Source organism: Mytilus californianus, unplaced genomic scaffold, assembly GCF_021869535.1.
Source record: "Mytilus californianus isolate M0D057914Y unplaced genomic scaffold, xbMytCali1.0.p SCAF_16, whole genome shotgun sequence".
NCBI lineage: Eukaryota > Metazoa > Mollusca > Bivalvia > Mytilida > Mytilidae > Mytilus > Mytilus californianus.
This window is the reverse complement of record NW_026262648.1, coordinates 424,723-568,901: the sequence shown is the minus strand read 5'-3', so window position 1 is coordinate 568,901 and position 144,179 is coordinate 424,723. Positions and strand designations below refer to the sequence as shown.

The 144,179-nt window shown below is 32.0% G+C and overlaps 2 protein-coding genes and 1 long non-coding RNA gene across 33 annotated transcripts; 2 read left to right on the top strand and 1 right to left on the bottom strand.

Moving 5' to 3' along the window:
- The first annotated feature begins 42,320 nt into the window (after positions 1-42,320).
- On the top strand, positions 42,321-53,468 carry LOC127726037 (uncharacterized). The gene is made up of 6 exons (XM_052233367.1): positions 42,321-42,376; positions 43,663-43,678; positions 46,658-46,714; positions 49,152-49,315; positions 50,043-50,129; positions 53,015-53,468. Exons 3-6 carry the CDS (start codon positions 46,666-46,668, stop codon positions 53,363-53,365), a joined length of 651 nt encoding a protein of 216 aa, XP_052089327.1. The 5' UTR covers positions 42,321-42,376; positions 43,663-43,678; positions 46,658-46,665; the 3' UTR covers positions 53,366-53,468.
- Positions 53,469-59,171: 5,703 nt separating this feature from the next.
- LOC127726040 (uncharacterized) lies at positions 59,172-61,214 on the bottom strand. The gene is made up of 2 exons (XR_007993288.1): positions 60,963-61,214; positions 59,172-59,742 (listed from the first exon to the last, which is right to left on the bottom strand). It is a non-coding gene; the product is annotated as an uncharacterized LOC127726040 (long non-coding RNA).
- A 9,998-nt stretch (positions 61,215-71,212) lies between these two features.
- On the top strand, positions 71,213-128,324 carry LOC127726034 (uncharacterized). Of its 31 annotated transcripts, XM_052233333.1 has the most exons (20): positions 71,214-71,574; positions 74,411-74,473; positions 77,312-77,374; positions 80,203-80,265; positions 83,092-83,154; positions 85,983-86,045; positions 99,633-99,746; positions 102,416-102,553; positions 103,466-103,542; positions 110,080-110,160; positions 111,126-111,206; positions 113,794-113,856; positions 114,529-114,579; positions 116,904-117,058; positions 118,571-118,648; positions 119,032-119,306; positions 121,118-121,332; positions 123,520-123,706; positions 124,778-124,981; positions 125,950-128,324. In XM_052233333.1, exons 7-20 carry the CDS (start codon positions 99,647-99,649, stop codon positions 126,198-126,200), a joined length of 1,956 nt encoding a protein of 651 aa, XP_052089293.1. In that variant the 5' UTR covers positions 71,214-71,574; positions 74,411-74,473; positions 77,312-77,374; positions 80,203-80,265; positions 83,092-83,154; positions 85,983-86,045; positions 99,633-99,646; the 3' UTR covers positions 126,201-128,324. The 31 variants fall into 31 exon arrangements, with proteins under 31 accessions (XP_052089317.1, XP_052089320.1, XP_052089321.1 ...); XM_052233336.1 differs by lacking the exon at positions 74,411-74,473; XM_052233339.1 differs by lacking the exon at positions 77,312-77,374.
- Positions 128,325-144,179: the final 15,855 nt, after the last annotated feature.

Below are 144,179 nucleotides of genomic sequence, written 5' to 3'. Positions count from 1 at the left end.
AGTTGGAACATATTCGCTTGACTCTGAGTGCCTGACTGTACGGGATGCTCTTAGTACAATGAGCAGGATGGCAACTTTTAGGGGACAGATATTGGTGAGTGTCAGTAGGCTTAGAATATAGATCAGTGGATATGATGCCATCTGTGAGCGAGCTGGAGGTATCGAGGAAGGTGATTTTGGATTTAGATTTCTCATGAGTAAATTTGATACTTGGATGTATGTTGTTGGCATGAGTGATGAATGTATCTAAATCCTCGTCACTTTTATTCCATTTCATATCCACATCATCTATAAATCTAAACCAGGAAAGCGGTTTTTAGATGGAAGATTCAAGGAGTTGTTTTTCTAATTTGCCAATAAATATGTTGGCATATGATGGAGCCATTTTGGTGCCCATAGCAGTTCCATTAACTTGCAGATAATGGTCTCCATCAAAAGTGAAGTTGTTGTTTTTGAGTACCAGCGTGAGCAACTTGACCAGGCATTCAGTAGGTGGATATTTCACTGGTCGGGAATTCCAAACTTCTTTACATGCATCAATGCCATCTGCATGTGGAATATTCGTGTAGAGGGAGGTGACGTCCATAGAGACAAGTGTCGTGTCGGAGGGGAGTGGATTTAAGGCCTGCAATTTTCTAAGATAATCGGTAGTATCTTTGATGTGAGATGGTAAGTCCTCAACATGTTGACGAAGATGGAAGTCAACGAATTCCGATATTTTTTCCGTCGGATGACCGTTCGCTGAAACTATAGGTCTTCCTGGGTTATTGGCCTTATGAATTTTAGGTAAAAGATAAAATCTGCCCGGTTTTGGATTTTCTGGTTTCAAATATTCTAGAGTCTTTTCATCGATGAAACCATCGTTGTGCATTTCTACCAAACTATCAGTTATTTCTCTGCTAAAAGATGTTGTAGGATCAGAGTCTAGTTTTTGGTAGAACCTTGCATCGCCAAGTTGTCGTTCAGCCTCTTGAATATAGGCAGATTTATCCATGACAACCACTGCACTGCCTTTGTCTGCAGGTTTAATGACGATATTGTCGTTAGATCGTAAGTTTTTCAGTGCAGTTCGTTCTTCATTGGTAAGATTGTCAAAAGGTTTATTGTTATGTCTAGTATTTCTAATAATGTCCGACTTAAAATTGTCAATAAATGATTCCAAGGTGGCATTTTTGCTCGGTTTAGGGATCCAAGTACTCTTTTTTATAAATTTGTAGTTGTTTTCGTCTTCTGAAATTTCTGAGTCGCTATCCGAGCATCTGTTGTTGTTCTCCTTCGACGCGAAATATTCCTTAATGCGTAGACTTCTGGCAAAATTGTCAAGGTCTTCCGACAATTTAGTTTCATTGACAGGGGCAGGTAAAGGACAGAAATTTAAGCCTCTCGAGAGAAGAAATGTTTCAGCTTCCGTTAACTGGTGTTTGGAAAGATTGACCACAATGTTAGAGGGCGAATCAGTCTCTAGTGACCTACGTTTAAAGCGCCTTACTCGTTTTCTCTTTTTTTCAGATGGTAAAGAAGGATTGATATGTTCGATGCCATCCCTACGGAATTTTCTTTTCTGCCTTTCACTCAAATTTTGAGATTGTATGGTTGTTATGTCTTTAAGGCGAGCACTGATAGCATCACAATTGTCAGATGTGAGATCTTTTTTGCAGCTATTTGAAAGGGTGTTAAATTCGCCAGTAAGAGTTTTCAGATATTCTTCGCAGTGTTGTTTGAGGAGGACCATTAACCGCTTAGAACAATGGTAGAGGGTTTGATCCCATTTGCGAAGTAATGTGTTGGATAAATTGCCAGGTGTTTGTGGCATAAGCTTGATTTGTAGTCCGTTAGGAATACTTTCATTATACACATAATGGGTTAAATTAGATAAGTGGTGTTCAGTTCTAATTTGTTTTTGTTTAATAGCTCTAAGTTGTTTAAAATAATCATTGATGTTCATGATATAAGAGCTGAAAACTTAAATTCACTGGGATTATGTGAATAACATAATACAGGTCATTCAGAGGAAAATAATATAGAAGTCTATAAAAAGGACCAACCAGCAAATTTACTATGTACCGGATCGTCTAGAATAGACGATACTGTGCAGATAAGGAAAAAAAATATATAAGTCTAGAGATTTGCACAACGATACTAATATAAGATGGTATTATACGAAGATGTTGTTAATAAATCGTGTTGACAAATATTTCGGCTTAACAAATAGCCTTCTTCGGTGTCAATTATTTTAACAATACTGATAATATGTATAAAAATAGCTCAATAATACAGGTAAGTTTTGGTCTATTGATTTAATCCAAAATCCTGAACATCATAATATAAAACAAAACTCAATACTCAAATATACGTGACTGTGTATATTTACAACCCAAAATGAGTGAAAAATAAAACTTAGTATTTTTTATTGATGCCGTTTGGATGATGTACATTTAGTTCCTTTATCCAAAAGCTTTCCCGAACCTGTCGCTGGGCATCACTCCAGTGAATGTTCTGTTCAATCACTAGGATCTTCATGCGGTTAAAGTCATCAAGTGTGTGACCAGACTGTCTGAAATGCTGAGAAACTGGGAGAAGTGGCTTCTTAGAGATATCACTCCTATGGCCATTGAGGCGTTTGTGGAAAGGCTGCTTTGACTCACCAACATATTGGAGGCCACAAACCGAACATTCTAGAATGTAAATAACATTCATACTTTTGCAGTTAACATTGCAAAATATCTTATAGTTATTTTCGGTTGCCTTACTGTGAAAAGTTGATGAGTGATGCATCTGTAGGCAGCATTTGCAGCGTTTTTCATCACACGAACGACATTCTCCAGAATTACTTCTATTATCAGACACTTCAGCCCGCACCAGCAGGTTACGCAGACTATTGGGTTGCCTAAAAGCTATCATGGGAGGCTCGGGAAAAATCTTGGATAGTTTGGAATTCTTTTCAACTGTTTTCCAATGCTCACGAATGACACCGAAGCTGATTTTGAGAGATGGGTGGTAAGTAAGAACACATGGAGTCCTTTTATTTTTCTTTTTATATTTGTATTCTAACAGTTTACTCCTTGGAATAGTTTATATATATATTCAAATTGCCAATTTGAATTCGCTCTCGCCGCGATATGGCTTTTTTATGCTGATGCGGAGTTATAAAATCACTAATCAATCAATCAATCAATCAATCAAATTGTCAAAATTTTAAAGATGCATTCACAAAATACACGTACTAAATGGTGATATTTCGTTTTACATTTGTGCCCTTTCATTGTATTTGTATTCACAGATGTAGGAGCACCTATTTCCACCAACAGTACTGTACCATTTGTTATTGTAAACTCGAAACATGCATATAAATGTTCCATTTGCTGCCGGTTGATTTATTCCCCATTTGGAATAAGACATTATCGTCCCATCGTTAAATGTCCACTGGTGTGAGGGATTAATCATGCTTGTTCCTTGAATACAAATGGCGTTGTTGTACACAAGATAAATGTCAGCTGAAATTTTAAACATTCTCATGATTATCATAACTGACATACGTTAAAAAAATAATGACGAACATAAATAAAAAGATCGCCTGAGATCTTCCTCTGTTTTGGTGGGGTTCGTATTCCTCAGTCTATGTTGTTTTGTAGACTGTTGTAGACTGTTATTTGTCTGTTAGTCTTTTAGTTTTCTAGCCACGGTGTTGTCAGTTTGTCTTCGACCCCTGAATTTGAATATCCCCTTGCTAACTCCCGCATCTCTTCTCTTCAGTGCTTTCGATGATATTGATGGTTGAAGTGTAGTGATCGCTATTTTTTTTTCTTTTTTTTTTGTGTTGTTCAATCTTTTGTTTTTATAGGGTGTATACTGTTGTTTGTCTTTTGATTTTTGTTTTGTTTTTTGTTTTTTTTTTTTCGTTTTTTGCCATGGCATTTGCAGTTCGTTTTCGACTTATAAATTTGAATATTCCTTTGATATCTACCGCCTTTCTCTTATAAAACAGGTATGTCTAACGGGAGGGATTGTGCTTGATTTTCATATGATGATACTCTTTCAATCAGTTTAATGCGGTCTGGAGCTGGTAGTCAGTAACTGCTAGTAGTCCTTTGTTAATTTATGTCACATTGTCATTTTGCTTAGTTTCTTTTGTTACCTATTCTGACATCGGACTCGGACTTCTTTTAAACTAAGTTTTACTGTGCGTATTGCAGTGTGTTTGTTTATTCTACATTGACTAGAGGTATCGGGGGAGGGGAGATCTCACAAAACATGTTTAACCTCGTCGCATTTTAGCGCCTGTTCCTAGTCATGAGCCTCTGGCCTGTGTTAGTCTTGTATGTTTTTCAATTTTAGTTCTTTTATATGATTTGGAGTTTAGTATGACGTCCATTTTCACTGAACTAGTACACATTTTTGTTTAGGGGCCAGCTGAGGCCCGCCTCCGGGTGCGGGATTTTCTCGCTGTGTTGAAGACCCATTGGTGGCATTCGGCTGTTTTCTGCTCTTTTGTCGGGTTGTTTTATCTTTGACACATTCCCCATTTCCATTCTCAATTATATATCAATGTAACCTTAAAATGTTGTTTAGAAAAAAAAGTATAAAATCAATAATGTAACATCATAATCAGCAACACCAGTCACGAATATCACAGCTTGAACTCTAATAAGGGAGTAAAAGGGTCCAGTGTTTTTTTCTGTAGAAGACCAACACCTTTTTCGTAATTCAAAGTAGATTTTATTGATTTCGTAAAGTAAATCTTTCGATGTAGAATAACATATACTGAATATATGTGTAATATTGGTAATTTACAACAACAAATGGTCCTGTTTTTCACCATTTGTCTGTCTTTTCACTGTTTGTACACCAATAATCCGATAACGCTCTGGACATACATGTACGTAATAAATTGCATCTAAATCCAATCTACTAAATTTATGTTTACCCATAGTTTTTTTTTATATATTATTATTATTAAATATATTATGAATTTTTAATTTCCGATTCAGTTAAAACTATATATGATTTTACTTTCTGCTTATGTAGTGTTGACCATTATACTTTCTGTGTGTCGACAAATAGATTCCAAATGACCGTCAATTGATAATTGATAAAATTCCTGCCCTCAACCAACGTATACGTCTCGCGTCCGTCAAAATTCCCGCCATCGTACCGGTTAGTCAATTTCACAGAAATAAACCGAGCTGAATATTATTTAATTTCAGAGATCTAGATATCGATAGTAGAGGAAATAAGTCTTGCATCGTCCATAGTCTGTTAACATTGAAACTACAAACATGTATGAAAAGTGCATATTATACTCATCGTGGCATTACGAAAGTTCATCATTGCGCCAACTAAAGTCTCCAAAAATTGAAACTATATATTATGCTACTCGCATATTTTACTTAATGTTACAACAATAAGTATGAGAAAATTTTGACTCAGTAGATTCCATGTATCCAAATTTACTAGATGTTTGAAAACGCATCAACACCAATGCGAATCATAGTGGTACAGGGCAAAAACGTGCTTCTTGAATATTCAAGATAACAAATAAGTGTTAATTAGAATCACATTGCTTCGTACTATTACATGCCAATAAAAAGATGATTTTAAAAAGGAACTTAGGTCAGGTTTGGGAATTTTTATCAAATGTTCGGACTCATTGTTTTTTTTTTCCTACGATACAGGGTAAAATATTTTCTCCAATAGCACCCATTTTTCTTTTCATATAAGACTCCAACAGCTCATTAAAGATCATTTTCCAAATTTTATGCAGATTTTAGATTTCTATTCTTTCTATTTGAGATCCAAATAATACCAATGCAAATATACGGTAAAAGTCCGAGTCAGCCTTTTCCCCCAATTTTGTTTAAATCAAATATTTCAAAAAAGAGTTCCATAACCTATCAATATTTTTAGCTTAAAAAAAAGAAGATGTGGTATGATTGCCAATGACACAACTCTCCACAAGAGACCAAATGAAACAGAAATTAACAACTATAGGTCACCGTACGGCCTTCAACCATGAGCAAAGCCCATACTGCACAGTCAGCTATAAAAGGCCCCGAAATGACAATGTAAAACAATTCAAATGAGAAAACTAACGGCCTAATTTCTGTACAAAATATAAACGAAAAACAAATATGTAACACATAAACAAACGACAACCACTGAATTACAGGTTCCTGACTTGGGACAGGCACATACATACAGAATGTGGCGGGGTTAAACATGTTAGCGGGATCCCAACCCTCCCCAAACCTGGGACAGTGGTGTAACAGTACAACATAAGAACGAACTATAAAAATCAGTTGAAAGAGGCTTAACTCATCAGATGGATAAAAATACAAATAATACAAATACAAGTGGACGTGGCCGGGTACTTGTACATCCAAACAACAAAAAGACACTAAGTACAGATTTTAGAGTACTCGCAGTTACTGACAGCTAGTTCAAAGCCACCAACAACTAATAAAAGAAATCATGCATCTAAGACTAAATTATCAATCGTTACACATCCAACATCCAATGGATTTAGTATAAAGACGTCATAAACAGTCAGAGAAAAACATGACCTTGTGCAATGCCAAGATACAGATATCGACAGATTGTAGATCCATGAATATGTATATGTATATAACAATGATATTTAGTTTGCTTTTAATTTACTGATAACAAAATCAATATTAGTACCAATAAAAACAATATTTAAGGATCTAATTACAGTGTTGAATTGGTAACCTTTTAGAATAAGTTTATTTAAAGGATCGATAAGCTTACCAGGATCGTTTCTAAATTTCCGGGCACGGTAAACAATATTGCCGTAAAAATGAGGATGTGCAATCCCGTTTGAAATAAGTTTTCTGCAGGTACAACCAAACTTCAAAACCAAATCTTTATATCTGTGGAAGAATTTAGTAAAGGTTTTAAGTAATTTGTGGTAACGAATTCCCTGGCTAAATAATTTAACAGTAATGCATAGATTACGTTCGTTAAAATCAAAAACGCCACTACAGACACGGGCATAGCGAACGAGTTGTGAAATATAAACACCGTAAGATGGTGCCAAAGGAACATCACCATCCAAAAAGGGAAAATTAACAATAGGGAACGAACAATCGTCCCTTTTGTCGTAAATTTTAGTGTGGAGTTTCCCGTGTAAAACCGAAATATCTAAATCTAGGAAAGGACAGTTGTTATCGTTTATATTTGATTTATTTAAAGTCAGTTCCTTTGGGTAAATTTTGGCAGTATATTGAGAAAATTCTTGATAATTTAACGAAAAAATATCATGAAGATAACGGTAAGTGTTGTCGAATTTATCAATTAAATGCAATTTAGACAGGTCTTTACTGAGTTTGGTCATAAACTGTACAAAAACAAGTCTGCTATTAAAGGGGTGCAATTAGTGCCCATAGGAATACCTACAACCTGTCGATAAACTTTGCTGCCGAAACGTACATAAATATTATCAAGGAGAAAATGAACAGCTTCTAGCATATTTACCTTTCTCATTAGAGAAGAAGGCTTTAAATGAGTTGCAGCAAATATATTTGCATTCAGATTTACCAAACGACCATTTAATTAAATAGTCAAATTTTTGTTTGATAAGATTGTGTGGAAGTGTATTGTAAAGAGTAGAAAAGTCAAAACTGTCAACAGAATCAAAAAAGACCATCAAAAGCACGTAATTTATCTAGAACATCCAAAGAATTTTTTACACTCCAAAAATAGTTAATTCCACTATTTTCATATATTTTATTACAATAGTTTATGATAAGATATTTGATAGTAGTTAAGGGACTTGTTAAAAGCACTGAAAGATTAGTTGTAGAACACTTACTAGAGTAAGTTTTTTTTTACTATTTTCATATATTTTATTACAATAGTTTATGATAAGATATTTGATAGTAGTTAAGGAACTTGTTAAAAGCACTGAAAGATTAGTTGAAGAACACTTACTAGAGGCCGAGATGAAACGATATTTTACTGTTTTTTTTTGTGTAGTTTAGGTAACCATTGCATAGTAGGGACCTTCAAATGTTCAGAAGAAGCCTTAAGCTGTGATGTGGTTATGATATGTTTGTTAACTATAAGACTCTCTGTGGGGTTTGTTCCTTAACTAATGTTCTTCTGACTTAAAGTATCAATTTTAAATTCTAGATTTTTTTAAATTTCACCTAAATACATCCTCAACATGGTAAAGCATAACTCTTTATTCTCATAATACGTATGACAGACTTTATCTTTACTCCCAAATAATAAACAATCAACCACCAAATCTTCTTTTTATCTTGTTAAACATACAGAAGAAGTGTGGTTCGTGTTGTTCAGTTTTAGTTTATCTATGTTTTGTTTTCGTTAAATGTTGTTTGTCTTTTGATCGCTTTTTGGTTTTTTTTTTTTCAGTTTGCTTTCCGACTTATCATGATTCGAATATCCTTTGCTATCTATCTGCTCTCTGTTACCTCCGATGTTAGCGTTTTACGTTTATTCAAAAAATAATTTACCTGTGATTGTTACTATATAGGATTGTCTTTCTTCAGAATCGACCCTCACAATTCTTCATCAGGTTCACTGCATACAAGGTTAGCATCAGTAGAACGTATTGTAGGTCCAAACTTAAAGCATAGATCTAGATACCGATAATAAAAGAAATCAGCCTTGCATCGTCCAGAGTCTGCTGAAATTGAAATTACGTTTCGTAATGTGCATATTTTTTTATGTTGAATTGTTTTTATTTAATACGAGTTTTGTTATAGTGTTTATACGAAATCTCCTGCGGTTCATTTTGAACAAGTTTTTTCTAAATTATAGAATATAGATTTTACTCAAAATGAGTGAAAATGTTTATTACTTGAAATTAAGATCTTAAATACCTTGAATTTAAATTCAAGAGGAATTAATACGTGCATTTGCTTGTATTATAGTTTTAATCATAACCGGTACCTATTTCAAACAAATGTAGCAGTTTGTCATATTGTTTATTACAATATAGAATTCAATGCTGTAAGATATTTCATTTTTCAGGAATCAAAATTCGTGTTTTCAAAGGCCAACTGTGTTAGCAGGGAATTTTTCCTGTAAGATTGAAATTACAATAGAAATATTTCGCACTTTTATTGTAAATGCAATGTTGTATACAAAAACCCCTAGCCCGATTTTTATACGTTTGATATGGTACCTTTAATGTCTTTTAATATAAAAATAATGTTATGCAATATGAAATACTTTTAATCCTTTCACTTACGGACAAAGGTAATGAAAAATTTCCATCCAGCTCCAGACTTTGACCGGATTGTATATGTAAAAGGATCTTCATGCAGGATACACGTGTTCGATATTCTATTGTAAAAAAACGATACGCACCGATGTTCGTTCAAACATTTCATTAAGCAATGAATAATAGCTTCTACTTTAGATATGTGAAGAGATTTTGTATCTTCGTAAGTGTCGTCATATGCCTCTACATTTTGCGAAAAGATGTCTCTTACAATAGTTCCTGCGATACATTTAGAATACAACAAAACACACATATAAATGCAGTTCTTGGACATCATTTTATCTCTGAAAATATACATCGTTTTGAGGTTAGGACCTCCCAAAGTTAATTTGGTTTTTTTTTTGGTTTTCTTTTTTTATTTGACTGCTTGTTGTATATACCAATTATCTAAAGGAACTTGAAAAAATGCTGTATTGATATTTTTTTCAAACAAATGAAGATTTAAAGCTTTTAAAACAGATGATTATAAGACTTCCAAACGATATTCTTTATTCAATAGACTTAAATTCCTGTTTTCCTATTGAAATTCCCATGATATCCATTAACAGATTAAACACTGTATAGATAATTCAACGCTGTAAATGTGTTGAAAAAAATAACGAGAAGAGTAAGTAATTTAACTAATAATCTGTATTCAGAAGGATTATAACAAAAAACTGATTATTACGAGACTGACTCAAAATCACATTTCGTCATTTCACAATTCTAATCTCAGATGTGTCAAAGAGAAAATCCCATGTATTTACTGATTTTAATCTTGGTATTAATAAAAAATTCAATATTATTCTTGCATTAATGCACTTAAGAATTGAATGCTTCCTTTTGTAAATTTATTGGGGTGTAAAAGCGTTGACCGAAGTACATTTTGTTTGAAGCGCGGAAGCGCTTCATTCTAAAAATGTGCGCACGGTCAACGCTTTTATAACCCTATAAAATTACTAAAAGAAGCATTCAATACTTATAATTACATTTTTTTGCTAGGATCATGAGAACACGATTTCTATCGAGTTTTTCTTATATTTACCTGTGCACTTCATTATGGACGCTCGTGTGATCATGAATGTTACATTTCATTTTGAAATGATCGCGCTGAAGTTCGTCCATTATTCATTTTTCATTATTCAAAATTCCATAATGAATAATGAAATAGTTTATATTTCAGTATTCAAGCTGAAAAGTGAATAATGAAATCGAAAATTTATTTTTTGACTGTGACACTATATCCCGTATTTCTGAATTTGTCATTTTGGTGTTATTTAACAAATATTCAAATTAATCTAAGAAAAAATAAATCCAAACACTCTTTGAAATTTTTATCTTTATTTATTTATTTAGTTTTGGAGGATAAACTAGTGGGTTTCCCTAACTATTTTTAACAGAAATTCCTTGTTTTAATGTATGGACGACCTGAAAACCAAAACATGTATAAAAATTAAAATACTATACATTGTATTTTTTTTTTTTTTAATTTTTACTGGATCTTTGCTATTCTTCATCCCCTGATTATAGATATAGCTTATCGAATGTGCGGCAATGCCCATTAGAAGGGTTACGGGGGACCTAAATGCCAAAATACGCGTTCGAAAGCTTATCGACAAAGGAACAAAATGGTAAAATCAATATGTGCCGCAATTAGATATAGGAAGATGTGGTATGAGTGCCAATGAGACAACTCTCCATCCAAGTTACAATTTATAAAAGTAAACCGTTATTGGTCAAGGTACGGCCTTCAACACGGAGCATTGGCTCACACCGAACAGCAAGCTATAAAATAAACATGTGAAAGCTCTCTCACAGGCAAACAACCCATAATTGAAAAATATAAGGGCATACACCACAAGCACGGGGACACATTCTACTGCATCCACACAGCACGAGCAACAAACCCTGCAATAAATAGATATAGGAAAATGTGGTATGAGTGACAATGAGACAACTCGCAATGCCCATTAGAGGGGTTACGGAGGACCTAAATGCCTAAATACACGTGAAAATTAAGAAATAGCCAATTTTGAATAATGAAATGGATATTTTGAATAATGGAATGGACTGCAGCGACCCTTCAGCCTCTAATTACAGATATACCTTATACGTCATTCGAAAGCTTATCAATAGAGGAACAAAAGGTATATAGTCAATATGTCCCGCAAAGCCTATTAGAGGAGTTTCGGGGACCTAAATGTCAAAATACGCGTCAACAATAAGAAATAGCTTATTTTGAATAATGGAATGGACTGCTACGACCCTTCAGCCTCTAATAACAGAGAAACCTTATACACCATTCAAAAGCTTATCGATAAAGGAACAAAATGGTCATAATCAATGTGTACCGCAATTAGATATAGGAAGATGTGGTATGAGTGCCAATGAGACAACTCTCCATCCAAGTTACAATTTATAAAAGTAAACCATTATAGGTTAAGGTACGGCCTTCAACACGGAGCATTGGCTCACACCGAACAGCAAGCTATAAAATAAACATGTGAAAGCTCTCTCACAGGCAAACAACCCATAATTGGAAAATATAAGGACATACACCACAAGCACGGGGACACATTCTACTGCATCCACACCAAACTGAATAAACTTAATACTGAAAAGTAGCATATTTCCCGTTTTCATTACAGAACAACCTTATATGATTTAAAGCAATTAAATCTTCGACCATATGGTAATATAGTGTATAGAGTAGAAAATATCATAACTGTCAACCGAATTGAACGGACCATCAAAAGCACGTAATTTATCCAAAACATCCAAATAGTTTATAACACTCCAAAATAGTTAATTCCATTATTTTCATATGCTTTATTACAGAAATTAATAACAAGTTTTGTAATAAAAGTAAGGGGACCAGTTAACAGCCAAGTAAGATTAGAAGTAAAACATTTACTAAATGCCGAGAGGAAACGAAATATGCACGTTTTTTTTGGTTTTTTTTTTTTTTGTGTAGTTTAGGATGCCAATACATAGTAGGGACTTTCAAATTTTCAGAGGAGTCCTTTAGCTGTGCGGTGGTAGCGACAAGGTTATTTACTATTTGACTCTGTATGGAGCGCACGGCCTTGAATGTAGTTGAATGAGTAATTTCATTCTTAAGGACTTCCGTGTAGTATTTACGTCATACCACCACCACATCGTTGGCTGCTTTGTCGGCCGGTACGAACACAAAATGCTTTGCGATTACTTAAATTTTGTTTTAGTCCTAGAATTGGAAGTATTACTTACTTTTGTTTATTTCTAAACTATTTTTTTTTTAAATGTGATATGCGGATATCTACAATATTCAGACATTTTAATATTGAAATAGGAATCAAGTGACTTTTTGTGAGATTTCTCTTGTTTATACCAATTTTTACGATAGGATGAAAGAGAATCTTAAATGACCTGACGACACACTTTCCAATTTATTTTCGACGGAGGACAATATTTTTATCTTTTTAATCAGAATGCCTTTTAGGAGCATTATTTTAATCAGAATACCTTTTAGGAGCATTATTTTCTATACTGACGTTTTATGTAACTGACGTATAATTAAAAATTAAAGTTGTACTGGATTTTTGTATCCGTATGAGAAATTATAGGTGGTTCAAAATATTGAGGATATAATGTTTTGAACGGTAGAGTCATTAAAAAAAACTAGAAAAAATAATGTAAATGTATTTTTTTTTTTTAGAAAATACCTTTTATGATCTTCAAGCTTGTTTATTCGAGGGAACAGTCTATGGTGACAAAAAGCAGTAATGATACGTGAACACATATATTTTGGACTAAAAAAACGATTTTTTCATACTCGTTATAAATATTATGTAATTTTATTAATTGGCATTTGACCCAGTTTGCATACTAATTGATGTCTACCATTGTTTTTAAACATATATACGGGATCATTTATCGTACAATTAGAACGATGTTTATTTCGTTGATTGTGGTTAATGCGATTGCCATGAGACCCATGATTGCGTTTTCTTTTATCAAAAATAGTAATGATTTCAATGAAGTTTTCGATATGTTTCCTTGGTCAATGATATTGTCATTAAGACCTAGGGAATACGCTGTCTGTAGTCGTTTAATCCAAGACAGTTTGCAACTTTTACGGGAATCTTTTAATTGTTAATGTGAGTGGCTTGGTTGTTTTTGGACAGTTTGAAGTGGTTATAATTTTGATAATTTAATATTGTTTTCAAAATGTTGGTAAATTAAACTTTTGAATTTGTTAGGTCTGCGGAAGGGATATAGATGTTTTTTCGTGTTCGTTTGAAAAACTCACGTTTTCCCTTCATGTTGAATACCACATTTCGGTTTTGACCATGTTACAAGATATATGAGGCTTTGGGTTTTCAAGTTATGTCATGTGAAAAGGTGAGAGAAACAATTCTTCCGTTCACTGATGACCGAACAGTATTATCTGAAGATAATCTGGAGCAGGGTTGTCATTTTTCTGGCATTGCACGGTAATATTTGTGGATGTCCACATGCCTTTTTGCTGAATAATCTAGCTGCAGAGGCATCGCCTCTTTTAAAACAACTGTGTAAGCCTGTTCATTTTTGGGTCTATAGAATAAAGGTATAATGGTTACCGTCTTATGTTACTCAAAGAAGAATATTATTTAACTAGTGGTTCTAAAGAGCCTGTGTCGCTCACCTAGGTCTATGAGCATCTTCAACAAAGTTCTTGAATAGATTTCATGACAAAACTTTTTTTTATCTTGTATTGCTGATCAAATTTTCTGTTTAAAGTTTCTTTCTTTTTTCTTTAGTTTTAGCCCAAAACATGAACAAATAACATTTAAGGAAATCACTCCTGTATAGAGTAAACCAACGATTTCGGCAAAATTTGACTTATTTGTAGATCTTGTCTTGGTGATCATTTTCAGTGTATATAAAGTGCGAATCCAGTTAGTTCATTTTCACTGTCGTATGCGAGTATATCTATTGTAGAAAAAAAGATGATGGGAAAAACTGCGTTTGTTTACTTTTTTAAAATACAAAATGATTGATTTGCAAGTATGTTTTAACACAATTTCATTAGAATATAACTTTTTAATGTATATAAAAACAGGATTAAAGTCCCCAAAAGTGTAACTAAAGCAGCTGAATCCATAATATTGATTACTGAATCCGATTCATTTTAACTATAAATGCGATCATTTCTGATGTGGAATTTTTGGAGGTGCGATGAATTTTCATTGTTGTTTTATATGATAATTCGACATGCAACAACTGAAAATAGTCTTTTAATGACTTTGATATTGATGATATTTACAATTTGAAATGCAAGCTAGTTGTAGATGCTTACTTGAATATACACGGGTATATTAACCAACGTATGGTTGATTCCGGACGTTGTGCGTTGTGTACCGTTCGTCAATTTTTTTTCAGTACGTTCGTTGCATGTTTTCGTCAAAGGTCTGTACCGTTCGTTAGTAAAACATCGAGAACAAAATTAGCTGTTTCTATTGAAAAACCTATCTTTTATTTTTTGTTAGCAAGCATTTGAAACTACTAAAACTATTTGACATTTCTAACATTTCATATTGAAGATCAAAACAACCTGTATTTTGTATTTGTTTGACGTCAAACAGAACTTACTGGAGCTAGAGAAGCCCACTCATCGGCAGCGCCTGATTGCAATCCATTTTTTTTTTAGAAATCCAGTATTTTGATCTTGAGTTCAAGGTCAAGCTCATACGAAGGTCAGGGTAATATGCGTCCGTCTCCTTAAGATGATACACGTTCATATCATGCGTATTCAAATATTTTTGGTGAGTTTGCTATTAGTGTGTCATGGATCCAAAAATATACTGGAGTAGAACATCAATGACGTTTTTTTAAAGCTTTGTAAGCACCTATATATTTGTTTCTCTATTGATAAGCTTTCGAATGACGTATAAGGTATATTTGTGATTAGGGGCTGAAGGGTCGCAGCAGTCCATTCCATTATTTTAAATATCCATTTCATTATTCAAAATTGGCTATTTCTTAACTTTCACGCGTATTTTGGCATTTAGGTCCTGCGTAACCCCTCTAATGGGCATTGCGGCACATATTGATTATTATCATTTTGTTCTTCTGTTGATAAGCTTTTGAATGGTGTATAAGAATTCTCTGTTATTAGAGGCTGAAGGGTCGTAGCAGTCCATTCCATTATTCAAAATAAGCTATTTCTTATTGTTGACGCGTATTTTGACATTTAAGTCCTCCGAAACTCCTCTAAAAGGCGTTGCGGGACATATGGACTATATACCTTGTGTTCCTCTATTGATTAGCTTTCGAACGACGTACAAGGTATATCTGTAATTAGGGGCTGAAGGGTCGCACCAGTCCATTCCATTATTCTAAATATCCATTTCATTATTCAAAATTGGCTATTTCTTAATTTTCACGCGTATTTAGGCATTTCGGTCCTGCGTAACCGCTCTAATGGGCATTGCGGCACATATTGATTATATTCATTTTGTTCTATTGTCGATAAGCTTTCGAATGGTGTATGAGGTTTCTCTGTTATTAGAGGCTGAAGGGTCGTAGTAGTCCATTCCATTATTCAAAATAAGCTATTTCTTATTGTTGACGCGTATTTTGACATTTAGGTCCTCCGAAACTCCTCTAATAGGCGTTGCGGGACATATTGACTATATACCTTTTGTTCCTCTATTGATAAGATTTCGAATGACGTATAAGGTATATCTGTAATTACTGGCTGAAGGGTCGCAGCAGTCCATTCCATTATTCAAAATATCCATTTCATTATTCGAAATTGGCTATTTCTTAATTTTCAGGCGTATTTTGGCACTAATTAGGTCCTGCGTTACCCCTGAAATGGGCAATGCGGCACATATTGATTATAACCATTTTCTTCCTTTGAATTACGTGACGTCACGAAGGTCTAATGGCTGCCTAAAAATTTCACGATCCTTCAATGCATGATTTTTATTTATTTCCGGTGATCACAGGACTTTTAAAGTGTTGAAATTACTTTCTAAAGCATCTACTAACATTGTTCGAAGTTATTTGTCATTACTGGCCACTTCTATATTGTATTCTACATTTGAGACGAGTTGCTGTGAATCGTTGTGGATGTTGTTTTTTTAGGAAAACTCGATTCGTGATTTACGATGGATTTACTGTTTGATAGACCTCAAAATGTACAACGGTATGGCCAATTTTACAATTTGTTATCACTATTAACATTTTTATTGTAACAAAACACAAACAAAACGATATTTATAAATCAAAACCATGTCCATCACGTCATATCAGAAAATCCCGCGAAAACAACGTTAACGTTTTCCTGAACTGTACGGACATTTAAAAATGGAAGTATACATTGATGGAGCATGCAAGAATAACGGCAAGCCATTGGCAAAGGCCAGTTATGGTATATTTTGGGAACCAAATAACATCAAAAATATAAATGGACCAGTTCCTGAATCTTACAAGCAAACAAACAATACTGGGGAACTGTATGCTGCCGTAAAATGCCTTCAACAAATACACGATAATCAAATATCAAACATTAACATTAAAACAGACAGTGAGTATTTAGTTAGAGGTATAACAAGTGACATTGTTTATTGGAAAAGCAACAACTGGAAACTGAAATCTTCCGGAAAAGATGTGAAAAACAAGGAGCTCTGGTTAGAAATATATAATTTGTAATCAAATATAAACGTATCGTGGGTGCACATTGCTCGTGATTCTGAAATTGGTCAGATTGAAGCCGATAAACTCGCAAAACTTGCGTTGAATATAAAAGCATCGTCTGGAAACACCGATCAAGCAAATAACCAGAGTCCCGTGAATGTGTGTAACAAAATTGAATGGAGCGACGATGAAGAGGAAACTATACCAATGAAGGTAGAAACCCCGCTTCGAAGTAACCCTAACAATAAACTACGCAAAACTAGTACTAAGGCAAAATCTCCGTCTTTCTGTACAATGTCATCACTCAGGAGAATTGAAAGTCTTTTACGGTCAACATCTGAGGAAGTTTTAAACTTAAATGATGCTCATAACTGTCATATTGACTCGTCAAACAGTCAGTTTCAAGAGATAAAAGACAAATTTGCATCATTAGCAAACACGGTTAAAACTCAAACCAATTCAGCTTTAACCTCCATTCAAGAAGTCTTTACAGAAACACAACTCATTAAATCGGAAATCCAGATAAACAATAAGGTATTTGTAAATAAATCAAACAGTTTGTGGGACAAATTAAATGCCGTTTCTAATGAGATTAAATCTGTTAATTTAAAATCATCTCACGTCAGCGTATTACCAGAAACCGTGACAGAAACACCAAATAGAAAAAGAGAGGAAAGAAATTCTGCTACAAATAAAACTACACATTGAACATACAGCAACGCTGTTAAAAGTGGATTACCAAGTAGTTCTAATAAGCCAGTTACTTTAAATAGGACAAACCTCGGGAACCACCATGATACGCACAATCCTACCTATATGGAAAGACAAAGGTCACAAATGAATACAAAATACACGGACCGTGAAGTCAACTCTACTTATCCGCATTTTCTTTGTTCTAGTGAGAAGAAAAACTTATTTCTTGTTGGGAGTTCAACTCTCAAAAAAATGTCTCCAAGGAAAATGTCAACTGAACATATCAACATTAAAGTAAAGACTATTCGGGGAGGACGGATCAGAGACATTGAAGATTGCCTAATTCAGTACATCTCAGAAGGAAAACTTGATTGTGTAGATGTTATTGTTGTTCATGTGGGCACTAATAACGTGTCAGATGGAGACTCTGTTCATGCTATAATTGACGACTATCGAAATTTAATTTGTACAGTTAGACAGAGCTTACCAAGAACTAAGCTGGTAATTTCCTCAATCCTACCAAGGCCAACTCATTATCAAGCTAACCGTACAATTTATGATATCAACAACCGTCTTTTATCTCTAGAGGAACAACATGTGGAAATTGTAGACAATACTTTAGACTTTCTATATGGAGACCAGCCCAATCTTACTTTATTTGCAGACCATGTTCATACAAATGTTGCTGGTGCCAAAGTTTTAAGTCATAACATTATCTCGCGCGTGAACACGTTGCTTAATTTGTCGGATTGTACATCAAAAACTCAATCAAATTTTCAATCGGTGAGGTCAACAGGGAGGAGATTTATACCATTCAACACAACAACTCAACAACAAAATGTGTTCAGTCAAGCGTACTGGAGGTAAAAGATTTTCACGATAACTGTTCCTCTACTAGAAAATGTAACTTCATTTTGGGAGATCTTGTCAGTATTGTTATTTTGTATTTATGTACTGCAACACATATTCTATTATCTAACTCCAAATCATCTCCTTTTACAAACCCTTTTATATTTCCACAAAAGTCACTTAATATATGTCACTTAAACATAAATCATATATTGCCAAAGTTTTCTGAAATTAAATATTTGCTATCAAAATCTAACACAGATGTGCTGTGTTTAAGTGAAACATTTTTGTCAAATTCTGTCCAAACTAAAGAAATAGATATTAAGGGTTATGATACAAACAGAAAAGACAGAATTGGAAAATCTGGGGGTGGGTTTTTAATTTATATTTCTAACATGTTAACCACAATTAGACGATATGATTTGGAAAAGGATGATATAGAATCAATTTGGGTCGAAATTATTTTTGTTCATCAAAAACCTATATTACTTGGTAATATATATAGACCACCAAATAGTAATGCAGAGTGGATTACAAAATTTGAATCAATGTTAACAAATGTTGATATTGAAGATAAGGAAATAATTATTTTGGGTGACTTTAATATTGATTTGGCGCCGAGAAAAATTCCAGCTAAATGGTCCCATTTGAAAAACATTTTTAACTTGTCTCAAATAGTCTCAGTTCCCACTCGAGTCACACAAACATCTTCCACTTTGGTAGACCATATTTATAGTAATGAACCAGATAATGTTCATTTTTTTCTGTTCCAAAGTATTGTATCAGTGACCATTATCCAGTATGCATTTCTCACAAAAGAGGGTTAAAATCGAAAAAGAAAATTCATGAATATATTACGTTCAGATCTACTAAACATTTTAATGAAAATGATTTTATCAATTACATATCACAGTGTTCATTTGATAGTGTATTAGAAATTGATGACCCCGAAGAAGCATTGTTGTCATTTTTAAATATTTTTACTGAAGTATTAAATCATCATGCTCCACTCATTAAAAAGAGAGTAAAACGTTTGTATCAAAATGAGTGGATGAATGATGAAATTCTAGATAGCATGAGAAAACGTGATTTTTATCATAAGAAAAAAGATATGTATAGTTATAGACTCTGGAGAAACAAAGTCAAATATCTCATCGAAAACTCTAAACAAAATTATTATACCAATATCATAGAACACAAAAAGGGCAACAGTAGTAAATTATGGAAGCACCTACATACTGTCAGCGGAACTGACAATCATCCCAGTATTAAAATCATAAGTGATTGTAACAAAAAGGAAATTTTAGAACCGAAAAGCGTTGCTGATGTATTTAATGCTTATTTCACAAATATCACAGATAATCTTAATATAAATCAAAACAGCAACAATAGTTCTTTTAACAAACTTGATGATTACATATCGGGTCATGTACCAGATAATGTGTATTTTTCTATACCACTTATGAGTAATGATTTTGTGTGTTTACAACTAAAAGCACTAGATGAATCAAAAGCAACAGGTCTTGATAACATAAGTGCAAAGTTTTTAAAGATGTCTTCTCATGCTATTTCACTACCACTTTGTCACATTTTTAACTTAAGTATTAAAAAATGTATTTTTCCATCTTCATTTAAACTGGCAAAAGTCATACGAGTTTATAAGAACAAAGGTTCAAAACAGGATGTTTTTAATTACAGACCAATTGTAATTTTACCACTCATTTCTAAAATCCTCGAAAACATGTGAAAACACACTTAGTAAAGTATCTTAATAAATACAACTTATTGTATAGAATGCAGTCAGGCTTTCGCGCAAACCATTCTTGTCAAACTGCGTTAACAGCTTTATTGGATAAATGGCTTAAAGCCATTGATGATGGCGATCTTGTTGGGGCAGTGTTTCTAGATCTAGCAAAAGCCGTTGATCTTCTCAATCATGAACTGCTTATTCAAAAATTAAACAAATACAAATTTGCTTATACTTTGCTACGATGGTTTACATCATATTTAGCTGACAGATATCAGATGGTATCTATTTCAAATACATTTTCAGACTTACAAAAACAAAAAACGGGTGTACCTCAAGGATCCGTTTTAGGACCTGTGTTGTTTTTTTAATTTTTATAAATGATCTTCCTTTGTCTAATCCTAATCATAACACCGATTTATTTGCTGATGATAGCACCATATCAATCATTGGACAAAACAAAAGTTGTATCAGTCATAAACTTAATACGGTTTTACAAGATATTTTTAGCTGGTGTGATGACAATAAAATGGCTGTAAATGTATCTAAAACGAAGGCTATATGTATTGGCTCTAAACAGAAGCTTTCAGCTACTTCAAATGAAAACATTAATAGTGCTATGAATGGACAACAATTTAAAGAAAGTACATGTGAAAAGGTTCTAGGTATTTTTGTTGATGCATCTCTATCTTGGTCTTCTCATATTGATTATATCATAAAAAAGGGTTAACTCTTCTTTAGCTTTACTAAAAAGGATAAAGAAATATTTAAATCATAAAGCTAGACAAATGTTCTATAACGCTTACGTTTTACCTCACTTAGATTATTGTTGTTCAATATGGGGAAACTGTAATAACTTTCTATTAGATAGTTTACTAAAACTGCAAAAGAGGGCAGCAAGGATAATTTTAGACGAACATGATTACACCAAACCTTCAAGCGAATTATTTCACGAATGTAACATTGTGCCGATTACACAAAGAATACATTATCATAAATCATTACTAATGTATAAAGCAAAACATGGCTTAGCTCCAGAATATATGTCCAGTCTTATTGTATCAGCTTCTGCAAACAAAAAATACAATACGAGATTTTCGTCCTCAGATAATTTTATAATTCCAAAACCAAATACAGAGTTGTATAAGTCTAGTTTCTCGTACAATGGACCAAAAGTATGGAATGCTCTTCCTGATTCAATCAAAAAATCAAACACAGTATTAGAATTTAAACATAACTACAAATCTATGTACTTTTAACATTACCATGATATGTGTACTGTAATGCCATATATAATAATTGTTTATTGTATTTAAATTGTACTACATCTTTATTTATCATTATTATTGAATATGTATTGTTTATTTTTAATGTAATTATTATTGTATTAAGAGAGCCTTATTGAAAATTGGTGTAATCCAAATGAGTTACTCTCTCTAAATAGAGATATTATTATTATTATTATTATTATTATAAGCTTTCGAATGGTTATAAGGTTTCTTTGTTATTAGAGGCTGATGTGTCGTAGCAGTCCATTCCATTATTCAAAATAAGCTATTTCTAATTGTTGACGCGTATTTTGACATTTAGGTCCTCCGAAACTCCTCTAATAGGCGTTGCGGGACATATTGACTATATACCTTTTGTTCCTCTATTGATAAGCTTTCGAATGACGTATAAGGTATATCTGTAATTACTGGCTGAAGGGTCGCAGCAGTCCATTACAATATTCAAAATATCCATTTCATTATTCAAAATTGGCTATTTCTTAATTTTCACGCGTATTTTGGCATTTCGGTCCTGCGTAACCCCTCTAATGGGCATTGCGGCACATATTGATTATAATCATTTTGTTCCTCTGTTGATAAGCTTTTGAATGGTGTATAAGAATTCTCTGTTATTAGAGGCTGAAGTGTCTTAGCAGTCCATTTCATTATTTAAAATAAGCTATTTCTTATTGTTGACGCGTATTTTGACATTTAGGTCCTCCGAAACTCCTCTAATAGGCGTTACGGGACATATTGATTATATACCTTTTGTCCTCTATTGATAAGCTTTCGAATGACGTATAATGTATATCTGTAATTAGGGGCTGAAGGGTCGCAGTAGTCCATTCCATTATTTTAAATATCCATTTCATCATTCAAAATTGGCTATTTCATAACTTTCACGCGTATTTTGGCATTTAGGTCCTGCGTAACCCCTCTAATGGGCATTGCGGCACATATTGATTTTAACTATTTTGTGCCTCTGTCGATAAGCTTTTGAATGGTGTATGAGGTTTTTCTGTTATTAGAAGCTGAAGGGTCGTACCAGTCCATTCCATTTTTCAAAATAAGTTATTCTTATTGTTGACGCGTATTTTGACATTTAGGTCCTCCGAAACTCCTCTAATAGGCGTTGCGGGACATATTGAATATATACCTGTTGTTCACCTATTGATAAGCTTTCGAATGACGTATAATGTATATCTGTAATTAGGGGCTGAAGGGTCGCAGTAGTCCATTCCATTATTTTAAATATCCATTTCATTATTCAAAATTGGCTGTTTCTTAATTTTCACGCGTATTTTGGCATTTAGGTCCTGCGTAACCCCTCTAATCGGCATTGCGGCACATATTGATTATAATCATTTTGTTCCTCTGTTGATAAGCTTTTGAATGGTGTATAAGAATTCTCTGTTATTAGAGGCTGAAGTGTCTTAGCAGTCCATTCCATTATTTAAAATAAGCTATTTCTTATTGTTGACGCGTATTTTGACATTTAGGTCCTCCGAAACTCCTCTAATAGGCGTTGCGGGACATATTGACTATATACCTGTTGTTCCTCTATTGATAAGCTTTCGAATGACGTATAAGGTATATCTGTAATTAGGGGCTGAAGGGTCGCACCAGTCCATTCCATTATTCAAAATATCCATTTCATTATTCAAAATTGGCTATAATTTCTTAATTTTCACGCGTATTTTGGCATTTAGGTCCTGCGTAACCCCTCTAATGGGCATTGCGGCACATATTGATTATAACCATTTTGTTCCTCTGTCGATAAGCTTTCGACTGGTGTATAAGGCTTCTCTGTTATTAGAGGCTGAAGGGTCGTAGCAATCCGTTCCATTATTCAAAATAAGCTATTTCTTATTGTTGACGCGTATTTTGACATTTAGGTCCTCCGAAACTCCTCTAATAGGCGTTGCGGGACATATTGACTATATACCTTTTGTTCCTCTATTAATAAGATTTCGAATGACGTATAAGTATATCTGTAATTAGGGGCTGAAGGGTCGCAGCAGTCCATTCCATTATTCAAAATATCCATTTCATTATTCAAAATTGGCTATTTCTTAATTTTCACACGTATTTTGGCATTTAGGTCCTCCATAACCCCTCTAATGGGCATTGCAGCACAATCGATAAGCTATATCTATACTCAGGGGGTGAAGAATAGCAAAGATCCAGTGAAAATTAAAAAAAAATTACAATGTATTATAGTATTTTGATTTTTATACATGTTGTGGTATTCAGGTCGTCCATACATTAAAACAAGGAATTTCTGTTAAAAATAGTTAGGGAAACCCACTAGTTTATCCTCCGAAACTAAATAAATAAAGACAAACATTTCAAAGAGTGTTTTGATATATTTTTTCTTAGAATAATTTGAATATTTGTTAAATAACACCAAAATGACGAATTCCGAAAAACGGGATATAGTGTCACAGTCAAAAAATAAATTTTCGATTTCATTATTCACTTTTCAGCTTGAATACTGAAATATGAACTATATCATTATTAATTATTCATCACTTAACGTTGAATAATGAATAATGAACTATTTCATTATTCATTATTGAATTTTGAATAATGAAAAATGAATAATGGACGTACTTCAGCGCGGTTTTGAAATGAAGGTTAATTTCAGAATGACGCGAGATGGCTGTTAGCCAATCAAAATAAGATAGTATAATGAAACATACATGTAATGTAATTATTGAGATATAATGAACAGTTCAGTGATATTCTTGCATTAATGCGCTGTGATGTCATAAAAAGTTTAGTAGTATGACTACATTAATGCACTGAGATTTACTCCATCGTTTATAAACAAATATGACAGACATGAACCAACGACAACCACTGGACTACATGCTCCTGACTTGGGACAGGCACATAAAGAATGCGGCGGGGTTAAACATGTTTGTGAGCACTAAACAATTCTTAAACGGGATTTGTAGTGATTAAACTTGATTTAGCACTCGAAGTACACAATTTAGGTATAGATAGATGGCTTTTATTGCATTTTAATTTTTTTTTTTTGGGGGGGGGGGGGGGGGGGCATTCGTCTAGCTACCGTGGACAGAAGGGGAAAAAAGGAAGGGGTAACGTCTAACGTCCCATCTTCTAAATGTGTCGCTATTTGTTAAAGTTTCTGCTCTATCGACCGATCCACGTAGATATCGTGCTGACAAAAACAAACTTTGAAATTGCTTTTAAATGGAGGGAGTTCAAAGACTTCTATAATGGATCGTACCGTTAGGAGAGAAAACAAATAAATATTTTTCATAAATTCAAATCAAGACGATCATTTGTGTTTTATCTGAAATAAAAGGTTTCGTGTATTTACTTAACATTCTGCTGAAAAGTACCTACATGTAAAACCCAATTAAACGGTGACCTTGTTTCGGATTTTTGATTCTACTAGTTCTGTAACAGAAATGCGTTAGGGTCCAAGAGCGTCTAACGACATAAAATGGGACTGATGTATTATCAGGTGTTTGAAGCCAAGTTATGGCATCATTAGTAAATCGCTTAGCAAGAAGATCTGCCACGACGTTACGTTATGCATTGCATTCCGCTAGTTAAACATAATTCTAATATGACGTTCTTCAAACTCTTTGAGTATACATCCGTGGTAAAATATTAATATATTGTTTGGGCTGTTCCGATCATACTCCCACGTCATATGCTTTTTTGAATGAGCTACCCGACGTCATTGAACTATGACGTAAGAATATAAGCATTTTACGGGAAAATGTACGATTGTGAAACCGAAAGTCATCAAAACAAGGAAACATAATCAAACGATGATGAAATGTGTTATAAGCCAATTTTTTTACATATAAGTAAATTTATCATTTGAATTCATCCAAACCTATCTAAATACGTTATTGTAAATAGTTTAAACATGTCACTAGTTCAGTTTGCTTCGTTCTTTTACGTCAATGTATACTGTGTTTATTTACGGGAACGGCAAATATTTGCCTTCACCTAGAACGCTTCGATCCAAAAGAATTGTCGTATTTGTCCAATTAGAATAGAAATAACTCATGGGGGCTTGAATTTATACTGATTTTACCATGGGTTGGCCCTTTATGCTAAATATTTTACCACGAGCGATAGCAGCTTTTCCATTTGATTTTTGTTGATATCATAGGTAGTCTACAATCTTATTTGTTACTTTAGATAGATAACTTATCAATCTAAAAAAAAATTCCACAACTACAAATGTAGGTTCTACTCTTTTTAAACATACATGTTGGCACTTGTCAATCATCGAAGCCCGTTTATTGACCTCAATAACTATTAATAGTGTGGTCAGATTAGTGAGTACTACCTCTGATGTTTACCTAAACCTTCATTTAAATAAAAAATAATCGAAAGGGTTACATTGTATCCTTCCCCGCCAACTTAGGGGAAGGGGGTAATACTGAAACAAATCGACATTGAGGGCCAACAACTATTATATGGATGCGTCATGTTGACTTATTTGCAGATCTTTCCTAGGATATTATATTTGTTGTTTCAAGTTTCTATTTGTCTTTTATAATTTTCATTAGGGCAAACAAAGATAAACATTTTCTTTAGTGGCAATAAATTCTTTAAGGTATAAAAAAACGATGTGCCGTTTTACTCATTTGTAGTCTTGTCTTGCTGACTGTTTTGCTGTTTAAAGTTTTTCTCTATCTACAATTGCTTTAGCAATTTTAGCCATGTGACTTATTTGTACATTCTAGATTTAACGGACCATTTTTGCTGTTTAAAGTTTCTCTCTACATTGTATCTATCACAAATAGTATTCTAACAGTCAGAAAAATGGGTGAAATTGATCATATTGACTTACTTGAGATCTTTTCTAGCTGATCATCTCTGCTTTTTTACAGCCTCCTCTCTGTCTACTATAGTTTTTGCAACAATCACAAAAGCTATGATGGCAATCACTCCTACAATGATTAAACTGCTGATTTTGATCTTTAAACTTGTGTTTCGGTCTAATTTTGACAATAACTACTAAAACGTGTCGACCATCCATCCCCATTAAAACAGATCCTTCTCCAAACATTTGGTTCGCCATTGCATTTTTTTTCATATCCAATAAAATTGAGAATGGAAATGGGGAATGTGTCAAAGAGACAACAACCCGACCATAGAACAGACAACAGCAGAAGGTCACCAACAGGTCTTCAATGCAGCGAGAAATTCCCGCACTCGGAGGCGTCCTTCAGCTGGCCCCTAAACAAATATATAGTAGCTCATCCAAAAGTATTGATTATATCAAAACATTGCATATTTCAACCTTTATGTACCGATTCAACGATCCCATTTCAGACGGACGTGCCTGCGTATTTATAAATCGAACACAGCCTAACGGACGCCCCACTTTAGCCAAGGTTAACTGTCGATGGGTGAAGTCCAGGAATAACAATATTTCTTTACCCTAGTGTGATAACCCTTTAGATATTAATAAAATGAGATATAAGGTAAACATTGAGGAGACAGCAAACCAATGACATAGAAAGGTAAAGACATCTTGAGTTAAAACACAGTAGTGAATAATAGACGGATGCCTAAACAGAATCTTAAGCTCGCAACCGCTTCATGTTTATAAAAGTAAGCGTAAATTTAACATTATTTACCATCAAAGATATGCTAACAGGAATAAAAACATTGTGTATGTTGAAATTTTTCCCATTACTCCTCTATATCTCGATCAGTGGAATTACAAATGATCAATAAAGGTAGTTCCAAGAAAATTCAATACAAGAAAAGATCTTGTGTAATACATTGAACACTCAATATAATTTTTTAATATTTTCATATCTATATTACACGATAATCATCAAAACCTCTTATTATTTGCAAAATACTTTATTGTTGATCGCTTCTATTAAATTTTTGTTAAGTATATTGTTTATATTCATGTGGACCTTTTGGCTAAAATGGCTGCGTTTTAACCTCAAAATTTACTCTGAGCACAGACTAACCTGTAGACATAGCATGCCCTAGATAAATAAAATTCAAATGCATTTTATGGTTTAGAAAATTTTAACTTAACTGGATTTTGCTGTGCACTTTTATGGAAAGCCTCAGCTGTCATATATTAGAGATTTACGAAACGTTATGCTGAAGCTTAAAATGTAAAGTTAAGACAGCGTGATGTTGAATTGAGTCATCAAAATGCTAACTCTAAATTACAATATGCTAAGTTGAATCTGCGCAATGTTGACTTGCAATGACAAGTGCTTTAGTCGTGATAGTATAATGATAAGTCACGATGTTGTGATGATATGCCAAACACACGTAACGTTGGGTTTAAAGTACTTGATGTGAAGTTGACGTTGCATGATGTTAGCTTGCAGATGGATACTGCTCAGTCATCCGCATCGACAGCTATGATAACAAATAAAATGAATAGCTAAAATGTATGGTGCTGACTTGATATTAATTAATGTTGAGCTGATATAGTACGATGTTATATCATTGTGATATTACGATTGGTCTATCATGCAATCTGTTGATTTAAAACACCATGATGCACAGTTAAAAGTACATGATGTTAAGTTAAGATAACACGATGCTACACCACTATATTGAAACGAAAGACTTACCATACAATTTGTTGACTTAAACCAACACGATGCAACGTGTTAAGCTAAGATGCTCACTTGAAACTACAGGACGTACAGTTGAAATTTTGTAATGTTAAGCTACGATAGCACGATGTTATATCATTATAATGTCACAATAGGCTTATTATACAATTTGCTCATTTAAAACTACACAACGTACAGTTGAAAGTACGTGATGTTGAGTTAAGATGGCACGTTGTTATATCATTAGAATGTCACGCTAGGCTTACCAAACGATATGCTCGTTTAAAACTACACGACGTACAGTTGAAAGTACGTGATGTTGAGCTATGATAGCAATATCTTATATCATAATGATATCACGATAGGCTTGCCATACAATATGCTCATTTAAAACTATACGACGTACAGTTGAAAGTACGTGTTGTTCAGCTAAGACAGCACGATGTTATATCATTATAATGTCACGATAGGCTTATTACACAATTTTCTCATTTAAAATTACACCACGTACAGCTGAAAGTACGTGATGTTAAGCTAAGATAGCACGTTGTTATATCAATAGAATGTCACGATAGGCTTGCCATACAATATGCTCAGTCAAAACTACACGACGTACAGTTGAAAGTACGTGTTGTTGAGCTCAGATAGACAATAACGATGCGTAGAAGTACTGCAATTCTATGGAAAAGAATGAGGGACAAATCCCCAGGATTTTTTCCTCTTTATTTGCAAGTTGATGAATATTAATGAAATTTAACTCCGGAGTCAAAATGATATACAAAGAAAGTTTTCCATAAATTCATAAAGCAAAAGAATTACCCTTCGCTATATATTACACTTGAATACAGTTTTGCCTATATTTTACATGTTTTGTTTGGGTTTTTTTTATGAACAATATTTAAGAAAATATTTATCTATGTGGTGTTTTAATATATACAACATAATATTGCGCTTATAAGACTTCGGTTATGACTGTGAGGGTCAAATTTTACTCATATAAAATCACATCTATGTAAGAGTTAGCGGAGAATTTGTATTTACCACTCCCGTTTTCCACGAAATAAAACATAAGAATCTGGAGTCTTAATCTTAAAAAACAAAGATCAACTGATTGTATATTTGACTGAGCATATTGTATGGCAAGCCTATCGTGATAATATTATGATATAACATCGTGCTATCATAGCTCAACATCACATACTTTCAACTGTACGTTGTGTAGTTTTAAATGAGCATATTGTATGGTAAGCCTATCGTGACATTCAAATGATATAACAACATGCTATCTTAGCTTAACATCATCTAGTTTCAACTGAAAATTATGTAGTTTTAAATGAGCATATCGTGTGGTAAGCCTATCGTAACATTCTAATGATATAACAACGTGCTATCTTAGCTTAACATCACGTACTTTCAGCTGTACGTGGTGTAATTTTAAATGGGAAAATTGTGTAATAAGCCTATCGTGACATTATAATGATATAACATCGTGCTGTCTTAGCTGAACAACACGTACATTCAACTGTACGTCGTGTAGTTTTAAATGAGCATATAGTATGGCAAGCCTATCGTGATATTATTATGATATAAGATATTGCTATCATAGCTCAACATCACGTACTTTCAACTGTACGTCGTGTAGTTTTAAACGAGCATATCGTGACATTCTAATGATATAACAACGTGCCATCTTAGCTTAATATCACGTACTTTCAACTGTACGGTGTGTAGTTTTAAAAGAGCAAATTGTATAATAAGCCTACTGTGACATTATAATGATATAACATCGTGCTATCGTAGCTTAACATTACAAAATTTCAACTGTACGTCCTGTAGTTTCAAGTGAGCATCTTAGCTTAGCACGTTGCATCGTGTTGTTTCAAGTCAACAAATTGTATGGTAAGCCTTTCGTTTCAATATAGTGGTGTAGCATCGTGTTATCTTAACTCTACATCATGTACTTTCAACTGTGCATCATGGTGTTTTAAATCAACAGATTGCATGATAGACCAATCATAATATCACAATGATATAACATCGTATTATCTCAGCTCAACATTAATTAATAACAAGTCAGCACCATACATTTTAGCTATTCATTTTATTTGTTATCATAGCTGTCGATGCGGATGACTGAGCAGTATCCATCTGCAAGCTAACATCATGCAACGTCAACTTCACATCATGTACTTTAAACCCAACGTTACGTGTGTTTGGCATATCATCACAACATCGTGACTTGCCATTATACTATCACGACTAAAGCACTTGTCATTGCAAGACAACATTGCGCAGATTCAACTTAGCATATTGTAATTTAGAGTTAGCATTTTGATGACTCGATTCAACATCACGCTGTCTTAACTTTACATTTTAAGCTTCAGCATAACGTTTTGTTAATCTCTAATATATGACAGCTGAGGCTTTCCATACACTTTTGTCGTCCCTGCAGAAGATGATAAAATTAACAAACAAATAAGTTTCATTTGACATGGTCCTCTAAGGTACACAGTTTAACCACCGACTATTGTCAGGTATCTATTGTATTACTTGTGGGGAAGTTCCCAAACCTCTTTCCCAACTTTGTTTATTTTGGCATCTTCTTGAGGAATGAAAAAAAAGTGTACTGCGAAAACCAGATAAGCTTTTAAATTTCTAAAAAATGTATTTGAGTTTTGTTTATCTAGGGCATGATATGCCTTAATTTTTTTCCAGATACTTGATCAGTTTTGTCTGTACTCAGAATAAATTTTGAAGTGAAAATGAAACCATTTTAGCCAAAGGGTCCACATGAACCTTAATATGGGTGTTATCTACTGTCTTATTACGGTCTAATATATATGAATATGTCATGCAATTATAAAACTAAGAAAGGTACATAGTGTATTCACTTGTATTGATTTTTAAATCACATTCAATGTAGCTTATGGTTTCAGTACTGCGACGAGACCTATGGGCTGAACAATCGCATGTTGTAAATTATACGTAAGAATTTCTCTATTTAAGATTAATTCTTTTTTGTGTACCCTCTCTTTATAAATGTCCGTACGTTTTATATAAACTTCTTACATTAAGATTGGAATCGCTTTTATGTTAAGAAAGCGCGAAATACTAGTAAGTTACAATAGTTAATGTTTTGGTAGTGAGTTTGGCTGTCTGCATTTTCTCGTCTTCATTTTGGATTATTTTATGTTAAACAATTAATGGTTCAATTTATATAAAAAAAAATTTCATCACCCCATTAGTCGGTGAAAAAATTAAAAGTTTGATGATTAAAGCACCACTCTTGGAATGGTAGAAGTGCTGGGTGTTTCTAACAATATCAGCTATGAACCCATCTTGAAATTTTAATATCAAGGCTTTTTTCAAGATGGCCGCCATCAAATATCAAAATCAACCAACATCACTTGTACTAGTTTGCAAAATTTGGTGCCCTGCCATATTGAGTGCACGCCAAGATTAGGGGATGACCATTTGATTCTAAAGGGTTGGTGCAGGGCCTCGTAGTTTTTGAAAATAAATATTCTGATTCTTATTAAGCTTGAAATAACACCCCCTAAAAATTCAATGGTCGTTCCGTTAGTGAGGAAAGTATAGATAATCGTTACCACGGTACCGTTCTTGTAGAACAGTAGTCTATAGCGAAGAATAACGTATCGACAATGAATGTATCTTGTCTAGCCGAACAGTTTTCTTTATGATCAATTGGAAGGAGGTAATGCTATGAAAATAAAATTCTTTATTCTTGAAAGGAAACCAGACTTGGAGGGCCACAAACAAGGCAAGTGTGTGCTTCTTCCGTTTAATGAGTGGTGTTGCAATTAAACAACAATAGACATGATGGAAACGAAATTTACATTTTCAAGAATCTTGCTCGATATTGGCATACTTTTTACTGCTTTCCTCTCTATCAAGTAACGGATACGTTCGGGTTTATTTTACACTTAACGACCCAAAATAGGTCTATCGTAAGTCGTCGGTTGTTAAGTAGAAGAGTTTAGTGTATATAATTTGATTATTTATATTGAACAGTTGAAAAATTATCGTGAAGATACATCTGTATATTATTTATATAAAAATAAGGAGATGACGTAGGATTGCCAATGAGACAACTATCCACCAAAGTTCAAATAAAGTGGTTGTTAGAAATTATAGGTAACCGTACGGCCTTCACCAATGAGAAAAACTCATACCGTATAGACGGCTATAAAAGTCCCCGACACGAAAAATATGAAAAATTGAATTAAGAAAATTAATGGCCTAATTTATAACAAAACAATAAACGAAAAACAAATAATGTCGGACATGAACCAACGACAACCACTGCACTACAGGCTCCTGACGTGGGACAGGCACATTAAGAATGTGGCGAGGTTAAACATGATTGTGAGTGCTCAACCCTCCCCTTAACCTGGGACTGTGGTGTAACAACACAACATAAGAACAAACTATAAAAATTAGTTGAAAAAGGCTTAAACATAGGAGAAAAACATTAAATATAAACACAGACCGGACGTAGCAGTGTATTTATCCATCCATCATCCCTAACAACAAAAAGGACACTTAGTACAGATCTGAGAGTACTCGCAGTTATTGACAGCTAGCTCAAAGCCAATAACAACTGAAATAATTGGATGGAGAGTTGTCTCATTGGCACTCATACTCCATCTTCTTATATCTAATAAAAAAGTAATGTATCTAAGACTAAAATATAAATCAGTACACATCCAACATCCATTGGATTTAGTGTAAAGACGTCATTGACAGTCAGAGAAATACATGACCTTGTGCAATGCCAAAATAAAGGTATCGACAGACTGTAGTGCCGTTAAAGTGCATATGTGTATAAAAAAAACTATTTAGTATGATTTTAATTTACTGATAACAAAATCAATATTTATACCAATAAAAACAACATTATAAGATTTAATTACAGTGTTGAATTATGTTGATTATTGATCTTATATTTTATAAGAGATTAAAAAACCCTCAGCTTGTTTTCCAGAGGCAGTCCTAATGTCCCACTCTTATTCTGTTCTATCCACATGTACATAAAATGACAATCTTTAAAGGAAAGTACGGTGTTCAACTGTTCATAGAGTACGTGCGTATACATCTCACATCGCAGTCAATACCAATACCTCAGAAATTAAGAATCCTTTTAGTATTTTTATGATTAAGAGTTTCAGTTTCTTCTGGCAAGGGTTGCTATTAGAAAAGTTATTGTTATCAGGAGAAATACGTTTTGATATGGTTGACCTTTTTTAGAATATCATACATCCGAATTATTAAGTAAATGAATAAACTATTTTAAAACTACTTACTTACTCCAGATCTTATTGCAACTCAAAGATTTTACCAGTAATTACCAGCACCAAGAAGAACAATTGATATAGTATACTAAACGTGGTCTAATTGAGGAAGAACTGTTAATCGTAACACTGTAGGCTCTACCTTATCTTATATCTATTTGCAATGTGTTTTTCCTCCTTGTTGTTAAATAAGTGTCTTTCAGTTGGATGGAACTCTTAGGCTTATTGAAGTACCCCATTTTTAATGATTTTCCCATTTTTACCCATTTTTGGGCTATTGTCATGAAAAAAAACACAGTTTCCCAACTAAACTTTTTTTCATACTTTCACTAAAGATGAAGTGGGCCAATCTGAATAAACTTGAATTAAAAAATAACTATAGATTGGTGTTGATATTAAAAAGTTTTATAAAATTGTGTTGCGTTTTCGTGTCAAATTGACCATGCTGTCAATTTTGTAAATTTGGGATTTTCTCTATTTTTTTTAGAACAGAAAGCATATTATTTCAACTTTTTTATTATAAATGATTTAGAAAAACATACCTAAGAACTTTTAAAAGAAAAAAATTATATGGGATGAACATGTTTTTGGTAAAATCAATTTTGTGACCCCCTCACCCATTTTCTCAACATTTTTTGCTGATGACACTGACCGGATTATAAAATTTGAAAATTTTATTACTCAAAAACTAATTATTGCAAGCACACAATTTTTTCACAGAGTTTAGTTTGATTATATTATTCTTTAAGTGCATTGATATTTTCCAATTGTATCACATGTGTTTTTGGAAAATTCCCGAACGAGATTTCAACGAGACTGAATACATCCATAACAATTAGAAGAATAAGTAAAGACAATTAAAAACACCTAATGCTTTCATTTTATATATATATTCAAATTGCCAGTTTGAATTCGCTCTCGCCGCGATATAGCCTTTTTGTGCTGATGCGGTGTCAAGAAATCACTAATCAATCAATCAATAAATCATATTGTCAAAATTGTTAAAGATGCATTTACAAAATGCACGAACTAAATGATGATATTTCGTTTTACATTTGTGTACCTTCATTATATTTGTATTCACAGATGTAGGAGCAAATATTTGCATCAACAATACTGTACCATTTGTAATTGTGAACTCGCAACATGCGTATAAATGTTCCATTTGCTTCCGGTTGATTTATTCCCCATTTGGAATAAGGCATTATCGTCCCATCGTTAAATGTCCACTGGTGTGAGGGGTTAATCATGCTTGTTCCTTGAATACAGATGGCGTTGTTGTACACAAGATAAATGTCAGCTGAAATTTTAACCATTATCATGATTATCACAATTGACATACGTTAAAAAAATAATGACGAACATAAATAAACATGATCACCTGAGATCTTCCTCTGTTTTGGTGGGGTTCGTATTCCTCAGTCCGTATATGCTATGTTGTTTTGTAGACTGTTGTAGACTGTTATTTGTCTGTTAGTCTTTTAGTTTTCTAGCCACGGTGTTGTCAGTATGTCTTCGATCCCTGAGTTTGAATATCCCTTTGCTAACTCCCGCATCTCTTCTCTTCGTTGCTTTCGATGATATTGATGGTTGAAGAGTAGTGATCGCTAATTTTTTTTTTTTTTTTTTTTTTTTTTTTTTTTTTTCAATCTTTTGTTTTTATAGGGTGTGTGTATACTGTTGTTTGTCTTTTGATTTTTGTTTTGTTTTGTTTTTTTTTTGCCATGGCATTTGCAGTTCGTTTTCGACTTATAAATTTGAATATTCTTTTGATATCTACCGCCTTTCTTTTATAAAACAGGTATGTCTAACGGGAGGGATTGTGCTTGATTTTCATATGATGATACTCTTTCAATCAGTTTAATGCGGTCTGGAGCTGGTAGTCAGTAACTGCTAGTAGTCCTTTGTTAATTTATGTCACATTGTCATTTTGCTTAGTTTCGTTTGTTACCTATTCTGACATCAGACTCGGACTTCTTTAAAACTGAGTTTTACTGTGCGTATAACTGTGTGTTTGTTTATTCTACATTGGCTAGAGGTATAGGGAGAGGTTGAGATCTCACAAAACATGTTTAACCCCGCCGCATTTTTGCGCCTGTCCCAAGTCAGGAGCCTCAGTCTGGCCTTTGTTAGTCTTGTATGTTTTTCAATTTTAGTTCTTTTATATGTTTAGTATGACGTCCATTTTCACTGAACTAGTACACATTTTTGTTTAGGGGCCAGCTGAGGACCGCCTCCGGTTGCGGGATTTTCTCGCTGTGTTGAATACCCATTGGTGGCCATCGGCTGTTTTCTGCTCTTTCGTTGGATTGTTTTCTCTTTGACACATTCCCCATTTCCATTCTCAATTTTATGATATTGATGTAACTTTAAAATGTTGTTTAGAAAACAAAACAGTATAAAATCAATAATATAACATCATAATCAGCGACACCAGTCACGAATATAACAGCTGGAGCTCTAATAAGGAAGTACAAACGTCTAGTGTTTTCTGTGGAAGACCAACACCTTTTTCGTAATTCAAAGTAGATTTTATTGATTTCGTAAAGTACATCTTTGGATGTAGAATAACATATACTGAATATATGTGTAATATTTGTAATTTACTACAACAAATGGTCCTGTTTTTCACCATTTGTCTGTCTTTTCACTGTTTATACACCAATCATCCGAAAACGATCTGAACATACATATAAGTAATAAATTGCATCTAAATCCAATCTACTAAATTAATGTTTACCCATATTTTTTGTTTATATAAATATATTATGAATACCGGTATTTAATTTCCAATTCAGTTTAAACTATATATGTTTTTACTTTCTGCTTATGTAGTGTTGACCATTATACTTTCTGTGTGTCGACAAATAAATTCAAAATGACCGTCAATTGATAAAATTCCTGCCCTCAACCAACGTATACTTTGTTCTAGCGTCCGTCAAAATTCTCGCCATCGTTCCGGTTAGTCAATTTTACAGAAATAAACCGAGCCGAATATTATTTAATTTCATAAAACAGATATCTAGATATCGATAGTAGAGGGAATAAGTCTTGCATCGTCTATAGTCTGTTAACATTGAAACTACAAACATGTATGAAAAGTGCATATTATACTCATCGTGGCATTACGAAAATTCATCATTGCGCCAACTAGGGTCTCCAGAAATTGAAACTATATATTATGTTACTTGCATAGTCTACCTAATGTTACAACAATAAGTATGAGAAAATTTTGACTCAGTAGATTCCATGTATCCAAATTTACTAGATGTTTGAAAACGCAGCAAAACCAATCATAATGGTACATGACAAAAACGTGCTACTTGAATATTAAAGATAACAAATAAGTGTTAATTAGAATCACGTTGCTTCGTACTATTACATGCCAATAAAAGGATGATTTTAAGGATGTACTTAGGTCAGGTTTAGGAATTTTTATCAATATTCGGATTCATTGGTTTTTTTCCTACGATACAGGGTAAAATATTTTCTCCCGTAGCATCCATTTTTCTTTTCATACAAGACTTCAATAGCTCATAAAAGGTCATTTTTCAAATTTTATGCAGATTATCGATATCTTTTCTTTTCTTTGAGATCCAAATAATACCAATGCAAATATAAGTTAAAAGTCCGAATCAGCCTTTTCCCGCCATTTTTTAAAAATAAAATGTTTCAAAATAGAGTTCCTTAACCAATCAATATTGTTACACGTAGCTTACTTTGATCCTTAACTAATGTTCTTCTGACTTATTATATCAATTTTAAATTCTAGATTTATTTAATTTCACCTAAATACATCCTTAAAATGGTACATGTATAGCATAACTCTTTATTCTCATAATACGCATAACAGACTTTATCTTCACTCCAAAATAATTAACAATCAACCACCAAAATCTTCTTTTTATCTTGTTAAACCCACAGAAGATGTGAGGTTCGTGTTGTTCAGTCTTTAGTTTTCCATGCTTTGTTTTCGTTAAATGTTGTTTGTCTTCTGATTGCTTTTTGTTTGTTTTTTCAGTTTGTTTTAGACTTATCATGATTTGAATATCCTTTGCTATCTGTCGGCTCTCTTTTATCTCCGATGTTAGCGTTTTACGTTTATTCAAAAAGTAATTTACCTGTGATTGTTTCTATATAGGATTGTCTTTCTTCAGAAGTGACCCTCACAAGTTCTTCATCAGGTTCATTACATACTGTAGCAACGTTAGCATCAGTAGAATTTATTGCAGGTCCAAACTTAAAGCATAGATCTAGATATCGATAATAAAAGAAATCAGCCTTGCATTGTCCAGAGTCTGCTGAAATTGAAATTACAATTCGTAATGTGCATATTTTATATGTTAAATTGTTTTTATTTAATGCTAGTTTTGTTATAGTGTTTATACGAAATCTCCTGCGGTTCATTTTGAACAAGTTTTTCTAGTATAGAATATATATTTTACTCAAAATGAGTGAAAACGTTTATTACTTGAAAATTAGATCTGATATACCTTAAATTTAAATTCAAGAGGAGTTGATACGTGCATGTGCTTGTATTATAGTTTTAATCATAACCGGTACCTATTTCAAACTTATGTAGCAGTTTGTCATATTGTTTATTACAATATAGAATTCAATGCTGTAAGATATTTTATTTTTCAGGAATCAAAATTTCGTATTTTCAAAGGCCAACTGTGTTAGCAGGGAATTTTTCCTGTAAGATTGAATTTTACAAGAGAAATATTTAGCAATTGTATTGTAAATGCAATGTTGTATACAATAATCCCTAGTCCGATTTTTATACATTTGATATGGTGCCTTGAATATCTTTTACAGCAGAATGCATTAAGTGTATAGGTAAAGGTAATATTTTTGGTTAGCTTCTTGCTAGCTAAACCGTGAAGTCATTTTAGGTAAGGTAAACTACCCTCCTGTAAGAGTAGACTAGTCCGACCAATCTATCTGTCTGCAGGATACTCTGAAAGGAGGGTAGTATACCTAACCCAATAATGACTTTACAGTTCAGCTAGCAAGCAAGCTAACCAAAGATTCTACCTTTACCTACACACTCAATGCATTCTGCTGTAATATTAAAATAATGTTATGCAATATGATTACATTACATGTATGTTTCAGAAGAATCCGTTATTTTGATTGGATAACATCGGCTGCGCTTTAATACTAAAATCAACCTTCATATCCCAATGAAGTGTAACATTCATGATGACACGTGCCATCCCAATAAAGTGCACAGGTTATTTTACGAAATAAATGATAGAAATCGAATTTTCATGACCCTAGTATAAAAATGTAATTACAAGAATTGAATGCTTCTTTTAGTAATTTTATAGGGTTGTAAAAGTGTTGTTCGTGCGCACAGTTCTAAAATGTTCTTCGGTCAACACTTTTCCCAAAAAAATTACATAAAGAAGCATTCAATTCTTTAATGAACTACGTTAAAGCCTTTTACTTACGTATAAAGGTAAGGAAAAATGTCCATCCAGCTCCAGACTTTGACCGGATTGTATATGTAAAAGGATCTTCATGCAGGATGCACGTGTTCGATATTTTATTGTAAAAAAACGATACGCACTGATCCTCGTTTAAACATTTCATTAAGCAATGAATGATAGCTTCTACTTTAGATATGTGAAGAGATTTTGTATCTTCGTAAGTGTCGTCATACGCCTCTACATTTTGCGAGAAGATGTCTCTTACAATTGTTCCTGAGATACATTTAAAACTCAACAAAAAACACATATAAATGAAGTTCTTGGACATCATTTTATCTCTGAAAATATGCATCGTTTTGTATTTATAACCTCTCAAAGCTTATCTAATTTTTGTGTCATCTGACTGTTCGTTGTATATACCAATTACCTAACGGAAATTAAAAAAAAAAGCTTAATTGATGTATTTCAACAAAATAGGATTTAAAGCTTTTAAACTAGTTGAATAATAGACTTCTGAACGATATTTTCTAATCAATAGACTTAAATTCCTGTTTTCCTATTGAAATTCCAATGATATCCATTATCAGATTAAACACTGTATAGATATTGATGTTGTTGTGATAGATAACTCAAAGCTCTTTTTTGTTATAAAAGGTACCAGGATTATAATTTAATACGCCAGACGCGTGTTTCCTCTTCCTAAGACTCATCAGTGACGCTCAGATCTAAATAGTTATAAAGCCAAACCAGTACAAAGTTGAAGAGCATTGAAGACCCAAAATTCCAAAAAGTTGTGGCAAATACGGCTAAGGTAATCTAATCCTGGGATAAGAAAATCCTTAGATTTACGAAAAATTTAAATTTAAATGTGTTGAAAAAAATAACGAGGACGGCAAGTAATTTAACTAATAATCTGTAATTAGAAGGATTATAAAAACACAAATGAGTATTACGAGACTGACTCCAAATCACACTTCGTCATTTCATATTTCTAATCTCAGATGTGTCAAGGAGAAAATCCCATTTATTTATATATAATTACTGCGTTTTTATCTTGGTATTAATAAAAAAAAACAGTATTATTCTTGTATTGAAGTACACGATTTGTGCTCGAAACGCCGTTCCAGTATTTTAATTGTTGGATTTCTAAATTCGAGTACGCTTATCATACTCCAAAGTTTTCTGACGATTCGCCGGTTTAGCTGTATGCACTTTTCCCGTCCTTTAAATCAAATATTTTACTATGATAAAGTTAAATTAAAAGGGAGAAATAGTTTTGTTTTTTTTAAGGTAATCGCACAATGAGCTTAATAAACTCCATCGGAAAATATCCATTTTTTTTTTAAATTGTATTTTGGATCTTATTGAAATCGTTCATAAAAATTCTCTGATTCAATATTATAACGAATTTACTCGGGAATTTATGAAGGCTTCAGACTCTGGTCTAGTTGCATGCGTAAAAGGCTCTGCTTGCAGATCACACTTTTTGGTAATTCTATAGTTCAAATATGATATACTAGTACAACGGTTCTTATACAATTATGTCATTATTCAAGGTAGAAGATATTTTACGGAAGATACGTGAAAATATTTTGCGTCTTCGTTCGCAGAATAACATTAACATTATTTGACTGTACGCTGTATATATATTTACAAAATGTTTAAATACTTTTGGTAGCCACATTTCTTTGATGGGTGATGGAAGCCGGAATACTCGCAGGGTACCACCGACATTCGGCAGGAAAACTGTCTAATAAGAAGTGGGTATATTTCTCGTTTCTCGTTTTTTATATAGATTAGACCGTTGGTTTTCCCTTTTGAATGGTTTAACACTAGTCATTTTTGGGGCCCTTTATAGCTTACTGTTCGATCGGTGTGAGCCAAGGCTCCGTGTTGAAGACCGTACTTTGACCTATAATGGTTTACTTTTATAAATTTTGACCTGGATGGAGAGTTGCCTCATTGGCACTCATACCACATCTTCTTATATCTATATGCAAAGACATATGAATGAAACTTGGCAAAGTAAAACCAGAACAGAAGAAATGCCACATCACATTAGCTTTGAGTCTTTTGATATAAAAATAAGGAGATGTGGTATGATTGCCAACGAGACAACTATCCACCAGAGTGCAAATGTAGCCGATAAAAGCAATTATATGCAACCGTACGGCCTTTAACAATGAAAAAGTTTGCTTGAAACAATGTAAGGCCGATGATGGTTTATAAAAAAAAAAGTTTACCGCCCCTCCCTCCCTTAATCTGAATGTTCAACAGTAACACTATGTTCTCTCTACTGATCCTGGTTTTTTTTTACATTTAAAACAAGTAAATATTAAAAGGATTTCTACCTCTATTATCGAAGTAAACGTTTCTAGAATCGGCGAGAGTCTGAATAGGGGTCCTTAGTTTCTGTATTTTGATTTTTATAGGTCATTTATCATCATTTTTTATTTTTGATTTAACCCATTATTCTTTACTCTTTATTTTGGTTTTTCTATTTTTCTCTATTCTTTTGTTTTACTCTTTATTCTGTATTTTTGCCCGTTATTCTCTATTCTGATTTATCAAATATTTGTTACGAATACGTTGGGTTTTGCATATGTAATAACCTCAAAATTGCCCGGGGCAAAAAAGAGGTTATTGGTTAGTGTGCCCTGATTCCAAATGACGTGACGTCATTGCGTCCTTAACGACAATGGCGAACAATGACGGTGCTCGTTTCATCGCAGTGGAGGAAAGCGATAGGACAGACTTTGTAGAGCAAATGAAAAACACTAACACAAGGAAAAAACTGAAAGTGACATTAAAATTCTAAAGGAGACTTAGGAGTGGTTAAAAAGTGCCGGAGAATTACGCAATTGTGTATTGCCATATTCCAAAATAAGTAGAAATGTGACAATAAATTTCTATGGAGTAAATGATAAAAACTAAAGTAAATTTGAAAATGTGATAAAACTTTTGTGATAAAAATTTTAAGATTTTACCTGTTATATTTCATTAAATTGTTATAATTGAACTTTTTCACTTTTCTGCAGAACTTAAATATGTGATAAATAGATTTTAACATGTCTTTTCCATATTGGCCCTGGTATCATCCTCGAGGCCGATATGGGAGTCTCGGGACGATACCAGGGCCAATATGGAAAAGGGCATGTTATAATCTATACATATCACCCAATACATCATAAGTCTTCTTTATTGAAATGATTTTGCTGAATATGTTGACCCGAGATCAATATTAACTTCAACCTCTGATGCACAAGTTTTTTTTTTCATGCTCTTTTAAAGTTCTAATAATAACGGTAAAAATAGAAAATGTGTTTTAATATACAATGATAAATTTAAATAGTAAATTTTGTCGTCTGCCAATAATCCTACTACATAGTTATACTATTAATTAAAACATTAAATCGACTGAGATTTCGACATGAACACTTAGAATACAAAGAGAATATGAAAAGTGCATGTTCCGTGTCGAAGATTTTTTAATGTATTGGTTAAACTTCTTTTAAATGTTTTCATTCAAGATTAAATAAACAAAGATCTCCCAGTGTTTTAAAGGTTAGTTATTTTCACAATTATTACGCTTTTTTTTATATATGTATTAAAAATGTTATATACTTAGTACACTATTTGTATTCCAGAATGACAAATATACAATATCTATGTTTTTCTTTCATGATAACAATAATGTTATTCCCGAATGACAACGTTATCTATTTTTTTCTAATCTTATTATAAAATTCCAACTAAAAGTAGTGGAATAAATATGAGCAAACAAAATTGTAAGATATTGAGTTGCTATCTCAATTGCTCATTTATGTAATTAGCAGTTTTTTTTTTTTTTTTTTTTTTTTTTATTTCATTGCGTACATTCATTTGTATTAGTCTTATGTTATTTTGTAATAAATGTCAGATAACATAACAGTTTATGGTCATATTAAAATTTACAGAGGACAGTTTGTATTGAAAATCAGACTAAGTTTTCGTCCTTATATATTGAAAATATTTACTATTTAAAGTCCTTATATATTGAAAATATTTAGTTTAAACATATTTAATTGTCGAAATTATACATGACAATAGGATCGGACACAGTTATACAACTTAGAATTGTCGTCTCGATTACACAAATATTTACTATTGACACACAATACATTGTTTGTATATATTTATATAAAAACAATCAAGGAAAACAATGACATGAAGCTTACGTTTATATGGTCGTACTGTCCACACCAGTTAAACAAATTCATTCAGTTAGTGAGTTCGGTTGTGGACATTTCAGCTACTCGATAGGACATTTGAGAGAAAAATATCAGATGTTTTTATGCCAAAGTATATACCATTTTTGTTTTAGGTTATTAACCCGTTTTTTGCGAAAACTAAAATTATCAATGTCCATTTTAGCGAAAGAAATTTCATCCATTTTTACTTATTGATTACAAATGATAGCAGAATGTCGTAATTATGATTGATTTTAATGTCAAAATAGCACAATATAAAATTTTCATACTTCATTAAAAAGACAGTTGGAAAAGTATGGCTATCTTGTACAATGTAATGAAATCATTTATCTAATTCATTTCAATCCGCCCACTAAAAAATACATATGAACAGCTTTACATTTAAATGTCGCATACATGGTGTTTTTGTTAATACGTTTATACAATTGCGTTGCTTTCAATACTATATGTCGTTCCAAAAACAATAAATGTTACGTATTTTTTAAAATAACATTTGTAATTCAATATTTAAATAAACAATACAAATTAGCACAACGAGAGTAGTTTGTTTACTTTTATTCATCTCTGTTAATTGTTGATTTTTTTTTCTTTTTTAAATAGGCTTTCGAAAATACAGGTAATTTGAAAAACTAGGCGCTATACACGGCTACAAAGCTGGTGCTATAAACGGCCACAACGCCGGCCAGGTCCTCTAATAGTGTTCAATTGTTTGCTAAAATTTCTTTTGCCAGTTGAGTTGGTTGCACTGCAGTACATCCTTATCAAGTATGAGATTAAAAAGTGAAGGTTAGAAAAAAGGTTCAAAAGTATTCATGCCTTTGGTAATTTGTATAACTATGCTAAACGGACTTCAGCAATGGTAACATTATATATCAAGCTATCTGTAAGGACTTTAAATTTTCTCGCATTAGCACAGATATTTCTAGTGTAGCTATGCGTTCTGAAATATTAATGCAATAAATGTTTCTGTAAATAGAAAAAAAGGGGAAAATAGAAGAAAAATTGAATTTATGTTTGTTGTTAACAGTTATTCTTTTGCAATATTGAAGCCACCAGACTGTTTGATGAAAATCTGAACTAGTTAATACATTTCTGTCTCGGTTTATAGGTCAAAAGATTCGTTTTCGTGCAACATGTTGGAGACCGTGGTCGGTATATGATTTTTTTTTCAAATCCAGAAATCAATTTCTATCGCTTGTGAACGCAGTCCAAAATACATGTACAATGTTCGATGATTGAAGCAATTGATCCATACAATGTGGCAAATATCATCCAATACTAAAAAGGCCCCAAAAATATCGGTTTCTCAGTCTACAGTGCAAATGCATTGATTCTTGATTGATATTTAAGTTTAACTTTAGTTAAAACGTTCCGACGGGTGATGATATTTTGATTTCTTTGTCCCATTCATTTCACAATTTCGATATGGAAAAAAGAAACAATGACTGATGTTATATACTAAATATATTTAAAGGTACATGAATTTTATAAGTTTTTGGGTAATGTAAATTGCATCAAGTACTCTCATAAACCAATAGCGGTAAAACTAATTCTAGGTAATCTGGTTAATAGAAAAACAAGGATATGGGGTATCCATCCATGACACAAAATCAGTACATGCACAGCAAAAAACACACAAAGAGTAAAGGAACAGCCCTTTTATTGCTCTTCTTCATCTCAAAAGGCACAGTGAGGCCTTCAACACGGAGCGGAAAAACTCTCACCTCACTGCAAGATTTGGTTAGTATGAGTTTCTTCTTGCGAAGAAAAGACAAGAGACCAAAAATGCATTGTGTCCAAAAAAACAACAACAAAAATAATCTGATTTTAAGAATTGAATACACGGATTCTATATTGCAATTTAGGTAGACATATACGTACTATATATATATCAGCTGGTTAAGTACTTTAATCTAGCTCTCAGTTACTGGGATCATTCTCTGATATGATATTTGTTAGTATTGTTTTACATGTAAATGTACATGCGTGTTAACCCCGCCGCATTTTTGCGCCTGTCCCAAGTCAGGAGCCTCTGGCCTTTGTTAGTCTTGTATGTTTTTTTATTTTAGTTTATTTATATGTTTTGGAGTTTAGTGTGACGTCCATTTTCATTGATCAAGTACACAATTTTGTTTAGGGGCCAGCTGAAGCCCGCCTCCGGGTGCGGGATTTTCTCGTTGTGTTGAAGACCCATTGGTGGCCTTCGACTGTTTTCTGCTCTTTGGTCGGGTTGTTGCCTCTTTGACACATTCCCCATTTCCATTCTCAATTTTATTCAAACAAGTTATAGTGTAGTTTTTTTTTTATCAATGTTTTATTATGTTTATATCAATGATTGGGATTTATTCATTGTTGTCTCTGTTGAATAAATTAATTAATTAATTACATGTCTAAACCTGGCAGGTTAAATGCTAGACATATCTTATTTACCCTCTGTCTATCGATTAAGACTACCAGACTTAGTATATAATCAACACTAAATACTTTGTTGTTTTTTATGTCGTGTGATTGCTCTCTCATTGACGTATACCCGCGTATCTCCTTTTGTTAATCGTCCTGAACATGCATGAAATATTTGCCACTGAACAATTAGCAATCAACAATCAATCATTCATCCTTTTGTTCGTTTCCAATTATTAATTAATATTTGAGAGACTTAAGGTTCCCGATGAGTTCCAAAGCGATACGTTGCAAAGTTTTTTTGTCGTGGCTCATTTTTAGTATCAAAGCCATGCGAAAAAACGACATGTTAAGACTATTAGATGTAAAAACGATGTATTGTCGGAAATCATTCATTTTTCCCTTTTTTTTTTAAATAATCCCGTAACTAATTCGCCGAATTTACTTCCAACTTAATGCAAAATACCATAATTAGTTGATTAATATATATAAATGTTATCACGAAAAGATTATTGGCTGGTATCGTTGAGCAGTGGTGATTGTTTAATGTGATCGATTTATTTACTCTTTACATTTTTCTGATGTCCAAATTAACTAAAATCCTGTTCAACTCTGAAAAGTGCTCTAAACTTGAAATCTTCCATGCCTTCTCCTAACATCGTTACGAAGAGATAAGGCCAGGGTTGAAGGATAACGTATTATATGCATATTTGTTTATAAGAAATTAATATCCATTTGACAGTGCTAGTAAAAGTTTCAGGCATCCCCCAACAGAAAAGCATTACAAACAATTATAATCAATATTAATCAACTCACCAGTATTGTTAGGCGGTCCAGAAAGATTAATTCCGGTCTTTCTGTTATGAGTTCTTAAATGGCACGCTCTTTATTACAATATAATTTCATTTATAGTTAGAGATTTGCAATATCCGGTGTACTAATTTAAAAGTCATGCATATCATCAGTAGTCTATATACAATTACGAAGAATTTAAAACATATTTTCTATATAAAAGACTAGTGAATCAGCATAAAAATTAAAGATCAAAACATTATTTCTTATGAAGTAAAATCCTTTTATGACTGTCTCATATGACAAATAAACTATAACTAACTATTGACATTTGGCTGAAGTAATCTTTTGTGTTGCCTTGATCTGTTTTATCGCTTTATTAATGACAATGTTTTTTTAACAGAAAATACAATGTATCAAACACCAGGTTCCAATGGAGAGTACAAGACACCTAACAGAGGTATGTAGGATTTAAGGTTTCATTCTTTTTTCAGGACGAGTTTTTTTATATATTTCTTTGGCAAGCTCAAAAGCCTTCGGTTTCCAAAAATCACTCATCAGCATGATTTTAAGGGAAACTAAGGGCTGAAAATACATCTGATATAAAAAATGCCATGTAATAATCTGATAACATCACATGGCTCTCTCACTATATATCAAATATCTTTTCCACGTGCTACCCCTGTATAGGTTGACTCTTTTGCCATAAATTGTATCTCAATTTTAACATAATTCAAGGATTCGATGAACAATACACCCAGAATAGGGGAATAGACATGTTTTCACTCACGGTCTTCTTCCAAACGGCAGTAAAACCCTTGTCAAAGCTGGAAGTCCGTTTGGTTGTGCGAAATGTGTAAATTCAACTCCACGTCCGGTCAGAATGGTGACGCTTAATCCGATGCCAGGCCCTTTTCACGTTAAAAACCCCATCAAAACTCTAGAGAGGTCTGTAGGTGGCCTGTTGCCAGGCTAAATTTCTGTCCTTGTGCAATTTAACCTCATTTTCCAGTGGTAGTCTATATTTTACGCCCTTTATCCTAGTCGACCCTATTACATGACCTACCTATTGTGTCGTTTTTTCTTATTTACAAGTTTCGAAATGTTCGATTTTGATATAAATTGTCATGGTTTTATTACTTCTTCACACTTTATTTTAGGCTTTTTATTTTGTTCGAAAAACGTTTCATCAATAAAGGGAGAATAACGACTTTGGGACAGCAACCCAACGATCTTTAAGATAAATGAAAATGACATTTAGAGGTGAATGCCTATGATATTCACCAAGGGACAAGTGTCAGGCTCTTAAACACAACGTGTTTAAAAAGTTTTGAGACATAGAATGCGAAATCCGTTGGAAAAAATCAAATTTCATAGATAACAAAGACATTTAGATTTAACACATGACACCAATTGACAAAGTTTTAGACTTCAGACATACATATATAAACTGCACGTATCTACCGTTGAAAGGTCGTGTTTTGACCAATAGATATATATTTTTGCACCTCATGTTTGCGGTTTACCATCTTTTCCGCAAGTTTATTGTTTTCTGTTTGGTATTAAATTAATAATTAAGATCCATGTTACATCTCGTGATCAATTTATTTGGCAATCGTCATTGGCAGTCAGCAGGGTTTAAGAACATCAGTTGTTAGTCAAATGCGATTTGTTAAAAAATACCTTTAACTTTTTTGGTCTTTTGGAAAATGTTGTTTGTGCTGTATTTAGACCCCTCTACCAAGAAATTTGTTTTACATGCACACGTATTAAAATTGCGGTTTTTATCCAACGCAATCATAGGTTTGAACGTTGTTTTCATTTAAAACTTGTATATATATATATATATATCTTGATATTTCTTGTCGTTAGAATGCCGTCTCATTGACATACACTCAACATAGGTCTTCTTTATATATATTCATTTTCAAAAGGGGTGAAATACCAAGGGTGACTAGGTAATAGAAATATGGTCACTTTGGTCTTCTTCCGACCGACAGTAAAAACCCTTGCCAAATTGGGTTTCATGGATCATGGATCATGGATCCCCATATCCTATCTTTTCTAATAAAAATTGTTCAAAGGTATGAGCACTATAATCCACTATTAAAACCTTCCTACTTTTTTCGATGAAGAACAATACTAAACACGTCGTTCCTTAAATAAAATACTTATTCGTGCAGTCTTTGCAGGGTTTGTTTATTATTTTTATGAATAGAGGCATCGACCCAGTGCTATTAAATGAAAATAACACTTACATAATTTCGTGCACCCAAGCGCTTTTCGGAATTTATTTTTAATCAGGAACGCTCAGACCTAAACATTATAAAGTCAGGGATGTATTAATACATAGACACGTTTGTAGATATATTACTAAAAGGGACCCTTAAGGGCATACGATACAGTTTTGATCCCATGGTGAATGATAAAAATCAGTCGAAAAATGCATCTTTTCCCGATATGTCACAGTTTGACGTCGCAAAAATAACATAGCAACGTCATTACCTCCCCTTGTAACTGTATCGTATACCCTTAAGTTGTAGCCAAATTAATCTCAGGTCAACTTTGTCTAATGCAGTTAGAACCTTAGACTTTTCAAAATTTATCAACGGGGTATTTTGAAATAGTTGTTATACATCATCCCGGTAACTACATGTTCGCACTGACTACTGAACAGATAGTACGCTCCATGGACTAACAGCATACCAGCAGTGATAGCCTACCAGTTTTAATGTATAATAACATTTATCCATTGTGATTACTTTATTTTATAATTTTGGACTTGTAAAATGTTTGTCAGGGAAACAAAAAATCATTTGATGTCCTGATCATAATTGTCATTTTCATCATCAAGTATTGTATGGATTTCATTAAAAAAAGAAAAATAATATTTTCAGGTTTGCGACGTGAAGCCTTCCGCTCGCACTTTTTACTGTTCATTGTTGACACTGTGATAATGACGGGACTTCTTGTCTGTGGAATCATCGGAGTTATATGGATGGATGGAGAGTTATATTCCACACCTCCATTCTATGTGGCATCCTTTGTTGCTGCTACAGTTGTGGGTTTTTTTTAGACAATCATAGAAATGTTAAATGTATTCAGGTTTCTTTGACACAATTGAACTAATACAGTGTTTGGCAAAAAAAAAATGTTACAGTGGTTAATGTTTTACACCGATATTACATTTTTGTAGCAGTATATATAAAATAAGTCCTATCAAAATTAAGGACACATTATTTTTATCTATTTTTCACTGGGTTTTTTTCAACAATAACAACGTATGCTTAACCATCAATATGTATCGGAACACTTTGAGTTGGCACACACAATAGAAAAAGCACATGCGCATATATAATAAAGAAAACATCCCTACGATATTTAAACGATATAAAGTGTGTTTGTGTTAATCTTGTATTCGCAAAAATAAATGAGCCCTAGCTTGCTATATTCTATACAAAAATATGGAGATTTGGTACGATTGCCAATGTTAAAATGAAGTGGAAGTAAGCAATTACAGGTAACCGTACGGTCACCAACAATGAGAAAACACCATACCGTATAGTCGATCTATGTTAATTTAGCAAACACTAAACTGAAATTGTTCGTTTTGCTAAAATGTGTCTGATCATAAATTCCTAAAACCTGTAAAATGTCAATAAATCTTTAATGTCACATTAGCTTCAAAATGGTCTATCTCCTTTATTTCTGTACAGATAAAGGCGAGTTGCAGCATGTCTACAATAAAGTTTTTTTTTCTTTTTTAACTTTATTTTATTTCTATGTAGGTAATGGCCAAAGCAACTGTTGGTGGATGCTTCTCTGTTCAAGGTCTGTTTGTCAAGGAAAAGCCTGACGAACCTGAAACAGCTTTAGTATGTTCACTTTTTTATGATTATACATGTAGTAATTATAAAAAGAAGATGTGGTATGATTGCCAATGAGACAAGTTCTTAGTGAACTCTCCAGAATAGACCAATTGACACAGAAATTAACAACTATAGGTCACCGTACGACCTTCAACAATGAGCAAAGCCCATACCGCATAGTCAGTAATGCTTGTTTTATTTCTAATTGAAAATATAACTGTCACAAATGCCAAAAAATCTCGTATATAACATAATGATGAGATAATTAAAAATAACATGAGTACCGCTTTCAATATACTGGAACAAGAATTTTTCAATGCAGAAAATACATATCTGACTTATTTTTGTTTTTATATCAATTATGGTAAGTATTAAAATACAAATGATACCAGAGGGACAATAAAATCCACAACTCAAAAAGTTTCAAAAACATTGCAAAAAAACTAAAACCGAAGAATTTTTTAAAGACAAACAACAGTCTGAAAAACACATAGAAAACTAAATACCGCGCAAAATAAGTTATGGTTTGATAATTTGATAAGGTTTTACACGTGAAGGCATGATGAAAGGTGTGGTTGAGGGTTTACAGAATAGAGAAAAATGGACAAAAAATATAAAGAATAGAGAAAAAAAGACCAAAAAAATAAAGAATAGAGAATAATGAGGTTCTCAAATATAAAGAATAGAGAATAATGGGCAAAAAGTATAAAGAGTAGAAAAAAAAATGGCCTATAAAATTAAAGAATACAGAAATGAAAGAAACCCTCCTCGGAAAATGCTAGCAGTATAAATTCAACATTTAAAAGTTATAGATCATAGAGAATCATATTCCAAATATCTGAATCTTATTTCAAGGAAAATAAGTGAAAAATCCACGTTTGCAATAATTGATAGATCGTTTTTTTGTTGTTGTCCGTTTTCAAAAAACAAACATCATTTCCGTTCAACATTTTTATGGAGTTTGATATACATAAAACCTACATCTTATAAACTGTTATTGGTTCCCTTTACTATGAACCACATTCTTGTATAAATATAAATAAGAAGATGTGGTATGAGTGCCATTGAGACGACTCTCCATCCAAGTCACAATGTATAAAACAATCCAAACAGGAAAACCAACGGTCTTATCTGTATAAAAAACGAGAAAAACCTATGAACCACACCAACAAACGACAACCATTGAACAACAGGCTCCTGTCCTAGGACAGATGCATAGAAATGCAGCGGGTTTAAATGTTTTAACAGGCGCCAACCTGTATACATAAAGTATACATATACATGTGATAATCTGAGTGTGAAACGAACAACTTCATTCAAAATGTCCGTTATTTATTGTCACGTATTCGATGTGGCAGTGGACACCATTAATTTCGGTTGTTACATGTATTGCAGGAAAAATTAAAAAAAACACACAATTATTACGGACAACACTGCCAGCAAATGGCGGATCTGCAACTCTGTTATAATTAATCTGATTATGAACTTTCAAAGGTATACTGAAACTAACCATTAAAACCATTCATGTTATAAAAGAAACCTACATCTATGTATTACGTCATTATATAGGCACAACTATTGCTGCTAAGAAAACCTATCCGACATGTATAAAACGTAAATATCCTGTAATCGAAATATTTCCACTTAAAACCCATTTATATAATCTCGCAGCAATGTTTTTGTCTGTGTCTTGTTTTCAATCAATCATATGATAGCTTTAAATGTTTATCTTCGGAAAATTTGCCATTTTAAGCATGAATATGCTAAATATAACAATTATGATCGGTTAGTTCGTCGCTATAATACGCTCCTGCTATTTACAACATGCATGATTGGTTCAGAAGCCCGTGCTTATTTTAGAAAGTAGGCGGAGCTTTGTGTGTAAGGCCCGAAAAGGGTTACTTAAATGATTCTTATCAAAACTATTTTTTTTAAATCAACAAACAAAACAATATGAAATATACAATTTAAACAGCAAAAGATGCGATAGGTTAAAACAGATATTCCATATTTTTTGGATAATTTTTCGGTGTATCGTAAATTATACCATAAATTTTGTTGAAACCCCTCGGGAACCTCATTCGACTTCGTCTCGTGAGGTTATTGCCGGGGGTTTCAACAAAAGCTATGGTATAATTAACGAAACACCGCAAAAAAATGCGGAAGCAGGTCTAGTAACCGCTCGACTACATTGTACGTCCGTTCCGTTCGTCCCGTTCTCTTACCTTCTATGAAAAGGAATGGTTTAATATTTGATCTACAACTTGATTTTGTGGTGTTGTTGCAAGCAGGTTTTTTTTACGTCTGCTGTGTAGCCACTTTCTGTTTGCCGATAGTTTGAAATTTTACAACACTAAAATTTACAGTTATTGTACAAGGAAAATTTTCGTCAAAGTTTTCTTTGCTTCTATGAAAGGGAATCATTCAATATTTGGTCTGCAGCTTGATAATGTTGATATGTAGAGAGTTGCAGGCAGTTTTAACATCTGTCATATGGCCACATCCTGTTTGCCAATAGTTTGAAATTTACAAGACTCATTAATTGTACAAAGAAAAATTTCGTTAAACTTTTCTTGCCTCCTTTTGAAGTGAATGATTTTAATATTTGGTCTTGGAATGATTAGTTATGCTCCGCTATACATGTTACCTCAATCAATTGCATGCAGCGACGAAGGTCCAGACCCAATATTGGACTTGCTAATAACCAGTTTGATAGGTAAGTCAGTCGTTATAGCATGCATTTGCTTTTGATAACATGTATGATCGGTTAGTCAGTCGTTATAACACACCTGCTAATAATACCATATATGATCGGCAAGTCAGTCGTTAAAGAAATCGTATAACACGCACCTGCTCGTACTAATAAAACCAACAAATATTTCTATTTGCAGGTGATACTCCACATGGTTCTATCAGTTATATCACTACTTGGATATTTTGTTGCAATTGTTGTATTTGGGGTCTCGAGGGTTCTCGAATCATGTGCAAGTTCTAACGACACACCCGGATGTTCGAGTAATGCAAAAGTGTACAAAACATTAGGATCGATAACTCTTGTATTAATTTTGATTAGCATTGCTTTAACATGCTTTGGAATTTATCTATTCGTTCGATTTGGAAAGGAATTTGGTGTTTCACCGTATAAGAAATCTAGATGGCGCAAGGATCCGCCGAGATCTGTATCTAAAACTATTAGTGTGCATCACAATGAAATACAGGATGACATGAAAGATTTCGTGTAGAGTTTTATAATTACTTACTAGTAATACATAATTGTACGGCCATTGAATGCACATATGTTTTGTTATTTAATATATAAAGTAAACCAGTTATACACCCCTAGAATATTTTTTCCTTCATATTGATGTATATGATTTTTTGTGTTCATTTTTGGATATATATTTCTCCACGTTTTAATGTTTCAAATACATTTTCGGCGGGAATGTTTTTCGGTTTGAGCCTTCCTGATGAAGATCAATTCAGAAAAGTCATTCGGAAGCTTCAAATGTATGATGAATTATTCTCATGCTTGTATTTTACTATTTGGTTCCTAGTTATGTGTGTATTAGCTTTTAACTGAAATTATTCTTAATGTCTTTAACTATTTACAGAAATACTGATATAAAAAATCATATACGCAAGATAAGAATCCGTATATAGAAATAATAGTAGGACTATTCGATGCCTTGACCCAAGGCCACCAATGTATCTTCAACACAGCAGGAAAATCTCGCACCCGGAGGCGGGCTTCAGCTGGCCCCTAAACAATAATGTATACTTATTCAGCAAAGATGGACGTCACACTAAACTCCGAAACATATAAATGAACCAAAATTTAAAAAAAAACATACAATAGCACATCTTCTTATATCTATACACAAGACGAACAAAGGCCAGAGGCTCCTGAATTAGGACAGGCGCAAACATGCGGCATGTTTAAACATGTTTTGTGAGATTTCAACCCTCCCCTTATACCTCTAGCCAATGTGTAATAAACAAACACACAGCAATACGCACATTTAAACTTTGTTAAAAAGAAGTCCGATGTTAGAATAGGTAACTGAAGAAATTAAGCAAATTGACAATAATCAACATAAATTAACAAAGGACTACTAGCAGTTACTGACATGCCAGCTATTTCTAATTATTTGTAAGAAGTCATTTATTAAACAAACACATTTTATTGTGTATCATTATTTAGTTAAACATACAGAAATAAAGTGCCAAAGAAGTGAACTTCTAACATATTGTCATACCGTGGCGTTCAATAGCTTACTATACCGTAAAGGTTTGGCTCATTGTCAAATTTCCTTTAGTGATCTTTAGTGACCTGTAATTTGGTATTCATATCACATATTCTGATAACTTTATAGATCTACTAATAGGGTTTTGGAAAAGAAGTACAAAAAGACGTATTTACACTTTTGGTATTTAGCTGAATTTTGTCTCCGAATGACACTAGAACTGTCTCCAAATAAATTTCTGACGTCAAGCAACAATTTCCTTTCAGTTATGACGTCACATTTTTTAAATTGTGATGCAATATTTACTCTTAACTAATGTTTTGACGTTGATTGAACACAATTATCATACAACAAAAATATTTAAGGAACGTATTTCCTGTTGAAAATTAGTCATTACTAGAAACAAAATCAACAAATTATAGTCGAATGGACGGATGGATATCTTTTCTTTAACGTCTATTGTATTGCAACTATGGGACACAACCGTTCCCTCAAATTTCTCACCGCTCCTTTTGCTTAAATTTTGGTGTCTTTTTTACAGCTTCTTCTGTAATGAGAAGCCCCATCCCACCCCCCCTTCCCATCCCAAATAGTGACTGGGGAATAGAAATATGGTCACTCTTGGTATTCATCCGACCAGTAAAATCATTGCCAAAATTTGGCGTTCGATTGGCAGTGCGGGATGTATAAGTACGCAGCAACGTCTGGTCAGCAAATTAAGAACCCTTGCAACAACTCGTTGGGGGTCCACACGTGGCCTGTTACAAGGCAAAATGTCTTTCCCTGTCTAACATACCCACATTTTCCAGTGGCAATTCAAATTTCCTCGATATTCATCCCGGACGTCCTCAATTACAGGACATAACTACTATTATAACTACTGTTAAGATGTTCTCGTACTGAACATGCATGACATATTTGCCACTGGACGTTTAGCAACCAACACTCAATCAACCAATCTAATGAGAAAGGTCAACATGCTAGATATACCTACTGGAGGTGTGATGAGATGATTAAAGCAGTAGATTTTATTCTTAACAACATTTAATTATGTATCGGCAATAAAATGTATCGACAGGTTGTAGGTATTCCTATGGGCACCAATCGCGCCCCTTTATTATCAGACTTGTTCCTGTACTGTATAGAATCACAGTATATGGCCAAACTCTGAACAGATCCTCTAATAATAATTTCATTGATGAATGCAATAACACTTTCCGTTATCTTGATGATATTTGTTCGTTAAATAATCAAGGATTCTCTAAATATACTGCCGAAATTTACCCTAACGGACGTTAACTTACTTTAAATAAGTTAAATTAAACAGCATAAAATTTATTCAGATATTTCCGTTTTACACAGGTAACTCTTCACAAACATTTACGACAAAAAGAACGGTTTTTCGATTCCTATTGTTAATTTTCCTTTTTTGGAAAGTGATGTTCATTTAAGATCTTCTTAGGCTGTTTCTATATTGTTGGTTCATAGTTGAAGGCCGTCTGGTGACCTATAGTTGTTAACTTCTTTAATTTGTCTCTGGTGGGGAGCTGTATCATTGGCAATTATACCACATCTCCTTTTTCTATATGGAATATCTGCTTCAGGCTGTTCAGGTAACAACTCTAAATGAATCAAATAGACACGTATATGACAAAAGTTAGAGCAACATATCTGTCCGAAATGAAAAAAAAATTGCGTATTTTGAAAATGAAAATAAAAAAAAAAAAAAAAAAAAACATTTATCATCTAAAATCAAATTCATCAAAGAATACATGAAAGCCTTTCCACCCTTGTATTTTCATTGATGGATATTCTTTTCCGGCATCAAATGAGGAATCTTACGCCAATTTAAAAAAAATACAAGGTTTCTATAACCTAGTTCCTGAATAAGGAAGATTATATGCTATTCCACGTTCTGAAAATGTCCCTTCTGGTCTCATATGATAGCTAACGGTTCACTGATTAAACAAAATATATGGTATCTTTGTTCTTTTCTTTGAAAAAAAAGAGATATTTTGCTAATTCCGGTTTACACAATATCTCTTCACTGTTACAGACCGGTTGGTATTAAAACTAGAGGCTTTAAAGAGCTTGTGTCGCTTACCTTGGTCTATGTGCATATTCAACAAAGGACACTCTCTAACATTGTAGACGAGAATAGATATTCATGACAAATATCTCTGTTTTGTTGATCTTGTATTGCTGATCATTTTGGTTTGTTTAGTTCCTCTCTATATTCTTTAGTTTTTGCTCAAAAGACAAAAGAGGGTAAATAAATCCTCATTTAAGGGCAATCACTCCTATAAAGAGTGACAGTCTACTAACTATATCGGCAACATATGACTTGTTAGTAGATCTTGCCTTGGTGATCATTTTTGTGATCTAAAGTGTCTATTTATTTATTATAATTCTTATCATATGAGGCAATACGCAAACAAAATGCTTAAAATCGTCATTAAAGGGCAATAACTACTAACAATAATGAGTCGTCGGACGATTTCCTCCATTTGTCTTAATTGTAGATCTTGTCTTGCTGATCAATTTTGCTGATTTAAGTTTCTATCTATCTATTATGATTTTTAAGATATAAGGCAAAAACGCTAAAAATTGGTAAAAATCGCCATCAAAGAGTAATAACTCTAATAAGGAATCGACTGACGGTTTCGATCATGAGACTTAATTGTGGAGAACTTACAAAAAATGTATCTTGTTGATCATTTTGGAAATTTAAAGTAACTCACTATCTATTACAATTTACAAGATAGTAGGCAAAAATGAAAGAAAAAAAATGGTAAAATTTGTCATTCAAGGTCAACAACACCTATAAGAAGACGTCTGACAGTTTTGACGTATATGGACAATTGGTAGAGCTCAACATTTTGAACATGTTTGCTCCTTTCAGATTTTCTCTATTCATAACGGTTTCAATATTATAGACAAAACTTGCATTTTACCCTTATGTTCTATTTGTAGCCATATCGGCCATCTTGGTTGGCAGGGGGAGTCATCGGACACACTTTTAAACTAGATACCCCAATGATGGTTGTGACCAAGTTTGGTTAAATTTGGCCCAGTAGTTTCAGAGGAGAAGATTTTTATAAAAGTTAACAGACGACGACGGACGCCGACGGACGCCAAGTAATGAGAAAAGCTCACTTGTCCATTTGTGCCAGGTGAGCTAAACAAACAGGGAAACAACGTTTTCTTATATTTTCCTTTGCAAACAGATGATATCGATGACATCAATCAAGGCAATATCCTTCGTCATAAATCAGTTAAATCGTAAATACATCTTTACTTTATAGATCAATCTGTTATATTACTTTCATTTATTATATATCTTTATCATATACTTATAGAAAATAATGGTATAATTGTACCCCATGATAAAACTTATTTGTACATTATACAATGTCATTTATTCTTTAAATTTGAAGAATTGCTTAGCCGTGTGATATGACTTTTGTTATCAACTGCTTCCGGTTTATATCAACTGCTTCCAGTTATTATCGCATGCTTTGCTGTAACGTTATCGCATGCTTTGCTGTACATAACGTTATTTATCCTGTAATTGGCCTTCTATTGTACAAATAACAGGTGTACAAATAAATTTTTGCTTTATTTGTATAGTATGCAAATTATGCATTAGGCCCCGCCTACTTGTTACCGGAACTATTTTTTCATCATCTTAACCTTGCGTGACCCTGCTTGACAACTATGTAAACAAAACGCCGCTATCGTTGACTGGTACGGAACATTTTTTTTTATTGCAAAACGTTCTGACTCAGGAACCAGCATAATAATGTCGTAAACAATGAATAAAAATAAACAAACAAACATTTTTTTTAATTGTATTATTCTTATCCCATGAAAAAAAAAATGTGGTTGAACAGATGCATTTTGTAAAAAAGGAGGGTCTCCTTTAATTGCTTGCTGCAAAAATATTTCGTCTGCTAAAACCAAACATGTCCTCTGATTCTGAAGAAATAATATGGAAATGCCTCAGTTTAGATTAATTTGGTCACCTTATGCTGAATTAACTGAAGATGATTTGATGGACAGAGACCTGCAGGACACCCTCACCCAGTTAGATAGGCCAAATGAACAAGATTTGACAGAAAATCCTAACCCCAAAAATCAAGTTCAGGAGGAAAGTCATTCTGAAAATTTAGAAAATGCATCTGTAAATCCACATTTTGACGCCCAATATATGGACATGACAGAACATGATATTGAACAATTTATTGAAGGCCAACAAAATAAAAACACTTTAACAAAAACAGTACGAGATATTGCTCTACTGAACAAATTTCTGAAAGCCAAAAATGAAAACAGAGAATTACAGACTATTCCACCAGTGGAATTGGACCCTTTGCTGGCCAACTACTTATTAACTTTTCGTAAAAAAGATGGAGGGGAATATGAGCCATCCACCTTGAGATCAATAGTCAGTAGTATTGACAGGAAACTAAAAAGACACAAATATGGCCATTCAATTGCTGGATCAACCACACACCAAGATGAGGCTTTTAGACTAACCAGGGAATCCTTGAAAGCAAAGCAGAAGGTACTTAAACAGAAAGGCAAAGGAAATAAGCCCCTACGATCACAGCAAATTACGGACGATGAAATTAACATTCTTTATGAAAGAAGTGTCTTGGGTGACAGCTGTCCTGAAGCCCTTCTACGGACTATCTGGCTGAACAACTGTGTTCATTTTGGACTTCGTGGTGTACAAGAACACTATACACTAAGGTTTGTGACATATGTCGAGCAATTTTTCATAAATGTATAATGCACATAATAAACAATCAATATATTTAATATTTGATTTAATACATGTACTTGATAAAAAAAATATTAACAGCAACAACACTTTGCAAATAAACCTTCATCTGATTATTTTGCAGTCATTTAAAAAAATCTTTAACATATATGTATTGTACACTCGACTCCCTCCTGTATGTATTATTCCACTATTTATCATCCGATCATAATTATTCATTATCATCCTACCTTTATTTAACATTCACATGTGTATCATGTGTATAAATGTTAGCTTCCAAATGGCATATAAATTTGCCGTATGAATTTGTATAGTATTGTCCATATATCACGTAACATGTAGATCTTTTTCTGATTCGCTGTCCTTTGAATATATGAAACGAAAACATACAATCCATCCATCATTCAGGAAATAGATTAATCACACAAGCACATATTCATTATAGTGGAACATTGATATTCTTCTCTTCTACACTAAAATTCCTAATCCTGCTTGTTGAGCATAATATGGCTCGCTTTCTATATATTTAGTACACTATAAAATGTATAATCCAAGTGATATTATTTGCACTGCCATCGTCACACCAAATCTGAAAAAAATGAATGCTTGTAAATAAATTTAAACATGAAAAACATAATATATTATTTATTCTCCATACACATTGTAACACGAGGCAAACAAGTGACACTTCTATATATCTGACTTTAAAATTGCTAAAACAGAAGATATTTGTCATGTTTATTAGTCCAAATAATTATGACGTCTTGAAAGGCTATTATATTTTTTTTCTTTGACGCCTTACATCGACGTCGATGTAAGGCGTCAAAGAAAAAAAATATAATAGCCTTTCAAGACCTCATAATTATTTGGACTACATGTTTATATGTAATATAAGTACAGTTAGTTGTCCAAACATGAATCATTTATTTTGTATGAGCTATATAGAAATATTGAGAATGAAATGTATAGGTTGCTGATAATTTATACTGTTTAATTGCGATTTCAAATAAATTACATATTTTCAACAGCAAAAAAATATTATAGGTCGAAGGACGGCCTTCAACACGGAGCCTTGGCTCACGTACACCAAACAGCAAGCTTTAAAGGGCCCAACAAATTACAATTACTAGTGTAAAACAATTCAAACAGTAACAGATACACAGTCAACCCCTAAAAATTTTAACAAATTAATATAATTAGAATTAGCGTTATAATTTTTCAGATGGGGTGATGTAACCTTGAATACATCCACAGATGGTTCCCAATATTTGGAGTTAAACGAAAGACAGACAAAAACAAGGACTGGAGAAAACATATCAGATGTACGGGAGATTTCGCCTAAAATATATCAAAGCCAAGGAGACCGTAACCCACTTGATTTCTATACTTTGTATGCCGCAAAGAGACCAATTGGGTTTAGTACACCAGAATCTCCCTTTTATTTGGCCACACGCACCATTCCACTTGAAGACAAGAGGTCTGACATCTGGTTTTTAAGACAAAAGCTTGGGGAAAGAAAACTAGGATCAATGGTGAAAACTATGAAAGAAAGGGGGAATCTAGACAAAAACAAACGGCTCACAAATCATAGTGCTAGAAAGTATCTCGTGCAAAAGCTAAGGGAAAATAATATCCCGGGAACAGATATAATGCAAATTTCAGGACACAAGAATGTTGCCTCTGTTAACAATTACAGCACTATTTCTGAAAAGCAGCAAAAGAATATCTCAAATATTCTCAGTAATACAACAACAGATGAAAACATGGTGGTTGTGCCATACACACCACAAACTGAACAATCAAACTTACCTAGAAGGACATCAACAGTTACTGGACCCGTGGCAACGTCAACTATCTCCGCTCCCGCTGTCTGTCAGTCTGATCATGATAATTTGTCGACTTCTTTCTGCTCTCAGACAAACATGTCCAACCAAATTCAATCAATGTTTTACGGTGCAACGCTCCATGTTGGCACACTTAATGTGTACACACATCCACACAGTGAAAAGCCCGCTCAATAGTTGAACTGATCGATTTCGATCAAAACAAATGTGTTACTGTTTCAATACACCTAATCGCTATTTATTCCATTCCGGATAAGTTCTAAAATTACACAACTTTTTCATCCAGTTGAAGCTATCTGGGACCCTGTTTAAACAATGCACCATGCATGATACTTTTTAATGAGACCTGTTTAAAATTTCGTAAATACTTCAAACACAATATTTTTTTGACTATAATTTGAGTTTGGAAAAAGTGGATCATAATCTATCAAAGTTTCCTATTGATCGCTTTCTAAATTTTTCCCTCCCTCAGCTCGTTATTGAAGACCTTTGTTTGCGGCCTGTTGACCCAAACAGGAAGTTGTCTAAATGACTGTTTTTTCCGGATTGGACTAAATAGCGATAAGGTGTATTGTTACAAGTACGTTTATTTGACATAAAAACCTACATTTATCGACTCATATTGAATAAAAATACTTGTTCTTCATCAATTTTATTCATTTCACCACTGTATGAAAACTATTTGCAACGTGGCACGTCATTATTGCACAGGTAAACATTAGAAGGAAATATCTCTACGCAAAATGGCCCCAATTGGGGGAACAACTATTTACAATTTTAAAAATAGTTGAATTGCTTAAAAATCCCCAAATAAACAAAATTACAGGATAAAAACAATATTAATATAGTGTAGAAAAATATAGAAAATATTTGTACTCGGCGCAAAACAAGGGAAAAATAGCTCGGCAAAGCCTCGCATTTTCCCTTTTTTCTCAGCCTCATACAAATATTTTCTATATTTTTCTACACTATAATAATATTGTATATCGCATGACATTTCGACGTCATTAGGCAAATTCCGGAAAATATGCCTGAATGGTACGTTTTTTTTTTGTGTAAAACATAACACGGTTGTATTAAAAAAAATATTAGGAATCAGGAAAATATATTATATTATTGAAAAATGCAAAACAAATATTTCAACAAAAGCATTTTTGCAAAGTTTTAAAATTGTTTTTGTCTGTATGTCTTCTGTTGAAGTATATGATAAAAAGAACATAACATGTCATTTTTTCATATCAGAACCCTTATCAGCCCATGGTCAAAATCATCCCTCGAGCTGTCGGCTCTCGGGCTGATATCATGACCTAGGGCTGATATCATGACCTAGGGCTGATATCATGACCTAGGTCTGATAAGGGGTCTGATAAGAAAAATGCCATGTTATAATCTATATATACCACACCTATAAGAAAATTGACGCAAGTATCTGTGGGATGTAAAGAACAATTACAAACAAGGATTTTGTCGAGAACTCTATTAGTTACAGATAAGATGCACTCACTAGAAACATTGATAGTGGAGATAACTCTTCCTAATGAAAGCTTTCCGTTAGTCGCGCTAGCGAAGATTAACTGTATGGCCTCATATACTAAATAAGTAATCAACATCTTTCCTCACAAAAAATAAATTATGAAAATTATGGGAAAAAAAAAACCTTGTACCATATAGGGCCCTATAGGTATAAAAAGAAGATGTTACTTTTATAAAGGAATGTGTTATGAATTTATCTATTTTGTTTTGTAGCAAGAAAACGAGTTCCGTGACTCCAATTTTTTTTTCTGAAGGCACATTATAAGAGCAATGTAAATGTATGTAAATTACAGAACTGACACGTAGAAGTCAACCAAATGTAAATTTTCCTAAGAATTACAGTAAGGAGTGACACGTGTGCAATTATGGAATAATTATACAGAACAAATATAGTATAGGGTCTTCAAGACATATATATGATAGCAATTGTTTTGGTAGCTAGTCATTTCGTACCAAACATTTTGAAAGTGTTTTGATTTTTTTTTTAATATGACATTGCCAGTGTTTACATCAGTAGAAATTCTCTAAAAACCTATGATTTGTTGAAATAAGCAATGCATGGAAACTTTAATAGTTTTAATTACTCTGTGTTGTGGTACGAAATGACACACATATAAATCATAAATCGACTGACTTTAAATTTGTATTTAACTATAATAGATCGAGTCTTGTCTAAGAACTAGGGATGCCAACGAGTATTCGAGTACTCGAGTATCGCTCGGTAGTACCGATTATCGAATACCAAAATGATACTCGACTAATCGTTTTTTTGTAAGAATGTTGTTGCCTTCTTAAAGATTTTTTTTTTATTAAAAGCGCCTCCCGGGAAATTAAATATCAATCTAAATAAAAAATACGTTTGGAATGTTTGCGTTTAATTGTCATTTAAAATTCTCTCATGTGCTATGAACAAGAGCACCATTCCAAGGCCTACACTTTTAGCTTATCGTGTCCTAGTCATTCTACCACGGTGACCTCTGTGCCGCCAGAGCAAACATTTTCATCAGCAGGACTGTTAGTTACGTAACAAAGTTGATAAATTGTATTGTCCCAGTTAAAGTTAACAAGATAATATTTCTAAATAAAAACAGATTCGTTGCACCCTGTGTCGACCCTCAGAGAATGGTTAAAGTTCTAATCATCACCCCTGTGTTGATCATAAATGTGTTTCTTTACGATTCCCAAATACTGTTGTTTTTGTAATCAATTTTCTATAGATATTTATTAATTAATTAATTAGATTATTATTGCCTGCTTACATAATTAGTACATGTAGTAAATGAACTATTAATTATGGTATAAAATTCCTGGGACTATTATATAGTCCAAGGTATTAATGTTGAGGGTTTTACGTCCATAAGACAACTCCCCACAATTCGTAAATTGGGTTTAATTTTGTGTTTCCATTTTGTATATGTTTTTCCGAGCGAGTACTCGAGTCTCGCTCGGTAAATCAAACGAGTACTCGATTAGTAAATCTTCACCGAGTTGACATCCCTACTATGAACACATTAGTTTTAGCACCAAAAATATTCTCGGTTGGTGTATTAACAAATTGTGATGTGGTTCATAAGTGTTTCTCGTTTCTCGTTTTTTATATAAATTAGACCGTTGGTTTTCCTGTTTGAATTGTTTTACACTAGTCTTTTTGGGACCCTTTATAGCTTGCTGTTCGGTGTAAGCCAAGACTCCGTGTTGAATGTCGTACTTTGACCTATAATTATTTACGTTCTACACATTGTGACTTGGACGAATAGTTGTCTCATTGGCACTTATACCACATCTTCTTATTTATGTCTATTACTTATTTCGATAAATCCAGTACTCGCCTATTTTATCATATTAAATATTTAAAATGTAATTTTCAAATGGCAGAAAACTAATTCATTTCATCTGTATTTGAATGCAGCTTAATCCGAAATAGATAAAGTTTGATTAAAACTTTCCAATTAATTTTTTTTTTTGGTTACTAAACTTAAGTAATAAAAAAAAGGTTATAGTCCGGTTAGATTTCCAGCTAGTCACGCACGCTTGATTAAATGGTTTTCCTTTTACGATTAGATAGTTATCTAGTTAGTTCGCTGCTGAAAGTTGACGGGGTTGGGTGTTCTTTTTATATTGAAGATTTGTTCAAAGATATGTGGTTGTTAAAGTTAGAAATATCAGGTATGCGTATGATTATTTCTGTTGTCAGGTTTCCGTATTTTTCGGTTTTATATAGTTCATAAAGCGTGCATTTATCAAATTATTTCTAGTATTGCGGGATTCGCTATTATTGTTAAACTAACACTTTATTGCATGCACATTCCTTATTTTTACAGTGAATGCACATTTCTGATGCACAAGTATGATTTGTCATTGAGCTTAAAATGCATAATTTTGGCATGGTTACAGTAATGTTTTATAAAAACATGTCATTTTAAAGTGAGCGTACGTTATCCATATTTCCGTTGAAATGTATATGTTAATCCATTCGTTTAATGTGTTTGTTTTTTTGATTTTGCCATTTGATTGGGGACTTTCCTTTTTGAATTTTCCTCGGAGTTCAGTATTTTTGTGATTTGACTTTTTAATGTAGAAAATGTTTTGTATGTTATAGTTTTATGTCATTACATTGAAAAGTATTTACAAATAAGGAAAATTGTTATTTTGACCGTTTTACGATTAACGAAATACATACAACTCAACATGACAGTGAAGAAATAATTCATTGTTAACATATGTTGATTACCGACACCTTTTTGTCGAGAATACTGAGATCATTATATTTTTCTTAGTTTGATACAAGTGTGCAAAGTATAATTGCACGACGAGGTATGTTTTTATAGAGCTATATATAATAGTTTTCATGTCCATTGCATGATAACAATAATATCGATATCGATCGTATGTATTCATTAACCATATTCACGGGAGAATTCGACTGAGTATATTATTTATTATACTTAAAATTCCGAGAAAATTTTCGTTAAAGTTAAAAAGTTATTTTCTTTTGACAATTGCAATTCATACAATTCGCACATGTCAATGATTCTTAACAGATAAAAAAAATATGAGAAATACAACGTATTATGTTTTATTGTGCATTGGGTTATGTAAATGTGCACGTGTTTATATATTTCGAATGTTATATTTCGAATTTTTATTCAGATATTGGCGTATGATTATAATCATATTTATTATGTTTTGTAGGGAGTTTATTGCGTTAAATTGAACACGTCTGGTCCCAATAATTAATTTATTAACCTTTACTGGATTGGTTTTGTCAGCCATCTGATCCCCCGTTACAATTGCCCCTATTGGAGTAGCTGTCGGAATTGTATCCGTAGTTAATGCCTGGATCTGTTTGCTGAAATTGTCGCGTAAGGCACAGATTTCCAACAGGTGCATGTCTCCTTGTGGGCGATCAGTTTGGCACAACTTATAAAACTAAAAGTTCATATAGAGCGATTAAAATAAAGTAGTTGAGAAAATGGTTGACAGCCACAGTCACATAAATTAATCACAGATAAAAAAAAATGGATTACATGGCTTGGGTCACAGAAGCCATTAATGTGTTTCAGTGCATTGCAAGCCAGGGTATTGTCATTAATTCTCTGGGATGATTAAACACAATCTGTCAACAGATGTCAGCCCTAATTAATAAAGGTTGTTTTGTAACTAGTTCCATGTGTTTTTGCATTTTGTATCAGATATTCTGAAAAATACTTATACAGTTTCTTTTTTTTTGTTTTTTTTTCAATTTTTATATGTTGTTCTTTTTCAATAAATGAGAAAGTATCATCTTAAATATACAAGAGGTAAAGTGCTACGCAAATCTAGAAAATCAGCTCAGACTCTTCTATAGATTGAAATATGGTCCAATGTATGTTTTAGTTATCGTAGGATATGATATCGTATCTGTATCACCCTTATATGCATATAATATTTGAAACTAGACGTTAAATACCATCCAATGCATCCAGATTATTGTACTTGAAATTAGTTATTAACGGTGCATGATTTTAATTTAACTGTAGTTTTAATCAATAATCATATAAATCTTTACGTTTTATTCATGAGGTGAAAGATTGAAACGGTCTCAGCAATTGACCACATAACAAAATATGAAAAGTTTGAAACGATTGTCACACCTTCATGACCTTGTAGAAATTAACTGGCACGAGCTCAGCTGATAAAATATATCTTATGTTCCAAAAAAAAAATGCAACGTCGTAATATTTGTTATCTATATATATCTTTCCTAAATTGAGGTAAATTATATGGCCTTCCAAATACCGTTTCGATCCCTAACATCACTGAAGAGACATTAATTGTCAAAATCCGGATTTGGTGTACAAGTTTTTGCACCTCATGTTTGTGGTATACCATCTTTTCCACAAGTTTGTTGTTTTCTGTTTGGTATTAAATTAATATTAATATCCATTTTCATTGTTAGATCTGGTGATCAATTTATTTGGCAATCGCCAATGGCAGTCAGCAGGGTTTAAGAACATCAGTTGTTCGACCTGTTAGTCAAATGCGTTTTGTTAAAATAGACTTTTCACTTTTTTTGGTCTTTTGGAAAATGTTGTTTGTGCTGTATTTAGACTCCTCTAACAAGAAATTGGAAATTTGGAAAACATGCACACGTATAAAAATTGCGGTTTTTATCCAACGCAATCATAGGTTTGAACGTTGTTTTCAATTTAGACTTAAATATATATATTTTTATATTTTTTCGTTTGGGCTTGTATTATATTTGCCTTCGTGTTTATATGATCCGTTCATCCTATTTTGACTCCTCAAAATTCAAGAGTCTATCCTAAATTGAGGTAAATTATGTAGCCTTCCAATAACCGTTTCGATTCCTAACATCACTGAAGAGACATTAATTGTCGAAATCCGGATATGGTGTACAAAAAATCTTTGCACCTTTGTTGCGGTATACCATCTTCGCCGCAAGTTTATTGTTTTCTGTTTGGTATTAAATTTATAGTTAAGATCCATTTATTACACCTTGTGATCCGTTTATTTGGCAATCGCCAATGGCAGTCAGCAGGATTTAAGAACATTTGTTGTTCGACCTGTTAGTCAAATGCGTTTTGTTAAAATATACTTTTTCACTTTTTTGGTCTTTTGGAAAATGTTGTTTGTGCTGTATTTAGACCCCTCTAACAAGAAATTGTTTGCATGCACACGTATAAAAATTGCGGTTTTTATCCAACGCAATCATAGGTTTGAACGTTGTTTTCAATTTAGACTTGTTTATATTTTTTCGTTTTGGCTTGTATTATATTTGCCTTCGGGTTTATATGATCCGTTCATCCTATTTTGACTCCTCAAATTCAAGAGTCTATCCTAAATTGAGGTAAATTATGTAGCCTTCCAATAACCGTTTCGATTCCTAACATCACTGAAGAGACATTAATTGTCGAAATCCGGATATGGTGTACAAAAAATCTTTGCACCTTTGTTTGCGGTATACCATCTTCGCCGCAAGTTTATTGTTTTCTTTTTGGTATTAAATTTACAGTTAAGGTCCATTTATTACACCTTGTGATCCGTTTATTTGGCAATCGCCAATGGCAGTCAGCAGGATTTAAGAACATTTGTTGTTCGACCTGTTAGTCAAATGCGTTTTGTTAAAATATACTTTTTCACTTTTTTGGTCTTTTGGAAAATGTTGTTTGTGCTGTATTTAGACTCTTCTAACAAGAAATTGTTTGCATGCACACGTATAAAAATTGCGGTTTTTATCCAACGCAATCATAGGTTTGAACGTTGTTTTCAATTTAGACTTGTATATATATATATATATATATATATATATAGATAACAAATATTACGACGTTGCATTTTTTATATATATTTATATATATATATATTAGAGATAAATAGATACGTCATGCATGTACGTTTGTATTTATTTCATTAACAAGTATATCAACTTAACAGTTTTTGCAAAAATCGTATCTTTTGCCTGGTTCTTGTTCCTTATTTTGGTGGTTATAAAATTTGACAAAAATATATAATACGTTTTTGCCTCACCATTCGTTCTTAAAATCTCTGAGCGATATAGCCTTAAATATACATTATAAACATTTAGGTGCGTGTCCCTTTTTGAGTTATCTATACAAATTACTGTTTGTTTATTAGCTCACACGTGAGGAGAGAAATCCGTTAGCGCAAAAATATCCAACACAAATCAATATACTCTATACCTATATTTTATATACAGCTACAGAACAAGATCATACTGACTCCCCCAAAAAACCTTTATTTATTGTGTATGTTTATTAATTTTCACTTTTCTATTCTACCTATTTTTTTTTTTTTTTCACTTTCACTGTCAACTTTTATATGGCGATAACGTCAACTATTATATTCTTTTATAGTGTAGTATAACTTCCGGTTTACCGCATAATTAGCAAGATTTGTACGACACTGTCTGTCTACCTTCATACTATGTTTACTTGTCCTGAAGACACCCGTTACGCTCGGTGGCGAAACATGTCAACCAATACAATTACTTTCCGTTTATGTATGAGTGAGTGCTGATGACGTTTATGTCGTTTACTTCTTTTAAATAGTAACACAAATTTAATATTCCAATATCTTACTTATAAGAGAAGTAAAATGCGAATTATTCAATATAGATTATAAGGTTAAATTCTTACATGTACATGTTACACTAATCTGCAAAGATATCCGTCTTATAATAACTTAACATTTCACACGGAGACACTTTCACTTAAATTGTTTGATACATTTACATAGTCTGTAGTTCGAAATACTTAACTCTCAACAAAGCGGAAAATGTTAAAAGCTTTAAACTGATTTGATTTATGATTAAATTCAAATGACCTGAATACGTGGAATTAGGAACAGCTTCACTTGCCATACCGTAAACTCTATATACAGTGATGATAGTTTTCTTGATAGACATGATAGATGAGTTACTATTTTGTCAATGCTAGTTTATAAGGTTATACCAGCAAATACTGTCAAAAAGGAGAAATCAAAGTTAGCTTTATAATATTAATCATAATTCGTTTTATGTGTATTAAACACAAATTCTATAAAAAAATAATGCATATGTTTCAATATGTAAACAGTTCATGGTTGTTTGTAAGCACCCATCTATACACATTTATTCAGTCTAAAACTATTAGTATGTATAAGGGTTTGTTATATATGTAATAAGGAATTAGGAAATAACAGTAAAAAATCCCAATTCACCAATCACAATGGAAACGTTATTTCCGCAGCCATTTAAATTTATTGGGATAGTCTCTGGGTGTTTTACTAGTAATAGTCAAGTAGTTAGCAAATCTGTAATAACATAAAATGTTTTGATACATTTATTTTCTGTAAATCGACTGTGTCCAATTCCACTTCTTTATTATTTCATGCGACATTTCCATATTGAAGATTTTTTGTCAACCAATCACTCTTTGATAAACGACTAATCTTGTTTTAATTGAGGACAATTGATCAAAAGGGAAAAATAATTCAGAAAAAAGCTTGATTGTGTTTTTTTTTTTTTTTTTTTATTCTGAAGTTTTTATTTCATATACACTAATGTCTCCAGGTCGTTATACTGTTCTATTTCTTAGTTACACATGATCTTTTATTCTAGCACACATATTTAAATTCTTCATTCACTACTACTATCTACATAAAAAAAACCTAAAAAACCCAATTAGTAATTATCTACGACAATTTGATATCCGGATCTTATGAAAATGACCGTCGTATAACACATTAGGCTCTGTTTTTAAGTTAGATTTGTTCCGTCAACAGACACACCCAAAAAATCCTGCAAAACATGACACTACGATATCCGGATCTTATAAAAATGACCGGCGTTTACCACCTTAAGCTTTGTTTTAGAGTTAGGTTCGTTCCGTCAATAGACACACCAAAAAATCCTTCAATGATGAGCTATGAAAAAATTAAGAGTTGTACTTTGTATTAGGATTGTTCTGTATGTTTAATTTATTATATATTGTATTTAGCACCTTTGAAAAACTTTACAGACACAAAAGCAATGTACTCAAGTAAAGATGATATTAACAAGTCTTTCAAAATGTTTGCAAATCAATAGATAACAATAGTTTACCCTGTTTAATAGTTCCATTAAAATGATTTTTTTACTGTTACAATTTCATATAATTTACTAAGACATAATTATAACGACCAGCTTAAATCACTGAGAGTAACGGTTAATACAAATAAACACACAGACGAAACGCAATTTTCAATGGCGAGAGTTAATCTTTTGCAAAAGTTCTATAACAGGAAAGGTTTACTTCATCGCTGTGATATAAATAGTTGTGATCTCATTGAAATTTTCATAAATTTCTGCGCGACAGGATAACGACAAAATGTTTCAAAATAAACATGTGTCAGTATTGCAATTAATCAAAATCTAGACACAAGACAAATCTGAGTCTGGTTGTTTTAACATAGAGCTCTTTATCATGCAATGGATTTGTGTGTTTTCTGTTTGTCACGTTTAATGTCTGATATAATCTTAATCACAACCCCTTCTTTACGATTAAATATATCCTGTTGTGTTGGCGAAATCTGTCATTTAATTGAGAATACATTGTGGAAAAACATTTTTAAAATCACAACATTTCAAAAAGTCCAAATAATAGTATTAAGTTTTATTTTAAAAAAACCAGTTACGCTAATCTAAAAATATATCGGTTTCATAGTACAATACCACCTTTACAAAACTTTTTTGACAAGTTTTGAAATATAAACGAACAATTGTATTACTTAAAAGTTAACGCCCGAGCGATTATTTGTACAGCTTTAACTAAGTTGATCTTAAAGTATCCATATGACATTAGTAATCGGAAGTTAGAGCAACTGCATTTTCAAAAAGTCACTAAAAACTTTCTGAAAAAGTAAAAATATAAACATGATGAATAGATTACAAATGTATATAAAGGACAGGTAAACCTTGTTATCAATGATTATTTAAACAGGTTGCATCCGCAAGTATTCTCGATTAAACTAGTTGGATAATACTATCAATCATTCGCTTTATGGTGAGTTACACACGCATTTTGTTTAATACATTATATATTTTTCAATATGGAACAAAGTTTGTTTCCAAGCACCAAATAACACGCTGTAATTCAGTCTAAAACTATTAGTATGTATTTGTTTTTCATATAATATTGGAAATATATAGGCATATCTAATTTACAAATAATTATGGAAATGTAGTTTGTCAGTAATTGTAATTGACATGCATAGTTCCTGCGGGCATCACATGGTCCGTAGTCAGCAATTATGTTTTGATATGAAAGAGAAAGTCGAAAGATACCAACGGGACATTCAAATTCATAAGTCGAAAATAAACTGCCAAAGCCATGTCAACCAATACAATTACTTTCCGTTTATGTATGAGTGAGTGCTGATGACGTTAATGTCGTTTACTTCTTTTAAATAGTAACACAAATTTAATATTCCCATATCTTACTTATAAGAGAAGTAAAATGCGAATTATTCAATATAGATTATAAGGTTAAATTCTTACATGTACACATTACATGTTACACTAATCTGCAAAGATATCGGTCTTATAATGACTTAACATTTCACACGGAGACACTTTCACTTAAATTGTTTGATACATTTACATAGTCTGTAGTTCGAAATACTTAACTCTCAACAAAGCGGAAAATGTTAAAAGCTTTAAACTGATTTGATTTATGATTAAATTCAAATGACCTGAATACGTGGAATTAGGAACAGCTTCACTTGCCATAACGTAAACTCTATAAACAGTATGTACAGTGATGATAGTTTTCTTGATAGACATGATAGATGAGTTACTATTTTGTCAATGCTAGTTTATAAGGTTATACCAGCAAATACTGTCAAAAAGGAGAAATCAAAGTTAGCTTTATAATATTAATCATAATTCGTTTTATGTGTATTAAACACAAATTCTATAAAAAAATAATGCATATGTTTCAATATGTAAACAGTTCATGGTTGTTTGTAAGCACCCATCTATACACATTTATTCAGTCTAAAACTATTAGTATGTATAAGGGTTTGTTATATATGTAATAAGGAATTAGGAAATAACAGTAAAAAAACCCAATTCACCAATCACAATGGAAACGTTATTTCCGCAGCCATTTAAATTTATTGGGATAGTCTCTGGGTGTTTTACTAGTAATAGTCAAGTAGTTAGCAAATCTGTAATAACATAAAATGTTTTGATACATCTATTTTCTGTAAATCGACTGTGTCCAATTCCACTTCTTTATTATTTCATGCGACATTTCCATATTGAAGATTTTTTGTCAACCAATCACTCTTTGATAAACGACTAATCTTGTTTTAATTGAGGACAATTGATCAAAAGGGAAAAATAATTCAGAAAATAGCTTGATTGTTTTTTTGTTGTTTTTTTTTTGTTTATTCTGAAGTTTTTATTTCATATACACTAATGTCTCCAGGTCGTTATACTGTTCTATTTCTCAGTTACACATGATCTTTTATTCTAGCACACATATTTAAATTCTTCATTCACTACTACTATCTACATAAAAAAAACCTAAAAAACCCAATTAGTAATTATCTACGACAATTTGATATCCGGATCTTATGAAAATGACCGTCGTATAACACATTAGGCTCTGTTTTTAAGTAAGATTTGTTCCGTCAACAGACACACCCAAAAAATCCTGCAAAACATGACACTACGATATCCGGATCTTATAAAAATGACCGGCGTTTACCACCTTAAGCTTTGTTTTAGAGTTAGGTTCGTTCCGTCAATAAACACACCAAAAAATCCTTCAATGATGAGCTATGAAAAAATTAAGAGTTGTACTTTGTATTAGGATTGTTCTGTATGTTTAATTTATTATATATTGTATTTAGCACCTTTGAAAAACTTAACAGACACAAAAGCAATGTACTCAAGTAAAGATGATATCAACAAGTCTTTCAAAATGTTTGCAAATCAATAGATAACAATAGTTTACCCTGTTTAATAGTTCCATTAAAATGATTTTTTTACTGTTACAATTTCATATAATTTACTAAGACATAATTATAACGACCAGCTTAAATCACTGAGAGTAACGGTTAATACAAATAAACACACAGACGAAACGCAATTTTCAATGGCGAGAGTTAATCTTTTGCAAAAGTTCTATAACAGGAAAGGTTTACTTCATCGCTGTGATATAAATAGTTGTGATCTCATTGAAATTTTCATAAATTTCTGCGCGACAGGATAACGACAAAATGTTTCAAAATAAACATGTGTCAGTATTGCAATTAATCAAAATCTAGACACAAGACAAATCTGAGTCTGGTTGTTTTAACATAGAGCTCTTTATCATGCAATGGATTTGTGTGTTTTCTGTTTGTCACGTTTAATGTCTGATATAATCTTAATCACAACCCCTTCTTTACGATTAAATATATCCTGTTGTGTTGGCGAAATCTGTCATTTAATTGAGAATACATTGTGGAAAAACATTTTTAAAATCACAACATTTCAAAAAGTCCAAATAATAGTATTAAGTTTTATTTAAAAAAAAAACAGTTACGCTAATCTAAAAATATATCGGTTTCATAGTACAATACCACCTTTACAAAACTTTTTTGACAAGTTTTGAAATATAAACGAACAATTGTATTACTTAAAAGTTAACGCCCGAGCGATTATTTGTACAGCTTTAACTAAGTTGATCTTAAAGTATCCATATGACATTAGTAATCGGAAGTTAGAGCAACTGCATTTTCCAAAAGTCACGAAAACTTTCTGAAAAAGTAAAAATATAAACATGATGAATAGATTACAAATGTATATAAAGGACAGGTAAACCTTGTTATCAATGATTATTTAAACAGGTTGCATCCGCAAGTATTCTCGATTAAACTAGTTGGATAATACTATCAATCATTCGCTTTATGGTGAGTTACACACGCATTTTGTTTAATACATTATATATTTTTCAATATGGAACAAAGTTTGTTTCCAAGCACCAAATAACACGCTGTAATTCAGTCTAAAACTATTAGTATATATTTGTTTTTCATATAATATTGGAAATATATAGGCATATCTAATTTACAAATAATTATGGAAATGTAGTTTGTCAGTAATTGTAATTGACATGCATAGTTCCTGCGGGCATCACATGGTCCGTAGTCAGCAATTATGTTTTGATATGAAAGAGAAAGTCGAAAGATACCAACGGGATATTCAAATTCATAAGTCGAAAATAAACTGCCAAAGCCATGTCAACCAATACAATTACTTTCCGTTTATGTATGAGTGAGTGCTGATGACGTTAATGTCGTTTACTTCTTTTAAATAGTAACACAAATTTAATATTCCAGTATCTTACTTATAAGAGAAGTAAAATGCGAATTATTCAATATAGATTATAAGGTTAAATTCTTACATGTACACATTACATGTTACACTAATCTGCAAAGATATCGGTCTTATAATAACTTAACATTTCACACGGAGACACTTTCACTTAAATTGTTTGATACATTTACATAGTCTGTAGTTCGAAATACTTAACTCTCAACAAAGCGGAAAATGTTAAAAGCTTTAAACTGATTTGATTTATGATTAAATTCAAATGACCTGAATACGTGGAATTAGGAACAGCTTCACTTGCCATAACGTAAACTCTATAAACAGTATGTACAGTGATGATAGTTTTCTTGATAGACATGATAGATGAGTTACTATTTTGTCAATGCTAGTTTATAAGGTTATACCAGCAAATACTGTCAAAAAGGAGAAATCAAAGTTAGCTTTATAATATTAATCATAATTCGTTTTATGTGTATTAAACACAAATTCTATAAAAAAAATAATGCATATGTTTCAATATGTAAACAGTTCATGGTTGTTTGTAAGCACCCATCTATACACATTTATTCAGTCTAAAACTATTAGTATGTATAAGGGTTTGTTATATATGTAATAAGGAATTAGGAAATAACAGTAAAAAAACCCAATTCACCAATCACAATGGAAACGTTATTTCCGCAGCCATTTAAATTTATTGGGATAGTCTCTGGGTGTTTTACTAGTAATAGTCAAGTAGTTAGCAAATCTGTAATAACATAAAATGTTTTGATACATTTATTTTCTGTAAATCGACTGTGTCCAATTCCACTTCTTTATTATTTTATGCGACATTTCCATATTGAAGATTTTTTGTCAACCAATCACTCTTTGATAAACGAATAATCTTGTTTTAATTGAGGACAATTGATCAAAAGGGAAAAATAATTCAGAAAAAAGCTTGATTGGGTTTTTTTTTTTTTTTTTTTTTTTTTATTCTGAAGTTTTTATTTCATATACACTAATGTCTCCAGGTCGTTATACTGTTCTATTTCTTAGTTACACATGATCTTTTATTCTAGCACACATATTTAAATTCTTCATTCACTACTACTGTCTACATAAAAAAACCTAAAAAAAACAATTAGTAATTATCTACGACAATTTGATATCCGGATCTCATGAAAATGACCGTCGTATAACACATTAGGCTCTGTTTTTAAGTTAGATTTGTTCCGTCAACAGACACACCCAAAAAATCCTGCAAAACATGACACTACGATATCCGGATCTTATAAAAATGACCGGCGTTTACCACCTTAAGCTTTGTTTTAGAGTTAGGTTCGTTCCGTCAATAGACACACCAAAAAATCCTTCAATGATGAGCTATGAAAAAATTAAGAGTTGTACTTTGTATTAGGATTGTTCTGTATGTTTAATTTATTATATATTGTATTTAGCACCTTTGAAAAACTTAACAGACACAAAAGCAATGTACTCAAGTAAAGATGATATCAACAAGTCTTTCAAAATGTTTGCAAATCAATAGATAACAATAGTTTACCCTGTTTAATAGTTCCATTAAAATGATTTTTTTACTGTTACAATTTCATATAATTTACTAAGACATAATTATAACGACCAGCTTAAATCACTGAGAGTAACGGTTAATACAAATAAACACACAGACGAAACGCAATTTTCAATGGCGAGAGTTAATCTTTTGCAAAAGTTCTATAACAGGAAAGGTTTACTTCATCGCTGTGATATAAATAGTTGTGATCTCATTGAAATTTTCATAAATTTCTGCGCGACAGGATAACGACAAAATGTTTCAAAATAAACATGTGTCAGTATTGCAATTAATCAAAATCTAGACACAAGACAAATCTGAGTCTGGTTGTTTTAACATAGAGCTCTTTATCATGCAATGGATTTGTGTGTTTTCTGTTTGTCACGTTTAAAGTCTGATATAATCTTAATCACAACCCCTTCTTTACGATTAAATATATCCTGTTGTGTTGGCGAAATCTGTCATTTAATTGAGAATACATTGTGGAAAAACATTTTTAAAATCACAACATTTCAAAAAGTCCAAATAATAGTATTAAGTTTTATTTAAAAAAAACCAGTTACGCTAATCTAAAAATATATCGGTTTCATAGTACAATACCACCTTTACAAAACTTTTTTGACAAGTTTTGAAATATAAACGAACAATTGTATTACTTAAAAGTTAACGCCCGAGCGATTATTTGTACAGCTTTAACTAAGTTGATCTTAAAGTATCCATATGACATTAGTAATCGGAAGTTAGAGCAACTGCATTTTCAAAAAGTCACTAAAAACTTTCTGAAAAAGTAAAAATATAAACATGATGAATAGATTACAAATGTATATAAAGGACAGGTAAACCTTGTTATCAATGATTATTTAAACAGGTTGCATCCGCAAGTATTCTCGATTAAACTAGTTGGATAATACTATCAATCATTCGCTTTATGGTGAGTTACACACGCATTTTGTTTAATACATTATATATTTTTCAATATGGAACAAAGTTTGTTTCCAAGCACCAAATAACACGCTGTAATTCAGTCTAAAACTATTAGTATGTATTTGTTTTTCATATAATATTGGAAATATATAGGCATATCTAATTTACAAATAATTATGGAAATGTAGTTTGTCAGTAATTGTAATTGACATGCATAGTTCCTGCGGGCATCACATGGTCCGTGGTCAGCAATTATGTTTTGATATGAAAGAGAAAGTCGAAAGATACCAACGGGACATTCAAATTCATAAGTCGAAAATAAACTGCCAAAGCCATGTCAACCAATACAATTACTTTCCGTTTATGTATGAGTGAGTGCTGATGACGTTAATGTCGTTTACTTCTTTTAAATAGTAACACAAATTTAATATTCCAATATCTTACTTATAAGAGAAGTAAAATGCGAATTATTCAATATAGATTATAAGGTTAAATTCTTACATGTACACATTACATGTTACACTAATCTGCAAAGATATCGGTCTTATAATGACTTAACATTTCACACGGAGACACTTTCACTTAAATTGTTTGATACATTTACATAGTCTGTAGTTCGAAATACTTAACTCTCAACAAAGCGGAAAATGTTAAAAGCTTTAAACTGATTTGATTTATGATTAAATTCAAATGACCTGAATACGTGGAATTAGGAACAGCTTCACTTGCCATAACGTAAACTCTATATACAGTGATGATAGTTTTCTTGATAGACATGATAGATGAGTTACTATTTTGTCAATGCTAGTTTATAAGGTTATACCAGCAAATACTGTCAAAAAGGAGAAATCAAAGTTAGCTTTATAATATTAATCATAATTCGTTTTATGTGTATTAAACACAAATTCTATAAAAAAATAATGCATATGTTTCAATATGTAAACAGTTCATGGTTGTTTGTAAGCACCCATCTATACACATTTATTCAGTCTAAAACTATTAGTATGTATAAGGGTTTGTTATATATGTAATAAGGAATTAGGAAATAACAGTAAAAAAACCCAATTCACCAATCACAATGGAAACGTTATTTCCGCAGCCATTTAAATTTATTGGGATAGTCTCTGGGTGTTTTACTAGTAATAGTCAAGTAGTTAGCAAATCTGTAATAACATAAAATGTTTTGATACATTTATTTTCTGTAAATCGACTGTGTCCAATTCCACTTCTTTATTATTTTATGCGACATTTCCATATTGAAGATTTTTTGTCAACCAATCACTCTTTGATAAACGAATAATCTTGTTTTAATTGAGGACAATTGATCAAAAGGGAAAAATAATTCAGAAAAAAGCTTGATTGTGTTTTTTTTTTTTTTTTTTTTTTTATTCTGAAGTTTTTATTTCATATACACTAATGTCTCCAGGTCGTTATACTGTTCTATTTCATAGTTACACATGATCTTTTATTCTAGCACACATATTTAAATTCTTCATTCACTACTACTATCTACATAAAAAAAACCTAAAAAAAACCAATTAGTAATTATCTACGACAATTTGATATCCGGATCTCATGAAAATGACCGTCGTATAACACATTAGGCTCTGTTTTTAAGTTAGATTTGTTCCGTCAACAGACACACCCAAAAAATCCTGCAAAACATGACACTACGATATCCGGATCTTATAAAAATGACCGGCGTTTACCACCTTAAGCTTTGTTTTAGAGTTAGGTTCGTTCCGTCAATAGACACACCAAAAAATCCTTCAATGATGAGCTATGAAAAAATTAAGAGTTGTACTTTGTATTAGGATTGTTCTGTATGTTTAATTTATTATATATTGTATTTAGCACCTTTGAAAAACTTAACAGACACAAAAGCAATGTACTCAAGTAAAGATGATATCAACAAGTCTTTCAAAATGTTTGCAAATCAATAGATAACAATAGTTTACCCTGTTTAATAGTTCCATTAAAATGATTTTTTTACTGTTACAATTTCATATAATTTACTAAGACATAATTATAACGACCAGCTTAAATCACTGAGAGTAACGGTTAATACAAATAAACACACAGACGAAACGCAATTTTCAATGGCGAGAGTTAATCTTTTGCAAAAGTTCTATAACAGGAAAGGTTTACTTCATCGCTGTGATATAAATAGTTGTGATCTCATTGAAATTTTCATAAATTTCTGCGCGACAGGATAACGACAAAATGTTTCAAAATAAACATGTGTCAGTATTGCAATTAATCAAAATCTAGACACAAGACAAATCTGAGTCTGGTTGTTTTAACATAGAGCTCTTTATCATGCAATGGATTTGTGTGTTTTCTGTTTGTCACGTTTAAAGTCTGATATAATCTTAATCACAACCCCTTCTTTACGATTAAATATATCCTGTTGTGTTGGCGAAATCTGTCATTTAATTGAGAATACATTGTGGAAAAACATTTTTAAAATCACAACATTTCAAAAAGTCCAAATAATAGTATTAAGTTTTATTTAAAAAAAACCAGTTACGCTAATCTAAAAATATATCGGTTTCATAGTACAATACCACCTTTACAAAACTTTTTTGACAAGTTTTGAAATATAAACGAACAATTGTATTACTTAAAAGTTAACGCCCGAGCGATTATTTGTACAGCTTTAACTAAGTTGATCTTAAAGTATCCATATGACATTAGTAATCGGAAGTTAGAGCAACTGCATTTTCAAAAAGTCACTAAAAACTTTCTGAAAAAGTAAAAATATAAACATGATGAATAGATTACAAATGTATATAAAGGACAGGTAAACCTTGTTATCAATGATTATTTAAACAGGTTGCATCCGCAAGTATTCTCGATTAAACTAGTTGGATAATACTATCAATCATTCGCTTTATGGTGAGTTACACACGCATTTTGTTTAATACATTATATATTTTTCAATATGGAACAAAGTTTGTTTCCAAGCACCAAATAACACGCTGTAATTCAGTCTAAAACTATTAGTATGTATTTGTTTTTCATATAATATTGGAAATATATAGGCATATCTAATTTACAAATAATTATGGAAATGTAGTTTGTCAGTAATTGTAATTGACATGCATAGTTCCTGCGGGCATCACATGGTCCGTGGTCAGCAATTATGTTTTGATATGAAAGAGAAAGTCGAAAGATACCAACGGGACATTCAAATTCATAAGTCGAAAATAAACTGCCAAAGCCATGTCAACCAATACAATTACTTTCCGTTTATGTATGAGTGAGTGCTGATGACGTTAATGTCGTTTACTTCTTTTAAATAGTAACACAAATTTAATATTCCAATATCTTACTTATAAGAGAAGTAAAATGCGAATTATTCAATATAGATTATAAGGTTAAATTCTTACATGTACACATTACATGTTACACTAATCTGCAAAGATATCGGTCTTATAATGACTTAACATTTCACACGGAGACACTTTCACTTAAATTGTTTGATACATTTACATAGTCTGTAGTTCGAAATACTAAACTCTCAACAAAGCGGAAAATGTTAAAAGCTTTAAACTGATTTGATTTATGATTAAATTCAAATGACCTGAATACGTGGAATTAGGAACAGCTTCACTTGCCATAACGTAAACTCTATATACAGTGATGATAGTTTTCTTGATAGACATGATAGATGAGTTACTATTTTGTCAATGCTAGTTTATAAGGTTATACCAGCAAATACTGTCAAAAAGGAGAAATCAAAGTTAGCTTTATAATATTAATCATAATTCGTTTTATGTGTATTAAACACACATTCTATAAAAAAATAATGCATATGTTTCAATATGTAAACAGTTCATGGTTGTTTGTAAGCACCCATCTAAACACATTTATTCAGTCTAAAACTATTAGTATGTATAAGGGTTTGTTATATATGTAATAAGGAATTAGGAAATAACAGTAAAAAAACCCAATTCACCAATCACAATGGAAACGTTATTTCCGCAGCCATTTAAATTTATTGGGATAGTCTCTGGGTGTTTTACTAGTAATAGTCAAGTAGTTAGCAAATCTGTAATAACATAAAATGTTTTGATACATTTATTTTCTGTAAATCGACTGTGTCCAATTCCACTTCTTTATTATTTTATGCGACATTTCCATATTGAAGATTTTTTGTCAACCAATTACTCTTTGATAAACGAATAATCTTGTTTTAATTGAGGACAATTGATCAAAAGGGAAAAATAATTCAGAAAAAAGCTTGATTGTTTTTTTTTTTTTTTTTTTTTTATTCTGAAGTTTTTATTTCATATACACTAATGTCTCCAGGTCGTTATACTGTTCTATTTCTTAGTTACACATGATCTTTTATTCTAGCACACATATTTAAATTCTTCATTCACTACTACTATCTACATAAAAAAAACCTAAAAAAAACCAATTAGTAATTATCTACGACAATTTGATATCCGGATCTCATGAAAATGACCGTCGTATAACACATTAGGCTCTGTTTTTAAGTTAGATTTGTTCCGTCAACAGACACACCCAAAAAATCATGCAAAACATGACACTACGATATCCGGATCTTATAAAAATGACCGGCGTTTACCACCTTAAGCTTTGTTTTAGAGTTAGGTTCGTTCCGTCAATAGACACACCAAAAAATCCTTCAATGATGAGCTATGAAAAAATTAAGAGTTGTACTTTGTATTAGGATTGTTCTGTATGTTTAATTTATTATATATTGTATTTAGCACCTTTGAAAAACTTAACAGACACAAAAGCAATGTACTCAAGTAAAGATGATATCAACAAGTCTTTCAAAATGTTTGCAAATCAATAGATAACAATAGTTTACCCTGTTTAATAGTTCCATTAAAATGATTTTTTTACTGTTACAATTTCATATAATTTACTAAGACATAATTATAACGACCAGCTTAAATCACTGAGAGTAACGGTTAATACAAATAAACACACAGACGAAACGCAATTTTCAATGGCGAGAGTTAATCTTTTGCAAAAGTTCTATAACAGGAAAGGTTTACTTCATCGCTGTGATATAAATAGTTGTGATCTCATTGAAATTTTCATAAATTTCTGCGCGACAGGATAACGACAAAATGTTTCAAAATAAACATGTGTCAGTATTGCAATTAATCAAAATCTAGACACAAGACAAATCTGAGTCCGGTTGTTTTAACATAGAGCTCTTTATCATGCAATGGATTTGTGTGTTTTCTGTTTGTCACGTTTAATGTCTGATATAATCTTAATCACAACCCCTTCTTTACGATTAAATATATCCTGTTGTGTTGGCGAAATCTGTCATTTAATTGAGAATACATTGTGGAAAAACATTTTTTAAAATCACAACATTTCAAAAAGTCCAAATAATAGTATTAAGTTTTATTTAAAAAAAACCAGTTACGCTAATCTAAAAATATATCGGTTTCATAGTACAATACCACCTTTACAAAACTTTTTTGACAAGTTTTGAAATATAAACGAACAATTGTATTACTTAAAAGTTAACGCCCGAGCGATTATTTGTACAGCTTTAACTAAGTTGATCTTAAAGTATCCATATGACATTAGTAATCGGAAGTTAGAGCAACTGCATTTTCAAAAAGTCACTAAAAACTTTCTGAAAAAGTAAAAATATAAACATGATGAATAAATTACAAATGTATATAAAGGACAGGTAAACCTTGTTATCAATGATTATTTAAACAGGTTGCATCCGCAAGTATTCTCGATTAAACTAGTTGGATAATACTATCAATCATTCGCTTTATGGTGAGTTACACACGCATTTTGTTTAATACATTATATATTTTTCAATATGGAACAAAGTTTGTTTCCAAGCACCAAATAACACGCTGTAATTCAGTCTAAAACTATTAGTATGTATTTGTTTTTCATATAATATTGGAAATATATAGGCATATCTAATTTACAAATAATTATGGAAATGTAGTTTGTCAGTAATTGTAATTGACATGCATAGTTCCTGCGGGCATCACATGGTCCGTGGTCAGCAATTATGTTTTGATATGAAAGAGAAAGTCGAAAGATACCAACGGGACATTCAAATTCATAAGTCGAAAATAAACTGCCAAAGCCATGTCAACCAATACAATTACTTTCCGTTTATGTATGAGTGAGTGCTGATGACGTTAATGTCGTTTACTTCTTTTAAATAGTAACACAAATTTAATATTCCAATATCTTACTTATAAGAGAAGTAAAATGCGAATTATTCAATATAGATTATAAGGTTAAATTCTTACATGTACACATTACATGTTACACTAATCTGCAAAGATATCGGTCTTATAATGACTTAACATTTCACACGGAGACACTTTCACTTAAATTGTTTGATACATTTACATAGTCTGTAGTTCGAAATACTTAACTCTCAACAAAGCGGAAAATGTTAAAAGCTTTAAACTGATTTGATTTATGATTAAATTCAAATGACCTGAATACGTGGAATTAGGAACAGCTTCACTTGCCATAACGTAAACTCTATATACAGTGATGATAGTTTTCTTGATAGACATGATAGATGAGTTACTATTTTGTCAATGCTAGTTTATAAGGTTATACCAGCAAATACTGTCAAAAAGGAGAAATCAAAGTTAGCTTTATAATATTAATCATAATTCGTTTTATGTGTATTAAACACACATTCTATAAAAAAATAATGCATATGTTTCAATATGTAAACAGTTCATGGTTGTTTGTAAGCACTCATCTAAACACATTTATTCAGTCTAAAACTATTAGTATGTATAAGGGTTTGTTATATATGTAATAAGGAATTAGGAAATAACAGTAAAAAAACCCAATTCACCAATCACAATGGAAACGTTATTTCCGCAGCCATTTAAATTTATTGGGATAGTCTCTGGGTGTTTTACTAGTAATAGTCAAGTAGTTAGCAAATCTGTAATAACATAAAATGTTTTGATACATTTATTTTCTGTAAATCGACTGTGTCCAATTCCACTTCTTTATTATTTTATGCGACATTTCCATATTGAAGATTTTTTGTCAACCAATTACTCTTTGATAAACGAATAATCTTGTTTTAATTGAGGACAATTGATCAAAAGGGAAAAATAATTCAGAAAAAAGCTTGATTGTGTTTTTTTTTTTTTTTTTTTTTTTATTCTGAAGTTTTTATTTCATATACACTAATGTCTCCAGGTCGTTATACTGTTCTATTTCTTAGTTACACATGATCTTTTATTCTAGCACACATATTTAAATTCTTCATTCACTACTACTATCTACATAAAAAAAACCTAAAAAAAACCAATTAGTAATTATCTACGACAATTTGATATCCGGATCTCATGAAAATGACCGTCGTATAACACATTAGGCTCTGTTTTTAAGTTAGATTTGTTCCGTCAACAGACACACCCAAAAAATCCTGCAAAACATGACACTACGATATCCGGATCTTATAAAAATGACCGGCGTTTACCACCTTAAGCTTTGTTTTAGAGTTAGGTTCGTTCCGTCAATAGACACACCAAAAAATCCTTCAATGATGAGCTATGAAAAAATTAAGAGTTGTACTTTGTATTAGGATTGTTCTGTATGTTTAATTTATTATATATTGTATTTAGCACCTTTGAAAAACTTAACAGACACAAAAGCAATGTACTCAAGTAAAGATGATATCAACAAGTCTTTCAAAATGTTTGCAAATCAATAGATAACAATAGTTTACCCTGTTTAATAGTTCCATTAAAATGATTTTTTTACTGTTACAATTTCATATAATTTACTAAGACATAATTATAACGACCAGCTTAAATCACTGAGAGTAACGGTTAATACAAATAAACACACAGACGAAACGCAATTTTCAATGGCGAGAGTTAATCTTTTGCAAAAGTTCTATAACAGGAAAGGTTTACTTCATCGCTGTGATATAAATAGTTGTGATCTCATTGAAATTTTCATAAATTTCTGCGCGACAGGATAACGACAAAATGTTTCAAAATAAACATGTGTCAGTATTGCAATTAATCAAAATCTAGACACAAGACAAATCTGAGTCTGGTTGTTTTAACATAGAGCTCTTTATCATGCAATGGATTTGTGTGTTTTCTGTTTGTCACGTTTAATGTCTGATATAATCTTAATCACAACCCCTTCTTTACGATTAAATATATCCTGTTGTGTTGGCGAAATCTGTCATTTAATTGAGAATACATTGTGGAAAAACATTTTTTAAAATCACAACATTTCAAAAAGTCCAAATAATAGTATTAAGTTTTATTTAAAAAAAACCAGTTACGCTAATCTAAAAATATATCGGTTTCATAGTACAATACCACCTTTACAAAACTTTTTTGACAAGTTTTGAAATATAAACGAACAATTGTATTACTTAAAAGTTAACGCCCGAGCGATTATTTGTACAGCTTTAACTAAGTTGATCTTAAAGTACCCATATGACATTAGTAATCGGAAGTTAGAGCAACTGCATTTTCCAAAAGTCACGAAGACTTTCTGAAAAAGTAAAAATATAAACATGATGAATAAATTACAAATGTATATAAAGGACAGGTAAACCTTGTTGTCAATGATTATTTAAACAGGTTGCATCCGCAAGTATTCTCGATTAAACTAGTTGGATAATACTATCAATCATTCGCTTTATGGTGAGTAACACACGCATTTTGTTTAATACATTATATATTTTTCAATAAGGAACAAAGTTTGTTTCCAAGCACCAAATAACACGCTGTAATTCAGTCTAAAACTATTAGTATGTATTTGTTTTTCATATAATATTGGAAATATATAGGCATATCTAATTTACAAATAATTATGGAAATGTAGTTTGTTAGTAATTGTAATTGACATGCATAGTTCCTGCGGGCATCAGATGGTCCGTAGTTAGCAATTATGTTTTGATATGAAAGAGAAAGTCGAAAGATACCAACGGGACATTCAAATTCATAAGTCGAAAATAAACTGCCAACGCCATGACTAAAAAAGAAAAAGACAAACAGACAAACAACAGTACACAAAACACAACATAAAAATCTAATGACTGAGCAACACAAACCCCACCAAAACATGGGGCTGATCGCAGGTGCTCCGGAAAAGTAGGCAGATCCTGCTCCACATGTGGCATTCGTCGTGTTGCTCCTGATAGTACAAACCCGGTAATAAGTATAGTTCAGTAGGTCACATTCGGGGGAAAGGGGACGGGATAGTAGTTACGACATTTTGAACATATAGCTATCATCTGTGAAACAGATATTCCATGACGGTCAACCAACTCGTGATGGCGTCCGTAAAATTTAAGAAGGAATGATTTAATGGTTTAATAGCTTCCTTATGAGCAGCAATCCTTTATCAAGGAAATCATGATAGGAAATACAAGCCCTGGAATATCGTATCAACTGGGAGATATATACTCCTTATGCAGGCGCTGTTGGAATATGGCTACATAGAAATGGAAATTTCACAATTGGGAAACTGACATCTTCTCTTTTGTTGTGATTTTTTTTTCAACCGACCCTCATTGTCAATCTCTAGATGTTAGTTAAGCTATGAGTACATTATATCATGATACATTTGTTTCTTTCAAATGATTTCGTATATAAATCTTTGAATTATTCGAGAGAGAAAAATCTTTGAATTATTCTAGATAAAAAAAACGAACTTTGTTGTTCTACCCCCAGGTCATACCCTATAGTCGGCTATAAATGGCCCGACATGAAAAATATGACCGATTAAATTGACAAAACCAACGGCCTAATTTGTAACAAAACAATTTACGAAAATCAAATATGGCAGACATGGAACAGCAACAACTACAGAACTACAGGATCCTGATTTGGGACAAACACATGCAGAATGTGGTGGGGTTAAACATGTTTGTGAGCGCTCAACCCTCCCCTTACCTAGGACAGTGGTATTACAGCACAATATAAGAACAAAGTATAAAAATGAATTGAAAGGGCTTAACTCATCAGATCGATACAAGGCAGAAAAAACAACTTACAGAAGAACAGACCGGACGTGGAAGGTATTTTATACAACCCCACATCAATAAGGACAATAAGTACAGATACAAGAGTACAGTACTTGCAACCTTAGGCGTTACTGTTTGACGTGAACTTGACTGATCGGTGAATGATCGGTGACGGATGTTTGACTGATCGATGACTGATCGGTGATCGATGACCCATAGAATCCGTCAGATACGTCAAATAGGCTATGTGAGAGTTACCGTGACAACGGTCAGCGATCGATCAGTAAATTAATTGTATGCACGGATCGGACGGATACGTATATATTAAAAATTCTTATGTAAAACGAACTCCACAGTATTTACAGTCGATTAACGCGGACCTCTACGAAGACACCTTTACTCGTTAATTATGTACCACTAAAAAGCGATAAAATGTTGTCATTTAAAATAAGTACTCTATTTGTTGTTGTTTGATGATGAAAATAAAAATAGTAGAACAGTAAAGATACATACAGCTTTGTTTGGATTAATTAATTTAGAGTGTTGTTTTAATTTTTGTTCTAGATTACCAATATTTCTTCTTCTTATAACATATAATGCAATGTTATTTCTGATTAGTCATTTAAAAGGCCCAGGAAAAGTTTCTTTGATAGAATTTTAAAAAATAAGTATTTAAATACTTAAAATTTAATTTGTGTTGATTAAAGATGCAATCATTTCATTATTTTGTACTTTTTGTACATCAGGATTGGTCGTTTTTCATAAAATATGCTGAATTTCAGGAAAAAGATACTAAATTTTTGTTCGAGTTGCTTAAAAATGCAAATATTTCTTCTTTTATATCAGAAATAATGCACGTCAATAGCAATCAGTCATAATTAATTCATTCAGATAATTAATTTTGTATAAGATATGAATAATTAAAGGATAAATATACATACACTTTTGTTTTTATTAAATAAGAATTCAATAATATCACTTTTTTAATGGAAATTATTGGAACGCCTATGGTTTTTTTGTATTTTTTATGGTTCAGGATTGGTTGTTTTTTATAAAATCAAAATAATATCTGAGAAAATATACTAAAATATTGTTAGCATTGTTTAAAATTACCAATTTTTCTTCTTTTGATAATAAATAATGCAATGGTATTTGTAACTACTTATTTCAAAGTTCTCCAATAAGATTTTTTTATAAGAATTTTGATAATGTAAGAAGAATTTTACTTAAACTTTTGTTTTGCGTTGAATACAAATTAAATAATTTCTTTATTTTGATAGAAATTATGAACCGTCATTTGATTTCGGTACATTTTGTACATCAGGATTGGTTGTTTTTCAAAAAATATGCTGAATTTCAGGGAAAATATATAAAATTTTTGTTCAGGTTGCTTAAAAGTGCAAATATTTCTTCTTTTATATCAGAAATAATGCAACTTCAATTGCAATCAGTCATAGTTAATGCATTCAGATAATTACTTTTGTATAAGATATGAATAATTTAAGGATAAATATACATACACTATTGTTTTTATTAAATGAGAATTCAATAATTTCTCTTTTTTAATGGAAATTATTGGAACGCCTATGGTTTTTTGTACTTTTTATGGTTCAGGATTAATTGTTTTTTTTATAAAATCAAAATAATATCTGAGAAAAGATACTAAAATGTTGTTCGCATTGTTTAAAATTACCAATTTTTCTTCTTTTGATAAAAAATAATGCAATGTTATTTGTAACTAGTTATTTCAAAGTTCTCCAATAAGATTTTTTTGTAAGAATTTTGATAATGTAAGGGGAACTTTACTTAAACTTTTGTTTTGTGTTGAATGCAAATTAAATAATTTCTTTATTTTGATAGAAATTATGAACCGTCATTTGATTTCGGGACATTTTGTACATCAGGATTGGTTGTTTTTCATAAAATTTGCTGAATTTCAGGGAAAAGATACTAAATTTTTGTTTGCGTTGCTTAAATATGCAAATATTTCTTCTTTTATATCAGAAATAATGCAACTTCAATTGCAATCAGTCATAGTTAATGCATTCAGATAATTACTTTTGTATAAGATATGAATAATTTAAGGATAAATATGCATAAACTTTTGTTTTTGTTAAATAAGAATTCAATTATTTCTCTATTTTAATGGAAATTATTGACCTCCTAGGGCTTTTTGTACTTTTTATGGTTTCAGGATTGGTTGTTTTTATAAAATCAAAATAATATCTGAGAAAATATACTTAAATGTTGTTTGCATTGATTAAGATTACCAATTTTTCTTTTCTTCTTTTGATAAAAAAATATGCAATGTTATTTGTAACTAGTTATTTCAAAGTCCTCCAATAAGTTTTTGTTTTTTTGTGAGAATTTTGATAATGTAAGGAGAATAATACTTAAACTTTTGTTTTGTGTTGAATACGAATGCAATAACTTCTTTATTTTGACAGAAATTATGAACCGTCATTTGATTTAGGTACTTTTTGTACATCATGATTGGTTGTTTTTCATAAAATATGCTGAATTTCAAGGAAAAGATACAAAATTTTTGTTTGCTTTGCTTAAAAATGCGAATATTTCTTCTTTTATATCAGAAAAAATGCAACGTCAATTGCAATCAGTCATTATAAATGCCTTTAGATAAGTAATTTTGTATAAAATGTGAATCATTGAGGAATATATGCATAAACTTTTGTTTTTGTTAGATAAGAATGCAATAATTTCTTTATTTTGATAGAAATTATGAACCGTCATTTGATTTTGGTTCTTTTTGTACATCAGGATTTGTTTGTTTTTTATAAAAATAGGCTGAATTTCAGGGAAAAGATACTAAATTTTTTTTCGCATTGCTTAAATATGCAAATATTTCATTTTTTATATCAGAAATAATTCAAGTCAATTGCAATCAGTCATAAGTAATGCATTCAGATAAGTACTTTTATATAAGATATGAATAATTGAAGGATAATTATGCATAAACTTTTGTTTTTGTTAGATAAGAAAGCAATAATTTCTTAATTTTGTTAGAAATTATGAACCATCATTTGATTTTGGTTCTTTTTGTACATCAGGATTGGTTGTTCTTCATAAAATATTCTGAATTTCAGGGAAAAGATACTAAATTTTTGTTCGTGTTGCTTGAAAATGTAAATATGTCTTCTTTTGTATCAGAAATAATTCAACGTCTATTGCAATCAGTCATAATTAATGCATTCAGATAAGTTCTTTTGTATAAGATATGAATAATTTACTGATGAATATACATGAACTTTTGTTTTTGTTTGATAAAAATTCAAAATTCCTCTATTTCAATTTAAATTATTGACTACCTATGGCTTTTTGTACTTTTTATGGTTTAGAATTGGTTGTTTTTTATAAAATCAAAATAATATCTGAGAAAATATACTAAAATGTTGTTCGCATTGATTAAAATTACCAATTTTTCTTCTTTTGATAAAAAATAATGCAATGTTATTTGTAACTTGTTATTTCAAAGTCCTCCAATAAGATTTTTTTTGTAAGAATTTTGATAATGTAAGGAGACTAATACTTAAACTTTTGTTTTGTGTTGAATACGAATGCAATTATGTCTTTAAATTGATAGAAATTATGAACCGTCATTTGATTTCGGTACATTTTGTACATCAGGATTGGTTGTTTTTCATAAAATATGCTAAATTTCAGGGAAAAGATACTAAATTTTTGTTAACATTGCTTAAATATGCAAATATTTCTTCTTTTGTATCAGAAATATTGCAACTTCAATTGCAATCAGTCATTATAAATGCCTTTAGATAAGTATTTTTTTATAAAATGTGAATCATTGAAGGATAAATATGCATAAACTTTTGTTTTTGTTAGATAAGAATGCAATAATTTCTTTATTTTGATAGAAATTATGAACCGTCATTTGATTTTGGTTCTTTTTGTACATCAGGATTAGTTATTTTTCATAAGATATGCTGAATTTCAGGGAAAAGATACTAAATTTGTGTTCGCGTAGCTTAAAAACGTCAATTGCAATCAGTCATAAGTAATGCATTCAGATAAGTACTTTTATATAAGATATGAATAATTTAAGGATAAATATACATAAACTTTTGTTTTTTTTTTAAATAAGAATTCAATAATTTCTCTTTTTTAATGGGAATTATTGAACGCCTATGGCTTTTTGTACTTTTTATTGTTCAGGATTTGTTGTATTTCATAAAATATGTTGAATTTAAGGGAAAAGATTCTAAATGTAATGTTCGCATTGCTTAAAAATACAAATATTTCTCCTTTTATATCAGAAATAATGCAACATCAATTGCTATTAGTCATTATAAATGCCTTTATATAAGTATTTTTTAATTAAATGTGAATAAATGAAGGATAAATATGCATAAACATTTGTTTTTGTTGAACAAGAATGCAATAATTTCTGTATTTGAATAAAAATTATTGACTGTCATTAGATGTTTGTACTTTTCATAGTTTAGTATTGGTTGTTTTTCATAAAGGTAAAAGAAGATCATAGAAAATATCCTTAAATGTTGTTCACATTGTTTAAAATTACCAATTTCTCTTGTTTTGTTAAAAAATAATGCAATGTTATTTGTAACTAGTTATTTCAAAGGCTTCAAGATTTTTTTTTTTATAAGAATTTTAATATTGTAAGTAGAATTAGACTTAAACTTTTATTGGTGTTGAAAATGAATGCAATAATATATTCATTTTGATAGAAATAATGAATCACCATTTGATTTCAGTACTTTTTGTACACAGGATTGGTTGCATTTCATGAAATATGTTGAATTGAAGGGATCAGATACTAAATTTAATATTCTCATTGCATAAAAATACAAATATTTCTTCTTTTATATCAGAAATAGTGCAATGCAATTGCTATCCGCCATTTTAATTAAATGAAACGAAACTAAGATTTCGTAATATGTATTAGTTTATCATGTGACGTAGTAGAGTTCAATCCGTCAGAAAGGTCGATCGGTCCTATCCGTCCGATCCGTCCGATCAGTCAAAAACTTTTACTATAAGTCTGACGGATTGATGACGTCAGTTTGACGCGAACTTGACTGATCGGTGACTGATCGATGACCGCTGATTGATCGCTAAAACAGTAACGCCTAAGGTTGCAAGTACTGTACTCCCAGTTACTGACAGCTATTTCAAAGCACAAAACAACTAATACCATATTATGTATTTAAGACTAAAATATCAATCAGTACACATCCAACATCATATGGATTTAGTTTAGAGACGTCATTTACAGTCAGAGAAAAACATGAACTTGTGCAATGCCACGATACAGGTATCGACAAATTGAAAAGCCATGCAAGTGCATATGTATATGCAAAAAAAAATTAGTTTGATTTTAATTAACTGATAACAAAATCAATATTTATACCAATAAAAACAATTTTCAAAGATCTAATTACAGTTTTGAATTAGTAACCTTTTAAAAGGATCGATGCAGCACAATATTAGAACAAAGTATAAAAATTAGTTTAAAGGGCTTACATTTGTAACTCATCAGATCGATACAAGGCAGAAAAACAACTAACAGAAGCACAGACCGGATGTGAAAGGGATTTTATACAACCCCCGAAAAAAAGACAATAAGTACAGATATAAGAGTACTCCCAGTTACTGACAGCTACTTCAAAGCCCAAAACAACTTATAAAAAATCATGTATCTAAGACTAATATATCAATCAGTACACATCCAACATCCAATGGATCTAGTATAACGACGTCATTAACAGTCGGAGAAAAGCATGACATTGTTCAAAGCCAAAATATAGGAATCGACAGATTATAGAACCGTGAATGTGCATGTGTATAGTTCAGTAATATTGAGTTTTGTTTTTATTATTTAATAACAATATCAATATTTGTACCAATAAAAGCAGTACTAAGAGATCAATTTACATTGTTGCATTGGTAACATTTGAAAATAAGTTTATGCAAAGGATCGTATCTTAATTTAATCTAAAATTCCGGACTCGGTAAACAATTCACATCTCCGTAAAAAATAGGATGTGTTATCCTTTTTAAAATAAGTTTTCTGCAGGTACAGCCTTACTTCCAAACCAAAATCTATGAAAGAATTTGGAATATGTTTTATTTAATTTGTGGTAGCGAAATCATTACTGAAAATTTACCAGTAATACATATCACAGTAGGTATAGTGTCCGGCTTGATTGGTTTTTTTTTTTCGAGTGTGACCACGTTTTTCGAGTGAAGACGATCAAAAATGTAAATAAACAGACTTCTTTTTCTGTAAGACGTGAAATACATGCTTAAACTTAATATACAAGATCAGACAAGGTAATTTAGTATTGGTGGAAAAAAAAAGAAATCATCACCCCTACATTGTTTTGTGTTCTAAAAGTTTAATTAGGCTTACCAATGTTTTTATTCCAAAATATAGAATAGAGCTATTTTTATACAAGTACGAACGCAAATGTCAAAGGAAATGTACGTATATATTTGGAATCCTTATATCCTTAGATATACAGATACTTTATAAAAAAAATCTTGTTATTGCATTGAGAAGGATTTTTTGGAATACATACATTTTTATATGTCCATGTTTCTAAAAGTTTAATTAGGCTTTTCAATGTTTTTATTCCAAAATATAGAATAGAGCTATGTTTATACAAGTACGAACGCAAATGTCAAAGGAAATGTATATTTGGAATCCTAATATCCTTAGATATACAGACACTTTATAAAAATTCTTGTTATTGCATTGAGAAGGACTTTTTAGAATAAATACATTTTATATGACCGTCTTTTTTTCGAGAGCAGTCCGGTTTTTTTTAGGCTTAGAGGTTTAGAGAAATTAAAGAAAATTTCAATGGCTTAAAATGTTATATGTCAGTGCGATTACGTTTAACAAAACAATGAAAAGGTTCAAATAAAGAAGCATCGTATATTTGTATATATTATTGCTTGCTACATTTAATAAATTGCATGGACATTGGCATTGGTATATTTGGATAGATCAAACATGTCCACGCCATGTAAATTCGGTGGAAATATCCAACAAGTCAACGCCCAGGTACACGTGTTGTATCGATCCAAACATACGTATATCATGTATATCGATGTCTATTCATATAGTAAATAATTGTGTTGTAATCAATATTAATGTAAGCACCGATATATATATATATAAAGAAAAGGAAATGTCGTATGAACGCCAATAGAACAATTATCCCCAAGAGTTCAAATGACGAAGATAAAAGAATATATAGGTCACCGTTCGGTCTTCAACAATGAGAAAACCCTATACCTTATAGTCAGCTCTTACAGACCCCAACATGAAAACATTGAAACAATTAAAACGAGGAAATTAATGATCAGAGTTATACAATACAAAGTACGAACAAAACAAATATAACGGACTTGAACCAACGACAACCACTGAATCAAAGGATCTTGACTTGGAACAGGCATATACAGATTGTGGCGGTGTAAAACTTGTTTGTAAACCCTCAACCCTCCCCTTAACTTATAACAGTGATGTTATAGCACAAAATAAGAACAAACTGTAAAAATCAGTTAAAAATAGCATTACTCAATAGATCGGTACGAAGAACAGACAAACCAACTAACATAAAAACAATAGATAAAAAGTATTGATACAAGAGTACTCGTTATTACTGATAGCTAGTTCAAAGCCAGTTAAAACTAATAGATAAATCATGTTTCCCAGACTAAAGTATCAAGCAGGACAGTGTTGGATTGAACACGTACGTACATTGTGTGAGTTAAGCGGTTATGTGTATTTTTTTTTTTAAATAAAAAGATTTTTATTAAACAGAAAATACATCCAAGATGTTTCATTTATTAATAGTCTTTATGATTTTTTAGGTGGGGCTTGGTTGGTCCCAAGCCTCTCTTAAAGGAACATTTGTGGTATATTGCATTTTACTGAATTAATAGCTTGTGTCCCTAATTTTTCTTAACCCTATTTTTAAAACTCGCCACTGTAAAGTCTGAAATCATAAACTATTATTTACTGTAAAAATATTGTAGCATGAAATGATATTGAAAAGATTATGAGTCCCTGTATTCGGTTCTAATGACAGTTTTACAAAGAATCCAGTAATTTCATATATATTCTTATACTGCAAGGTTATGGTAAAATGGTTTCAGATCAGAAAATTATCATTAAATAGAAAAGTGTTAAATTTGATAAACATAGTAATATGTTTTGTTACTTATTAGGAATATACAATATTGCCCTTCGCTAAATTACAGTTACAAACTAGAAAAAGTAAGTGTTAAGCCCAAGAATGCCTTCTTTCTTATTCACTTTTTCTTTGAAAAACCCGGACCACTTGATTAAAAACCCGGACGTTTTAAGCATTGCTCTCGAGAAACAAGGACAATGTAAAACACTGAATTGTTAGTTTATTACAAGGAAATGGTGCTTTGTTTGTGCTAAAAGCATGTTTAGTATTCAGAATAAGATGAACAGTCATGAATAAAACTATTATATACGCGAAATAGCATTGAATTGATCTGGTCGCATGTAATATCACTCGAAAAAAGTGGACCGATTCACTCGAAAAAGTAAGATCTCCGCCAGACAATATAACTACTGTGCATATATTACGTTCATTGAAATAAAAACGTCACTACAGACACGGTCATAGCGAACGAGTTGTGATATAAAAACACCTTACGATGATACTAAATAAACATCACCGTCCAAAAAAGGAAAATTAACAGTAGGAAACACAAAATTGCCCCTTTTGTCGTATTGTTTTGTTTAGAGTTTCCCATATAAAACTGAAATATCTAATTCTAGGATAGGACAGTAATTAACGTGTATATCTTATTTATTTAAAGTAAGTTTCTTTGGGTAAATTTTGGCAGTATATTAAGAAAATTATTGATTATTCAATGATCGTTATGTATGCGAAATGATAGGTGGTTCTGTATTATCAAAATTGGGAGGTATAAAGTTTTGAATGGTAGAGTCATTAAATGTTCTAGATAAGCTTATATAATCAATACCTCTGTTAATATATTCAATGATTGTTAATTTTTCTCAGGATACCTGTTTTCCTTTGATTTAATTGTACTTTTCTGATTATTTAAAAGATTTTTTTTACCATCTGTACTGTTTGACCATTTTAAATGGTAATGAATACCAAGGTGCGTGTCGAAAATTATGTTAATTGCGAATCAATAGGTTATGTTTTCAAGCGATGAATTTTTTGGCACCTCGTGGTCTACTTATATACACGGAAAGAAGCATGCGTTGATTTGTCAAGTATACGCACTACAGACATAACTTATAGTAGGTTAAAATATGTTAATGTCTTAATTGGCATTTTGTCGGTTTCAATATTTCCGATTGCATTTAATTTTATACTTTCGTTTATTTCCGTTTTGAAAATTTTGAATATATCTATCTTTGTTTCTTTTTTGTTTGAAATGAAATATTCTTATATTTAGAGAACAATATAACTGTAATTAAGTTGTGTATGTCAAAATATTTTATAGCCAAAAAAATATAAATCAGATTTAAAATTACTTTCCTATCCTAGATTTAATTATATTTTTTCCATTTCACACTGGAAATTCCTAACAAAAATTTACGACAAAATAATAATTAATATTGTGTTCCCTATTGTGATTTTTTTTCTTTATTGGACAGTGATGTTCCTGTGGCATCATCATACGGTGTTTTAATATCACAACTGGTATTCTGTGCCCGTGTCTGTGGTGACATTTTATATTTCAATCAACGTTATCTATGTATTAATTGTAAATTATATAGTGAGAGATTTCGTTACCACAATTTACTTAAAACCTTTACTAAATTCTTCCATAGATACAAAGATTTGGTTTGAAAGTTTGGATGATACAGTAAAAAACTTGCTCCAAACAGGATAGCACATCCTAAAATTTACAGAGATGATTTTACCTAGCCCGGAAATTTAGATACGATCCGGGTAAACTTATCATTCCTTTGAATAAACTTATTTTCAAATGTTACCAATGCAACAATGTAATTAGATCTTTAATTATTGCTTTTATTGGTACAAGTATTGATGTTGTTATCAAATAATCAAAACTGAACTAAATATTATTGAACTATTCACATGCACATTTACAGTTCTATAATCTGTTGACACCTATATTTTGTCATTGCAAAATGTCATGTTTTTCTCTGACTGTTAATGACGTCTTTACACTAGATCCATTGGATGTTGGATGTGTACTGATTGATATTTTATTCTTAGATACATGATTTTTTATTAGTTGTTTTGTGCTTTGAAGCAGCTTTCAGTAACTGGGAGTACTCTTATATCTGTACTTGTTGTCTTTTTTGGTGTGGGGTTGTATAAATTCCCTTGGTATAAATATTGATTTTGTTATCAGTTAATTAAAATCAAACTGAATATTATTAACATATACATATGCACTTTCATGGCTTTAAAATTTGTCGATACCTGTATCTTGGCATTGCACAAGTTCATTTTATTCTCTGACTGTTAATGACGTCTCTAAACTAAAGCCATTGGATGCTGGATGTGTACTGATTGTAATTTTAGTCTTAGATGCATGGTTTTAAATTAGCTGTTATTGGATTTGAACTAGCTGTCAGTAACTGCGAGTACTCTCAGATCTGCACTTAGTGTTTTTTTTTTTTTTTTTTTGGGATGTACAAGTATCCGGGCACGTCCACTCTGTGTTTTTTTAGATGTTTTTCTGCCTTGTATCGATCTCATGAGTTAAGCCCTTTTCAACTGATTTGTATAGTTTGTTCTTATATTGTACTGTTACACCACTACTCCAGTTTAGGGGAAGTATAAGGCGTCAACAAACATGTTTAATCCCGCCACATTCTGTATGTGCCTGTCCCAAGTCAGGATGCTGTATATCATATTTGTTTTTCGTTCATTGTATTCTACAATATATATCAGGCTTTTGGTTTATCGATTGAATTGTTTTACATTTGTCATTTCGGGACCTTATATAGCTGACTATGGTATCGATTTTACGCATTGTTGAAAACCATACGGTAGTTGTAAAATTCTATGTTATTAGGTCTCTGGTGGAGAGTTGTCACATTGGCAATCATACCACATTTTATTATTTTCATATTAAACCTTACGTTTGCCAAAAAAACCTTTTCCATTTATATTTATAAAGAATCTATATTCAAAACAAAAATGCTTAAGGGGGCGATATTGCAAACTCGACATCTTTGGTGCACCTACCTATAATGTAAAGAAATTGGTTCCAATCAAACCAAATTGTCAACTGTTGTGGTTAAGCTATTTAAATGAGCAATGTAAAATTCATGAAAAATGTCTTCACGTTCCATGCAAGTTTTGTCTTCTACGAACGTTGTAATTTAAGTTGAAGGTTTGCTTGTTTGGAACCAATACATATGCTTGTAATATGATATGTGCACAAATAGGTTTTTACACATTTTGATGTTTGCTTATAATGACATAACAATTTAACCAATATAAACCATATTTGACAATGTGTTAACTAACTTGATCTAGATAAAAGATATGTTTTGGTACATAGAGCACTGCTTATATGACATTAATTTGAAGAAAAAAAACACTTTGGTTAAGAAAAAGGTTGATCTATTATCCATCAATGTACAATCTTTCTTTATAAATGCAAACTATTATACATAAAAATTTATTTGAGTTCCGTCTTTGAACCAAAAACATTGAATAACCATTAAGACCAATGTATGCAAAACATAAGGTATCAGGGTTAATAAACAATTGCATATGCATAAAGATCTATTACTTTTTCATAATAAACAATAGCTTTGTGTTATTAAACAGACAATAATTTTATATTCTTATATTATTAATTAAATATTTTTAAGGATTTGTGATTCGTTAAAAATTGATCACATGTATTTACTCAGGTTGCAGACCAATACTGTTGTGGTTTTGCTTTTCGTAGGTCAAAAAACATATTGCACAGCGCATACAGCATTTTACTAAAATACATTCTAGGAATCCCCAGTTTTACATTGTTCATGCAATAGTTGTTGATTAATAATATAACAACTGTAGCCTTTGGTCGAGGTCAATACGATGTTACATCAACCTAGGGAACCATATCGACCTCGGACTTCGTCCTCAGTCAATATGCTTCGCTTACGTCTATTTAACCTCGTATCGACTTCATACAAAGGCTATACTTGTATAATATCAGTTATATGCATTTATTTATCAAATCATACATGGTGTGTATTCTTTAGTTGAAATTATCGGAATGGCAACCAATCAACCACAGAACTTGTCAGAATGGCAGCTACATCGTGTTCTACAGAAGGTTAACCTTCTTCAGTATTATGACAACTTTATCAGAGAAGGTATAGTATACTGATTGTAAAGATTTAATGTGAAAAAGTAGTGCATATAACAGTTAGGAGATGTGATATGATTGCTAATAAGACAAATATTCACTGGAGACTACCACCATAGTTGAGTACAAAGCCTTTACGAATAAGAAATAAACATACCGTATTAAAAAAGAGAAATCTAACAACCTGATTTATATAGGAAAAGAACGAAAAGGCAAAACAAAAACCAATGACATCAACTTAATAATAGTGTCCTGCCTTTAATTCTGTACTGTTCAGAATCTTTTAAGATAATTAAGTTGAATTTTGATGTGTATAGTTAAATAACAACTACTGAATTGATTGATTGATTGTAGGTTGCTTAACATCCAGTGACAAATATTTCATGCATGTTCAGGATGAGTACAACTACTGAACAGTCTGAATATAGTCTGAAAAGATCTTAATTGGCTGCCAGCGAATTGTCTGAACCGTACTAAATGAACCGCATTTGATAAGATGACTGAATGAATGAAATATATTTAATAATTTATTTTTCATCTATTTAAGAACTGTTCAGATAAAATGACCGTTTCAGATAAACTAACTAGTGTTATATCATGAAAGGATTTGAGGTTGATCTTCAAGAGAAGTTATCACAGAAAATTAAACTTCAAGATAATCGAGCACCAAGTGGTGAAGTTGAAATAATGCCTTCAAATATTTTACGGACGGTATCACGGGTATGGAAGATATGTTTCACTAATGACGCCCATGTGTTCTAATCTAACCATAACATACACAATTTCGTCCTCCTTTTCCCCGAATGTGACCTACCGAATTAGACTTATCACCGGGTTTGTACTTACATGAACTACACCTCAGGTGCTTCGTGAGGAGCCAGATCTCCTTACCCTTCCGAAGCACCTGGGATCACCCCTGGTTTTGGGTGGTGTTCTTGTCTTCAGTTTTCTATGTTTTGTAAACTTGCTTGACTTTAGGTATTTATTTTGCTATTGCGTTGTCAGTTTATTTTCGACTTTGAGTATTGTTTGCCTCTCTTTTTAAAATGCCGTTCACCCTTTACGGACTTCTTTAACATGTGTGCTTCTTACACAACAAATGCGTTAAAAGGACAAAAGATCAGAAACGCCACTTCATACGTTTAAGGCTACCATCTCAGATTGGTTCACACAATGTATCAGTGTTTCAGCTCACTAGAGACCTGTTTTGGTGTTCTTATTTCTGTAGATACCAGTATGGTTGTAATTTAATGTGCCCTATTCCTAAATGTGATCCTTTGACTGAGTGCATATTCATATTGAGAAAGAGGCATGCATCACAGGAGACGTAAACCTAGAAATATGCAAGTGCTACTGGAATATTCCAACACAAATATGGAGTTAACAATGGTCAAAATTGAAAATTCTCTGTTTTTTTTTCAAGTACTAGTATACTAATTTTCTCTAATTCTTAACCAATTTATCCTTTTCCTGACCTGTTAAATTTTTTATTTTATCAACAAGTGGTTTTGTTTGAATGCAGTTCATCGTTGGTCAACATCCAATTATGGCGTCAAACTTTCTTGCATTCCTCAGAATTTCCTATTGTGACGTCAAGAAAAAAGGCGACCATGTCTGATGACGTTACATTTAGAAAGAAGGCATATTTTTGAAGATCATTGGAAAAGAAGGATCAAGTTGTCTGCATATTGTCTAATAATCATACAACGAACACATTCTATCTTTAAATATCGTGCAAAACGACATTTCTCCACTCTCGGCAGTTTAATCTAAATATGTTTAAAAATGTTTAACGAGCCGTGCATTTTAAATATAAAATGATAACTAGCCCGAGTGTCAAAATATTGTATCACACTCAGTGCAGTAGTAGAATCTATATATCTCAACTGAATCCACTGCAAATAAAGACAGAAGGATTCAACAAATAGGCATCACCATTTAATTCCTATTTGGGTGGGAGATGAATTGATTTTCAATTTTAAAAAGACATGAATTGTTCACATATTGTGTTGTAACATTAAACCACTACAAATGGCATTGTTTAACATTTCTTACCGATATAACATGTTTCTTTTATTATTCTTCCCTTAGTTTATTTATTTTGTATTTACATTGTGTCATAGGTCAAATTTATTTGTTCAGTGTATGTTCAATGGTGTTAATATGTCCTTTGATTGAGTTAAGCTATTTCAGTTGATATTTTATAGTGTGTCTTTCTATGTTGTGATGTTACACTATTGTTTCAGAAAAAGGGTGAAGGTTTGGTACCATTAAAACGTTTAAACCCGCTGCATTTGTTTGCACCTGTCCTAAGTCAGGAATCTGATGTTCAGTAGTTGTCGTTTGTTGATGTGGTTCAATAGTGTTTCTCGTTTCTCGTTTTTTATATAGATTAGACCGTAGGTTTTCCCGTTTGAATGGTTTTACACTAGTAATTTTTGGGGGCCCTTTATAGCTTACTGTTCGGTGTGAGCCAAGGCTCCGTGTTGAAGACCGTACTGTGACCTATAATGGTTTACTTTTATTAATTTTGACTTGGATGGAGAGTTGTCTCATTGGCACTCATACCACATCTTCTTATATCTAATTACTTTACTCATTTTGTTAAACATGATAGCCGTATTTATCTTTAACATTTAAAACATACCAAAGAGTGTATGACTACTCTTGTTTCAGGTGAATGTGATGTACTCACGCTATCAAATGCAGAAGATAAGACATTTAAAAACGTAATGGAAAAGGTTGGAATGGCCAAGAAACCGCTGCATGTTCGTAGATTCAGAAACACGCTTATTCAATGGGTTGACGATCCAGGTAAACTATTCTGAATACATATCTTTCTTTTCATCTTTTCATTATTAGTCAGTAAACATTTTTTTTTTTTTTGGAAATAATGACAGCAATGAATATTTAAAAAAAACAATGTTGAGCTTAAAGTGTAGATTTGAGAAGGAATAATTTGTTTCCTTTTTCCTTTTTATATGGTTGATTGTAAACATTATTGCACTGCTTCATTTCTAATAAAAGAGAGGCGGAAGATACTAAACGAACATTCAAACTCATGAGTCGAATACATGCTGACAACGCTATGACCAAAAGAGAAACAGCAAAACTAAACACTAAAATACGAAAAAAGACAGCAATACGAAGCCCACCACAAACAGAGGATGATAATTGGTACTCCACAAATGTTAGCATTATGCTCCACATTTGGCAGGATTTGGATAATGTAGAAATTCGACACGAAATACTAATGCCAAAAACATGTTTGCCTGTTTTTAAAACACCAAAAAAACATAAATCTCTTAAAGATTAGCTTGAGGTTTGATATAAACATCAATTCTGCTATTACATGAACGGTACGCGTTTTACTGCATCAAATGAGCACTTTACAACAGGTTTCTTGTGTGATTTTTCAGGCAAGGCAGAATTGTTTTATAACTAAATTGATCATCAACACCAGTTGTAACAAATAACTAATATAACCAAAACATCAGTTGAGTTTGCTTTTTATTTTTTGAAATTTCATAAATATGTTTTTGGAAATGATATTGCAAACTTCTTTTAAAATATAGACACATTTTTCATTCATCTCTGTAAATAATACGACAGGAAATTTTCTTCCAAAAAGAATGAATTTTAAAGTCATTATACGGGTTTCATAATCTTTCATGTGGACTGGTATTTTTCGGGTTAACATTTTGATTTGACATGTACATTTTTCAGGAAAAAATGATCATGTGCCTAGCTACATAAAGAAAGGTTGTGATGATATACTGTCTCACAGTGAGAAAAAGCCACAGGTAGAAGAAGTGTTTTTAGTTTTTGATTGCTGAACCCTCAATGTATTTTATATATATGGCCCCTAAAAACTTACATGCTATAATGAACAGCTTACAGAACCTGTTGACTGGACGTCGTTTGTTCAAGAATTGTCAGTTCAATTGACATGATTATTATACGATGACATTAATTAAATCTTATAGCTAAACAGTAGGTACAAGTAGCAATGCGTCATCGTATTTATTCATTTAATTGCTTTTTAACCATCAACGCTTTTAAGAGAACCCACACAACGCGAATAGTTTTTTTTTTACTCCCAACATCAGGTAAATGTAGGTGTCACACTAGAAAACTTCTTTTCTTCTCTGAATTAATTGAGAGTATAGGGCTCTCTTATATATTTCCGGGTTAATGATTTAACTTGTTTGATTTTTTTATTGTGAAAACGACATCTAACTTGATATTAGCCGACAGCCAGAAGGGAATATCCTAATTAAAAAACAATTTTTATTTCCTGTCGATTTTGTAAGTTCTTATAGTAAGGTCAATTACCCCATTTAAAGAAACACGTTTATACTAAAAATATAAAAAAAAAAAATTTTTATGTTTATCCGTTTAAGTTTAAATAATATATGCCTTTACTTAAACTTTTTCTTGATTTAGTACATATATTTTCTTCTTACATGTCAATAATAAAAAAATGTATGCATACATGTCTAGGACGAGATGATTTCACACTAGGAATCATTAGGCACTGAATAGATATAGAATGTAGAAATGTTTATGGAAATATTGTATGGAACGAAGTTTTCATACAAGGGAACAGTTGCCATGCCGTTTGTTTTATCAATATTCATACATTTGATAAGACTCTGTTAGCATGTATAGGATAATCTGCGGCAAAACATTGGCCCTAAAAATTAAATGCAGCTTGTGTAAACAAAACATGATACGAACAATAACTTGTCAATGGAAAGAGTGTAAACTCTATACACGCGTTGTAGGTTAACTGTTAAATTTTTCTTTAGTTTAACGTAGATCCTATCATTTTCTGTAATCGGAAGCAGATGACTTTACCGACAAATTCATAACGACTGCTTTATACTGCAATTTGTTTCAAATTCACCGTTTCAGAATCTAAAGCATTCTAGGTAATATTTTCAAAAGCGTACACCAAAACGTTATGATTGGTTTAAAACGTACTTAACAATGGAAACTCAACCAATGACGTAACGTTATTTTCGTCTTGGTGTTCGAACAATGAGATTACCCATAGTCCTTTAGATTCCAAAAACGCGAATTGCACATTGAACTTATTCTTGCAACAAGACTTAGGATTGAGAAGTTTGTCGATACCGAATTATGAATAATGAATGTTATCAAGCAAAAGGCTATTTGTTTTTTATGGAACATCTTTATATAAAAATAATGCAAGAAATCAACATTTAAATGGTAATGATATCCTACTTTAACTTTGAGAAAAACTATATATTGAAAATCACTTCATTCTCAATATAAAATGTTACTGTCTTCTTGGTGTAATGACATACTGTCGAAACCGGTTGCGTTGCTGTAAATACAGAACTCCAGGGAAAATTCAAATCGGAAAGTCCCTTATCAAATTGCAAAATCAAAATCTCAATCACATCAAACCAATGGAAAACAACTGTCATGCGAGGTTTTCCAATCCTCCCTCGGGCGGTCATCAGTTGAACCAGGCTGTTGGAATCTGTTCTACAGTCGGGAAATGGTGCTTTGGTTAATGTTTAGAGATCGTGCAACTTCATTCTTGGTTGTCCGGCTTAGTGACGAACGATTACTGTATTTGGAGTTACACGGTCTAACCTTGACATGGCAGCATGACAAATCAGTGTCAAAAATTAGGCTTTAGACTTGTACCTTTCATGTGATTAAGTTAGATATTTGAATTAATCACGAATGTCCTGTGAAAAACATTACGTCGCGGCGATATATAAGACATTATTTTTTTTCAGTGATACTGTGCAAATGTAGCAGAAAACTTAATTCAATGAACAGGAATTAAAAATTTTAAACTTTCAATGAATTAACTTGCAATTCAACTATACCTGGTTAACTGCAGGATAATAGAACTGTATAAAAAGTTGAGATCTACCTTTTGTGTGTTCATCAAAAATGTCAGAAATTCCTTATTGGCGTTATTGTCCAAAAACGACGATTTTACTAATTGTTTTGCATTGTTAATAATTTTATAGGTAATGAAAAACTTTTACAGCAAAAATTATCAGCAGGACAAGATCTATTGCCGAATTAGTTAGCCGACGCCTTTTTGAAGAGTAGAGTAGTTTACAATTACAGACAACTTTTAAGACGCTGTTCATCTAAATGCAAGCCAAAATTAAGAAATTCTTACTTTGGTAAAATTAAGAACTTGAGATATCGTGAAGACACCTGTCTATTGTAGAGAACTTTATGTTCCCCTCTCGATGTCTTTTGGTTATTTGTAGACCAAGTTCGAAAGAGGGAGGTATACTGGGTTACACCTGTTTTTCCGTATATCTGCTCCATAATATTTTCCTTGAAATTTTATGAGCTATCAATTTGATATCAAGTTCAATGCATGTAAGCATGCTAGACATCAACATTACATCCATTGCCATGGGCTTGTCAGTTTGATTTCGACCTATGAAATGGAATATTCCTTTGTTATCTTTCGTCTCTTTCTTATCCAAGTCTTGTTTACATGCATAATACTCAAAACATAATTATAATTGAGTAATAGCTAACAGTTCAACTTGTTGTTGTTTGACTGCTGTCTCAGTGACATTTTCAAAACAAATTCGTTAATTTAAATTGTCATTAATCGCATTACAAGGTATATCCGCTATTTTTATATAATAATATCTTACATCTTTTTATGAAATTCAAATTCGAAATTTATGTTCATTTGTACATCAATTTATATTAAACCCACTTTTTCAATGTTCCAAACATAAGTAGACCTAGATTGTAAACATATGTCAAATTGATTGGCAGGATTAGTCTATCAACTATCAAATTTTCAGGAAAATGGACAGTAAATTTCCCACTTTAAAAACTATAATAGATAAATAGAACTTTGAAATAGCACAAATTACCCACAATAACACGATCTACAAATAACTCAACATCTCCGAAATCGTCAATTGATTCCTTATCTATAGGCGTAACTACACTTGAGAGACTTGTTTTACTATTTTTGGGCTTTTTGCAGAAACTATGGTAGATAGAGAGAACATGTATATTTTTTGCTTAAATGTTCAACAAAATAAGATTTGCAAATATATCTATAATCTTGGGGTTGTTGCCTTTCAATGTCCATTCTTATAGCTTGATATTGATTTTTTTTTTGCAGTAAATAGAAAAAAATAGTCAACACAAAAAGATCTGAAAATTAGTCAATATGGCCGAAATTGTCAACAAATTATTTATAGAAGATAATGGCAATGAATGAAGATCTTTGACCTTTTTTCATGTTATACATGTTATTGAAAAAAATAATAATGGATACATGTATAACTTTTCAAAGAGAAAATAAAATAATTGTGAAAATAACAAGAATATAAACTTTTGAAGGAGTAATTGCACTTGAATGAAATTTTTTACACAATTATGATGTTTTTGCAGAAGTTATAATAGATTGATAGAAACTATAAACAGCAAAAATAAATTGTCGTGCTTGATAACAGTATGATTTCAAAGATAATTCTTCTGTGAAATTTATATTCTACTGATTTGATCACAGAAGATATTTAAAAACAAATAATTTAACGATTTTTTTTAAAATTAAGTGTTCTCTTCAGTGCATTCGTAGTGAGTATACTTTGACTAAATGTTTGCTTAAACTTTGCTTGGGTTATATTTCATAATATACAAATGATTAGGCTATAACTATCCCATAAGAAATAGTACCACACACAGGACTGCACTTAGAGAACATTTCAATGGTTCAGGTTTCATGCTTCAATAATCTATATGCAGCAACCTTTTAAGATGAAATGATTTTTATTAGTAATTCTATGAGTGCTTTATCTAATAATCATATGCCTTTCTTTATTGAAATAAGTTTAAATGAAACAGTCAAAATTATTCTTGACTGAATCTTAAATCTGTTTCTAAAATTGATGTTAAATTTCAATAGGATTTAGGCAATGTACTTGCTACACATGGTGTCCATATCCCATTTCTTCAAAGATATGTGTGTTTGCATAGACAGGACATAGTCACATCAAATAGTTTTCAAGGATTTCCTAAATATCAAAAACATTGAGAAATTACCTATGTGAATGATATTCAAGAGAATGTGTTTAGCTGATCAAAAACGTCATTTTTTAGGAATTAATTTTCGTCACCCTATAACACTGTAATCATAACAACGGTATAAATTTGTACTTTTGTGCAGCGGCAGTGTTCCTTTTCTGCATTACTAAACTGCCAACAGCTTCTCCATCTAGGACAACAAAATGAAGTTCATGATGTGTCCCAGCCAAATGCCATTATAACAAAATTTTATGTAGTTGCGAAAGGAGTTCAATTCATTCTGACATTATTAAGTCCAGGCGGTGTGTGCATCTTGCTATCGCTCTACCACGTTCATTCTTGACAGTTTATGACAAAATTTTTACACAAGCTATATATATTGACAATACTTCCGTCAAGATCAAAAACTGTATTTTATTTTCGGTTTACACGAGAAATATCTATTGAAAATGTAAACAAGGAGTGAAAATTATCTTGTAAGCGCTTCTGTTTTGACTCTTATACAGATACGATTCAGATCTATAAACATCCATAATTATTGATTAATCAAAATATAGCAATTCGGCTCATGCTTCTATTATGTCTTCTACGATTCTAAATAGGTTTTTTTTTAAGAAAATTTTCGGTTGTCAAAATGATGAAGTATGGCAGATGGGCAGGCGACTTCTCATAGTTTACGTGCAATAAGGTATGGGCCGATCAACGAATGCTTTTCAAATTTCAATGTGTTGTTATTGATGATTTACATGATGAAAGGGAGGTCAGGTTTGATATTGAGGAATTATTACTTTTACCACTCAGGAGTTATGGTCCTTGGTCGATAGAAAAATGGCGCGATATGTCTTCCCCGTGCAAATATTTATGAACCGTTTAACCAATGAGTGTCAAATAGTAATATGTTGTTACTGATGACAAAAAGGAGGTTTTAATATCGATGATTTTCATGTCTGCTGTCCAGGAATTATGGTCCGTATAGATTAAAGCACACCTCATGTTGTTATCGATAATTTATGAACTGTTCAGGTAAGGTTTTTCAAATTTGAATATTATGTTGACTATTTTCAATATTACCTATCAGAGCACATGGTCTTTGATAATTGATATTTATTTATAAATCGTGGCAGGTCAAACAAGCCTGAAAGCACCAAAAATAATACATCAGTTAAATTCATACAAGCTGCCTTCGTATGTTGAACAATTGTTACCTTCCAAATTTAGAAAACACGGTTTTGTATCAACTTGATAGCTAATTTGTTGTTAGATAATGTAATACTGTTATCTTCTTGTTCTTGTCAGAAACAACATGGCCATAAAAGCAAAATATTACTGGAAATTATTGTTAATTCTTGCAATAAATACTTTTGGTTGCTATCAGAAATATAATATAGTAATTTCTATTCTATCCTAAAAAAAAATCCAGTCAGTGAAAATGAGCAGGACTTGTGTGTGTTTAATCCTACTGGACTTCTCTCATATGTTTTATTATATAAGTTAGATTAATGCAAAGTTCGAAAATAAAAGGTCTAATATTTGGTTTCTTTTGACAGAATGCTAATCGACCAATTCCAAAAAAAAGATCTACTATTATGGGTTAAACAAATAATGTAAGAATAATGATGTGTGTTATTTGAAACAGATAAATTAATGATAAGTACCTTTCATGAATATTCATAACATATGTTATACTCTTTTGAGGTTCATCAAAAGGAATTTACAAATATGTCCGTGTTCACATTACAAAAATTACTCACAGTACAGCACTTTGAAGGCATACGTAAAATAAAAGTGTTATGCATTTTATGTTTCAAAAAATAAAATAGAAAGAAATTACCTGAATTTTGATGTGCATTTTCTTCCAGTCTGTTGAAAATGGCAAAAACACCTTAGTTTCATTTGATGCTGTCAATTCAGTTACACAGTCTAAATCACATATCACATATTGTTGTGTGAATATCTAGTGTCCTACTTTTGTCCGGGTAAATGAACACAGTTCACAAATTAAATATTAGAGTTGCCTCCCAAACGTCTTTCCCATCCTAGTTTATTTAGCCACCATCTGAAACAATGAACAAAAATGGTGATGAAGATACGGCCATATTTTCTAAACGGTTATGATGAACTGTAAGTCTGTAATAAATAGGCCACAACACAATATCATTAGATGAATCAATAATTTATCTATAATAATGAAGATAGAATCACTTAGCGATTATTGATGTGAAAAGGGTTTACTTGTTTACTGACTAGTATACTGATAATTGAATGATAACATCTTTCAGGAATCCCAGAATATTCCAACAGGAACAAGTACAGTATCAACTTCAAGATTGGGAAGAATTGCTAACACCATTGGATTTTTGGTATGTAGCCAAACAGGATGCAGATTACAAATCGATTTGAAAAGTAAACCGAAACTCTTTCAGATAAATGGCCATATGATAAATATAAATATTAATCCTTAATCCATTTTATGTTCGTCTGACCCTAATGGTGGTTTATCTATTTGAAAATCTTTCAACCATGGTTTACATGGTTCGTTGTATTTCAATCCTCAATTTTTGCACAGAAACAATTGGAAGAAACAATGTCTATAGTATTTTAGAACAAGTTCCAAATACTTTGAAATTCGTTTTTAATCTTGTCTACAGGATGACTTAACCAACAAGTGATGTATCTACGATTGCTGACAGTTTCACATATCACATATTTTTGTGCGGATATCTATTGTCCATCTTTTCTCCATGTAAATTTAATACAGTTCACAAAAATTATATATGAGAGTGGGTGGACAGGAGTAGGTAACATGGGAATGAGGGGCGGGAATCGGGGGAGGAAAGCAGGAGTCAGGTGGCGGGAACAGGAGGAAGAGGGACGGTAAGAATAAGGATATTCGAGGAAATTTGTTCCTTAACTGATTTTCATCTCGTCTGGGAGTAATGGGAGGAAAGTGGGAGTAAGGGAGGGATTTTGGAGTAGTGGGTGAGGAAAGTGGAATTCAGAGACCTCCTTCTACACCCCATCATATGGGGGAGCTCCTCAAAACTACTCCCCATCTTAATTTATTTTTGCACCATTTGAAAAAAAGTAAAAAAATTAATAGCAAAATTGGTGATGTATATACGGCCATATTTTCCAAACAGTTATTATGAACCTTAAGATACCGTAAGTCTGTAATATATATGACAAACTACAATCGCATCAGATGAATCAATAACTTATCTATTATAATGAAGATAGGATCGCTAAGCAGTTATTGAGAGAGAAAAAGATGCCCTTATTTAATGGCTAGTATACTGATAATTGAATGATAATTTATGTCTTTCAGGAATCCCAGAATATTCCAGCAGGTACACGTACAGTATTAACTTCAAGTGGAGAAAGGAGTGCTAGCACTGTTGGAAATTTGGTATGTAGCCAATCAGAATGCAGATTACAAATCGATTTGAAAAGTAAACCAAAACTCTTTCAGTTAACTGGCCAATTGATAAATATAGATAGTTAAACCATTTTATGTTCGCCTGACCATAATGGTGATTTGTCTATTTGACATATCTGTCAACCATGGTTTACATAGTTCTTTGTGTTTCAATCCTAAATTGTTGCACAGAAACAATCGGCAGAAACAATGTCTATAGTTTTTCAGAACCAGTTCCAGTTCAACCAGACCTATTGTGTCTGTTTGTTTTGTTCACGCATCGTTGTCAATATAATGGAATTTGATGCGACTGTCATACAAGTGAGAGGTTTAGCTAGCTATAAAACCAGGTTCAATCCACCATTTTCTACTTAAAAAAATGACTGTACCAAGTCAGGAATAAGACACAGTTGTTATCCATTCGTTTCAACTTTTGATTTTGCCATTTGATTGGGGACTTTCCTTTTTGAATTTTCCTCGAAGTTCAGTATTTTTGTGATTCTACTTTTTCCAAATAGTTTGAAACTTGTTTACAAACTTGTCTACTGTGTGACTTAACCAACTAGTGATTTATCTGCGTTTGCTGACAGTTACACAGTTAAAATCACATATCACATATTTTTGTGCGGATATCTATTGTCTCTCTATTGTCCATGTAAACCAATACAGTTCACAGCATATTCGAGGGGAGCTTCCCTTAAATCATTCCCAATTTTATTATTTATTTTGGCACCATCTGAAACAACGAAAAAATAATGATTAGCAAAATTAGTGATGTAAATACGGCTATATTTTTTAAACAGTTACGATGAACCTTTTGATACTGTAATCCTGTAATCCGGTTTTGCAATTATTTTTTCCAATACTCTTTTTTTTCTATTTTCACAGGAAAGGCATTTTCGTGTCATCCAATGGGTAGGCAGACGCACTCTCTTTTGTTTTGTCTTTTTTTTTTAGAACCAGCTCATAATTGTTTAAAAGTTGTTTCTAATTATGTCAAATGGTTGACTTAGCCTATAAGTGATGCATCTGCGAAGTGATATACAAATACTGAAGCCATTACGACAATTAAAAATTAGACTGTGTGTGTAAAAGAAGGAAAACAGGTGTTTCTTTGACTGATCAAAAACATGACAAACCGTGTGCTCATTTTTGGTACCTAATAAAGATATCAGAGATGATTGTACTCCTAGCTTGAATCTCATTTACGTATAATTTATGTCCTTGATTTTTTAATGAACTTTGCTTTTTGGTCAAAGGATTTTCGTAAATATAACAAATTAAGAAATGCGATAGAAATAACACTGGATAAAAAGACAATAAGGTGGACAAACATATAAAGATGTAACCGACTGCAAAAAAAGATAAAAACGTTATAACAAAAATACCGAAATCAAAGATACATTCAAAAAGGAGAGTCTATTAAAACTGACACACTCACGAAAAAAACAGACAAACTCTTGATTACGGATGTAGTTAGGTGAAATTAAAAAAATCTAAATTTCAAAATTCATACTTTGTCAGAAGAGCATTATTTAAGGAACAAAATAAGCTAAAAGTATTGATAGGCTATGGAACTCCTTTTTGAGGTGTTTGATTTTTTTTAAAATGACGGAAAAAGGCTGACTCGAAGTTTTACCTTATATTTAGCATTGGCATTATTTAGGTCTCAAATCTTAAGAAAAAAATCTCGAATCTGCTTAAATTATGGTAATAATCTTTTTATGAGCTGTTAAAGTCTTCTATGAAAAGAAAAATAGTTGATATGGGGCTAAAAACCTGTATCGTAGGAAAAAACCCATGGAATCTGAACATCTGACAAAAATTCATAAACTTTACCTGACAATATCCTTAAACAACCAACGATATGGTTTTAAAAACAAACTGAGTAAAAGAGAAAATGTTAATAATGCAGGACATTACAACAACCAGCACCCACTACAACACACTCCCTATTTACATAAACAACAAAAGAAAGACAATGCACAACAGGAAGTTTGATTTTGTCAAACACATATTGTAGTTTTCTGTGCCTGAAAATGAAACTTCTATTCTGTATTGTTATGTATATTAAAGTAATTAAGACACTTCTTTATTTAGCATCAGTCTTATTTTATTCGGATCAAAAGCATGCATTGTTAAGCCATAAATATAGTTCATATAATACATAATAAAGCATTTACAGGAATACATATCCACATGTTAACTAAATGAAAATATAACATATCAAATACAAATTGAAACCCAGAAATGTCTCTCAGCGGCAACACAAACAAATTTTACCCTATTCAAATAATCTGGGAAGACCACTGCTGACATTAAATACTTTCTTAATAGTTTTCAATTACATGATTTTACAAACAGTACTTTTTTTTATAACCAGACACCTGACAGTGAACAAAGATAGATCATAAATTAATGCATGGTGTAAAACATTTATATGTACTTAAATTGCTCAAAATCTATGTGTAAGAAATACTATGCCATAGAACTAGTTTCATATTCCTCATTCCTATTAAATTTTCAGACAAAGAATGTTTTTCTTTGATTTATACTAAAAAATAGATCAATTCTGTAGGAACAAGAAAATAATGAGTCAACACAGTCAAGAAATAGTGGTAGGACTACAGAAACACCCCAGGTACTTGTACATGGTTAATAGATTATATCTCATGTTGTCGACTTTTGACTACGGATTTATTTTTCGACTCGTTATATAGTCTATGGTAGGACATTCTGGTACTCACTCAAGTGATAGCAACTAAAAGAACTAAAATCCATTCTATAATCGGAGCATATTGAAAAAAAAATAACTGTTTTCTGATGTTTTTGTCCAGTAAAAAAACATTAAACCAACTGTAAATTTCATTTTACTTCTTTTACTTGCTTTTACTTTACCAAGTACCAGAATGTCCTACCACAGAGTAGGTAAACTGGTAAAATAATATGAACTCCGGAGTCAAAAGTCGGTTATAAAGAACATCCCATGCATTGATCTCATTAGGTTGATTTGATGAGTATTTTTGTTTCAAACTGTTCATTGTCAAAATTAATATAGATTTAGATCTTTTTTTAACATAAAATTCAAGTAAGTCGTATATTAATGTACATTGAGATTTTGGTATTGAATATATACAAGGTGAATGAAGTGAAGGTTTGCAGCAAATCTGACCTAGCAATAAACTACGTTACATAAGAGATTAACATAATGATAAGACTCTTTTGGTTCATGTGCTTTTGGACTAGAATTTTAGTTTATTTTCAACTTATGAGTTTGAATGTCCCTTTTGTATCTTTCGCCTCTCTTTTACAGGAAATTTTTGAAACTTTCAGAAGATTTCAACCAAATAGTGGAAGGATTAATGTAAGATAGTTTGACGTGATAGACTCTTTATGTTCTGCATTGAAACTAAATGAAATGATCATGTGGGAAAACTGTTAACTCTATACTGTAATATTCTCCACTGAAATACTCTCCACTATAATGATATCCACTGTAATACTCTACACTGTAACAGTGTCTACTAAAATAATTTCCACTGACACAGTTTCCACTGTAATACTTTCCACTGTAATCCAATGTTATACTCTCTATTGTAACCGTCTTAACTGTAATAGTCCACACTTTAATAATCTGTATTGTGATCCATTGTAATACTCTCCACTGAAATATTGCCCGCTGTAATAGTGCCCACTGCCAAACTCTCGATTAAACTATTTTCCACTGTAACTGTCTTAACTGTAATAGTCTCCATTTTAAAACTCTCCACTCAAATGCTTTCAACTGTAATCCTGTGTACTTCTCTCCTTTGAAATATTGTCCAATGTAATATTGTCTACGGTAAAAGTGTCCACAGAACTTCTCTCCAATATAGTGGTATACAATGGAATACCCTCCACTGAAATGATGTCCGTTGTTATATTGTCCACTGTAATTATGTCCACTAATATACTCTCCACTGTAATATTGTACACTGAAATACTTTAGTATTTGTATACCCCATCTCGAAGAGGGTTTGTTGCTCGTGCTGTTTGGATGCAGTAGAATGTGTCCCCGTGCTTGTGGTGTATGCCCTTATATTTTTCAATTATGGGTTGTTTGCCTGTGGGAGAGCTTTCACATGTTTATTATATCTTTGTTCTTAATTGTTAATTATATATTATGGTGTTTAAGTGTATAAATACTCATCCACGCCTGCTATTTTATAAATTTTGACTTGGATGGAGAGTTGTCTCATTGGCACTCATACCACATCTTCTTATATCTTTAAACATAGGAATGTACATGTATAAATAAAAAGAATAAGAAGATTAATTGATTGATGATTGCTTTACGCCGCATAAAAGGCCTCGAAATGACAAATGCAAAAAAAAAAACCAAACGAGAAAAATAACGGCCTAATTTATGTACAAAATAATGAACGAAAAACAAATATGTTACACAGCAACAAACGACAACCACTGCATTACAGGCTCTTGACTTGGGACAGGCACATGCAGAATGTGGGAGGCTATAAACTTGTTCAAAGGCGCCAAATCTGGAGCAGGTATCTGTGATCACAAAATCCCCTAATTCTTGTTTTATTTCATTCCTGGTTGCAAGTTGAAATCTTTCTGTTTTTGAGAGGTGAATACTTAGTGGATCCATTTTTCTGTTGGCGATATCCGTATCTAAAATAAGCGATAATTCATTTATGCAGAGACAGATTGTAGGTGTTCATATAGTTTGATTTTTTGTTGTTTCGACTTTTTTTACTTTTGCTGTGCTTTTTGTTTTGTATTTTTTGTTTTGTATTTTCTTTTTGTTTTACAATACAATATAAAAGTACGAAGATATGGTATAATTTCCAATGAGACAACTTTCCACCAGAGAACAAATGACGTAGAGGTTAATAATGCATACATTGTTCAAAGTATAAGAATGGTTTTTAAGAAAATAATGCCACGGGCTAATTTAGAATGACCTTAGAATAAAAGAGTCATATTTTACATTTCAATCTGTTCTACGTCATAAAAAGTAAAATAACAAAGATATCGAACTCCAAGGAAAATTCAAAATCGAAAGTCCTTTATCAAATGGCAAAATCAAAAGCTCAAACAAATCAAACGAATGGAAAACAACTGTCATATTCCTTACTTGGTACAGGCATGTCCTTAAGAAGAAAATGGTGGTTAAAACTGGGTTTAACATGACATAGACTATTAAAATGTATAAAGTTTTTGTTAGTGGTTAACAATGGAGAAAAGTATATAAACATAAATTCGCAAACTTCATGCAGTCTTACGATACAGATGTGACATATTTTGTTAGTTTGTTATTTTGTTTTCACATTAATAAAATTTGTCAATTCTGTGACCTCAAAAAGATGCACATTTCAAAAACAATCTATTATTGAAAGGAAGTAATATATATCTACTTAATGATATAATATTGTTTGTATTTTAAACAATCCACAATTTGATAAACTGATTTACCAGTTTGCCAGCATTTATCTATAAAAGAGAACAAAGTATCCACAAATCATCTAGAAAGGCCATTTAAGCTCATCTGAACTTAAGGTTCGTGTGACCTTTTGTCATCTCTTATAGTTAATTGTTAGTAATAAGAGAGATACATACAATTATTTTAGTTTAAAATAATTATTAGATTTTGCCATTGAATACTTGTAATCGCTCTCCTTGTAATAGGATCAGGTCGCTGTAGGATATCGGACTGGTGACTCACAAATAATGCCATCAAGAAAATCAGCATCACTCAGGTCAGAGCAATTGGAAACCCTTAGTTCAGTACTGTCTTCACATTCAACAGCCAGTTCTCATAAAGATATTATGGATATAACAAGGTATTATTGACTTGACAGGCTCGTTCTGTCCCATTATGGTGTGGTAGGAGGTTTGCGACTTGTATAAAAGTCACACTCTGTTGATAATCATTGCTACTTTTGCAGCATTGCACAAAGTGTATATTTTTGTAATCATCTCATCCCCAGCCCAGTAGTTAGCATTTCTGTGTTGACATGAATTATCATTGATATGGTCATAATTATAAATTAACTGTTTACAAAACTTCGAATTTTTGAAATACTAAGGCTTTTCTACCTCATGAATAGTTTCCTTAGTTAGCTGTATTTGATTCGTCGTTTGTAGACGAAACGCGCGTCTGGCGCAAATACAAAATTTCAATCCTTGTATATATGATGAGTTTATTTTCTAGGGGTTTTAACCCAGATTTTTGAAACTTTGCAGAATGGTTACACATGTTACAGACATAAAGATGTTCATGAAAAAATATGGAGGGGATGGAATTTTCGCATTATTGTCTATTGAAATATTTATAAATGATACAGCATTAAAAAGAACAATTTTGAATCAAATGTTTTGGCATTAAAATTTGTTTTAGAGCCATAAAGGATAAATGTCTTTTTCTCTAATTTTCTCGCCGGTGTTTTTACTCTATTCATTATGAGTGATATCCATTAAACAAGGTAACCAAATGATTCTTTGACCCATGTTTACAACAGTGGTCGTTTAATGGTATAGTGGTGTTTTGTTTGTAAACTTGCAATTAAGGTCTCTTATTTGAATTTCCTAATCCTTATTAATTATATTTCAATATAATATTGCTACAGGCAAAATGAAGACGTTATGTTTGTTATTGGGATTAAAAATAACCAACTGTATTTTGTCCATGTTTATTAGTGTAACAAAGAAATTACTGCCGTTAAGTGGTGATGGTTTTTGTCAAATTAAAGCCCTCACTGAGTATATAAATTAGGCTTATAAAAACAAAACAGTTAAACATCCACTGGAACAACTGGACCAATAGACTATTTTCATATATAACGACTTTTGATTCCGGAGTTTATATTTTTTCGACAGGTTACCTTCTCTGTGGTTGTACATCCTGGTACTCGGTCAAATAAGAGCAACTTAAAGAAGTAAAATCAAGCTTACAATCGGTACAATTTAGGGGGAAATCTACTGTTTTATGTTTTCTACATACGACAAAATCATAGGAAAACAGTAAACTTTCCCCCCAAATTGCACCGATTATATGTTTTACTTCTTTGGGGCTCTTACTTGACCGAGTACTAGGATGTTCTACCTCATATAAGGTTACCTGTCGAAAAATTATATAATCCGGAGTCAAAAGTCGGTAATATGGAAATAGTCTATACAAACTAAATTTACATGGAAGGTCTTTGTGTAGTTTTATTAATAAACATGGTGACCCCAACCTCCACCAAATATGGTAGCCAGAAGTAACCTTTCTCAAACATAATTTACAAATATACAAAGTTCTACTCTATATAATAAGATTACAAAACTATACTTGTATTTATCTTCTATTTCAGAGAACTACATGGAAATGATACCAATACTAATACATTGAATGACTTTTTACCAGAGATAGAACCATTTGGGGATGTTGGGTAATATTTCATTGCTTGATTATTTACCAAAATGTTGTTACTATATATTAATTAATTTAAAAATGTAAAACTCCTACAAAATCTTTCTGCGTGTGTTGTTTTTTTTTTTTATATACCAACGTTATAAATAGCTAATTAAAAGCATATTTTATTTCTCAGATAATTTATGCCGAATGGGAAAAGAAATTTTATTAAAAACTGCATTGTCAACGATCTCACGCCTTCATTTCTTGTAGGATATTTATGAAATTTGTAAAAGATCAATAAAAAAAAAAAACTTTCGAGTTATTTTCTTAAACATAAAATATGTGCATCGGCAAGAGGTTTTAGAACACTGTTGTATAATTTTGAATTGGATCACTCTGTATTATTTCTTTACATAGACAAAATTATTATGTTGATGCATTGAAAGATGTGTTGAAACACTATCGTAAATTGACCATAAAGCCAATTTCGGAGGAAGATGCGTTGCTGATGGAGGTGCGAAGGGGTAATGTGCTGTTAGATGCCATTGCAATGATAAGAATCTCAGAAGATGATCTGCATAACCCTTTGAGTATAAAGTTTAGTGACGAAGAAGGTGAAGACTGCGGTGGGCTAAGAAGAGAATTTTGGAGTCTCCTTTTGTATAACATTACACACTCATGTTATGTAACAGGTAATTTTAATGTTTTTAATGTATGTGCAGATTTATCATGTCTGATGTTTTTAATTCCTTTGTATAAAACAACACTGACAGATATCTAAAAGTTTTAATAATATTAACGGTACAATTTTTACTGTACCAAATGCACATCTCTTCGTTGTATACTTGTGGACAAAATAATATAAAATGATAACTTTTGGTTAGAATGATAGCAAATTACAGAGTTAGCTCCTCTCAATTGGAACTTTCTAGTGCATTTCAACCAAATTATATCTTGAATTACCAGAACCGGAAAAGGAAACGAACGTTGTATTCGTGCACCATAATACATCATGAACTTAAATTAATGTAAACTTGAGTGGGTTTTTACACGGTACAAATTTTACTGCACCAAATGCGAATTTCGACAATAAATGTCTCTTCGATATACTCCTGGCCAAAATATTTGAAAATCCAAAACTTATTCAAAAATTGAAGAGCTTATATAAAAAAAAAAGTATAGGCAAAGCCGGGCAGGGAATCAAGCCTTTGCATGAGGGCAATATCTTCCATTAAAAAAAAAAATCTAAAATTTTGTTACAGCAAATTTCAATAACACAGTATCCATATTTATATTTCCATGTCACGTGATACCTTTGGGGACTAACAGCCCAACAGCAGAGGTATCGGCCCTGTGGTTGCAACTATATTAACGGTATTAAAGATGTTTACTGATGTTTTTTTACGTGTTTTGTCAGCTTTTCGGAACCCTCTGAATTTATCGATGTAGTACCATTAAAACTTTTGTCCGTTTACCCTTGCATTTCTTTTCATTATTTTATTACATTTAGTTTAAAATGTCATTTTTTCGAAAATATGATAAGGAACTTCATAGTTTTTGAATGGAAAAATGATGGCAATGTTTAATGAATGAAAAAGCTAGAGAGAATCATTTCCAGCCAATTTTTCCATGGCTTATGTATCAATAACAAGGCCACGGACGTTTTATTTTTTTTAATGACTTTTTTTGTTCAATTATGATGGTTATTCATATACTATCAATTTATAGCAGTCTCTTAAAAATCTTGTTATTTTGAAACAGAGCAGCAAACATCCTTAATAAATGAAAACAACACGTTATAAATTTCATGCGTTTGAAGCGCATTTCTGGATTTATCTTCATCAGGAACGCTCAAAGCCGAATATTTTAAAGCCAAGGATGTATAAGGATCAAGAAACTTATCATACCCAAACAACTGAACTGAAAAATGTGAACCGTGAAGGATAGTTTGCTGATTTGAAGATTTATTCAACAATTTGCTAAACACAATTATGTACACTCATTGAAATAATCTATGACACTTGATCATAAACAGAATATGTGCATCTATGATTAGCTTGATATTTGCTATTGTTCTTAAATGTCATTTTATCTTTTCCTCATAAATGTCTTATATCACGCTACACTCTTGCCGATATTTGAATCATTGACGTTTTCATTGCTGTATGACATCACATTATGAATGACGTTACTGGTGATGCCTTAGGAAATTTATTATTAAATTACTAAAAACTTATAGTATTTCTGTACTTGCTTTTGTTACAGCACATTTTAGAGAGCTGAGATACTTTATTTGTCTTATTGCATGTGCACAGAATGTTTAACCCTATTTGGATGCTCTTTCAGAAAAAAAAAACATATATTTTGTTGTGAATCATTCTCCAGAAACGGGTTTTACTCCTTGTATAAATCAGAGAAGGAGACTAAAAAATGTGTTGCTGTTCTAAAAAAATATTGATATACTCAATATAGAACAAGACTGATATATATTCATCCTTTTCAGGAAAACCTGGTAGACAAACCTTTCAAAAAAATTTCATAGAAAGAAAAAAGAACACTTTTCTTCACCTTGGTCAGTTGATTGCTTTATCAATCCTTCAAGATGGTCCTGGTCTACCAATCTTTTCCGATATTGTCACAGATTACATAATGACTGGAAAGACGAGTGTGTTAAATATTGATGATCTCCCTGATGGACTTAAAGACACACTGGAGAAGGTTTATAACTTTAAAATAATGTCTGTTCAAATAATTTTGTTTTCCTAGTCGTTGCCATATCATAAAAATGGAATGTTCCATAACAATATCTCCATTATGATCTTCTTCAAAAAAGTGATCATACTACATGTACTATGATCATCTTAAAAGTCAACTTTTGAATCAGTTGTCACAATTTTTTGTTGATCTTTTCCTGTATCTCTTCCATTTTAGTTAGATGCACTAATAGGTTAACAAAATCAATTCAGTTAACAATCTAAAGTTATTTGAACTAGTATAAATTGCATGCACTTGCAATTATTTTTTTCTGGTCATATACGATGAATTGTATGGGACTGTTGGTGTCACCATTATCTATAGACAGTTTAGTTTCTATGCAAAACCAGTTCTAGTAAACGAGTTCTTTTCAGATAACTATGCGGTATGGGCTTTGCTCATTGTTGAAGGCCGTATGGTGACCTATAGTTGTTAATTTCAGTGTCATTTGGTCTCTTGTAGAGAGTTGTTTCATTGGCAATCATACTACATCGCCTTATTTTTATATTAAGTGGTTTTGCACTGACCATTTGTTAAAACATTCCCCTTAAAAACATATGATTGGTAAAATAAAAACATAAAAGCGCTGTTCATTTGCTTTCATTGCTTTTAATGTGTTTTTTTTTTTTTTTTTTTTTTTTTTTTTTAAGCTGTACATGAACTGATTTTGTGTCATGGATGGATACCCCATATCCTTTGTTTTTCTATTAGACTGAATGCAAGTATGAAATTATTATGTTTCACAAGGGAATTTTTACTATTTTGTTAAACATGTTAAAGTTTATACAATTACACAATTGACCCATAAAAATTTATGTTTTCTGCCATTTAGGATGGTCACCTCTGAAGTTCCAATAATCATATTGTAAATCTTGTATTTTTTTCAAAATTAGAATAATAAGAACATGAGTGTTCACTTATTTGTAAGATAAGGTCAGCTGAAATAACGTTTTTGGATGGACAACTTCCTCTCTTGATTTTAAGTCGGCAATATATTGGGAAAATTGAATTTGAAATTGTTCAAAAAGTGTAAAAGGAATTAATATGTGTCTAAATGGAAAGAACTAAAGGGGTAACTGTCATTTTTAACGAAGGTATTAGTCAAAAGTAAGATAAATGTCCTCAGCTAATATAGTGAGGGGAGTCATTATTTTCATTATTAATATTGTCACATGAAAGAAGTTTCTTGCGATTATAATGTGAAAGAAATTATTGAACCAAAGTATGAGTGTATAAATTTAGTTTGTGCAGGTTTCTTACCTTTATTACTAGTTGATAATGTATAATCAACAAAATATATTTTTATTCAGTTATTGTTAATCGATATACTCTGGCTTTTTAAGATTCACAATTGAAATTGGTTAGTACAATTTTTAAATGTTTTTTTTTTTTGTATCAAATACTTTATTCCGAATTCGTTAATACTGTATCTTCTTTCCGTGTTTGTTTCCGTTTTAGTCCATCAGGATTTTTCCTTCGCAATTGCTCTGTTCAATTGTTGTATTTCTAGCGAGGCGTCATAATTAAGATCAATACATGCTGTAAAGCTGTCGATTAATTACATTACGGAACAACAATAATTCAATAGCAGTACATTTCTGAAAATTTTGACAAATACAGGATGTTTTCTTAAAAGAAAGTCTAGGTACACATGTTTTAAAGTAAATCTAGCCATTCAACATATTCCTATATAGATATAAGAAGATGTGGTATGAGTGCCAATGAGACAACTCTCCATCCAAGTCAAAATTTGTAAAAGTAGACCATTATAGGTCAAAGTACGACCTTCAACACGGAGCCTTAGCTCACACCGAACAGCAAGCTATAAGGGCCCCAAAAAATGACTAGTGTAAAACCATTCAAACAGGAAAACCAACGGTCTAATCTATATAAAACACGAGAAACTAGAAACACTAGTGAACCACATCAACAAAAGACAACCACTGAACATCAGGTTCCTGACTTAGGACAGGTGCAAACAATTATGTTTTTTGTTCAATTTGAAGAAGCATATAACTTAAAAGAAAAGAAGATGCTACTTTCCACATTGCCAATTTTATTGGGTTTTTTTCTAACCCCTTTGATTAATCCGGAATAAAACAGCAGATAGTGATGTCGTGTGTTTTGATTTATATATTATAATGCTTTCAGATGCAGAATTGTGAATCTGATAAGGAGGCAAGAGAAATATATTCATCTGTTATAGATATTGCTGTTGATGCTTGTTTCATAGTGCCGCTAACATCCTTCACAAAGTGTCATGTGAAACAACTTAAAGCTGCTTTTATTGAAAACCAAATTTCAAGCTGCAGGGATGAGCTTGACCAGTTCATTAAAGGTTTGTTAATCACTGGAATTAAAGCAGATAACACGCTTGATTATTTACAACCATTCAATTTTCTTTTATCAGATCGTCTTTCTACCATGCGCTTAAGTTTTTTTCTGAAATGTTGCATCCGATTTTTGTTTACTTTTCACATTTAATTTATAGTTTTCTCTTCTGAAACTGTTGGGCTAATAGAAGCTAAATTTGTAAGGATATTTTGTAGATGGTTGTCTTTTCATGGGGATCCAGCCCCAGAGAAGGCACTTTAATTTTACGTTCTGATATTGTTTATGACGAAATTATCATTACTGTAACGAATTGAAATATTTGAAATATAAATTGAGAAAAAAAGATGAAGGAAAATCATTTTCTCCGGAAATTCCTATAACTGTATATGTAAGTGTCTTTTTGAAGAAGGTGAGGAAAGTGTTGTGTAAATTTAAATTGTGGTAAATTCACTGAAAATAGCTACACTCATATACGACAATAAACAAAAATATATGGAAGACGTCCGTCCGTCCAGAGGCCTTAGATAAACAAACTGTCGTAAAAGCTTGAGTGGCTTCTATTACAGGACATGATGTATTTTTCTATCTTCAGCTTGATAATGTAGAGTTGTAATGTGTGAGAATTTCATACTTTAACCGTGCTTCAACTTACAGTTTGACAATAGTTTAAAACTTTACAAAACTCCTTGTACACTGACATTTTTCGTCAAACCTTTTCTGGCTTCTATCAAAGCAAAATAATTGATACATGATATAGAGCTTGATTATTTTCAGTTGTAGCGTGTCAGCAGTTTTCGTATGTGCAATGCTGCCACATCCTGTTTTCCTACTTGTTTTATAACACTCATTGTACAAGGAAAACGTTCTTTATTTATATTACATCAATGAAAGTACTTTATTCAAGTCCAATTTGAAAATTATCTTCATCAGTATTGCTTCAGTACACATATTACCTTAATCAGTTATATACAGCAAAGCAGATCTAAACCCGGTCTTATTGATATCAGAACTACATTATTTCTAAATAAACAGAAAACTGGAATGTGTCAACATACATTTATTTTCTATCTAATAGGTTTAGATACACATCGAGTCCTGAGCCTGCTACGTCAGACAGAAAACATGGCATCAGCAAGATGCTTATTCAGTGGTAGAGTGAAACCTTTAACTGTTAGTCAATTGAGGGAACTGATAAGATTTAAATATAAAGAGGGCAATGCTAAATTTGCCCAGATGGCCACTGCACAAGGATTCCTGACATTCCTTCAGGCCACTAAGGGTAAGTTTATTTATTAGGCTTTTTCATTTTCTCATTGAATTTCCTATTAATAACTCATAAGAAACACAAATTTCAGTCTCTTCTCTATACAAAACATTATTAAAATTAATAAAATATCAGATGAAAACAACAGATATGCAATAACATCTAATCAAATTTATGTTAAACGGTCAAGAATTCATATTAAGCTAGTGTACCCCTTTGCTTCCGACGTTTCCTGCTCACGTCTTAATCTTTTTGTAAAATAATTGCTGGACAAAATGATATCAAACTCTGAAGCCATGTACAAGATACAGATCCTTCGTGAAGACTGAATGCAAATGTGCAATGGACTCCATAAGAAATATGCTTTGAAATTCATATGAACAGTCTTACTTTTGCATGTTTGTCTTAGACATTCCCACTACACTTAATCAATGATCACAATCCTTTTCTTTAACCACATTATGTTGTATCGTGGAAAAGAATCGATCAAAAACTATGTTGTCCCGTATCAAAATTTCGCTATAAATAAAATTTTCGCATTGATGCTCTTCAACATAACATTTACTATTTTCTAATTATAATTGTATGATAAAACCAAAAGCTAACATAAAATTAATGTGATTAATGATTCTATTTTTCGTCCAGAAATATACAATCGTTTATACATAACATAGTGAAAAGTTTAAAACTTTCTTTTCTATGAATATAACAAGACCGTGTGATATACAGTAAATGTTTTCAATAAGAAAAATAACTAATCACAATCAAGTCAGGAATTAACTTGCAAGAAACTAACCAACGTATTGTGTCAAAACAGTAGATAATGTAACTTTATTTTAGATAATAGGTGCTGGTTTTCCTATAAAACTGAATAATTAAGGAGGACTTGAATGCCTTTGAAGCATGCAGATTTCTATTTATCATCAATATTGTGTTATGAATTGAGTAAAATTTGCATTATAATATTTTGTCTTTTTCTCTAGGAACTGCAACTATCATCAATGGGATAAATTTACAACCGAAGGACGTTCTGATGTGGTTGACTGGATCTACTATTGTGCCAGCCATAGGATTCCATAAACCTATCGATGTAGATTTTTCTCGTACAAAAACTTTTGTAAATACATGTGCCCTGGTCCTAACATTGAAGACACAACCTGATCTATCCTCAGGAGATGCTGTGTCATATTATACTGAACTCATTATCAACAGTCAAACTTTTACAAAACAATAATAAAAAGAAATCATGTTGCATGTACATTATGCAAAATTGACTATTGATGTAGTTTATCAGATCAAGATTATAAGCGCTAATTCTAAAGTACCATTTTCAACCCTGAAATTTATCTTCCGCTTCATATATTTTGTCACAAGACATGAGAAACAATTCAGACTGAAATGAAGATTTCCAGGAATGATACTGACTCAATGCAAAACCGGGATAGGTGGTACGGTGACAGGTATTTCAACTAAATAGTAAAATGCTAGTAGAGATTTTGAAATTTCATACACTATACATTTGTAGATTTCCAGAAGTAAACCGTATTAGACGAGTATTTTCTTCAAAATTCTATTTTACAAACTAACTTTTACTGAATTTTTCCTGAAGTTCTGGTCTTGAAACCTGTATCATCGAAAAATTCTAAATTTTTATCTTAAAGCATTCTCGTGTTTCGTTTCTTTTATTGACCGCTACCTACCCCGAAAACATTCCAAACATTGCTAACAAGACACCAAAATGAATATTGAAAACGTTGAAAACGTCATCGATTGGAGTATCGCTGACATTGACACCTTGCTACTTTGCAACACGCTTCCCGGTAATTAATATAACTTATCAACTGAACGGCAAACGATTTAATGGCTTCGAAGGTCAAGACATTGGTCACGTGACAAAAGGTCAGAGTTTACGGTTTTTTTGTAAACGTGCATGCCTCGTGGTTTTTTACAGTGTTCAAACATTGAGTGTATAAGCTTTATTATTCTGTATATTTATTGCTAAAAAGTGTTGTTTAAGTATTCTAAAATGACGCGTGGAGTGAAACTTTTTTTCTGAAAATATGCGAAGTCCACGGAAAATCCCAATTCATTCATTAAATAGGTATGGTAACATGTGCAGGGGAATAAAATACGAAGTAAAACGATTTTTTTTTTTTGGGGGGGGGGGGGGGGGGTATTTTAGTTATAATTGACTCCAAATATATCGGACACGCAATTGTGTCAGCTTATTGGTGGCGAAGTTGAGATCAAAGGGAGATAACTCCGTACACGCAACGTAGGAAATTGCAAGTTCACAACAGCAAATTCGAGTAAAAGTGATGATTGCAATTATATTTCGGCACTTTTTTTAAATTACTATTCCAAACTTCATGTTCCTTCACATTTGTAACTGAACAATATTCATGGAATGGTTGAATATGGCATGTTTTCATGTAAAAACAGGTTTTTGGAACTTCTCATTATAAGAAGAAAATTATTGATAACTTACTTTCCTCTGTAAATTACTCTCTCAAACACCATTTTGATTGATGGAATGATACAAGTCTTTGTTTCGCTTTCTTAGTATAAATATTCTTAGAAAGAATAGGAAAATAAACTCTGTGTTTGTACATGTACCTTGTTTAAACATTTTTTTTTATATTTATTTTACTTTAAATTAAGACTTCAATTAAATAAATTTATATAAAAAAAGTATCTTAAATAGAAAGTTTTTACTCTGGTGCACTAAAAACTTTGCATTGGTAGTGAGATTTAACAAAGTTATTTAGATTGATGAACTTAAAGATTCTTTGACTTTGTATGCTGAGCATTTAAAAAAAACATGGTGGTATAATACTTTCTAGCACAGCATCTATTGTGAACAATATTTCTTTCCTAGAGACATTTTATTTTCAAGATGTGAGGCTTGCCGAGCAATCTACGTATTACAAATTTCGCTGTCAAGAATGGAGAAATAACGTATTGATAGAAATTCTGTATGTTAGCAAACTAGCTTTGTTTTTCAATGATATACAAAGAAATGTATTGATTCAGTACTTGCTATGTGACATCGTTGATAGTCAGGGGATATTGGTAGCTCTTTTACTGATGTAACAATAGCAAATTCAGAGGAAAGCTAGAACCTTTCAGCCGATCCAGGATTTTTGACAGAACAAATATCGTCGATTTCATGCAGAAAAATTAATATTTTCTAATCAAGGGTTGGGATGGGGGTCGTATGCCCTCAATGACCCCTTAATCCATCACTACATTTGAATTGCTCATTGCATTTTAACCAATAAAAAAGTGATATCAAACGCAAAATGTTGATTATAAAAAAAATGATCAGGGTCAGAGAAAGTATTCAACCTAGAAACACGTCCACCGTTTTTTTTTTTTTTTTTTTTTTTTTTTTTTTTTTTTTTTATGCAGGACCAGTGCAGCTTCCACTTGCGATCCAAAAAGAGAAATTAGTACATGGCTTTGTGTAATATCCAGTTATGTTCTTGTTTCATCAGCAAAACTTGTGTTACAATATAATATAATTTTCCATTATAATAAAATACAATATGGAAAAACTGCAAATGTACATGTAGACAATACATGCTTCAAAATTGTGAACATTGATATTGAATGGAAAAAAGATTATTTGCAGTGGACAGAATGTTAGCATTTTTATTATACCTGCTTTAAGGTTAGAAACGATATCAGATGTACAAGTTATGCTGTACTTGCTCTAAATAAAATAAGAGAAAAAGCCAAAAATGGATATAAAACATTATAATCAATGCAACGAAAACTGAACAAAAAGCTGAAATGCAATATGATATAATACAGTTCACATTATTTCTCTCGATACAAGTTTGTGATTTTTTGTTCTTGAATTTGAATTCAAAAGTTAAGTTTCAACAAATGAAAAGATTTCTTTAATTAAATCGTTGATTGAATAATGAATGAGGTTTAGGTGAGTAAATAGTCTGAATATCTTTTTAGAAATAATAAAGTGTAAATTGTGTAATAGAATTTACTGAATCAACTTCAAATTTAATCCAAATTCATATTTAACTGCGCTAAAAGGCAAAGGCAATTGAAAAACAAATCTGACATGAATACTGTAAATTCAGAAATAATTGCGTGCATTTGCCATTGCAATTTTTGAAAAATAGCAAAAAGTGCCCGATTAATTATTGAGATTTAGGCAAATCTGCATAGTATCAGATATCAGAATGCGAGTTCTTATTATTGCGATAATCACCAAGTCGCAGTATTTGCATTTATAACCTCACAATAATTTCTGAATTTACAGTATTATTATTTTTGTCAAACTCTGCGCTTTCTACGTTTCCTTGGCCTAAATGTGGTTGAAATACTGACATTTTTGCTAACTTTCACCTGAAATCTCTTTTTTAGGTCCACAACAAAATTAGATTATTACTATCTCAGAAAAAACGTTGAATACAAATATATATGTATAAGATCATCATATCCGAATGCTAGTTTGTATTATTGCAATACTTAAAAAGTTATTATACGCATTAATAAAAAACATTAATATTTGTTGAATTTGCAGTTCATTTTTAATATCCTAAAATATTAATCTGGAATCAGTACATGCATTGTATATTTGAAATTGGGGAACTTATCAAAATGAAATGTTGACACATAACAGTGGACAATTACAAACATTGTGACATCAGTTATACAACCAAATTTATTGTATAATCTGAAATCTTAAAATGACAACATGTAAATCATTGCAGAGTTATTTTCTTCAAATGATTGAATGTTTGTTAGTCATCTACTTCAAATAACTAATACTTAAATAAGGAGATGTGGTATGATTGCCAATGAGACAACTATCCACCAGAGTTCAAATAATGTGGCTGTTAGCAATGATAAGTCAGTTTACAGACATCAACATTGAACAAAACCGGTACATTGGTTTTAGGCAGCATATTAAAAAGATGAGTTGTGGCTTGTTGGCTTTCCAAGGGGTGGCTTCCAAGGGGTACTCTAGACATTAATAAATAAGAATAAAAGGGGGACAAGAAAAGACAGGACTTAGCCGCTGTTTTATATATGAAGTGCCCCGTTACTAAGCATTAGAGGAGCTGCTCTATGCTTAGAAAAGAAAGATGTTGATGACTTAGCCAGAGCGAGCAGAATTTTGAGACATACAAATGTGATGCAGGGACACTAGGCAAATCTGCCGGCTTGTTTGTGTGCTGTGTTTGAAGTATAAACGACCCATCAGCTTCATAAACAAGAATTGTTTGCTAGGAGAGACATTTAAACATGTCGATATACTTTATAAGTTTTATAAAAATTGTAATTATTGATGTTATTACTTTTGTATGCATAGAAATATAATGAAGATAACATTGATTTTTAGCGTAAAACATTCAATACACAACATTCCGGAGATGTACACATCAAATACATCCTACTTTTGTAACGATGAATTGTAACGTATAGCCACTTATATAACAGTAAATGTCATTGAATAAGCTACCAAAAACAATCAATAATTTGCAAATTCATGGCAAGACACGCAATCGTGTCAGCTTTTGTTTTGATGGAAAAATGTAAATATAGGAAACCGCCATTTTGACATAGGAAACAAACTCATTTCCAATTTTTTACATACGGGTACTTTTTGTGTCGACAGATTGACCTTAATCTGTCAGATTCATGCGTTTGCCTTCAGCTGTATGTGCATATTCCTCACATTTCAGCAATAATGTAAAGCTCTTTGAAGAAATCACTCCTTTTCTACATAATATTTGCTTTAGAATGCTCCCATCAGGGTTGTTTTAAAATGATTATCAAAAAAGTAACACCGCTCTATTTCGAGGTTAATTTCGAGAACGTATAATAAGATAAATCAAAAAGATTAGTCCTAAAATCAACAGATGTTCTAAAAATAATCGACTGAAATTAATTTGACAACCTAAATAAATCGAGAACTTACACTGTAACAGTAATCGGCAAGAGAGAAAACATAAAAAATGTTTACGAATACTCCATGACATACCACAAAAAAAACATTTGAAAAAAATGTTTTATTCCTTTTAAGAGCTGTACAGAGAATAATTCTTTTCAATATATGATATTTTGTCTTATTATATCTAACGGAAATCGATGATATTGTAATCGAATGCAGCAAAACTACTCGTAAAATACAGTCCTTAAAATCGAAATTATGCCGAATGGAATCAAAATACAAAATTCAAAGTATCAAGTTGGAAGAAACTTATACACGATTCAATTACCATGAACTTCGAAAGTTTCGAAAACGAGGAAGATATCAAAAGAAAGTACTTTTTTAACAGAAAGACGAAACACTAAAGGTGACTGGAGAATAGAAGTACGGTCACTCTTTGTCTCCATCTGACCAGCATTAAAACATTTGCCGAAGTGAGGCATGTGTGATGCACAAGTACACAGTCAAGTCCGGTCAGCATGAATTGGGACGTAAAATCTGATGCATCGTGTAGAGAAAGTGCCATGATCTCTGCACGATAAGAACCCTTGCAAGAACACTTTAAGGGTCCGTTGCCAGGCAAAAGTTTGTTCCCTATCCATTTTACACTCATTTTCCAGTGGCAGTCCAAATTTCTCCTTCAACCCGGACGGCCTCTATTTAGGACCTACCTATTTTATTTATTGTTTATTTGGTTTGGTCCTAAACATGCATGCAATATTTGCAATTGGACGTTAAACAACCAACAGTCACGCAATCAATCAGTAAGCCGAAATAAAGAAACTGAAACTGGACACAAACATAATTGTAGAAGCAGAAAAAAGAAGACAGTAAAATACTTGACTTACTGTAACAAGCAAAATAATGAATTAAAACAAAATTATTTAAAACAAAAACAACTTAAATTAAAACAACCAAAGAACCCCGAAAGAAATATGAACATTGCTTGTTTAATGGAACAGTTGGCTGCTTCTTAATGGAAAAAATTCAAATGATACATTTTCTAATGAGAAGTATCATCCAGCTCTCCATCAAGTTGTTCAAAACTTGCATTCTTTTGGTGTCGGATTAAAACATATTGGCCAAACTATCAACTCAGTACTAGAGCATTTGTTGGGGGTTGATGCAAAAAGCAAATTGGTGAAAAATTGCTATAGGGTAAAAAATCAAACACATTACATTTTAATGGTACAACTGATGCATACGCCCTCTACGCCACCTTACCCCCGAATCCACCACTTTACATTGCATGGGTACATGCACATGTAAATGCTTTAAGTATATTTATTAAAGGAACAATGCTTTGATTGTTTCATTCCATATTGATGATTAAACACAAAAATGTCAAGTAAGAACTGAAAAACAACAAATTAGATAGATAAACAAGAACATAACTAAGCAAAAATGATCAAGATGACTAGATCAACAAAGAAATTTTTTTTCATGAATTCTATTCTAGTCTACCACGATGTAAATATCCAGTAAAAATTAATATGATTTTCATTTTTTTATTTTTTTTTTTTTTGCATTAAATTGGTTGCCATTGTTACGAAATTTAAATCAATTTTACTTCTCTTCACGGTAACATATTCATTATTTGCTAAAAAGATATTTGAAAGATTATCACATCAAAATTAGAAAAGATCAACAAGAAAAATGAGAAAAAAAATTAATTACTTGATTTTCTTTAGAACATAAAGCCAAGTTTCATATGTTTCATCATTTTCAGTGACAAAACTAAAAAAAAAATTGTTTGACTATACATGTTTAAATTGTGACTTTGACATTTTCTCTTTTAAAGAATTACTTTAAATGATACCGGTTTAGTATTATTTGATGCAAGTGAAATCATATTAGAGATAGTTTTCAAGACTTCAGATTTAAGTCATCATAAATGTTTCATCCTAAAAAAAAATGATTTTTGTTATCTACCTACCCACGTGCAGGAACAGTAAAGATTTTCCTTATTTGACCTACGATTGAAGAAAAGTACACGTGTAAAATGTCTTACAATGGAACATTTGTCAAAATAAACAAAAGCTTTTTATTAATTTTTGTTCTGTTCCAATAATATTTGCAACTTTTATTTGTATTTAAAAATTGAAACAATTCCTGGTCTAAGTAGTCGAACTACTGTATGACTAGCCTGTCAACACTGAGGTTGTGAGTTGGAATCCCGCACGTGGCAGGTGCGCTCGACTCCAATCTTAATTAACTATGATAGTCAGTTTTCCTAACAAAGTTCGGTGGTTCTCTCCGGGCACTCCGGCTTTCTCCGCCGATACAAACTAACCATCACGACATAGCACAATAGTGTTGAAAGTGTCAATCAATCAATCAATCAATCAGTCAATCTATAATATAGATGAGCACTGATGAATTTAATGATAAATGATGAACTTTTCCTGAAAGGTTTTAAAGAGCTAGACAACAGTGACAGTGTGAAATTTTTGGAGCTGCTGATAAAAGACGGGTTTTATTTCTCTTACACTGTTTTAGCCAAATATACAAGTATATATATATATTTACTCATCCCGTGTAACAATTAGAAATAGATAACTTTTTGCGTACATCTTGATTTCATCAATGATACAATTTTCGTTCATTTTTGTGCAAAGATTCAACCGGTCGTATATGTCTTTTTGATGTTAAAAGAATTGTGTATACTTGTTATCTATGTAGCTTCATAATATAAGTTGGTGATGTTTGACCGGAATTTTTATTCCAGTGCCAAAATTAAGTTGATTAGAATAAATATACTTATAGTTTTGTTAACTGGATAACAACCCATTAGTTTCTTTATTAAAATTTAAAAGTAAACGTATTGTTGTTTTAAATAAATCAACCCCGTACTCAAGTGAAGAGATATTTGACAAAGAATGCAGTTCCATTTGTAATTGATACACTCGATTATTTGTACAACAAAGGGGATAGCTTAACACTGATCTCTGGACTGTAAAAGGTCCTCTGGAATCAATATTCTGGACTCTATATTTGTTCAAAAGAGCGCTTGACAATTAGTGTCATCATTTGTTTCAGCATCCTGAATAAGTTCTTTATCTTTAACATTTTGCATTTGATAGTAAACCATGAATAAAGAATTGTTTCAATGCTCTGTAGACAATGGATGGTTGCTGCATTGAAACTTAAATGACTTCAATCTTTCATTTGCATTTGGTAGAACGATATAAGTGAAAAGCTTCCATTTGAGTTATGTTAGTGACTTCCAGAATATGTTTGTACTCCGTGTATAAAAACATATCGTAAAAATCATTTGATAGTTCATATACCTGAGCTTTATTTGACAAAACCTTTCGGAATTTTAATCATCAATACTAATCTCAGCACAGTATTTAAGAAATAATTCTTCCATGCCATGTTCTATGCTCATTTAAACATGGATAGGCATTATACGTGTTATATATTTGTGTAATATCTTTAAACCTCTATTGGAAAAAGAACATGACTGGTTTTTCAAACAACAGACGAACATTATATTAGAATTGGCCTTTTCACTTTTTCTTTTAAAACGTCTCTGATTAATCTTTCTTGGGAAATCGGCCAATACAGAAAAAATCAATATTGGCCGAGTTGACACTTTTGTATTGCATAGGCATGCAGTTTTCATCATATTAATTCCAATAACAGAGTAGTTAATTAATAATATATCTTATCAACTATATATTCTGATATCTACGTTAGTTAATGATTTTACACGATACATGTATATGTCCTTAACTTTATAAGATATCTTATAAAAATTTGATATATTGTACATTTTATAAGATAACGTGTATACTTTATTAGATATCTTGAGTATTGTATAAGATATCATGAATAGTTCATAAAATATCACATAAATATTGGTTCATAGGTTTACTCAAAAACACCGTAAAATACACAAAACAAGACAACCGAAAATAACACCGAAAATTATCAAATTACTTAAGAATAACCTTAAAAAGTGACCATTCCAGTGGAAAAAAAATTAACATGATATACTCCTGCAAAACTATTTCTACAGAAGAAAGTGTCAAGAAGCGTTAAAAACCGCCTCGTTGGTCGCGTGGAAGCGTGTTTGCCTCGAGAGCGGGAGGTCGTGGGTTCGAACCCCGGCCGGGTCAAACCAAAGAATTTAAAATTTGTATTTGCTGCTTCTCCGCTAAGAATGCAGCATTTAGGAGTAGGAGCAAAGACTGTTCGGTTCGGAGTCGGAATAATGTGTCCGGGTAAGGTGTCATGTCTTCCTGTGGTCTTTTCTGTGAACTAGCACGTTTAAAATCCGGCTCAGTGTGTCTGTCTAGTACAAAGCAATTTGCCGCTGGACGTTAAGCAGCCATTCATCATCATTCATCATCATCAAGAAGCGTAACTGTCAATTTTCTATAATATTTTTTAACATCAATAACAAGGATATTGGAATTCAAAATAAATGAATTTTTACATCATATTATACAATTATCAATTCATATTTGATAACGGTCACACGATCTTACAATGACAGGAAAATCGTTTGTAATGGAACAAGAACATGTTAATCAAATGAAAGTAAGCAGAAATAAGTAGAAACTGTGTTAAAAAAATGATAATTTAAAAACGGGGAAAAAAGAGAAAAAAAAGGTCCATGCCACAAACGCTAGCTGTTTCAGTTACAGAAGAAAATGTCGACAGGATAAAGGCGCTTTAAATTGACTCTAGCAAAGGAAATGGCAAATACAACAAAGTTCAGACAATATGACAACGATAATGAATTCAGTTAGAAAAAATTTTGGGTTCGGAGAATGAACTGTGTGTTCCTGCGAAGAAAGTTAGAAATTATTTGAAAAATACCTGTAAGGTCAAAATATTTATATGGTCCGGCCCGTTAATAACCAAATGAATATATACTCATATGGTACAAATACTCATATGGTCCCGAAGATTTTTAAGAAAATGTTAAAGTTGTACCAAATGACTATATTTCTCGTGAGTTTAACTATTTTTTGTATGTTTTGTGGTGATTTAGGGTATTTTTTGGTAGGTAGAGGGGTTAGGATAAATCTAATGACCCCATTAATATGGATTTTTTATGCATCTTACTTTTTTTAATATTTAAAAGATTGCTGGAACGTTCCGAAATGTTACCCCTGCTGCACAAATGTGGAATTAAATTGTGTTTCACATTGTGTCATTGTGGTACAATAGTTAAAATATAACAAAAACAAAAAAATATCTGCAACTAAAATGATCAAATTAAAATGACAGTTTGTTATGGTCAACTACACATGATGGTAAACAATACATGCAATAGTTCCCAAATAAAAAAGCTTTCTGTCAAATGTTCTTTGATCGCAAGAAGTAGCATTTACAAAATGCTATTGCCACAATACTTCAAAAAATAGACAAAGTTCCACCGCTTTTGTAAAAAAAAGATTGTATTTAATAATGGTTAAATATGGTAAAAATGCACAGATAAGATCAGACAAGATAAGATATTTTTATTCCAGTTGAAAAGGGCCCATGAAGAGCAAAGTAATTTAATACAATGACTTCTTATAATTGAGGCACATAATGACAACCAATCTTACTAAATATGAGAAGTTTTAGCTAAAAACGGTTTCAGTGAAGTTGCATTCATAAGGTGGTAATGTCACAATACTAACAAAAATGGTGAAAGTCACGTACCTCCTGTACAAATAGTCGGAGCAAAATAGCTATATAATATGGTCAACTACACGTAATGACAAAAATCACTTGTAAAATTTCTGTAAAATGACAGAGTTGCGTTCAGAAGGTGTTACTGTTACAAAATAAAACAAATGGTCGAGGCACCATTACTTCCGTAAAATTGTCAAATAAAACGGATGATATAGCACGGTCAAAATATTAAGACGACAATTAATTCAATACTTAGTATAAAAAGTATGTTGAACGGTTTTTGAGTATTGACGTGTTAACGCTTCGGACGGAAGAAAACTAATACCATATCCTCCATGGCACAACATAAACGGCTTGCCATAATAATGGATTTAATGGCCATTCACAATAGTTCTATAGTTACCTTTAGTTGTCAATTTTGGAATTCCATCGAAGTGCAAAAGAGAGTTTGGTTCTGCAACTTTATTTGTTGATCTTTCCATATTTTTTTTACAGATCTTAAGGCACATCCACCTCGGGCGACTCGTGTACATACATTTCTGGTCACAAATGGTTTTTTTTTCACTCTGCCACCTTGCATGTATCGAAGTAGGTCATATCAGTCTGTTTCCACCAACATTTCCATTATGGACATGGAGAGCGTCGTCCATTATTACAGTTATTCAAACTCACGCCCAGTTTTCTGATTTAAAGATGTTAAATAAAAGAGAGAGAACGACGAAAGACAAACAACAAAACTCATAAAAAACTAAAGAATTCGCAACACAAACCTCGTCAACACTGGAAGTGAATTCACGAGTTCCCGAAGGGTGAGAATTCCTGCTCTATATGTGGCAACCTTCGTGTTGCAATGTATATTTTCCCGTGAAGCGAACCTTACAGACAAATTCAAAAACTGATTATTATTCATCAGAATATTATGTTATTCAGGTTTCAGACAGGGTATATAATGTGACATTCCCGGCTTAGATTTTATATTGCCTGAGCCGACAATTTGTTTGCCAATTATTCTCTATTCTTTATATTTTAGCACCCCATTAATCTCTATTCTTTATATTTGGGTCCATTTTTCTCTATTCTTTATTTTTTTCGCCCATTATTCTCTATTCTGTAAACCCCCATCCAGACTCTTATCTAATAGAACCGCAAATTATCATTCAAAAAGTATGCAAGTAAATTTTAAACTTTCAGAGATAAAGGAATCTGAATTTTCTATAAAACGAAGCAGAGGCGGATTTGGAGGGGGGCAGGGTGCCCGGGCCCCACTTTTGTGGGGAAAATTTGGTTGATTATTTAAGAGATCACTGAAGCATGAAGAAGCGGTCCCCTCTTAATTAACGTAAATACGGCAAACACTATTGAATAATTTGTTTTTAAATTTGGTTTTCTTTAAAACGTGTACTGCACATTTTCTTTTTTGAATTATATTTCATTGTCACTTAAATTTGCGTTATATTGATATAGGATTTACAGGGGCTACCGAATTCATTTTTGTTATAAGCATCCTCAAATGTACATGTTTTACCTAAAACACGATTTTGTAAAAGCGTTTTCAGTTTCATTTTGAACTTGGAGTGTCCCTTTGATACCTTCTGCATCTTTTTTAAGTCAAAGTTGCTGAACTTGAGATTTCATTTTGGATGTAACGCGTCTTCTGATTGGCTGAAAGTGTTTTGTCTATCAGCTCATAATGGCCAAGTTCGAATGGAACTCTAGAGTCGATAGGATTGACATGGTCATATATAACACCTGTTATGATTGGATATAGCTTTCCCGCCATTAGAACCCCAGGAGTCCCGAGTGTGGCATAGCCAGAAATTAGTAGTACTTTTGCTAATTAATATTCATAATATGTAAATGAGAATTGTACCACGTGATAATAGTTTGAACTGGACTGGCTTGATATCATTAAAATCTTTAAAACACGGATATTATAAGTTGCCCGTCACAGAGTCCTTGTTTATAATCACTCTGATATTTCCGTAAAGTTGTCAGGCGGTCAAAATCAAAACAATGAACGCGAATTTAGTGAATTTTTCGTGTTTTCGTGAGTTTATTCTTCTTGAAATAGAAGCATTTTAACTTTACGTGGGAACCTAGAGTTCAACGACTACACATACAAGGTTTGGACTTGCTTATTCTTTGGACATTCAAGTTTCAAGTTTCACCCCGGCAACCTGTATTTCTAATGACCTTGTTAGCCAATTTTCAACACGAAGTTTGCAAATTTGACGTTTCAGCCATTTTAGTCTGTATTTTATACTGCAATGTTAAAAGCATCTCGCTTCGATTTTTAAAATAGCTCAGGAACCTTGATTTTTGCAACGCCAGTCATTATATTTCGTTTAAATGGTGTATATTGTAGTGTATATTTATTTTCTGCCCCGGCAACCTGTCTATCACTTAAATCAAAGTTAAAACAGACATTTTTTCTAAATTCCCTATCATTTCAATATAATTTCCGTAACCCGTATCCGATTTCTTTAGTATAATATTCAAATAAGCAAAGTGGCGTTGATTTCTGGATATGGGCAGGGTTCTTCGAGATCGACTCCATATCCCGGATGTAATGAAGTCAATCCAATCAAATTTGAATGTCAACATATCCAGAGTAGGGGCCTTGCACTTCCTGTAATCTAGAGACCTTACTCTTCAAAATTATTTACCGTTCATGTGGAACTCTAGTCAGAACTCGGGTTCCATTCGAACTTGACCAGACATAATTTTGTCATGTGACCGCGACGTCATCAACGTTTTTATCATTATTTACTCCTTTTTAGAATTAAATTATAAGGAATGACTAAAATATTTTTTCTGTCTATTCGAAATAACATAAAAAATGTGGTGCACACTTTTAAATAACCAGCTACGCCGGTTATTTAGTGTGCACCACATTTTTTATGTTATTTCTTCATAGACAGATTAAAAATGTTATTTTTAAACGCTGGATGCCAAGATTAGAATTAGATTAACCGTTTCAATGTTATGATAATAATTTTTTCATGTTTGAGCGAAACCCATTGCAGTCACAGTCGTTATTTTTTTTGTTTATCCCTCATGTTTTTCACACGGTTTTTTTACCAGTGTTTTGCAATAATATTCGTCATCTGCAATCTTACAAAATCTTTCAAATGATAACACATTGAAAGAAAAATATTTTGAACGCTGAACAATGTATGCTGACATTTTAACAACCTATCAACCTATGAGTTGAAAAAAAGAATTGTGTGAAGTGTATTTGTCTGTTTGGTCATAACTAAGTCTTCTATTTTTTTTTTTTTTTATCCTGATTTTATCATGTATAATTATATATTTTTTTTTACAATTCAATTTGGTTGAACTATATAGCAATTTTCCTGACAAAATAATATTTGTGTTTATATTATCAGAAGAGGAAAAACGCATCTAAAAAATATAACCAAATAAGCAAACAAACTTATGACAAATCTGTTTCTATTGGTACCTAATTGATTAATTTCATGCCAGAATTCGCCTCCCTTTTTTTTTTTTTTTTTTTGGAAGATAGTTGTATAGGAAATATATGACAAAAACTGTAGGTGACAAATATGCATTGCATAACACTGTAAACGTTATCGGAGAATGATTTCGCTTCAATTTATCTTTCTGCTACTTTGTCTGTAAGTGTGTTTGTTTTGTTTATTTGATGAGAGTATAACTTCATATGCATTTAGTAAAGTTGCAGTGAAAACAAAAACACGAAAGAAATTTATCGAATTCAAGTTAAGACATTTAACACATATTTTCAATAATTGATACGGGTTCTTTCTTAAAAGTTACTAATGTTTATTTGAGTATTCCTCAACAAAATATAAACACGACATATAAACTGAACATAAAGAATGTCATATACATATACCGAGCTAACAGGTGCTCATGCTTGCCAAAAGTTAACGAAACAGAGAAATTCTTCCAGCATGGTTGTTTGTCGCTCAAATACTTTCGTCAACTAGAACGGTGAATAAAAATAAACTATTGGCGACGAGTTTATATCTAGCATTCTTATTGGTCCCTCTGGTTGATATTGAATTTTGATTCTTCTTCATCTTCTGGTGGAAAAACCCCAAGTTACGGAGTTGGAATAGAGTTGACGCCGGCCATCTCCAAGCAAATCCCGCACGCAAGCATTATGACGTTATGTTCATTATTACGTAACGTCAAAATTTCGTTGGCCTTTGGGCCTTACCCGTGGCACTTAAACGTAGTGTTTTTGAAAAGGCCGGATAGGCCGTATGGCAGAGAAAATGTTAAGGCAGGGGGTAATCCGTAATATGTGTGTAATTCAGGTTTCAGAAAGTGTATATAATGTGACATTTATATCCACTTCGCCTTCGGCTCAGGGAATATAAACTCAAAGCCGGTAATGCAACATTATATATACCCTGTCTGAGACCTGAATAACATATGATATTCAGGAAACTGCCGGGGTATATACGACGTTTTATTACCCCAATTGGAACCTCAACAACGTCATCATAACAAACGTTACTATGTGACGTAGTCTAAAGCTATACAGAACGATTTTATAGCATACTATATGTGTTTTACTCGTTGCTGAAGTCCGTACGGTGACATGTAGTTGTTTACATCGATGTCCTTTGTTCACGGGTAAAACTTTGCATTATTGGCAGTCAACAACATGTCAATATTTCAATTTTCTTCTTTTTTTTAATACCATGCACAGAAGTTATATTTTTGTCCTTTTAAAATTCTATGTGAAAAATTTACAAACCACTCTGTATTTCTGACCGTATTCCTTTTTAATGTAGAAATTTTTGCATCGTTTGTTGACATCTGGAAAGGGTGCTCTCAAACTCGCCCGCGTTCCAATGTCGTAAAAATTATTTTGTGAAGACCCCTCAAACCGATCGTTTCCAAGACAAAGAGCATGCGCTCATCGTTAGAAACATGTGTTAAAAACTGCGCAATGTTAAAGGGCCGAGTCACCTTAACTTATGTATTACTATATGTTCCAAAAGGACGACGCTATTCATTATTCAATCTCACGTCATCATTCTGTCTCAAAATTTTAGCAATGCAATATATTTCAAATGTAATCATTCAATTTTTTAATTATACGTTTATTTATCTTATTTTTATTCATTTTACTTTCATTTTCCATCGTACTTTTTCCCTTCATTATATGTCTTCAAACCCCGAATAGTACGTGTAGTTTCAAAGGAGTTAATACGTTTTGATAAGAAGGACACAAATATTAAAATCTACCATTCCCAACAACTGGAACAAGATCGGTTAATTGTTTGGTTGTTAATTGCTTTAATTACAGGGCCAAATATTTAAAGCATGCTCAATTCACTGAGATAAACCGATGTTAAATAGAGAAAATGACTAAACATCCAGTGACATATATTTTTGGAATATTAATTCCGACACGATAAAACAGGTAACCAACCAAAATCTATGGTCATTTTTATTACCGTTTGTTTTATTCTTTCACTATTTACTAGTCAAAGGAGGCGGAGCCAGAAAATGCAGTAACAACTTCTGAAATTGGAGTTCCCATTCTTTGCTATTCTTATGAGGAGTTGTCAACCGCGGGTTTCGATAGTGCTCCAACTAAAAAATTTTCAATTAATGCACATGTCTAAAAATAACAGAAGTTAACTCATTCGAAGAACAAAGGAAAACTTGCCATTCATTTAACAATGTTGTAATAAACAGTTGGTTTTTTTTTTTTTTTTACATAGGCAACATTGGACATTTATGCAAATCGATAAGACACTTCTGCAAAATAGTAGGACGTTTCAGTAAACAAAACGTGGATACTTGCACAGTTGAAAATTTGATAATTTGATACTATATTGATTTACGCAAATTAGCTAAACTTATTCTGGGGCACCCTGTTCACCATGGGGAGTAAGAAGTAGGATTTCTAACAGGATGTATCCTAACTATAAAAATATGAAAGTAACCAAACTGAACGTTAAATAGAGTCATAAAAAATTGCGCCGTTTCGCCATCTTGAATTAAAAAGATAAACATGCATCACTCCTTTACTAGTCACCTATCTGTAAAATATGGATGTACATCTCAAACCATAGAGTTCGTTGGTTTATGTCTGTTATATTTGTTTTTCGTTAACTGTTTTGTTATATTTTAGGCCGTTTTTTTAGTTTGATTGTTTCACATTTTTCATGTCGAGGCCTTTTATAGCCGACTTTCCGGTATGAGTTTTCACATTGTTGAAAGCCGTACGATGACTTATAATTGATTATATCTTCGTTATTCCTATGCAATGATATGTGAAGCGGTCAACATCAGGATAAGATAGTGCTCTACTGAAATAAAAATCTATTTAGTTAATGCAATCCTCTAGAAATAACAGAAGTTAATTCATTCGAAATTTTGCCATTCATGTTACACAATTGTGGGTGCATTACATTAGCGCGCATTCGGGGATTAAAACAATTTACGTTTGCGCGCATTCATTTAACAGGTAACACAGGTAAAATAAAGATAAGTCATAATAAATATGACTAAAGTGAATATGAATTTTGAACATATTCTATTTGTAAATTCAAATTATATATTTTTCGTATTGAATTTAAAAAAAAATATATACATGTGCAGTGACCATGAGAAATCCCGTAGTAGATAAGACATACATGTAACCGAATTGCGAACATTTCAGAGTAAATGGCATTCTGTTTCGTGATTTTACCTATTAGCGATTAAATAAATAATTTAAGTCAGTTTGTAAAGATTTGACAAGAAACACACATGAAGTTTCGTTTGTCAGAAACAAATCGGGGCAAATCATTTGTGTATAATGATGGATTTACTTTCGTATTGATATTTAAGTCGGAGGATATTTCATGGCGATGCACCGTAAATAATTGCAAATGTATTTCACTAGATTCCATAGTTCATCAAGGTCTTTGGGCATCACTACCGTCAGCAGAATCCAGGCGTACTACAATCGGCCCGGAATCATTCCACAACAATGAGCAATTTTATTCCACACGTCCATTTTTGTGCATGATACTACATGTAAAATTGGAGTTTTAATCTTAAGATTTACTAGGTTTTACATTTTTATCTGTATATATTTTCGGAACTAAGTGCTTGTGCACAATAAAACGGACTTATCTTGCTCGAAAATAATAGTTAAATAAATAAAGAAGTATAATCTACCTGTATTTACCTGAGTTTATCTGTAAGAGAATGCGCGCAAATGTAACCAAAAGCTGCGTGCAAATGTAATGCACCGAGAATTGTTATATACATTTTGCTTTTCCACATTTGTTACAGTAATCTCAAATCTGATTAGTCTCTGATACTTATGATTAAAGCAGCAACCTTTTCATATATTTCGTCTTAATTGTTTGACCTTATAATATATCATGAAGCTGAACAAAGTGACATTCAATGGTGTCTAAATGTCTGGAATGATAACTATGGCAAATGCTGAAATTTGTTTCTGTTTCTAAAACATATGATTATAGCTCCTATTCTAATACGATAGACGATAGTCTTTTGGATGCGCTGTAAATAAAAAATGTCTGTCTTCGTCCATGTTACTCGGAAGCATAGACCTTTTTGCCATTTGGGAATCTGCGCCACTTGAACTATTTA

Bases quoted from the DNA above. Each gene is read 5' to 3' on its own strand.
- LOC127726034 (XM_052233358.1), top strand. From the start codon at position 99,647: ATGGCAACCAATCAACCACAGAACTTGTCAGAATGGCAGCTACATCGT. The intron at 103,543-110,079 runs GTAGAAGAAGTG...AACATCTTTCAG, and splicing joins ACAGTGAGAAAAAGCCACAG to GAATCCCAGAATATTCCAAC. The intron at 123,707-124,777 runs GTTTGTTAATCA...TCTATCTAATAG, and splicing joins GCTTGACCAGTTCATTAAAG to GTTTAGATACACATCGAGTC.
- LOC127726037 (XM_052233367.1), top strand. From the start codon at position 46,666: ATGTATCAAACACCAGGTTCCAATGGAGAGTACAAGACACCTAACAGA. The intron at 49,316-50,042 runs GTGGGTTTTTTT...ATTTCTATGTAG, and splicing joins CCTTTGTTGCTGCTACAGTT to GTAATGGCCAAAGCAACTGT. The intron at 50,130-53,014 runs GTATGTTCACTT...TTCTATTTGCAG, and splicing joins ACGAACCTGAAACAGCTTTA to GTGATACTCCACATGGTTCT.